Source organism: Salvelinus alpinus, chromosome 24 (assembly GCF_045679555.1).
Source record: "Salvelinus alpinus chromosome 24, SLU_Salpinus.1, whole genome shotgun sequence".
Lineage (NCBI taxonomy): Eukaryota > Metazoa > Chordata > Actinopteri > Salmoniformes > Salmonidae > Salvelinus > Salvelinus alpinus.
In genome coordinates, this window is record NC_092109.1 from 12,161,339 (window position 1) to 12,303,176 (window position 141,838).

The 141,838-nt window shown below is 43.6% G+C and overlaps 2 protein-coding genes across 3 annotated transcripts; both read right to left on the reverse strand.

Moving 5' to 3' along the window:
• Positions 1-11,483: 11,483 nt before the first annotated feature.
• Positions 11,484-92,538, reverse strand: LOC139552164 (high affinity cAMP-specific and IBMX-insensitive 3',5'-cyclic phosphodiesterase 8B-like). Its single transcript, XM_071363609.1, has 22 exons — positions 91,663-92,538; positions 70,491-70,547; positions 59,933-60,123; positions 57,553-57,612; positions 55,374-55,431; positions 54,722-54,810; positions 54,436-54,514; positions 50,759-50,899; positions 50,518-50,606; positions 47,843-47,897; positions 32,669-32,708; positions 32,330-32,407; positions 31,220-31,296; positions 29,705-29,869; positions 28,407-28,464; positions 27,574-27,703; positions 27,179-27,377; positions 23,279-23,496; positions 22,640-22,778; positions 18,863-19,030; positions 16,333-16,462; positions 11,484-15,236 (listed from the first exon to the last, which is right to left on the reverse strand). Exons 1-22 carry the CDS (start codon positions 91,942-91,944, stop codon positions 15,127-15,129), a joined length of 2,613 nt encoding a protein of 870 aa, XP_071219710.1. The 5' UTR covers positions 91,945-92,538; the 3' UTR covers positions 11,484-15,126.
• A 6,004-nt stretch (positions 92,539-98,542) lies between these two features.
• LOC139552165 (angiogenic factor with G patch and FHA domains 1-like) lies at positions 98,543-109,511 on the reverse strand. 2 transcript variants are annotated; one of them, XM_071363611.1, is made up of 16 exons: positions 109,392-109,511; positions 109,244-109,305; positions 106,213-106,442; positions 105,993-106,092; positions 105,611-105,846; positions 105,289-105,423; positions 105,012-105,212; positions 103,684-104,104; positions 103,378-103,489; positions 102,695-102,746; positions 100,869-100,970; positions 100,620-100,791; positions 100,360-100,439; positions 99,904-100,031; positions 99,653-99,752; positions 98,543-99,433 (listed from the first exon to the last, which is right to left on the reverse strand). In XM_071363611.1, exons 3-16 carry the CDS (start codon positions 106,432-106,434, stop codon positions 99,218-99,220), a joined length of 2,277 nt encoding a protein of 758 aa, XP_071219712.1. In that variant the 5' UTR covers positions 106,435-106,442; positions 109,244-109,305; positions 109,392-109,511; the 3' UTR covers positions 98,543-99,217. The 2 variants fall into 2 exon arrangements, with proteins under 2 accessions (XP_071219712.1, XP_071219711.1); XM_071363610.1 differs by having other exon boundaries at positions 109,244-109,453.
• Positions 109,512-141,838: the final 32,327 nt, after the last annotated feature.

Consider the following 141,838-nt stretch of genomic DNA (forward strand, 5'->3'; position numbering starts at 1 on the left):
CTCCTCTCTGTCTCTCTCTGAGCTCTACCCTTTGCTGGACTCCATCTCTCAGCGTGATTGACAGCAGATCCTCTCCAAAAGCAAACTTACAGAGCGTGACAAGAGCTTAATCATCACCACTGCTGGACTGTGTGCCTGAATGTGTAGTTTCATACTGTATGTGTGTGGTTACACTATAGCCTACCCCTTTTATTAACCCCCGCCTCCCCTCAGACATACACATGCTACCCCACCTGCTCTTCCACCCACCACTGACCCCTGAATACATAGTTAACAGCCGTCACAGGTAATGCATTTCTTGGCGAAAGCATGCTGCGTCCCACTATGGTACAGTGGGTCTGCATAAGTGGTCAGATAAGTGCTTTCTAGCTGATCTGAGCGATGTGTGTGTGTGTGTGTGGGGGGGGGGGGCAATTCCACGGTAACAGAGGGACGCTGAAACTCACTTTTTCACTTTAAAATGTATGCCAAGCAAAAACTATTGATTGCAAAGTTTAACAAACCATAAACCTATATGCAGAAGTCTACATTTAACAATTGCCACTGAAAATGTGACTAAAGCAAATTTACTTGAACAGTGCAGATGCAAAGTTTGGAAACAAAATGACAATAAAATCTCTCTCAGTTTTTATCTACCCCGAAGGAAGAGCAACTCATTGGTAGGTCAACCTGTACCTTTACTTATAATTCTGCCTCCTTATGAGGGAGAGAAATGAGAAAATATCTTAAAGATGTGGGTTTTTTGGTAACAGAATGGCAAGACACTAGGCAATACTTACGGAACGCAAATCATTTCAGCAAAACGAAATATAAGTGTTGATATTAGTTGGCCGTTACTGAAACGTTATTGTGTTTGGATATCTAGATGTTTTTTAAGAACATCCTTCCATCAGTGTGACCAGAAACCTCAGCCTTTTCAAGATGGAAAACGGTTGAAAAACATATCTATGCTTTCATTTGCTAAAAATATAGACTCTGAGCTTTCATTTGACACTAAATTTGATATGTTCCTATACACTTCACATGTTGGTGCTCATGGGCCCTTTAACGTGGAAATTACATTAGGAACACCTGCTCTTTCCATGACACAGACTGACAAGATGAATCCAAGTGAAAGCTATGATCCCTTATTGATTTCACTTGTTAAATCCACTTCAATTAGTGTAGATGAAGGGGAGGAGACAGGTCGAAGAAGGATTTTTAAGCATTGTGACAATTGAGACATGGATTGTGAATGTGTGCCATTCAGAGGGTGAATGAGCAAGACAAAATATTTAATTGCCTTTGAACGGTGTATGGTAGTAGGTGCCATGCGCACCGGTTTGAGTGTGTCAGGAACTGGAATGCCAGCCCCCAAAGGACATCTAGCCAACTTGACACAACTGTGGGAAGCATTGCAGTCAACATGGGAACACTTTCGACACATTGTGTTTAATTATATATATTTTTTTATTAACCTTTATTTAACTAGGTAAGTCAGTAAAGAACAAATTCTTATTTACAATGAATACCTACTGTTACAGGGTCTCTGCCCTCACGGATTGAGGCTGTTCTGAGGGCGAAAGGGGCAACCTTTTAGGAAGGTATTCCTAATGTTTTGTACACTCAGTGTGTGTGTATATATATACACACACTACCGATCAAAAGTTTGGGGTCACGTAGAAATGTACATATTTTTGTCCATTAAAATAACATCAAATTGATTAGAAATAGTGTAGACATTGTTAATGTTGTAAATGACGATTGTAGCTGGAAACGGCAGATTTTTAATGGAATACCTACATAGGCGTACAGAGGCCCATTATCAGCAACCATCACTCCTGTGTTCCAGTGGCACGTTGTGTTAGCTAATCCAAGTTTATCCTTTTAAAAGGCTAATTGATCGTTAGAAAACCCTTTTGCAATTATGTTAGCACAGCTGAAAACTGTTGTTCTAATTAAAGAAGCAATAAAACTGTCCTTCTTTAGACTAGTTGAGTATCTGGAGCATCAGCATTTGTGGGTTCGATTACAGGTTAAAAATATCCAGAAACAAAGAACTTTCTTCTGAAACTTGTCAGTCTATTCTTGTTCTGAGAAATGAAGGCTATTCCATGCGAGAAATTGCCAAGAAACTGAAAATCTCGTACAACGCTGTGTACTACTCCCTTCAGAGTACAGTGCAAACTGGCTCTAACCAGATAGAAAGAGGAGTGGGAGGCCCCAGTGCACAACTGAGCAAGAGGACATGTACATTAGAGTGTCGAGTTTGAGAAACAGATGCCTCACAAGTCCTCAACTGGCAGCTTCATTAAATAGTACCCGCAAAACACCAGTCTCAACGTCAACAGTGAAGAGGCGACTCCAGGATGCTGGCCTTCTAGGCAGAGTTGCAAAGAAAAAGCTATATCTCAGACTGGCCAATAAAATGAAAAGATTAAGATGGGCAAAAGAACACAGACACTGGACAGAGGAACTCTGGCTAGAAGGCCAGCATCCCGGAGTCACCTCTTCACTGTTGACATTGAGACTGGTGTTTCGCGGGTCATCTGATGCAGCACTCCATTACACTCCTTCTTGGTTAAATAGCCCTTACACAGCCTGGAGGTGTGTTGGGTCATTGTCCTGTTGAAAAACAAATGATAGTCCGTCTAAGCACAACCAGATGGGATGGCGTATCGCTGCAGAATGCTGTGGTTGTCATACTGGTTAAATGTGCCTTGAAATCTAAATAAAGCACCGACAGTGTCACCATCGAAGCACCCCCACACCATGACACCTCCTCCTCTATGCTTCACGGTGGGAGTTACACATGCAGAGATGTTCTTCTACTCCGCGGTTGGAACCAAAAATCTCAAATTTGGACACATCCAACCAAAGGACAGATTTCCCCCGGTCTAATGTCCATTGCTTGTGTTTCTTGACCCAAGCAAGTCTCTTCTTCTTATTGGTGTCTTTAGAAGTGGTTTCTTTGCAGCAATTCGACCATGAAGACCTGATTCACGCAGTCTCCTCTGAACAGTTGATGTTGAGATGTGTCTGTTACTTGAACTCTGTGAAGTATTTATTAGGGCTGCAATTTCTGTGGCTCTGCAGCAGAGGTAACTCTGGGTCTTCCTTTCCTGTGGCGGTCCTCATTAGAGCCAGTTTCATCATAGCGCTTGATGTTTTTTGCGACTGCACTTGAAGAAACGTTCAAAGTTCTTGACATTTCCCGAATTGACTGACCTTAATGTCTTAAAGTAATGATAGACTGACGTTTCTCTTTGCTTATTTGAGCTGTTCTTGCCATAATATGGACTTGGTCTTTTACCAAATAGGGCTATCTTCTGTATACCACCCCTACCTTGTCACAACACAACTGATTGGCTCAAATGGATTAAGAAGGAAAGAAATTTCACAAATGTACTTTTAACAAGGCACACCTGTTAATTGAAATGCATTCCAGGTGACTACCTCATGAAGCTGGTTGAGAGAATACCAAGAGTGTGCAAAGCTGTCATCAAGGCAAAGGGTGGCTACTTTGAAGAATCTCAAATATAACTTATATTTGGATTTGTTTAACACTTTTTCGGTTACTACATGGTTCCATATGTGTTATTCCATAGTTTTGATGTCTTCACTATTATTCTACAATGTAGAAAATAGTCAAAATAAAGAAAAACCCTTGAATGAGTAGGTGTGTCAACTTTTGACTGCTACTGTATATATATATGTGTGTGTGTGTGTGCTGCTACTGTGTGTGTGGAGCTTGGTGGGTCCGGCAGGACTTCACGCCTCGTCTCTCCCAGTAATGACCCCCTACTCTAGGCATCGTCCTCTCCAGACAGGCCAGCACCCGAGGGCAGGGGCCGGAACATTCTCGCCAGATTGCTTTTCAAGCCCCAAAATGTATCCTTTTCCAGCTCTTGTTCGCTAGACAGATAGTTCCTTTTCTCTTTTCTCTTCTTTCTCATCCCTCTTTCTGATCTTCTCATCTTGTAGATTGGTTGTAGATGGGTAGGGGGGTCAGAGGTCAGGGAAAAGGAGCTAAGCCTGAGTAGAGGTCTTTTTAAGATCCTAGGGGAGGTAGTGGACATTGTGGAGAGGAAATCTCTCTCACAGAAACACGTCCTACTGGTTCACAACTCATTTGGAGTTGATCATTTACATTGTTGTTAGGTCATTATAATCGAATTACCATTTTATTGTAATTTTTAGGTATATAGTGGTAAATACTGTAGCGTACCATAAGATAAAGAGTTTTTGTCATGTAATAAGTAGACATTTCTTCCTCTCTCTCTCTGTTGTTTTCCAGGTTTGCCTCTGCAGGAGATGATGACCTGGTGTTGGTGTGGAACGTTGAGGTGAGACTTCCTCTGAGAGGATAGATAGTGTGGTGATAGGAACATACACACATACAACAGCTTTCAGCAGTAGTTTCATATCTGTAATTATAAACTGGGTGGGTCGAGCCCTGAATGCTGATTGGCTGACAGCCGTGGTATACCACGGGTATGACGAAACATTTATTTTTACTGGTCTAATTACGTTGGTAACCAGTTTATAATAGCAATAAGGCACCTCTGGGGTTTGTGATATATTGCTAATATACCACGGCTAAAGGCTGTGTCCAGGCACTCCGCGTTGCGTCATGCAGAAGAACAGCCCTTAGCCGTGGTATGTTGGCCATATGCCACACCTCCTCGGGCATTATTGCTTAAATATTTTAAAAAATTAAGTGAAGAAAGTTGCAAGAATAAGGGTTGTGAAGATGTTCAAGCAACACCAATAGGTGGCAGTGTTGTGAAGATGTTTAATGCCCATTGCCGCATTGTGTGTGTGCGCGTGTATGTGTGCTCTCAAGACAGGAGAGAGGCTGTTGGAGTTGAAGGGTCACTCACAGCAGATAATGGCCATGAGAGCCTACACACACACCAGCGGAGAGGACACACACACACCTCCCTCATCACGGCTCCGACCAACCCCCCCCCCCACACACACACACACTGATATTCCCATGTAAAACCATGTTGTGGTGCTCTGTGTGTGTGGTTCAGCTGTGGGACACAGACACAGGCAACAATTCAGACATCGAGTCCTCTGTCAAGGTTTGTTCGTCTGTTGGTAGCACTTCATTTAACACTTCAAACATTTCAACTTGGTAATGGGTTCTTATTAACCAATCATAAAGAAACAAAAAGGTAAGCTAATGCATGAGGAATACACTATATATACAAAAGTATGTGGACACACCTTCAAGTTAGTGGATTTGGCTATTTCAGCCACACCCGTTGCTGACAGGTGTAAAAAATCGAGCACACAGTCATGCATTCTCCATAAACAAACATTGTCAGTAGAATGGCCCGTAGTGAAGAGCTCAGTGACTTTCAACGTGGCACTGTGACAGGATGCCACCTTTCCAACAAGTCAGTTTGTCAAATTTCTGCCCTGCTAGAGCTGCCTCGGTCAACTGTAAGTGTTGTTACTGTGAAGTGGAAATGTCTAGGAGCGACAACGGCTCAGTCGCGAAGTGGTAGGCCACACAAACTCACAGAATGGGACCACAGAGTGCTGAAGCGCGTACTGCGTAAAAATCCGATTTCCTCAGTTGCAACACTCACTACCGAGTTCCAAACTGCCTCTGGAAGCAACATCAGCACAAGAACTGTTCGTCGGGAGCTTTTAGAAATGGGTTTCCATGGCCGAGCAGCCACACACAAGCCTAAGATCACCATGCGCAATGCCAAGGGTTGGCTGAAGTGGTGTAAAGCTCGCCGCCATTGGATTCTGGAGCAGTGGTTAGCGTTCTCTGGAGGGATGAATCACGCTTCATCATCTGGCAGTCCGACAGATGAATCTGTGTTTGGTGGATGCCAATAGAACGCTACCTGCCTGAATGCATAGTGCCAACTGTAAAGTTTGGTGGAGGAGGAATAATGGTCTGGGGCTGTTTTTTTATTTCAGACCCCTTAGTTACAGTTAAGGGCATTGTTAATGCTACAGCATACAATAACATTCTAAACAATTCTGTGCTTCCAACTTTGTGGCAACCGTTTGGGGAAGGTCCTTTCCTGTTTCAGCATGACAATGCCCCCGTGCACAAAGCGAGGTCCATACATAAATTGTTTGTCAAGATCAGTGTGGAAGAACTTGACTGGCCTGCACAGAGCCCTGACCTCAACCCCATCGAACACCTTTGGGATGAGATGGAACACCGACTGCGAGCTAGGCCTAATCGCCCAACATCAATGCCCGACTTCACTAATGCTCTTGTGGCTGAATGGAAACAAGTCCCAGCAGCAATGTTTCAACATCTAGTGGAAAGCCTTCCCAGAAGTGGAGGCTGTTGTAGCAGCAAAGGGAGGACCAACTCCATAATAATGTCCATGATTTCGGAATGAGATGTTCGACGAGCAGGTGTCCACATACTTTTCGTAATGTAGTGTATCTTATGTAATTACCATGTCATGTTTTAAATATATGGTCATTTCAAGAGAAAGTGATGAACGTTTTGGTGTTGCCAGCCTTGATTGTTCATTTGTAAAGACGGGGTTGCTAGGGGAAACAATGCTGTGGGTGATAACAATAACAGGTCCTTGTTTGTTCTGTATCTTTCGCCCACCTGTTTTCACTGCCTGTCATACTGTTTCTATAGATACAGTCAGTTCAGTTTATATTTAGCTGGAGATGTAATTGTGTGTGTGTGTGTTAATACTGCTGTCCTTCTATCTCTGTCAGTGTCTGTTGGAGTGGTTGTGTGTGTGTCGGTATCAGGGGCAACGAGCTGTGTGTGTGGAACTGAGACTTCCAGTTGCAGTGTCAGAGCCAGCACCACGACGACACAGGGAATAACACAGAGATAATGTTAAGATATAGTCATTCATAATTCACTATTCATACATTATCCTCATGTACACAGAGAGACCAGCATCACGGTTTAGTTGTCACAAAAGGGGAGCAAACACTTTGAAATGAAGGGAGTACTATCTGATTGGCTGAAACAAATTGTATTTGACAGGATTTTCAAAAACTGTTTTGAAATACCTGGGTTAAATGCATGGGAGTGTATTTGAGACTGTGTATTTGAGTATTTCAAATGCTTTGTAAGTGTATTTCCAAATACATTAAACTATTCAACTACTTGTCTTTTCAAATGAAATGTATCTGAATACTTACTTTAAATGTATGTGGAAGTAATTGATACCTTTGAAATAGTATCTGACCCCAGGTCTGGTGTGTGTGTGTTGCAGGGGGGTGATGTCTTGCTCGGGGGACGGCAGTGTGAGGATGTGGGAGATGCAGGACCTCGTCTTACCTGCAGAGCCTGCCTCAGCAGGTGAGTCAGTGTAGCTCAGGAGTCAGTGTAGCTCAGGAGTCAGTGTAGCACAGGAGTCAGTGTAGTACAGGAGTCAGTGTAGGTCCTGGACTTCCTGACGGGCCGCCCCCAGGTGGTGAAGGTAGGAAACATCACCTCAGCTCCGCTGATCCTCAACACTGGGGCCCCACAGGGGTGTGTGCTCAGCCCCCTCCTGTACTCCCTGTTCACCCATGACTACATAGCCAAGCACGCCTCCAACTCAATCATCAAGTTTGCAGAAGACACAACCGTAGTAGGCTTGATTACCAACGATGACGAGACAGCCTACAGGGAGGAGGTGAGGTCTCTGCGATTGTGGTGCCTGGAAAACAACCTCTCACTCAACGTCACCAAAACAAAGGAGATGATCGTGGAGATGATTGAAACAGCAGAGGGTGCACCCCCCTATCTGCATCGACAGGACTGCCGTGGAGAAGGTGGAAAGCTTCAAGTTCCTTGGCGTACACATCCTTGACAAACTGAAATGGTCCACCCACACAGACAGTGTGGTGAAGAAGGCGCAGCAGAACCTCTTCAACCTCAGGAGGCTAAAGAAATTTGACTTTTCACCTAAAACCCTCACAAACTTTTACAGATGCACAATTGAAAGCATCCTGTCGGGCTGTATCACCACCTGGTACGGCAAATGCACCGCCAGCAACCGCAAGGCTCTCCAGAGGGTGGTGTGGACTGCCCAATGCATTACCGGGGGCAAACTACCTGCCCTCTAGGACACCTACAGCACCCGATGTCACAGGAAGGCCAAAAAGATCATCAAGGACATCAACCACTCGAGCCACTGCCTGTTCACCCCATTGTCATCCAGAAGGCAAGGTCAGTACAGGTGCATCAAAGCTGGGGCCGAGAGACTGAAAAACAGCTTCTATCTCAAGGCCATCAGACTGTTAAACAGCCATCACTAGCATGTTAGAGGCTGCTGCCTATAGGCATAGACTAGAAATCACTGACCACTTTAAGGAATGGAACACTAGTCACTTTAATAATGTTTACATATCTGGCATTACTCATCTCATATGTATATACTGTATTCTATACTATTCTACGGTATCTTAGTCACTTAATAATGTTTACATATCTTGCATTACTCATCTCATATGTATATACTGTATTCTATACTATTCTACGGTATCTTAGTCACTTAATAATGTTTACATATCTTGCATTACTCATCTCATATGTATATACTGTTTTCTATACTATTCTACGGTATCTCATTCACTTAATAATGTTTACATATCTTGCATTACTCATCTCATATGTATATACTGTATTCTATACTATTCTACTGTATTTTAGACCGTTCCGCTCTGACATCACCTGTCCATGTGTATGTAGTCTTAATTCATTCCTACTTAGATGTGTGTGTATTGGGTATATGTTGTGTAATTTGTTAGATATTACTGCACTGTCGGAACTAGAGCAGGAAGAATTTGATTTGATTTGAGTCAGTGTAGTTCAGGTGAGTCAGTGCAGTACAGGAGTCAGTGTAGTTCAGGTTAGTCAGTGGAGTTCAGGTGAGTCAGTGCAGTACAGGAGTCAGTGTAGTTCAGGTTAGTCAGTGTAGTTCAGGTGAGTCAGTGGAGTTCAGGTGAGTCAGTGCAGTACAGGAGTCAGTGTAGTTCAGGTTAGTCAGTGTAGTTCAGGTGAGTCAGTGGAGTTCAGGTGAGTCAGTGCAGTACAGGAGTCAGTGTAGTTCAGGTTAGTCAGTGTAGTTCAGGTGAGTCAGTGTAGTTCAGGTTAGTCAGTGTAGTTCAGGTGAGTCAGTGCAGTACAGGAGTCAGTGTAGTTCAGGTTAGTCAGTGTAGTTCAGGTGAGTCAGTGCAGTACAGGAGTCAGTGTAGTTCAGGTTAGTCAGTGTAGTTCAGGTGAGTCAGTGGAGTTCAGGTGAGTCAGTGCAGTACAGGAGTCAGTGTAGTTCAGGTTAGTCAGTGTAGTTCAGGTGAGTCAGTGCAGTACAGGAGTCAGTGTAGTTCAGGTTAGTCAGTGGAGTTCAGGTGAGTCAGTGCAGTACAGGAGTCAGTGTAGTTCAGGTTAGTCAGTGTAGTTCAGGTGAGTCAGTGCAGTACAGGAGTCAGTGTAGTTCAGGTTAGTCAGTGTAGTTCAGGTGAGTCAGTGCAGTACAGGAGTCAGTGTATGTCAGTGGAGTGGTGTGATCAGAGGGGGTCTTTGTGAGACAGATTACAGCAGTGACGTCGCTAGGCTTCTACTAATGCTACACAGCTGTTTCCTGGCTTTTGAAGGGGATTGAAACGCTCCTCTGAGCCTGGGCTGTAGACTCTCTCACTCTCTTTCTCTCTTTATTTCTCTCTGCCTCTCTTTCTCGTTCTTTTCATCCATCACCTCACCACAGCTCAGAGTCCTTCTTGTGGACTCTGAGCTGTGACGCCTCCTTCTTGAAGCGCTCTCATCAGTCAACACACACACACACACACACACACACACACACACACACACACACACACACACACACACACACACACACACACACACACACACACACACACACACACACACACACACACACACACACACACACACACACACACACACACACACACACACACACACACACACACACAGAGCACTGAGGGAAACGTCACTCATCAGACAGAAAGTGTCTTTCTTTGAGCCTGTTTCAGGGAGCTCTGCATGTGATGCCGTAGAAATCCTGTCGGGAACCAAATAGACAAATAAAGCAGCTAGTCAGAGAAGATAGGAACATCATAAAGCCTAGAGTTACACTCTGGTCTCTGGAGAGGCTTTCAGTCATAGGCTGATCCCAGATCTGTGCAATTAAACAAGGCCTTCACCTATCCCATCAAATCACCATCCATTCCTGTTGAACTCTCGTCAGTGAATTCGTTTTTTATTTAAAACTCAGACTGGCACAAGAGTCAGATTAGACTGACAGATCTTTCAACTCTGTTGTCACAATCATTAGAATCTTCAGGTCAAACCTGACGTTGTAATCTAACAAAGATATCTACATATATTTCAGGATGTTTTGTATCTCTGGAAATAATCACATTTCATGTAAACATGACAGTTTTGAAAACATAACTTGTCCCCCCAAAAAGTGGTCTGTTGGCACAATTTACCCTGGGTATGGGGTAGTTGAGCCACAGGACAGGTAAGTTAAGCTGCCTACAAATTTCTGTACTGAATTAAATATTACCTTTTTAAAACCATGTCTGTCTTTATTTCCCAAACAGAATTCAACACAATCACAATAACTTTTTTGTCTTTTAATAATTTTACATGTCTTTTAAGACAGGCTAGACACCTAACAAAAACATTTAACATAGGCCAGGCCCCTTTGTTACCTCATATCCCAGCGATAATGTCTTGCATTGTGCCGGGGAAGAAAGCACTTCAATTTGCTCAACTAGCCATTGGCTCAACTTACCCCAAGGCAAACATTTAGACTTTATTAACACAGACAGCTACAAGGATGCACTTTCATGCTAGGTCTAGGACCTTATTGAAGCTTATAGATACCCCAACTGACATATAGAACAATCTTACAATGATCTACTTTGGTTTAGATACAAGAATCATGAAACCTCTAACACAATAAATTCATTTGACTTGGTGAACATCCATCTTTTGGACCTAACTTGCTTACCACTTTTTTCATGTGGGTTCTCCCTTCACAGACTCCATACAATTATGACCTCTTCCTAGAAACAAGGGTGGCTCAATTTACCCCACTCTCCCGCCTATAAGGAAGGGGAAAATACTGTTTTGGTCCTTTTGGATTTGTATTGCCTTTTTCATTATCCGTATTAAGATAAATGCCTTGCATGTATGATGTCCATAATGTAATGAAACAGGTGTTAAGGTTTTAAAGAGGGGTGGATTGTATTTATTTTCCATAAGTGTTCTTATGTTGTTGGTTTCTAGTGTAATCATCCTATCACTGTCTCTGTTGGTTCAGTGATTTTACAACTGAAATGCTGTGCATTCCAAGTCTCCAATTTTAATCTGATGTCCTTATTTAATCTGATGTCCTCAAAGCCTGCATCGTCTTCAAGTTGGTCACATTTATTTGCCAGATGTCTGTATGCTTAATTTAACAATATGTAAACCCTCACTGGCTTGTTTTTTAAAGCCTCAAATGAATGTCACAAATTAAAGACACAACTGTATTTTTAAAATACTTTTATTGTTTCTCACATATACATTTTAAAATAAAGTGTCGACAATCAACAACAAAAAAAGACATCCTCTGACACAGGCCAGAAAAGACTGAAATGATATCCACCATTGGGCACAGATGTCATTTCAACATCTAGTTTGGATTTACACTTTGATTGTGACGTCAACTATAGTGAATTCAACGAGAAAAAAAAAAAAAACTAATGTCACCATGTCATTGAATTTAGGTTAAAAAAAATGTTTAAAAAAAATACAAATATAATTCCCTTACGTTGATGACTTTTTGCAAATCCAATCAGTTTTCCACGTTGATTCAACATCATACCTTTTTAAAATCTATCTGATGATGTGGAGACAACGTTGATGCAACCGGTTTCTGCCCGGTGGGATGATACACAACTAAAGCATCAAACCATCAAGTCCTTCAAAAAGACATAAAACATTCCTACAATATTTTACGTTTGCCTTTTCACAGCCATTAACCACAAAATAAAGCTTATGTACATTAATGCTTGCAGAATATCTGTTGGTTGTTCTGCTTGGAAACAATAGAAAATAAAGGGATTGGCACATTCTCCATACCCACAGCCTGGTTAAAATGACATCACAGTAGATGCCACGCCCTGCTCTCGCGGCAGAAACGGTTCATCTTTGAGAGTTCGAAGAAAAGGATGACAAGCACGTGGGTGTCACATCAGATCGGACCAAAACTCACTTGACAACAAACAAAAACATAATTCATTGAAAATAGATTAGGCTCAATAGAAAACAGTCCATGGGAGACTAGATAGTGGGTTGTTTACGTCAGCAGAAGCTAGGTAGTTTACAGTGTCCTATAGCAGTGAAACTAGCATAGCCTTGACTGAGTGAGTTAAGGCATTTGTCTTACCATGTTCTGAAACTAGCACACAGTCATTATCAAACACAAGTTTCTCTCCATAATACTTGTAGTATTCACCAGTATCAAATGACACCCTATTCCCACATAGCACACTTCTTTGTCCCTACATAGGGAATATGGTGCCATTTGGAACAATAAAATACAGGTTAAAATAGTAAGGTTAAGTACTCTATGGCTTAGTCCGGTGTCTTTGTTCAGCTGCTCGCGAACACTAACGAACCACATGAAGCCAAACAAACCATTTGAAGCGTGAACTCTGAACCCTGTTTTGGAGGAGAGGGTCAAAGTAAGGCACCTTAAAGAAGATCACTGTGCCTTTGGTTTAATACGTACACCAGTTTTGATTTTGTCGGTTCAATTTACACACGCACACGCAAACACATACTTTAAACTCAAAGCGTACCACCCATTCACAACACCTCTGACTAAGCCTGTCTTGTATGGCCGCTGCTGTTGCACAAGGAAACGAACTGAAACTGCATTCCCCACTGCCAACCACTGGAGGGAGACAACTACACGGTAATGTGATTCTAGACGACAAGAGAAAGAAATGGATGGACAGCATGTTTTATTATAGTGACATTTGAAATCATATTTTAATAGCAGACTAGCCAGAGTTGAAAACTGAGCCAAACCGAACCAGGTAGCAGTAGAGTGTGCTGGGAGCTGAAAGTGCTCTTTTCCCAGAGAGGATCCAAAGACAGGGTCAATCTAAAATAACCCCATATACCCTTGATAGTGCACTACTTTTGATAAAAGTAGTCAAACGTAGTGCACTATATAGGCAATCGAGTGCATTTAAGATGCAACTGGTTAAGCCCCAAGAGCTAAGTGTGCCAGTCTTTCACCACATAAATATCTGTCCGAAAAGTAGGGCACTACATAGGGAATAGGGTGTAATTCGAGCCAGGGCCAGCCGAGTATTTCATGCTGTCTGTCCCATGGTGGTTTCATCAGGCTCTTGTGAGGCGGCTCTCTGCTCAGACCACACTACCATGCTACTTCACAACGGACCAGCAACACATTACGGGGAGGCAGGAGGGACAAAAAGCAGTTGGAAAATGAAACGCACTCCTACTATTGCACCGCACACCACAGCACAACTGAAATGTTAGAAATCACAGAGTTGTGCTTTGGAATAGTATTTTGCTTAGCCAACGCTAATTTGTTCCCTTCATATTTGGAGATTGCAATTAGCTACAGTGTGTGTCCACTTCAATGTGCCTTCGATGTTTAAATGAATGTACTGTTTCACTGGAACTTTATGACCCATTTAAAGTAATGAATTAGGACTAGCTTCAATGCAAGCTGTCATAAAACAGTACACTAGCCTACTGTCGCTCAGATAATTCACTGCTGTGGCTTCTAAGTTGTAAAGATCAACTGTACTTAATATATACTGCTGTTTTCTCCCCCACTTGATGCTAATAGAGTTAGAATACTGTTCTAATGCTGTTCTAATGCTGTTCCCACTAAGCCCCAGTGTTCTCTTTTAAGAGCCATGCCTGGAGCTGAGTTCCAGAGGGGGCAGAGTGAGGGCTGGTTCTACCCCCAGGGGGGAGCATGGTGGTGGGCGAGCTGCCCGTGAGGCCTGGCTTTCTAAGCAAAGCTCTGGTTTTCCCCCGTAGAGAGAGATATTACAGCAGTCAGTTCAGCTGGACTCTGCTCTGTAAACCTCCCAGGTATGGAGCGAACACAGACCGCTCTGGGTCTGCTGCCAAATACGCACGCACGCACGCACGCACGCACGCACGCACACGCACACACACACACACACACACACACACACACACACACACACACACCTCTGTTTTACTCTGCCTAACTGGGCATATCAGAGCTCAATATTACCTAATACTTCCATCTGGAGAGAGAACAAGGAGAGCTAAGTTACAGTTTTATAAGTTGGCTGTGTGTGTGTGATTCAGGGAACAGGTTTCTCTCTACATACTTTAGTTCTGTGCTCTCTCCTCTATTATTCCTGGTACAGGAGAAGGAATTCATGTGTCAGCAAACCTTTGGTTCCCACATCACCACACACTACCGTAGGGACTAAGCAAGGACGGACAGAAACCAGAGGTACGACAAACAACAGCAGACACTTGCCTGAGGTAAAAGAAACAGATATAGAACACAGACAACATCACAGGGAAAAAATGAAAAGATGTGAGAAAGTAACACGTTTTTTTTGAGCTGCTAAAGTGCGGTTGGTTGGGATAGATTGTCAGGAGGGCTGTAGAGTCACATTAGGGGCCCAAGAGGAACCACAGAGGGGTCTGAAGAGGCTGGAGAGTCTCAGTGGGCAATTCTCAAATGTCCCCCTATTCGCTATGTAGTGCACTACTTATGACCAGAGCCCCCCCCCATGCTAAATTTGCCATGGGGCATCGTAATGATTCTCTGTTTGAAATCAGTTTGAAGTAACATCCGATAACTAGGGATGGGAAAGATGTCTGGACAGAAGGAGAGCACTATATGGGGAATTGGGGTGTCATTTGTCAGCCAGTATGTCAGTCCCCTGGTCTCTTCTCAGGGCTCCAAGCTGCAGACTCTGAGGTCTACAGACTCTTGAGGTCTACAATGGTCTACAGTCCATTGTGTGTGGATCTGGGTAGAATCACCGTGGGAGGGGCTTAATACCAGCGCCGGGCTACATTCGATGTCTCCCCCAGCCCAGTGAGAGGGAGGGATGGAAGGATAAGGGGAGAGAGAGGGAGGGATGGAGGGGTCACGGAGGAGGGGCCGGCCGCAGGCTCTTGCACTTCATGTCGTCCAGACCCTTCCAGTACTTGTAGTTCTCTGACAGGTGCTCCATGAGGCCAGGTAGACTGGCGAAGGCTGGGGGGGGGCAGAGGAGAGTGTGAGGTTAACGCCAGCGGAAATGACAGCTGGGGCAACTGGGTCTCAGGCAGCGTGTGTGTGTGTTGTTTACTTCCTAGTTTCCGACTCATTTGTTACCCCTCTGCATGAGCCTGACCTGGCAACCACCCGGCAATGGCCCAGCCCTGACCCTGATTCATTAAAACCTGCTGTGTGAGTGCATATGTGCGATATGATTGTGTGTGTGTGTGTGTGTGTGTGTTTGTGTGTGTGTGTGTGTTACAAAACTGAAGCACAAAGGCTGCGTTTAGACAGGCAGTCCAATTCTGATATTTTTTCCACTAATTGGTCTTTTGACCAATCACGTCAGATCTTTTTACAACGGATCTTTTTCACAGCTGATCTGATTAGCCAAAGATCCGAATTGGGCTGCCTGTCTAAACGCGGCCTTTGTGCTTCTGCGTGTGCGTCTGTGAATGTGTGCGCTTTTGTATGCACTTTATGTGTACTTGTGTGTCTGTGCTAGTGTGTGTGTGTACAGTAGGTCCTGCTTCACTGCGTCTTGACTTAACCCCTCCGGCCCCCGGATACCCCCCCGCTTCTCCACCCTGTCCCAGTGGCCTCTAGGAACTTTTCCGTGACATCATCAGTTTTATTGAATTTAAACACGTGTTCCCTTCTCTGGTGGAGGGGGGTAACCTCCGGCAACACCCCAATGTCAGAGGGAACGGTGAAATGGGGAATAACTGTATACTATCCTCTTTTGACCCATCCCCTTCTCCCTCCCTCTCTCCTTCCTCTGGGCTACTGTGCTCCACTGTGACGTGAGAAGGAAGACTCTACCTCTTTTACAGGGATGGAGGGAATAGAAGAGAGGAGGAGAAGAGAGGAGGGAAGGCATGGGAAAGTTCTATTCCATATTTCCTCCCCCCTCCCTGTGGGTCCTCTGTGTGTGTGTGTGTGTGTGTGTGTGTGTGTGTGTGTGTGTGTGTGTGTGTGTGTGTGTGTGTGTGTGTGTGTGTGTGTGTGTGTGTGTGTGTGTGTGTGTGTGTGTGTGTGTGTGTGTGTGTGTGTGTGTGTGTGTGTGTGTGTGTGTGTGTGTGTGTGTTCTTACCATCCCAAGCGTCAAACATGTCTGTGATGAAGTAGTCTATGAAGGAGATCTGAGACTTGGGGATACTACAGGTGTTCCTGTCAAAGACAGGCATGACCACCGGTAGACCCTGTCTCTTCTCCTCATCAGTCTAAAATATAAGGATAGATTCACACACAGGTTAACACACACACACATACTGTAGTATACAAGAGATATATGTACACAGTCACACCACATACGGATTTATTTTTCCAAAATACTTGTGGATACATTTGCATGTTTGCTAAAATGGTTGTAACACCTGACAATGTTCCAGAAATGCATGACATCTAGTCTACAGCGTGGCCAATGTGTTTCCTAATTTGACTTCTTAAATGAATAAACTTTACATATTGATTAACGGAGATTGTTTTTTTTTGGGCCACCAAGCCAAAACTGTGATATCATTTAAATTGTGATGGTGAATAAAAAATGTAAACTAAGGATTTCACAAAAATGTCACATTCTGTCATGAAGAGCACATGCTCAATTTCATTAAAAAAAGTGTTCCCATCTCAAAAAAGTAAGTGCCTCTTCACCTTAATTAAATAATGAAAAATGGTTATTATTTAAACAAAAACTATACATCCTACAACGCCCCTCAATATGTCAAAGTGTAGTTCTAGGACTTGTGCTTCCAATGAGTGGTATTATATGGCTCTAGAGTGGATGGTTAGCGGTGTTATGTTGCGTAAATAACCAAAATAACCACATCTGGGAAAAATCCACTTGAACGGCCCTCGAACTGGTAATTACTAGTTAAATCAGCCATGAATCCCCTTGTGACAGGGAATGGAAGCTTGTTGTGTGCAACAGTGAGGGGCAATGTAATGTAAGATTCACACACATTTTTCGGTTGGTAAAGCATTCCTAGCTTGTCTATCTAAGGGTAACAGGGTTGACGTGTTATGCTCGACCCGCTCAGTTTTTCAACACAAAAAATCAGAAAATGGCCAAAAAGAGTAGAACCAGCTCACCTTTCTTTACACAATGATTTGACTGTTAGAAGCTCAATGTTTTTTAGAAATAAATAGAGTTCAATTCACGTAACAGGGTGAACCTTAAAATGAGGCACAGACATAAATGAATCACTAATCACATGAAATAAATAATCATCTTCATAAATAACTTTGTCAAAGCAACAAAATAACTAGGGCTTTACAACGATGGTGAACACTTGGAGACATTTTGGGGATTAGTGGGTTAAAATCTTCCTTTAAGTCACAAAGTCAAGTCTTTTTTCATAATGAAAATCAGAGTTAATGAATTCTCCCTGTGGTCTATATTAAAGGGCACTTCATTTCATATAACAGGCTTTTACAATTCCATATTGTGCTCAATTTCTACTTAACACTCATTTTGTGGAATGACCCAGTACATATTAAGTTCTGCTCATTGGATGTTGGTTGGAACGCTCTCCTAAAGTTTGTTTGTTGATTTGTCATATGTACAATGAAGGACGTGGAGTCACTACATGACTGATAATGTATCATGTTTGTTGTCATTTCTGTAGTCATTTAAACGCATGTTAGTGTTTTTAGTATGCTTTTGGTATGTGTTAAGTACAATAAAAATGCATTTTGCCAAAATATATTGTAGCGGCCGCAGCCTATTAGAACAGGGTTTGATAAACTATAGTTGGGACCCAAAGTGGGTCCTGAGCATGTGAACAGTGGATCGCGAGTTATGAGTAAACATTTATAATGACACACTATTTCTTCTGAATTTGGGTCATTTGAGGACAGTGCATTTCACATTTGGGTCTTGAGCTATTTGCCATACATTTGAATAAAAAAATATATCTCTTACAAATACATTTAAATGCATGTTGGAATATATTTAACAAACCATTTCCAACTACATTTAAAAATAATAATGACCAAATATATCGATAAATACTTGTAAAAATTATGTCTTTTTTGAAATACATTCAATACATTTTCTGAAGCATTTAACATATATTGTGATTTACATTTTACATACGATTATATATACATTTTAAATACATTCTGTAATACATCTGGCATGTATTTAAAAAAAATATATATATAAATAAAATACATTATCTGGCCAATTTAAAATATTTCACAAGTGTCCTCAGTTTTTTATCTAAAATATATTACAAAAAATAAATCTGTATGTGACAACACAAATGCATTTCCCACACTGTATACCACCAGACAGACAGACAGACAGACAGACAAGGTCAGACAGACTGATAGAGGCAGAAAGAGAGAGGCAGAAAAGGTAGGGAACAGATCTATTGGTGCACACAGATAGCTAAGTAGACAGTTGTTAAGGTCAGGATGGCCAGCTGCAGACACTGTCCTATAGCAGGAGAAAAGCCAAAGCTGCTATGACATACTCTCCCGCCTTTCTTAGAGTGTTGAGCCGGGTTAAAACCACACTGAACACAGCTGATTTTAGCTGAAGTTTTGGTTAGGAGTACTACGACCTGCCTCCAAAACCATTTCTAATAGAAATCTTTTTATACACACTGCCCACTCACCTGTGCGAAGTACTCCTGGGAGATGCGTCCAGCCCATTCTATGCAGAGCTCCAGGGGTCTGCAGGGGTTGGCCACGTCAGCACACTTGATCATCATCCTCTTGATCAGCAGCCGGTTCTCTGGGCTGTTCCTGATACTGGCTGGGCCCTCGCTGTCACTGCCTTCACTCTGTTACAGAGAAACACACACAGACAAGGTCAGAAACGCACACAGACAAGGTCAGAGACACAAACACACACGCAGACACACATATAGACGCTTAGCTTTCATTTGACACTACATTTGATACGCTCCTATGAACTTCACATGGTGGTGCTCATGGGTCCTTTTACATGGAACTGACCGTGTGTGTGAATATACACTGACGTACAAAACATTAGGAACACCTGCTCTTTCCATGACATAGAGAGACCAGGTGAATCCAGGTGAAACCTATGATCCCCTATCGATGTCACCTGTTAAATCCACTTCAATTAGTGTAGATGAAGGGGTGGAGTCTTTAGACAATTGAGACATGGATGGTGTATGTGTGCCATTCAGAGGGTAAATGGGCAAGACTAAAGATTGAAGTGCCATTGAACGGGGTATGGTAGTAGGTGCCAGGCACACTGGTTTGAGTGTGTCAAGAACTGCAAAGCTGCTGGGTTTTTCACGCTCAACAGTTTGCCGCGTGCGTCAAGAATGATCCACCACCTAGGACAGTGCATTGATAAATGTCAAAATACTTAGTCTGTTATTCCCATTCTCTCATTAATGCTTATGATATATACACTACCGTTCAAACGTTTGGGGTCACTTAGAAATGTCATTTTTTTTTAAAGAAAATCATTTTTTTGGTCCATTAAAATAACATCAGATTGATCAGAAATACAGTGTAGGCATTGTTAAAACTTCTTATGGCTGCAATCCCGTTAACGGGATGATATGACAACAGCCAGTGAAAGTGCAGGGCGCCAAATTCAAACAACAGAAATCTCATAATTAAAATTACTCAAACATACATGTATTTTATACCATTTTAAAGGTAATCTTGTTGTTAATCCCACCAAAGTGTCCGATTTCAAATAGGCTTTACAGTGAAAGCACCACAAACGATTATGTTAGGTCACCGCAAAATCACAGATGAACACAGTAATTTTTCCAGCCAAAGACAGAAGTCACAAAAAGCAGAAATAGAGATAAAATTAATCACTAACCTTTGATGATCTTCATCAGATGACACTCATAGGACTTCATGTAACACAATACATATATGTTTTGTTCGATAAAGTTCATATTTATATCCAAAAACCTCAGTTTACATTGGCGCCATGTTCAGAAATGCCTCCAAAATATCCGGAGAAATTGCAGAGAGCCACGTCAAATAACATAAATACTCATCATAAACTTTGATGAAAGATACATGTTTTACATAGAATTAAAGATACACTTGTTCTTAATGCAACCGCTGTGTCAGATTTCAAAAGCTTTACGGCAAAAGCACAATATTCAATAATCTGAGAACAGCGTTCAGCCACAAAAGGAAGCCATACAGTTACCCGCCAAATTGTGCAGTCAACAAAACACATAAAAAGCATTATATATCTTCACTTACCTTTGCTGATCTTCGTCGGAATGCACTCCCAGGACTCCCACTTCCACAAGAAATGTTTGTTTTGTTCGGTAATGTCCATCATTTATGTCCAAATAGCTATTTTTGTTAGCGTCTTTGGTAAACAAATCCAAAGTCAGGAAGTGCGTTCACTAAAAGCAGACGAAATGTCAAAAAGTTCCATAACAGTCAGTAGAAACATGTCAAATGATGTATTGAATCAATCTTTAGAATGTTTTTAACATAAATCTTCAGTAACGTTCCAACCGGAGAATTACATTGACTTCAGATGTGCGATGGAACAGAGCTCCCTCTCATGTGAACGCCCATGGTCAGCGCATGGTCAGGTCATGATAGACCTGACTAATTCCTGTCTCCTTCGGCCCCACTTCACAGTAGAGGCACCAGACAAGGTTCTACAGACTGTTGACATCTAGTGGAAGCCGTAGGAAGTGCAAACTCATCCATATCCCACTGTGTATTCAATAGGGGCTTGGTTGAAAATCGACCAACCTCAGAATTCCCACTTCCTGTTTGGATTTTTTCTCAGGTTTTTGCCTGCCATATGAGTTCTGTTATACTCACAGACATCATTCAAACAGTTTTTGAAACTTCAGAGTGTTTTCTATACAATACTAATAATAATATGCATATATTAGCAACTGGGACTGAGGAGCAGGCAGTTTACTATGGGCACCTCTGTGCACCTTTCATCCAAGATACTCAATACTGCCCCTGCAGCCATAAGAAGTTATTAACAACTTACAGACGGTAGGCAATTAAGGTCACATTTATGAAAACTTAGGACACTAAAGAGGCCTTTCTACTGACTCTGAAAAACACAAAAAGAAAGATGCCCAGGGTCCCTGCTCATCTGCGTGAATGTGCCTTAGGCATGCTGCAAGGAGGCATGAGGACTGCAGATGTGGCCAGGGCAATAAATTGCAATGTCTGTACTGTGAGACGCCTAAGCCAGTGCTACAGGGAGACAGGACGGACAGCTGATCATCCTCGCAGTGGCAGACCACGTGTAACAACACCTGCACAGGATCGGTACATCCGAACATCACATCTGCAGGACAGGTGCAGCACTACCTGAGTTACACCAGGAATGCACAATCCTTCCATCAGTGCTCAGACTGTCCACAATAGGCTGAGAGAGGCTGGACTGAGGACATGTAGGCCTGTTGTAAGGCAGGTCCTCCCCAGACATCACCGGCAACAACGTCGCCTATGGGCACAAATCCACCGTCGCTGGACCATACAGGACTGGCGAAAAGTGCTCTTCACTGACGAGTCGCGGTTTTGTCTCACCAGGGGTGATGGTCGGATTCGCGTTTATCGTTGAAGGAATGAGCGTTACGCCGAGGCCTGTACTCTGGAGCGGGATCGATTTGGAGGTGGAGGGTCCATCATGGTCTGGTGTGTCACAGCATCATCGGACTGAGCTTGTTGTCATTGCAGGCAATCTCAACGCTGTGCGTTACAGGGAAGACATCCTCCTCCCTCATGTGGTACCCTTCCTGCAGGCTCATCCTGACATGACCCTCCAGCATGACAATGCCACCAGCCATACTGCTCGTTCTGTGCGTTATTTCCTGCAAGACAGGAATGTCAGTGTTCTGCCATGGCCAGCGAAGAGTCGGATCTCAGTCCCATTGAGTACGTCTGGGACCTGTTGGATCGGAGGGTGAGGGCTAGGGCCATTCCCCCCAGAAATGTCCAGAAACTTGCAGGTGCCTTGGTGGAAGAGTGGGGTAATATCTCACAGCAAGAACTGGCAAATCTGGAGCGGTCCATGAGGAGGAGATGCACTGCAGTACTTAATGCAGCTGGTGGCCACACCAGATACTGACTGTTACTTTTGATTTATTTTGACACCCCCTTTGTTCAGGGACACATTATTCCATTTCTGTTAGTCACATGTCTGTGTAACTTGTTCAGTTTATGTATCAGTTGTTGAATCTTGTTATGTTCATACAAATATTTACACATGCTAAGTTTGCTGAAAATAAATGCAGTTGACAGTGAGAGGACGTTTCTTTTTTTGCTGAGTTTATACGTATATATATTAGTATTTTCCGTTCCCACACCACGATGAGCATATGTTAATGACTAATAAACTGCACACGGACGCTAGCACACACACACAAACACACACATACACAGAGATGTCTGTGTCTTACATTTGAGCTGGACTCCTCGATGGCAGCCATTGGTTTGTTGATGCTGTTGGCAAACTTGTTGACATGTTCAAAATGGCGGGTCATCTCTGTAGCCAGCACCATGTCAATGATGGCCTGCCTCAATGTCCGGAACTGAGTCCTAATATAAACACACACAAAGAGAGGCGGGTTACAGGACCAGGATAATCAACTGTCCTCAATGTTTTCCAAGAAGTTCTAGGTTCATACAAATCTAGAAGTGAATCACATCACATGATTTGTTCCAGGGTAATAACCCAACATGCTCCATATCTGTCGCCAGTGGTTACGTGATCCCTCTTATGGCGTAGAGGAAGAGGCATGTCAATTCATTCTTCTGACAAGGACATGGCCTCTGGTTAGCAATTCTACTGTAGAAACACTTTAAGCTTCATGTGGAAACCACCTTTTACTTTCCTAAACTCTATGTGACTCTAGCCTGGTCCCAGAATATGTTTGTGCTGTCTTGCCAACTCTTATGCTCATTGTCATGCCGGTGACATTGCCCATAGGAGTTTGCAAGACAGCACAAACATATGGAAGACAGCACAAACAGATATGGGACTAGGCTAGGCTGTCGATGTTCTCGAAGATGTTGCTCTAAGCTCTGTGTGACTGTACCTGTCGATGTTCTTGAAGATGTTGCTCTTGCTGTCCCTGACGGTGAGTTGGAAGGCGAGGGCGGCGTGGTGACTCTCTAACACAGCTGTGTCATTGTACAGGATGGCCAGCTCACTTCCTGCGTTGCACAGGAAGCTGTTGGTCCTCCCCGGGTGGTCCACGTCATGGACCGTTGCCGCGATCAATGCAGCCACCTCGTCCAGTTGGTCTAGACTGCCCTGAGAAAACGATACAACCAGGAAGTAATGTTACTCAACTACAAGGAATCGAAATTTGACATTTTTAGACATTTTGAAGGCACTTTGTTTTGGAGTGCTCGAGTACTTGGAAAAAAAGAAGCAATTACAGCCTCAAGTCTTCTTGGGTGTGACGCTACAAGCTTGGCACACCTGTATTTGGGGAGTTTCTCCCATTCTTCTCGGCGGTTCCTCTCAAGCTCTGTCAGGTTGGATGGGGAGTGTCGCTGCACAGCTATTTTCAGGTCTCTCCAGAGATGTTCGATCGGGTTCAAATCCGGGCTCTGGCTGGGCCACTCAAGGACATTCAGAGATCACTCCTGCGTTGTCTTGGCTGTGTGCTTAGGGTTGTTGTCCTGTTGGAAGTTGAAACTTCGCCCCAGTCTGAGGTCCTGAGCGCTCTGGAGCAGGTTTTCATCAAGGATCTCTCTGTACTTTTCTCCGTTTATCTTTCCCCACAGCATGATGCTGCTACCACCATGCTTCACCGTAGGAATGGTGCCAGGTTTCCTCCAGACATGACGCTTGGCATTCATGCCAAAGAGTTCAATCTTGGTTTCATCAGACCAGAGAATATTGTTTCTCATGGTCTGAGAGTCTTTAGGTGCCTTTTGGCAAACTCCAAGTGGGCTGTCACGTGCCTTTTACTGAGAAGTGGCTTCCATCTGGCCACTTTACCATAAAGGCCTGATTGGTGGGGTACTGCAGAGATGGTTGTCCTTCTGGAAGATTCTACCATCTCCACAGAGGAACACTGGAGCTCTGTCAGAGTGACCATTGGGTTCTTGGTCACTTCCCTGACCAATGCCCTTCTCCCTCGATTGCTCAGTTTGGCCGGGTGGCCAACTCTAGGAAGAGTCTTGGTGGTTCCAAACTTTTCCATTTAAGAATGATGGAAACCACTGGGTTCTTGGTGACCTTCAATGCTGCAGAAATGTTTTGGTGTCCTTCCCCAGATCTGTGCCTCGACACAATCCCGTCTCGGAGATCTACGGATAATTCCTTCGACCTCGTGGCTTGGTTTTTGCTCTGACATGCACTGTCAACTGTGGGACCTTATATAGACAGGTGTGTGCCTTTCCAAATCATGTCCAATCAATTGAATTTACCACATCTCAAGGATCATCTCAAGGATGAACAATGGAAACAGGATGGACCTGAGCTCAATTTCGAGTCTCATAGCAAAGGGTCTGAATAATTACGTAAATAAGGTTTTTCTATTTGCAAACATTTCTAGAAACCTGTTTTCAATTTGTCATTATGGGGTATTGTGTGTAGATTGATGAGGAACATGTTTTATTTAATGAATTTTAGAATAAGACTGTAATGTAACAGAATGTGGGCGAAGTCAAGGGGTCTGAGTACTTTCTGAAGGCGCTGTATATGCCAACAGTGCGCAACAATGCATAATTTATCATAACCATTACAGATAACAAATACTAATTGCAAAATGTCCCTGTATATATTCAGTCAATAAAAAAACAAGTGCCATTTAAGATGAATTTATTGCAACCGGCAGGTCGCCTAGTGGTTAGAGTGTTGGGCCAGTAACCGAAAGGTTGCTAGATCGAATCCTCGAGCTGATCAGGTACAAATCTGTCGTTCTGCCCCTGAACAAGGCAGTTAACCCACTGTTCCTAGGCTGTCATTGAAAATAAGAATTTTTTCTTAACTGACTTGCCTGGTTAAAGTAACATAAACTGATTATATTGTGGAACACAATCTTCAAAAAGCTTGCTTTGGCATAGCACTGTTTTGTTAATTTAGCAGACAAGACGCTCCTATTTCCCGAGCCCTTATACCAGTTAAGACAACTATTTTATGCCAGTGCGAAGTGATGCGCATCTCGTGTCTGGAACAGTTATTTTCAAAGAGTGATAATTTGAAACGGGGCCGAATTTGGTGAGTTAAAAGAAAACATTTTCAGGTTACAAACCAAAATGTCTTATTTTATGTACAGACGTTCAATTTAGTTTATTCTGCCTGTTCTTTGGAATTTTCTAAAATGGATTCACAATTCCACATTGAACACTGCACGGTGATGAGTTACAGCCATGGCATCAGTTTGGTGAGTAGGCCTATGCTTAATGATTCTGATGAAAATACACTCTTTGTCTTGATTAAACCAATGTTTTTGCATATTTTCGACAAAATACAATGACAAAATACCATAAAGATCAATGTATTTAATAAAAATACAGGACTGCAACAACATTCTCAATAACAGTTACAAAAAAGTTGTTCTTGCTATGACTATGATATGTAGTTTATCTACCTTAGTTGGGCAAGTCACTGGATAAAAATGTAAATGTATATGTGAAAAGGAACATGTCAAAATGAACTGCAAAGCACACTGGGTATTATTGGCCTTGTTTTGGGGTGGAGCTCATTAGAATATACTCAGCATGCTTTGCAATTGTTCATTGTTCATACAAAACAGAAAATACGTTGAAGTGTAGTTCAGTCCAGTGAAATTCAAAATACGTATTTCAAATACATGTAATAGAAATACTGCAATCTCTGGTTATAGCCTAAACTAACCAATACTAAATGGCACTAGCAGTTCGCAAAGTAGCCTAAGCCGGAAAATAGACGGGAAGCAATTATTCCAAAACTGCAGCGTTCGTTGTTAGAACACATATTTCCCTATTTCAGACAACCAGTCCATTTTGAATTTGTGATAAATCTGTCATCATTTGGCAAGGAGTGTAGCTTGTGTATCCCATCAGTTGGATACACTTTTATAGGCATTTACATCTGTAGGCCTAATGGAAGCTTGTTTGCGCACTCAGCACGCGTGTGTAGAGGCAGCGGTCGGGACGCAATTGAGTGATTGAGACACGGAGGGGAAAGGGGATTTAGTGAGAAGAACTGTGTGACGCTTGGCTTGGTTTCTTTTTTTGTTGTGCACCGCAAATGCACATGTACAAATGGAACACTAGAGTCAAAGCAAACGAACGTTGTCTTCAAGAAAACATTTCGATCTCTTGTTAAAGATCAAGTTTGGACGCCCGTTTGAGTGCTCGATTACTCATGCCCAATTGTCTGAGATCGTGCATAAGCTATAAATACTGTGTAAGCTCTCTCTCAGCATAACCTCATACTCAACAAAGGAATAATACCTAAAAAATGCACGCAATGCGAGCACAACTAATAATAATAATCACTAGCAAATGTTCACTTTATGACAAGAAGAGGAGATATTTATTGGAGGGGAGAAGCGGGGAGAAAAGAAAGGCAATGTATTAGGATCTCAATGCCCTCAAGGCAAAACACGTATTGACTGAGTCCAATATGAAAACAATAAAAACAGCCCCACTCCAACTCTCACTGGTCACTGACATACATTAATCTCCTGCCAAGCAAAGCAAACTGATACTCTACACGCTGTTGAAAACACATGGCAGGGAATTACATAGATCAACTTATCAGTCAACACACTGAGATGTCAGGCCGTGGTAATGTTGCGCTGATACATTCAAGCTAGCTGGTGTCAGTAGTCCTTTCACTTGTGAAAGTAGTTTACGTGTGCACATCCAACCAATCTCTAGGTACAGTGCACTGTTGTATCCTTCCATAGCATATTGCAGGTGTGACCGAAAGGTCTTCATCAGGCCTCTGAGGAGAGTCTTTATCTCTGTGTGTGTGTGTGTGTTTGGCCTACCTTGACCTTCTCCTTGCGTAGGAAGTAGGCTGTAGCGTGGAGGACGTCAGCGGCGTGGGTGGAGTTGTGGTAGGAGTTGGAGGCGTGGTAATTAGCCTCTATGACCTGGAGCCAGCAGCGTAGCGTAGCCTCACTGCAGCTCAGGAACTCACACACCCCGAACCGAGCAAAGATCTTCAAGCCCAGGTAGGTCAGAGGTCTGCGGGGATGACAGAGAGAGGACAGGGGAGATAGATGAGTGATAGGGTGTTTGTTCAAGTCCCTTCTGTATTGGTCTCTCTCTCTCTCTCTCTCTCTCTCTCTCTCTCTCTCTCTCTCTCTCTCTCTCTCTCTCTCTCTCTCTCTCTCTCTCTCTCTCTCTCTCTCTGTCTCTCTGTCTCTCTGTCTCTCTGTACCTCTTACAGGTGACAGCTTCCAGCTCCAGGATGTTAAACTCCCATTGGTCTTCGCCATCCAGCATCTCAGCGATGGCCGGAGGGATGTCATTCAGCGTTACTGGGATGGCCAGCTGACTCTGGCTCAAATCTGTAGACACACACGCACGCACCCATTCATTCACGCGCATGCACAAGCATTGATTAATTGATTGATTGCATTTGGGACATTTGACAGCAATACGCAACAACAACAATTTCCAATTTAGTCCTCAGCTGTATGCCTAAGTTACTTAGCAACACTGCCTCATGGTAAAGGGTCAAATACAGGTCTACTAAGAAGTCTACTAAGGTCTATTAAGAAATGCAAGGGGCAAAAAGCACATGCTGCTTCCTAAAGATTAGCAGGAGAGGACTTTTCTGGACTTCTCAGCAGTGCCCTTTTCCATTTCTCAGAAAGAAGACGTAATTACGTAATTATCTCTCCCATCGCGACTTAAACTAATAGAAGTGGATTACGCAATGACTGCCGATGGACTAGACTCCAACTGATTAAATAAACGATCTGAGACATTTTGTATTTTCCATCACTCTGCAGACAGACAGAGGTCCATACACTAAATGTCCCCCATCACGTGTAGTACTGTGAACGGTTCCAGTGTAATTACATTTCATGAAAAAAAATACATTATGCAACACAAATATACCACTAAAACGACACATTATTAGACTCAGTTTGTGTGGTTAGAGTGAACCCCAGGGTCCTAGATGTAAGTAGCAGTCGTATTCTGGTAGGATAATGAATAAATATCATATTTATGTGATGTTTTATGAGGAAACAGACTGGTGCTTACTTGGAAAAGTACTTTTGGAGAAGACATACTCGTTGCCAGACAGTCTCCGTAAGCCGTCCTGCAGAAGGAAAAAGACGACAAATCACTCTCTTTTGGTACTGTATATCGCAAATCTGGCTAATAACAACATATTTGACATTGTACAATGACTTCAGCATTCTAATTCACCCAACGAGACATATCCCACATAACTCAGGAACTCTTGCGTTTGAGTATTGTGTTTGTGAGAATAGGAGGGGAGGGGAGTTGAGGAGAGGTGAGGGGAGATGAAGAGAGGAGAGGTGAGGAGAGGTGAAGAGAGGTGAGGTGAGGAGAAGTAAAGAGAGGAGAGTGGAGAAAGGAGAGGTGAAGAGAGGAGAGGTGAGGAGAGATGAGGAGAGGAGAGGTGAGGAGAGATTATGAGGAGAGGTGAGGAGAGGTGAGGAGAGATTATGAGGAGAGGTGAGGAGAGGAGAGGTGAGGAGAGATTATGAGGAGAGGTGAGGAGAGGAGAGGTGAGGAGAGTTAAATTCCCTGTACAACAAACAGTCTATAACTCTCTGTTTCAGGACGTTGATCACTGTGAATGTAATGGATGTTTAATGGATCTCAGTGTGTGTGTGTGTGTGTGTGTGTGTGTGTGTGTGTGTGTGTGTGTGTGTGTGTGTGTGTGTGTGTGTGTGTGTGTGTGTGTGTGTGTGTGTGTGTGTGTGTGTGTGTGTGTGTGTGTGTGTGTGTGTGTCATAGTGGGTCTCTGTCTGTCTGCCTGTGTGAGACTGGACGAATGGCACCCAACCACTTCAAATGTTGTGGACCAATCTAAAATAATTTACATTTTCTTATAACCCTTTTAAATGATATTGAATTGTGTGAATCCTGTTGTAAATAAAGCTATGTTTGTAGCCATTGTCCAGTCTGAAGCCTTGACCCAGGAGGAATCACATTCCTAACTCCAACTTAACCTGAGCCCTATTCAATCAAAACCTGCAGCCAGGAGTTTCCGGGACAAACCCCCCCCCCACCCTCGAACCCCCCAAGAATGCACATTTTGATTAATGTGCTCAATAAAAAACACTGTTTACAAAACAATTTTCACAAAATTAAACATGCTTTTACATGGTGTGGGAATTTTCTATTTTTCATGTATCCTAAAAACTGGTTCCAGACTTTGATTAAATTGGGCCTGTGAAGGAATGTGTGTGTACGTGTGTGTGTGTGTAAGTATGTTTGTGTGTGTGTGTGTGTGTGTGTGTGTGTGTGTGTGCGTGTGTGTGTGTGTGTGTGTGTGTGTGAGAGCGTGTCTGTAGCCCCTAACTCACGCTCATGAGCCCCCCTACAAGGTCGTTGGTGTGTGGGTCGTCCTCCTTGGAGGCCAGCTGAGGAGAGTAGAGCTCTGTGGTCCTCAGGATCTCCAGGACCCGGTCCAGCGCCTCCGCTACGGACACCGGACTGGACTCCTGGGCCGCGTTGATGATGTTGATCACCTGGAGGAGGGAGATGTAGCACACAGTTACATTTTATTTAACACACACACACACACACACACACACACACACACACACACACACACACACACACACACACACACACACACACACACACACACACACAGCACTGAGGGAAACGTCACTCATCAGACAGAAAGTGTCTTTCTTTGAGCCTGTTTCAGGGAGCTCTGCATGTGATGCCATAGAAATCCTGTCGGGAACCAAATAGACAAATAAAGCAGCTAGTCAGAGAAGATAGGAACATCATAAAGCCTAGAGTTACACTCTGGTCTCTGGAGAGGCTTTCAGTCATAGGCTGATCCCAGATCTGTGCAATTAAATAAGGCCTTCACCTATCCCATCAAATCACCATCCATTCCTGTTGAACTCTCGTCAGTGAATTAGATTTTTATTTAAAATTCAGACTGGCACAAGAGTCAGATTAGACTGACAGATCTTTCAACTCTGTTGTCACAATCATTAGAATCTTCAGGGCAAACCTGACGTTGTAATCAAGGCTGATGCTTGCCAATCAGGTTTATTGGACACTGTTCAGTCAGATGGACAGACTTCGAGTTTCACTGGCCACAGAACTGTAAACAGCTTGAAATTGCATAACATTCCAAGAATGTTTGCAAATGTTCAGAGAACACCGTTTGGAGAACTTTCCATCGGATTCTCAGAGCACTATTCCGGGAACATTCCTGTGACATTCTGAGAACCATCAATTGTCAGTTTGGTCGGCTAGAAGTTATGTCCCAACAATATGGGAACTTCAAACCACAATTGTTGTGTCCCAGATCTTCGCCATGTGATGTGGTCTTTCTGTGGTTGAGAGGGCCTCTGATAGGTCTTCATCCTCGCGCTAGCTTCAGGGAGTGTCAGGTATGGTTCTAGGAACATCCTCTATTGGTTTGGAAGGAGCACAGAGTGGGAAAGGAGAGGAGAATGTGTCTGTGTGTGTGTGGGTTGATGGTTCTTCTATCCTTGTGGCGACCTAAAATCCCCCAAATTCCCCACAAGGATAGTAAAACAAGGACAATTCTCCCTCGTGGGGACATGTCCCTATGAGGACAAAGGTTATTTTCAGCTTAAGGGTTAGGTTTAGGGTTAGGTTTAGGGTTAAAATTACTGTTAAGGTAATGGTTTAGTGGTTAGGTTTAGAGTTTGGATTAGGGTTACGTGTTAAGTTTAGGATTAGGGTTAAACTTATGGTTATGTTAAGGGTAAGTAAGGGTTAGGGTTAGGGGCTAGGGAAAATAGGACTTTGAATGGAAATGAATTTTAGGTCCCCACGAGGATAATGTGTGTGTGTGTGTGAGTGTGTGGCGTCTGTGTGCACTGTACCTTGGTGATGGGGGCCTCTATGGTCATTGAGTGGATTCTGGCTACAGATGAGTACCTGCGGTTTTGCAGACTGGGTGCTGGAGACAACAAGACATAAGTTATCAGGACTACAGTACTATAACATACTCGTCTTCCAGTCAAACATTTCATTCTAGTTGATATTATATGAGCTTGTGAACTGAATCATGTATGACGGACGTAGCACATCAGACCACTGGGCCTGTGGTGGCAGGCTGCTCTGTACAATGATGTGTTATGTACAGTTGGGTCCAAAATTATTGGCACCCTTGATAAATACGAGCAAAAAAGACTGTATAAAATTAATTATATAAACAGTGAGCTATATTGTACACTCCCCAAAAATTGGGAAATTATATTATTTTATACAAATACAATTGCTCAGACAAAGAAATAATAATAAAAACAATTGAAAAAAAAATAGGTTCAAAATGATTGGCACTCCTGTTTTCAATAGTCTAGCACCCTCCTCTTGCGAGGATAATGACACTGAATCTTTTTCTGAAATGTTTTCTGAGATTAGAGAACACGTTGGGAGAGATCTTAGACCCTTGCACCATTCAGAATCTTTCCAGATCCTTGATATCCTTTGTCTGCTGTTATGGACTCCCCTCGTCAATTCAGACGAGAGAGAGAAAGAGAGAGTAAGAGAGAGAGAGAAGTTGGAGGACAAGAGAAGCACCACTTCAGCCCAGCGAATGAAAATAGCAGCAGCTGCGTCATAGTGAGGGGGATGCCATCAGAGGCCAACAGCTCAACTGCCTTCCATAATGTACTGTAATCTGACTCATTTTGTTCGCTCTCCTCATCCCCCTTTCTCTTTACCTCCTTCCTCTCTCTATCTTCCCCCTCTCTCTGTGTCCTTCTCCTTAGGTCCTGTGTGGCTTAGTTGGTGGCTCGCAACGCCCGGGTTGTGGGTTCAATTCGCAGGGGAGGGGGACCAGTAGAGAGCCTCTGCTAAATGACCCAAAAAATTTAAATTCTTGTCTCTATATTTGTCTTCCCCTATCTCCATTGAGATCCCCCACTCAGTGTTCTCTTACCATTTCTCACAGACGCACGCACAGTACCCTGGTGATCATACACACTCACCATCACTGCCACGTGAGCTGATTGACCTGGTATCAACCGACTCTTTCCTCCTGTCTCTGTGACGCAGGGAATGGCTCTCTGGGAAGAGAAAGAAATCAGGATGACGGACGATATGACCCAGATTAGGACTGAGACAATTTCTTAAAGATAGACAACGGCCTCACTTCTCGTCGCCTATGAGGGTTCAGTGTTCAACTTTGCAGTTGAGATAAGTTGTCTGAAATCCTTACGTGACGGAGGGGGGTTCAGGGATTTTGTCTCACAAAACAAGTCCCCGAAAGTTACATCCGTGGCTTTATGATGAATTAAAAGATTAAAGAGAGAGGGAGTGTAGCTTACCTGACTGGGAATGTTCGCCATCTTTGTTGATCTTATGGACCTGAGACAGACAATAACAGGAGAAATGCAGTTTGATATGGACCATATCACAGACAGAGAGAGAGGGCGAGAGAGAGAGAGAGAGAGAGAGACAGAGCATGAGTGCATTAGTAGATCTGGCTGGCGTTTTGTAAGAAAGAGTTCCTCCTGCAGTTTTATTGTGCAATCTTTCGACCCGCCGGTCTGTCAGGCTGCTGTGAGTTTTCCTCTCTTGCAGTGAGCGCATATAACATACTAATAAGACAGTCTCAACATGGACTCAACATTACCCAACTACTGCGCCCATAGATCTACACATTACTGCACACAGGAGGGTCAATCTATAGGCCTGACGCATGTAGGGTTCAGCTGGGTTCATGTTTGGGAAGGTGTCAGTCAATATAGGTCCTTACTGTTTCCACAGCCATTGATTTCTATTTGCCAGCTGGCACAGGATGAGAAGTGAGGTGAGGTGAGGTGAAGACGGGTGGGGGAGCTGATGGGCTGTAAGGAGGATGAGGGGAGAGGTGTAAGGGGAGATGAGGTGAGGAGGAGGAGGAAGGGTGAGGGTAGGTGGGGAGGGGTGACGTTTCTTTTTTTTGCTGAGTTTATGTGCAAGAAATGTAATTAAACGCTTGTCAAATGCAATAGAAAAAGGCACAACACAACACAAACAATTACGACTCGAAAATATTGTTTCCTTTTGTGAGCTCAAAGTCACTGGAAGGTCACATCAGAAAATATAATGAGGTCGGTCTATCTGATTTGGTCGGGCTCCACTGTTATCAACGGTTCCTTCGGCCCCAGTAGCAGGTTAAGTAAATTACAGGTTAGGATAACTAAACTACTAAGCAACAAGGAATTGTTTAAGAAGGAATTGTTTTAAGAAGGAATTGTTTTAAAAATGTCATATCAAGGATCATTTTGCTATTTGATTTTGATCTTTAAGACCCCTTGAAGTGTCATCAAAAACAAATATATATATATATACACTGCTCAAAAAAATAAAGGGAACACTTAAACAACACAATGTAACTCCAAGTCAATCACACTTCTGTGAAATCAAACTGTCCACTTAGGAAGCAACACTGATTGACAATACATTTCACATGCTGTTGTGCAAATGGAATAGACAAAAGGTGGAAATTATAGGCAATTAGCAAGACACCCCCAAAAAAGGAGTGATTCTGCAGGTGGTGACCACAGACCACTTCTCAGTTCCTATGCTTCCTGGCTGATGTTTTGGTCACTTTTGAATGCTGGCGGTGCTCTCACTCTAGTGGTAGCATGAGACGGAGTCTACAACCCACACAAGTGGCTCAGGTAGTGCAGTTCATCCAGGATGGCACATCAATGCGAGCTGTGGCAAAAAGGTTTGCTGTGTCTGTCAGCGTAGTGTCCAGAGCATGGAGGCGCTACCAGGAGACAGGCCAGTACATCAGGAGACGTGGTAGAGGCCGTAGGAGGGCAACAACCCAGCAGCAGGACCGCTACCTCCGCCTTTGTGCAAGGAGGTGCACTGCCAGCGCCCTGCAAAATGACCTCCAGCAGGCCACAAATGTGCATGTGTCTGCTCAAACGGTCAGAAACAGACTCCATGAGGGTGGTATGAGGGCCCGACGTCCACAGGTGGGGGTTGTGCTTACAGCCCAACACCGTGCAGGACGTTTGGCATTTGCCAGAGAACACCAAGATTGGCAAATTCGCCACTGGCGCCCTGTGCTCTTCACAGATGAAAGCAGGTTCACACTGAGCACATGAGCACATGTGACCGACGTGACAGAGTCTGGAGACGCCGTGGAGAACGTTCTGCTGCCTGCAACATCCTCCAGCATGACCGGTTTGGCGATGGGTCAGTCATGGTGTGGGGTGGCATTTCTTTGTGGGGCCGCACAGCCCTCCATGTGCTTGCCAGAGGTAGCCTGACTGCCATTAGGTACCGAGATGAGATCCTCAGACCCCTTGTGAGACCATATGCTGACACATGCACATTTGTGGCCTGCTGGAGGTCATTTTGCAGGGCGCTGGCAGTGCACCTCCTTGCACAAAGGCGGAGGTAGCGGTCCTGCTGCTGGGTTGTTGCCCTCCTACGGCCTCTACCACGTCTCCTGATGTACTGGCCTGTCTCCTGGTAGCGCCTCCATGCTCTGGACACTACGCTGACAGACACAGCAAACCTTTTTGCCACAGCTCACATTGATGTGCCATCCTGGATGAACTGCACTACCTGAGCCACTTGTGTGGGTTGTAGACTCCGTCTCATGCTACCACTAGAGTGAGAGCACCGCCAGCATTCAAAAGTGACCAAAACATCAGCCAGGAAGCATAGGAACTGAGAAGTGGTCTGTGGTCACCACCTGCAGAATCACTCCTTTTTTGGGGGTGTCTTGCTAATTGCCTATAATTTCCACCTTTTGTCTATTCCATTTGCACAACAGCATGTGAAATGTATTGTCAATCAGTGTTGCTTCCTAAGTGGACAGTTTGATTTCACAGAAGTGTGATTGACTTGGAGTTACATTGTGTTGTTTAAGTGTTCCCTTTATTTTTTTGAGCAGTGTATAAATATGATATATGATGAATAAATGTCTTTGGCCTTACTGCTATTAGCCCTTACAAATGCATTTAATAACAGCTGGGGGGAGGGGTGATCAAACCAAAACTATAGGCGACTTCTGGGATGTGATACTGTGAGTCATCTTAGTTTACCTCTACTGCTCCCCTTCAGAGAGATAGAGAGATGAGAGAGAGAAAGAGAGATGGAGAGGTAGTACAGAACAGAGAAAGTGAGAAGGAGTGAGATGGAGGGAGTGAGAGAAATAAAAAAGACAAATATAGAGAGCGACTGAAAGATAGATGGAGAGAAGGAGAAGGAGAGAGATGAAGGTGATGTTTGATGTAGAGCTCTGCTACCCGACCCGAGCCAGACTTGCCCCGACATTATACATCGGGTTAGAGCCTCTTTATTCATCAATAACAAGGGTACGGGCATGGCTCGGGAATCACTAAATTGATCACTAACATTTTGAGCCATTTGCTGGTTCTCTGCTGTACAGTACAGTCGTATCTGACTGTATCTGAAGATCATAACATGGTGTCAGAAGTGCTTCAACCACGTCAAATATGAAGACAGGAGAGATTATGTCACAGGAAACAATAATGTTCCTTGAGTTTTGTCGGAGTTTAGAGTGACGAAAAGTAGCTAACACTCACTGCTCTCTCATGTCTCGTCATTGAGCAGAGCAGCCCAAGCGGAGCCATTCCTGTGGATACTCAGACTCAGAGCGCCATGAGCAGGGTGCATGCAGAGCGAGCTGCCTGAGCGCAGGGATCAAGTGACAGACAGACAGCCAATGGAGTTAATGGATTTACGAACTGAGGGAGTTATTTCGGGTTCCGGACAGGGACGGGGTTTAAATTTGGCAGAAGCATTCGGGCCTGGGTAGGGCCTGAACGTCGGGGACATGGGTATGACGTAAAATTCATGCCCGTGCAGGGCTCCAGTGTTCTGTAAAGGGTCGCACACCGCACCGAATGTGGATCTCCTCTTTGTCTATCGTTCGTTCAGCACATTGTTGACGTCTGACTGCAGACATTTTCCTGTGATTCTAAATGTGAAATCAGTTTGCAAGTACACTCTTAGAAAAAAGGGTTGGCTGTCCTCATATGAACCATTTTGTTTCCAGGTAGAACCCTCTGTAGAAAGGTTCTACATTGAACCCAAAAGGGTTCCACCTGGGTTCTACATAGCACCTTTTTTTCTAAGAGGGAACTCTCGGCAGGCAGACGCTACTGGTGTGTTCGAGCCCTTAGGATTGAGATGACTAGTGACCTCTGATCCATTTAGTGCATCCTCACACGGACTCAGGATTAACTCTGGCCATGACACACAACGTTACTCAGGACTCAAACGGGACCTTACATAGGTAAAGTCAGTACTGCCACTGCCTATGGTACACATCAGCTCTATGTGGCAGCAGGTAGCCGGCAGGGTTCATTCTAATTCAATTCTATCTCCCTGTAAATTCCATTCAATTCAATTCAAATTCCAGGTCAGTCTTTGAATTTAGAGATAATTAAATCCCTCCCGTGTCCATGTTTGGTCAATTCCAATAATTAAATTCCCAATTCAATATCATCCCCAACAATTCCACAAATTCCAATTAGAATTCAATTCAATTCAGGCTTTCAGGCTGATCATGTAACTGTTCAGACAGCCTAGCTTTACTGGAAAAATACAAGTATCAATTATTTAGGACTGCAGTCAATGTTTGATATTAAGTGCATTAATTCCATTAACTGGGAAATGTAGACATATTGAACTCCAATTCAATTCCAAAGATGTTTTTACAATTTCAAATCCATCCCAATTCAAACAGTCCAAATAGTCTAATTCCAATTAAAATCCAATTCCATAACTTGAAGACTGGTGAAATTCGAATTGAATTGAACGTACATTCTTTACTTCATGAGTTAATTCAAGAATTGAATTGGAATTTCAAATTCAATTGGAATTGACCCCAACCATGGTAGCCAGCACTACTAACATGCAGACTGTCTGTTGGCTACAGTCAGTTCTGTTGGGCTGCTAGCGGCATTGGCTGTCAACACAGGTCTGATAGTTTGATATGGGCTTGTCTACAGTGGTGTGCTGGATCAGAGCCAGCAGTGGTCTGATACCTGCTTGCCAGCTGGGCAGTGAGACGCACTCTAATGTTCCTGCACTGGTCTTTCAAAAGACAGCAGTAGACTTTTTCTCTCTCTATCTACAACTTAGCTTGCTCTAGGTCTAATGCGATCTGCTCCTGTCATCAGGCACAACAGGATGTATCAGGGCACAAGACAACTGCTTCCAGTTCACTCTCAACAATCTCTCTCTTCTCTCTCCCTCCTTCTCTATCTCTCCGTCTCTCGTTTTCTCCAGCGCGCACCAAATAGGGGAAATAGGATTAAATACTGCTGATGACACAGGAGGTTGCCAGATTTAGCTGGCTTGCATCTTAATGGCCTCCTTGGGCTGTAATGCCCAAACATATATAAAGTAAAACACAGTACATTACACTGGCTGAGGCTGCATGGGGAAACATTCAGGAATATGGATGATGACTGTGAGTGTAGAGAGAGGAAGAGGGGGGAAAGAGAAAGATAGAGTGATGGGAGAGGGAGAGAGAGAGAGAGAGAGACAAAGAACGAGAAAGAGAGAGAGAGAATAACAACCATGGGATATGCGTCAACAGCAACCTTGGGAAAATCCTCTGCATTATCATTAACAGCAGACTCATACATTTCCTCAGTGAAAACAATGTACTGAGCAAATGTCAAATTGGCTTTTTACCAAATTATTGTACAACAGACTACGTATTCACCCTGCACACGCTAATTGACAAACAAACAAACAAACCAAAACAAAGGCAAAGTCTTCTCATGCTTGTTGATTTCAAAACAGCCTTTGACTCAATTTGGCATGAGGGTCTGCTATACAAATTGATGGAAAGTGGTGTTGGGGGAAAAACATACAACATTATAAAATCCATGTACACAAACAACAAGTGTGCAGTTAAAATAGGCAAAAAACACACACATTTCTTCCCACGGCCCATGGAGTGAGACAGGGAAGCAGCTTAAGCCCCACCCTCTTCAACATATATATCAACGAATTGGCAAGGGCACTAGAAAAGTCTGCAGCACCTGGCCTCACTCTACTAGAATCTGAAGTCAAATGTCTAGATGATCTGGTGCTTCTGTCACCAACCAAGGAGGGCCTACAGCAGCACCTAGATCTTCTGCACAGATTCTGCCAGATCTGGGCCCTGCCAGTTAATCTCAGTAAGACCAAACTAATGGTGTTCCAAAAAAGGTCCAGTCGCCAGCACCACAAATACAAATTCCAGACACCGTTCTAGACACCGTTTGTCACGCCCTGACCTTAGAGATCCTTTTTATGTCTCTATTTTGGTTTGGTCAGGGCGTGAGTTGGGGTGGGTATTCTATGTTCTATGATGTGTATTTCTTTGTGTTTGGCTGGGTGTGGTTCTCAATCAGAGGCAGCTGTCTATCATTGTCTCTGATTGAGAACCATACTTAGGTAGCCCTTTTTTCCACCTGTCTTTGTGGGAAGTTGACTTTGTTTAGGGCACTTTGCCTTTGAGCTTCACGGTTTGTTTTTGTAGTGTTTATTGTTTTGTTTGGCATAATTTTTGATTAAATAAAGAAAATGTACGCTAACCACGCTGCACCTCCTCTCCTTTCAACGGCCGTGACAGAACTTCCCACCACCAAAGGACCAAGCAGCGTGGTAGAGAGGACTCCTGGACATGGGAAGAGATCCTGGATGGTAAGGGACCCTGGAGGCAGGTTGGGGAGTATCGCCGTCCAAGGGAGGAACTGGAGGCAGCTAAGGCGGAGCGGCAGCATTATGAGGGAACACAGCTGGTAAGGAAGCCCGAGAGGCAGCCCCAAAAACTGTTTTGGGGGGAGCACACAGGGAGTGTGGCTGAGTCAGGTTGGAGACCTGTGCTAACCGTGGCGAGCATGTGACTGGTCAGGCCCCGTGCTATGGGGTGATGCGCACTGTGTCTCGGTTGAGCATTCACAGGCCGGTGTGCTCGGTGCCAGCGTCCCGCATTTGCCGGGTGGAAGTGGGCATCCAGCCAGAACGGGTTGTGCCAGCTCTGCGCTCGAGACCGCCAGTGCGCCTCCACTGCCCAGTGTATCTGGTGCCTCGGCCAAGGAAGAAGCCTCCTCTATGTCTCCTCAGCCTGGTGAGTCCTGTGCCTGCTCCCAGAGCCAGGCCTCCTGTGTGTCTCTTCACTCCAGAGACGGCCTCCAGCCCGGAGCCTCCAGAGACGGCCTCCAGCCCGGAGCCTCCAGAGACGGTCTCCAGCCCGGAGCCTCCAGCGACGTTCTCCAGTCCGGAGCCTCCAGCGACGGCCTCCAGTCCGGAGCCTCCAGCGAAAAGAGACTCTCTTTTCTACAACCACCTAAAAGGAAGTGATTCCCAAACCTTCCATAACAAAGCCATCACCTACAGAGAGATTAACCTGGAGAAGAGTCCCCTAAGCAAGCTGGTCCTGGGGCTCTGTTCACAAACACAAACAGACCCCACAGAGCCCCAGGACAGCAACACAATTAGACCCAACCAAATCATGAGAAAACAAAAAGACAATTACTTGACACATTGGAAAGAATGAACAAAACTAATTAACACAAACTAAAATGCTTTTTGGCCCTAAAAAGAGAGTACACCGTGGCAGAATACCTGACCACTGTGACTGACCCAAACTTAAGGAAAGCTTTGACTATGTACAGACTCAGTGAGCATAGCCTTGCTATTGAGAAAGGCCGCCGTAGGCAGACATGGCTCTCAAGAGAAGACAGGCTATGTGCACACTGCCCACAAATGAGGTGAAAACTGAGCTGCACTTCCTAACCTCCTGCCAAATGTATGACCATATTAGAGACACATATTACCCTAAAGATTACACAGATCCACACAGAAACAAAAAACAAACCCGATTTTGATAAACTCCCATATCTACTGGGTGAAATACCACAGTGTGACATCACAGCAGCAAGATTTGTGACCTGTTGCCACAAGAAAAGGTCAACCAGTGAAGAACAAACACCATTGTAAATACAACCCGTATTTATGTTGATTTTCCCTTTTGTACTTTAACCAGTTGCACATCTTTACAACACTGTATATATACATAATATGACATTTGTAATGTCTTTAATCTTTTGGAACTTCTGTGAGTGTAATGTTACCTGATAATTTTTATTGTTTATTTCACTTTTGTATATTATCTATTTCACTTGCGTTAGCAATGTTAACATATGCTTCCCATGCCAATAAAGCCCCTTGAATTGAATTGAGAGAGAGAGAGGGGGGGGGGGGGGGGGGCAGTGCATGTGATGAGAATGGAAGACAGAGAGAGCAGAGGGGGGACAGTTAAATAGAAATAGGTCAGACTCCTACATGGTGAAGGTCTACTTACAGACCCTGCTGTCTACTCAACAACTAGACTATAACATGCAAACTAGGGACACCGGCCAAGTGTCCCGCTGGGAAAGACCAGAAAGAGGAATAATTCTGTTTAGTGCTCAAAGCAACTCTGCCTGGCTACCCATCCATATCGCTCTGGCCAAACGCCACGCCCACTAACAATTCGTCAATAAATCTATCAGGTCTACGCAGAAACAGACTGCTCCTTTTTCTTTATTTTCCTGGATAGTCTCTCGTTGAAGTGTCCTGAGGTAAGGAATGTTTTTGGAAGTACAACACTGCTGTCTTGACAACAGTTGGCCGCAAGGATTCCAAATCAGAAAAGTACTGTAAGGGCAGTTGGGGCAACGCCATAAATCGCAATGAAGAGGAGATGGGTGTGCTACTTTCAGTTCTTTCCCAGAATGGACTTTTCCCTTAGTCAGCAGTGCTCAGCACATCACTTGATTTCTACTTCTATGTATCCTTTAACTATAGGGGAGAGTGGGGTAAGTTGAGCCAAAGGGGTGAATTGAGCCACACGTGTTTCTAGCAAACCATACACAAAATTCATATTTTGACCAAATATTTATAATTTCATGGAGTCTGTGAAGGTAGAAACCACATGGAGAAAGTTAGGTCCAAAAAAATGGATTTTCACAAAGTCAAATGAAATGGTTGTGTTATAGGTTTCATGATGGTTTCAAATATATATAGGTACAGTGGCTTGCGAAAGTATTCACCCACTTGGCATTTTTCCTATTTTGTTGCCTTACAACCTGGAATTAAAATATATTTTTTGGGGGTTTGCATCATTCGATTTCCACAACATGCCTACCACTTTGAAGATGCAAAATATTTTTTCTTGTGAAACAAACAAGAAATAAGTTTTAAAAAAACTGAAAACTTGAGCGTGCATAACTATTCACCCCCCAAAAGTCAATACTTTGTAGAGCCACCTTTTGCAGCAATTACAGCTGCAAGTCTCTTGGGATATGTCTCTATAAGCTTGGCACATCTGGCCACTAGGATTTTTGCCCTTTCATCTAGGCAAAACTGCTCCAGCTCCTTCAAGATGGATGGGTTTCGCTGGTGTACAGCAATCTTTAAGTCATACCACAGATTCTCAATTGGATTGAGGTCTGGGCTTTGACTAGGCCATTCCAAGACATTTAAATGTTTCCCCTTAAACCACCCGAGTGTCCTGCTGGAAGGTGAACCTCCGTCCCAGTCTCAAATCTCTGGAAGAAAAACAGGTTTCCCTCAAGAATTTCCCTGTATTTTGCGCCATCCATCATTCCTTCAATTCTGACCAATTTCCTAGTCCCTGCCGATGAAAAACATCCCCACAGCATGATGCTGCCACCACCATGCTTCACTGTGGGAATGGTGTTCTTGGAGTGATGAGAGGTGTTGGGTTTGCGCCAGACATAGCGTTTTCCTTGATGGCCAAAAGGTTCAATTTTAGTCTCATCTGACCAGAGTACCTTCCATATGTTTGGGGAGTCTCCCACATGGCTTTTGGTGAACAACAAACGTGTTTGCTTATTTTTTCTTCAAGCAATGGCTTTTTTCTGGCCACTCTTCCGTAAAGCCCAGCTCTGTGGAGTGTATGGCTTAAAGTGGTCCTATACCCCAATCTCCGCTTTGCAGCTCCTTCAGTGTTATCTTTTGTCTCTTTGTTGTCTCTCTGATTAATGCCCTCCTTGCTTGGTCTGTGAGTTTTGGTGGGCGGCCCTCTCTTGGCAGGTCTGTTGTGGTGCCATATTCGTTCCAATTTTTAATAATGGATATAATGGTGCTCCGTGGGATGTTCAAAGTTTCTGATATTTTTTTATAACCCAACCCTGATCTGTACTTCTCCACAACTTTGTCCCTGACCTGTTTGGAGAGCTCCTTGGTCTTCATGGTGCCGCTTGTTTGGTGGTTCCCCTTGCTTAGTTGTGCTGCAGACTCTGGGGCTTTTCAGAACAGGTGTATATATACTGAGATCATGTGACATATCATGTGACACTTAGATTGCACACAGGTGGACTTTATTTAACTAATTATGTGACTTCTGAAGGTCATTGGTTGCACCAGATATTATTTAGGGGCTTCATAGCAAAGGGGGTGAATACACATGCATGCACCACTTTTCCGGGTTTTTTTTCAATTTTTTTCCCCATTTCACTTCACCAATTTGGAGTATTTTGTGTATGTCCATTAAATGAAATCCAAATAAAAATCCATTTAAATTACAGGTTGTAACGCAACAAAATAGGAAACACGCCAAGGGGGATGAATACTTTTGCAAGGCACTGTATCAAAACCAAAGTAGATAGTACGGGCTAATTAAGTCAAAATGTTTGCCTTGGGGTAAGTTGAGCCAATTGTTGAGCAAATGTGAAATTGAGCAAATTGAAGTGTTTTCTTCCCAGGGGTAATGCAAGCCATTATCGCTGGGATATGAGGTAACAACAGGACCTGGCCTATGTTAAAAGCTTTTAAAAAAGTACAAAGTGTTTGTATGGTGTTAAGCCTGTGTTAAAGATGATTAAAATTATAAAAAAACAAAAAGCAAATGTGATGAATTGTGTTTGGGAATAAAGATAGACATTCAGTACAGAAATTTGTAGGCATCTTAACTTACCCTGTGCCGCGGCTAAATTTACCCCATTTTACCCCATTTTTTTGGACAAGCTATGTTTTCAAAACGGTAATATTAAGATGAATTCTGATTATTTCCAGCAATATACAACATCCTGAAATATATGTATACTGAACCAAAATATAAACGCAACATGTAAAGTGTTGGTCCCATGTTTCATGAGATGAAATAAAAAATCTCAGAAATGTTCCATGCGCACAAAAAGCTTATTCCTCTCAAATGTTGTTTTGTTTACATCCCTGTTAGTGAGCATTTCTAATTTGCCCCGATAATCCATCCACCTGACAGGTGTGGCATATCAAAAAGCTGATTAAACAGCATGATCATTACACAGATGCAAGTTGGGGACAATAAAAGGCCACTCTAAAATGTGCAGTTTTGACACACAACACAATGCCACAAACAGTGCATTCGGAAAGTATTCAGACCCCTTGGCTTTTTCCACATTTTGTTAGATTACAGCTTGATCATAAAATGGATTAAATAACATTTGAAATTTTAGCAAATTTATTACAAACAAAAAACATAAATTATTACCTTATTTACATAAGTATTCAGACCCTTTGCTATGAGACTCAAAATTGAGCTCAGTCGCATCCTGTTTCCATTGATCATCCTTGAGACATTTCTACAAGTTGATTGGAATCCGCTTGTGATAAATTCAACTGATTGGACATGATTTGGAAAGGCACACACCTGTCGGGGGAGAAGAGCCTTGATCAGGGAGGTGACCAAGAACCCAACGGTCACTCTGACAGAGCTCCAGAGTTCCTCTGTGGAGATGGGAGAACCTTCCAGAAGGACAAACATCTCTGCAGCACTCCACTAACCAGGCCTTTATAGTAGAGTGGCAGACGGAAGTCACTCCTCAGTAAAAGGCACTTGACAGCCCATTTGGAGTTTGCCAAATGGCACCTAAAGGACTCTCAGACCATGAAAAACAAGATTCTCTGGTCTGATGAAACGTAGATTGAAGTCATTGACCTGAATGCCAAGCGTCACGTGTAGAAGAAACCTGGCAGCATCCCTACGGTGATGCATGGTGGTGGCAACATCATGCTGTGGGAATGTTTTTCATCTGCAGGGACTGGGAGACTAGTCAGGATCGAGGGAGAGTGGTCCTTGAAGAAAACCTGCTCCAGAGCGCTCAGGACCTCAGACTGAAGCGAAGGTTCACCTTCCAACAGGACAACGACCCTAAGCACACAGCCAGGACAACACAGGAGTGGCTTCGGGACAAGTCTCTGAATGTGCTTGAGTGGCCCAGCCAGAGCCCGGGCTTGAACCCGATCAAACATCTCTGGAGAGACCTGAAAATAGCTGTGCAGCGACACTCCGCATCCAACCTGACAGAGCTTGAGAGGATCTGCAGAGAAAAATGGGAGAGACTCCCCAAATACAGATGTGCCAAGCTTTCAGCATCATACCCAAGAAGACTTGAGGCTATAATCGCTACCAAAGGTATTTCAACAAAGTACTGAGAAAAGGGTCTGAATACTTATGTAAATGTGATATCAGTTTTTTTATATACATTTGCAAAAATGTCTAAAATCAGTTTTTGCTTTGGCATTATGAGGTATTGTGTGTAGATTGATGATGTAATTTAAAAAAATCTATTTTAGAATAAGGCTGTAACGTAACAAAATGTGGAAAAAGTCAAGGGGTCTGAATACTTTCCGAATGCACTGTATGTCTCAAGTTTTGAGGGAGCATGCAATTAGCATGCTGACTGCAGGAATGTCCACTAGAGCTGTTGCCAGAGAATTGAATGTAAATTTCTCTACATCATTTTAGAGAATTTAGCATTACGTCCAACCTGCCTCAAAAACCGCAGACCACGTGTAACCACACCAGCCACATTTGACTTCTTCACCTGGAGGATCATCTGAGACTAGCCCCCCAGACAGCTAATGAAACTGTGGGTTTGCACAACTAAAGAATTCCTGCACAAACTGTCAGAAACCGTCTCAGGGTTGCTCATCTGCGTGCTCGTCATCCTCACCAAAGTCTTAACCTGACTGTAATTTGGCGTCGTAACCGACTTCAGTGGGCAAATGCTCACCTTCGATGGCCACTGGCACACTGGAGAAGTGTGCTCTTCATGGATTAATCCCGGTTTCAACTGTACCGGGCAGTATGGTGTCGTGTGGGCGAAAAGTTTGCTGATGTCAACGTTGTGAACAGAGTGTCCCATGGTGGTGTTGGGTTTATGGTAAGGGCAGGAATAATGAATGAACACAATTGCATTTTATCGATGGCATTTTGAATGCACAGATATACCGTGACGAGATCCTGAGGTCCATTGTCATGCCATTCATCCGCCGCCATCACCTCATGTTTCAGCATGGTAATGCATGGCCCCATGTCGCAAGGATCTGTACACATTTCCTGGAAGCTGAAAATGTCCCAGTTCTTTCATGGCCTGCATACTATTCAGACATGTCACTCATTGAGCATGTTTGGGATGCTCTGGATCGACGTGTGCGACAGGGTGTTCTAGTTCCGGCCAATATCCAGCAACTTCTCACAGCCATTGAAGAGGAGTGGGACGACATTCCACAGGCCACAATCAGCAGCCTGATCAACTCTATGAGAAGGATATGTGTTGCGTTGCATGAGGCAAATCCTGGTCACACCAGACACTGACTGGTTTTCTGATCCACGCCCCTATCTTTAAGGTATCTGTTACCAACAGATGCATATCTGTATTCCCAGTGATGTGAAAACCATAGATTAGGGCCTAATGAATTTATTTCAATTGACTGATTCCCTTATATGAACTGTAACTCAGGTAAATCTTTCAAATCGTTGCATGTTGTGTTTATATTTATTTTCAGTGTAGATATTTTTGTTAGAAAGAATACTATATTTCCCTTGACAGAGTGAAGATGAATGTAAAAAATTGCTAAACTTAACCCACTGTCCCCCATTGAGATGAAAAACAAATCTCTTTTAAATGTTATAATGCTAAACAAATAGGATGAGGAGATCTATCACATGTAGGACCAGAGAAAACCTAGTAATTCCCAAGGATAAGAGTCAGGAGAGAGAACAGAACAGCGCTCGGCTTTGGCACGCAGATGCAAACATCGGACTCACCGCCAGTCAGAGACAGCAGATGAAAGGCAGCGGCTAGCTAGCCTAGCGTAGCACAGGTCAGAGAGCAGCTAACTTGGCCTGAAGGTATTAATAGCTCTGGCGGTGACTGGCTGCTAGCCCTCTCAGGCCTTAGCAGGGGATGCTTATTGTAGCTTAGCGCTAGCTTAGCTTAGCATGAACACTAGCTCTTAGCCTACAACCCTACTGAGCACCACGTGCTCGTGAGCAAGCCAAAACAATACAGGCCACTATAGACTACAGATGCCATAAATGCCATAACAATGCTAGCATGCCAAAGCAACTTACAGTAGGTCCACAGACATTAGACAACTTCTCTTACTCACATGGTACTGTACATACACAGTAGAGTGGACTTGCAATGACTACCACATAGCATAGTGCTGTCTGTCAGACTGGTACAGAACACGTGAGGCCAACATATTCAAATTAAATTACATTTGTAACATACAAGTGTCGACTTTACCGTGAAATGCTTACTTACGAGCCCTTTCCCAACAATGCAGTTAAAAAGTAAGAAAATGAACAAATAGATCAAAAGAAACTAGTAACAATTAAATAACAATAACAAGAATACATATGGGTTATATACAAGGAGCACTGGTACTGAGTCAGTGCAGGAGGTACAAGGCAGTTGGGGTGATTGATTGAGGTAATATGTACATGTCGTTTCGATGATTGATGGAAGTACTATGCACATTTAGGTAGGGGGTGAAAAGCAGAAAGTCCGGGTAGCCATTTAATGAACTGTTCAGCAGTGTTATGGCTTTGGGATAGAAGCTGTTCAGGAGCCTTTTGGTCGCAGACTTGTTGCTACGGTACCGCTTGCCGTGCGTTAGCAGAGAGAACAGACTGTGACTTGGGTGGCTGGAGTCTTTGACAATATTTAGGTCTTTCCTCTGACACCGCCTGGTATAGAGGTCCTGGATGGCAGGGAGCCTTGCGGTCGGATGCAGAGCAGTTGCCATACACATTGTACTGCAATGAAAGGCATCATACAGTAGTAGAAAAATGGTCTTCACATGGCTATCATAGGGCTGTCCCTGATCCACTTGAGGTTGCATGTGTACCATATAGCTACAATGCTAGCATATAAGGGAAAAGCACAGGAAACACCACCTGCCTTCCATACAGCATAGAGCTGCCATTGATCCACAAGACACTGAGGCCATATGAGTTACATCACACTGAAGTTATGTGATACTTGACAGACAAAAAAAGGGGAGATCAATAAATGTTTTTTTCTTTTCTTGACGGGGTATATATTTCTCTTATGTACACATAGTTGAAGAATAGATAATGTAGCTATCTACCAATGATTAAGACCACCTTGACTGCTCTGGTTACATGAAACATAAAAATAACTTTCATGCCTGTTTATCTAACTACTAGCTGCATGGCTCACCTGTTTGTTGTTGTCACTGTGGGGCCTCTTGATGGACACAAAATGGCGGATCTTTCTGTAAAGAGATTGAAAGAAAAGCATATTATATTGGGAACCATATGTAACCAGTTACCAGTTAACAACCTGTCAACCACCAACCATTTAAACAACCAGTTAACAACCAGTTAAAAACCAGTTAACAACCAATTAACTGTAAGCGGTTCTCCTAGAAGGAAGACCAGTGGCGTGTATTCATGGATGACAAGGGAAGCCGGGCTTCCACAAATATTTGACCCCAAAAAATTAAAATAATATTTTGTCTTTCTGTGTTTTCATAATTTTCTGTCAATTCGCAAGTGGCTGAATCTCACCGGAGAAATCATCCGAGCGAGGGAAACAGCGCCCTTCTGTCTCAGTATGTGTAGCCCATGTATCTGATGCTGTCTGGAACAAAAGAGTATGACATGTTGCCGCCGTAGCATTTGATTGATTGATGCCAGCAAGCATTTGGCCTCCCTTGAAAAAACAATTATAAAATAATTAGCCAATCAGTGTGGAGCTCAACTGTGGGTTGTCCTGGCGCAGAAAAACACCCCCCAAGGGAGACCAGTTTGGATTTGGCTTCGCACCGATCAAATCACATCCTAAGCAAAATGTCATCATTCTTGTCTGCTTGTGTTGATGTCCTGCAGTAGTTAGCTTGCAAAACCGGCCCGTTCCTAAGCCATGGACGGAGATGTGGTTTGTACTTAATTTTCTTTATACGCCAAACGATTAAGACAGCGGTTCTGATCTTATCATAAATGAATATGTTGTGACACTTGCCTGAGACGATTGAAGTTCAATATGTAGCCTAGATGTAGCAAGTACCATCACGTTAACTAGCTAGCTAACTTAGCTGGTTCATTGCTGCCCATGAGAGGAAGTTATGCTCGCAAGCATTTCAGCTAAGTAGCCAATGAAAACCAAACTGAAAGCCATAGACCGTTTTGCCAACATGAAAGAGAAGAGGATGGCATTGGCATTCAACTAGTCTGCAAAAGCCTTTCATTTTTTCAATTGCGCGCAAACACACACACACAGACAGAAATCAGTACCATGGCCAGACACATGATATTTAGAAACTATATTTAGAAATTGATCGGACTAAATTGTTTTTGGTATCTTAAACTTTGTTTCCAGTGTATTAAACTAAGCACGTACAGTGCATTCAGAAAGTATTCAGACCCCTTGACTATTTCCACATTTTGTTACATTACAGCCTTATTATAAAATTGATTCAATTGAAAAAAGAATACTTATCAATCTACACACAAAACCCCATAATTTCGAAAACAGTGTTTTCGAAGTTTTGCAAGTGTATTAAAATAAAAAAACAGAAATACCTTATTTACATAAGAGGCGACTCCGGGATGCTGGCCTTCTAGGCAGAGTTCATCTGTCCAGTGTCTGTTCTTTTGCCCATCTTAATCTTTTCTTTTTATTGGCCAGTCTGAGATATGGCCTTTTCTTTGCAACTCTGCCTAGAAGGCCAGCATCCTGGAGTTGTCTCTTCACTGTTGACGTTGAGACTGGTGTTTTGCGGGTACTATTTAATGAAGCTGGCAGTTGAGGACGTGTGAGGCGTCTGTTTCTCAAACTAGACACTCTAATGTACTTGTCCTCTTGCTCAGTTGTGCACCGGGGCCTCCCACTCCTATTTATATTCTGGTTAGCGCCAGTTTGCGCAGCGTTGTATGAGATCTTCAGTTTCTTGGCAATTTCTCGCATGGAATAGCCTTCATTTCTCAGAACAAGAATAGACTGACGAGTTTCAGAAGAAAGTTCTTTGTTTCTGGCCATTTTGAGCCTGTAATCGAACCCACAAATGCTGATGCTCCAGATACTCAACTAGTCTAAAGAAGGCCAGTTTTATTGCTTCTTTAATCAGGACAACAGTTTCCAGCTGTGCTAACATAATTGCAAAATTGTTTTCTAATGATCAATTAGCCTTTTAAAATGATAAACTTGGATTAGCTAACACAACGTGCCATTGGAACACAAGAGTGATGGTTGCTGATAATGGGCTTCTGTACACCTATGTAGATATTCCATAAAAAATCAGCCGTTTCCAGCAACAAAAGTCATTTACAACAATAACAATGTCTACACTGTATTTCTGATCAATTTGATGTTATTTTAATGGACAAAAAATGTGTTTTCTTTCAAAAACAAGAACATTTCTAAGTGACCCCAAACTTTTGAACGGTAGTGTATATATTTTTTTATAGATTTGCAAACATTTCTAAAAACCTGTTTTTGCTTTGTCATTATGGGCTATTGTGTGTAGATTGAGGAGGGAAAATAACAATTTAATCCATTTTAGAATAAGTCTGTAATGTAACAAAATGTGCAATATTTGCTTTGTGGAAATCACCGGACAGATGTTGCTCTCCGGTTTGTGATGAAACAAACATATGTGTAGTTGAATTCATTCCACCACTGTGTGACTGTTTGTTGTCATGACCTTATTGTATATCACGGTGGAGTCTGAACGAATGGATTATACAGGAAACAACACAATTTGGCTTTTTGGCTTTTTTGTTGGCTTGGCTTCCCCAGTGATTTTACCCACGCACATCTACTGAGGAAGACAGCGGCTTGCCAGAGTAGATAAACGTGTTATTTAAGTGGAAGCGATGAAGGCAGTGACTTACCCTCCCTGGCCAATCACAGGCGTGATCTTGACGTGCTGCTGTATGCTGTCACCCGACTTCCTCCTGGCGTAGTAAATCCCCTGCCACTCCTAGACATAGAGAAAACTATAGTCAGACGACACCATAACACTCCTAGAGAATTACAATCGGACAACTGAATAGAAAACACAGGAGGAAAAAAATATAGATGGATGTTCTTCATTGAGGTCCCGAGGTTTTTCAGTGTCTAATGCGCTCTCACCTTTCCTTTCTTGATGCAGGTGTTGATGGTGTCTAGAAGATCTGCTCGGTTCTTGTCACTCTTGGGGAGTTCCGTCAGCTCTTTCCCTATCAACTCTCCCTTGTGGTAACCCATCATACACTCAAATGCCGGGTTCACATACTGGGGGAGGAGGGAGAGAGATGGATTGGTTTTTCCATTTGAACTTTATTTCACCATCATTTCACTGAATACCTAAACGACCCAGCAAGGTCAAGACCGACTGCGTTTTGTGTGTGCGTGTGTGTGCGCGCGCGCGTCACTGGCGTAGCGTAGTTTCTCAACCACCGCAATGTCGGAGTTTGGGCCCTCCCCTCCCTACATTTAATATTTTTAAACGCTTCAGCCACTCACAAAGCATATACTATCGATCGCTGTCCATGGTTCTGAAATTGTCTACGCGGCTGCCTATCGATATGCTATCAGATGATGTGGTTGTCATTTTCTCATGTTAAGCCCAACGTTTATGTTTCATGAAGCTATCGGCCTACAGGGTCGCAATGCTGCTATTTAGAATGCTGGCTGGTGGCAATAATGTATTTACTTGTTCAGTCATTCAAGTAGGAAATTCAAACATGGCAGATTGTAAAAGGAATGTTTGATGCAACAGCATACTAATCAGTAACCAATTGATGTATTTTTTCATGTACAACTGTCCTGTTGGCCTATAGCCTACCTTAGTTGTCCTCGTGCTCTCTAGCAGCTTGGATAGGAAGTTTGTGCTGCGTAAAACCAATCTATTAACGCCAAATAATACAATCAGTCCACCGTCAAAACTTGCTAGCGATTGTTTCCTTATGCAGACAATGCAGCCTATCTCTAGCTAGTATTTAGCTGGTATCCTATTTATATTACACGGACTCCACGCTGTCGGGGCCATCCGTCTCATCACTCGTAGGGTTACCAGTGTTCACAGAAGGGGGGTTGCTCTCATGAGCTGCCGCTAGGTCTCCGGCAGTCATCAGCTTAGTTTTCTGGGAGAGGAGGAGGAGGAGAACGTGGGCCGGCACTCTCACTATAGGAACTGCCACTGTTCTCGAGGGGAGGACGAAGAGGAAGAGGAGAAGGAGGGCCGGCACTCTCACTAGAGGAACTGCCACTGTTCTCGAGGGGAGGACGAAGAGGAAGAGGAGAAGGAGGGCCGGCACTCTCACTAGAGGAACTGCCACTGTTTTCGAGGGCAGGACGAAGAGGAAGAGGAGAAGGAGGGCCGGCACTCTCACTATGGGAACTGCCACTGTTCTCAAGGGCAGGACGAAGAGGAAGAGGAGAAGGAGGGCCGGCACTCTCACTAGAGGAACTGCCACTGTTCTCAAGGGCAGGACGAAGTGGAAGAGGAGAAGGAGGGCCGGCACTCTCACTATGGGAACTGCCACTGTTCTCAAGGGCAGGACGAAGTGGAAGAGGAGAAGGAGGGCCGGCACTCTCACTATGGGAACTGCCACTGTTCTCGAGGGCAGGACGAAGAGGAAGAGGAGAAGGAGGGCTGGCACTCTCACTATGGGAACTGCCACTGTTCTCGAGGGCAGGATGAAGAGGAGAAGGAGGGCCGGCACTCTCACTAGAGGAACTGCCACTGTTCTCGAGGGGAGGACGAAGAGGAAGAGGAGAAGGAGGGCTGGCACTCTCACTAGAGGAACTGCCACTGTTCTCGAGGGCAGGACGAAGAGGAGGAGGAGAAGGAGGGCTGGCACTCTCACTAGAGGAACTGCCACTGTTCTCGAGGGGAGGACGAAGAGGAAGAGGAGAAGGAGGGCCGGCACTCTCACTAGAGGAACTGCCACTGTTCTCGAGGGGAGGACGAAGAGGAGGAGGAGAAGGAGGGCTGGCACTCTCACTAGACGGAACTGCCGACTGTTCTCGAGGCTGGTAGGACTGCAAGAGGAAGAGGAGGCAGGCCTAGGCACTACTCGACTACAGGAACTGCCACTGGTGTCTCGAGGGTTGAGGACGAAGATGGTAGGACGGAGAATTTGGCAGGACCTTGATCAGGTAAAGCTTTCTTGCGTTGTTTTTGTGCACCACTTGGTCTGGCCTTGTCTTTATCCATCTTGAAGAACATACTCACTCTCCATCCATATCAAGAGTCTGACCTGATTCACCTTAACTTTTTTGAACTAGATGCACGATGTGTGAAGACTATTGTCTGCCTGACTCACCTATACCAATGTAGATTGGTCAACACAAACACTTGGCTTGCTACATGTGCAAATTAAAAAGGAGGGTTACTGTCAAAAGCTTTTTTTTTTTTTGAAATACACAGTTGAAGTCAGAAGTTTACATACACTTAGGTTGGAGACATTAAAACTCATCATTCAACCACTCCACAAATTTCTTGTTAACAAACTATAGTTTTGGCAAGTTGGTTAGGACATCTACTTTGTGCATGACACAAGGCATTTTTCCAACAATTGTTTACAGACAGATTATTTCACTCTATCACAATTCCAGTGGGTCAGAAGTTTACGTACACTAAATTGACTGTGCCTTCAAAGAGCTTGGAAAATTCCAGAAAATGATGTCATGGCTTTAGAAGCTTCTGATAGGCTACTTGACATAATTGTAGACCTCCACAAGTCTGGTACATCCTTGGGAGCAATTTCCAAATGCCTGAAGGTACCACGTTCATCTGTACAAACAATAATATGCAAGTATAAACACCATGGGACCACGCAGCCATCATACCGCTCAGGAAGGAGACACGTTCTGTCTCCTAGAGATGAATGTACTTTGGTGCGAAAAGTGCAAATCAAATGTCCTCTGGTCTGATGAAACAAAAATAGAACTGTTTGGCCATAATGACCATCGTTATGTTTGGAGGAAAAAGGGGGAGGCTTGCAAGCCGAAGAACACCATCCCAACCATGAAGCACGGGGGTGGCAGCGTCATGTTGTGGGGGTGCTTTGCTGCAGGAGGGACTGGTGCACTTCACAAACTAGATGGCATCACGAGGGAGGAAAATGAGGTGGATATATTGAAGCAACATCTCAAGACATCAGTCAGGAAGTTAAAGCTTGGTCGCAAATGGGTCTTCCAAATGGACAATGACCCCAAGCATACTTCCAAAGTTGTAGCAAAATGGCTTAAGGACGACAAAGTCAAGGTGTTGGAGTGGCCATCACAAAGTCCTGACCTCAATCCTATAGAAAATTTGTGGGCAGAACTGAAAAAGTGTGTGCGAGCAAGGAGGCCGACAAACCTGACTCAGTTACACCAGCTATGTCAGGAGGAATGGGCCAAAATTCACCCAACTTATTGTGGGACGCTTGTGGAAGGCTACCTGAAACGTTTGACCCAAGTTCAACAATTTAAAGGCAATCCTACCAAATACTAATTGAGTGCATGTAAACTTCTGACCCACTGGGAATGTGATGGAAGAAATAAAAGCTGAAATAAATAATTCTCTCTACTATTATTCTGACATTTCACATTCTTAAAATAAAGTGGTGATCCTAACTGACCTAAGACAGGGAATTTTTCCTAGGATTAAATGTCAGGAACTGAAAAACGGAGTTTAAATGTATTTGGCTAAAGTGCATGTAAACGTCCAACTTCAACTGTAAATATGAGATGGCCAGTGCATGGGACCCCAGAGCTTGTGGGCCCCCTCCGTGCGGGGGCTGCAGGGTTTACGCTACGCCAATGGTGTGTGTGTATACCTGTATCACATGGTCTTCACTGGTGATCTCCACAGCCTCCTGACAGTGGTCCAGAGCAGTGAACACTGAGTTACACGCCCTGAGGGAGAGAAGAGAGAGCGATCTGTTTAGTCATACATAGTGTGCGTGTGTGTGTGTGTGTGTGTGTGTGTGTGTGTGTGTGTGTGTGTGTGTGTGTGTGTGTGTGTGTGTGTGTGTGTGTGTGTGTGTGTGTGTGTGTGTGTGTGTGTGTGTGTGTGTGTGTGTGTGTGTGTGTGAGTGTCTGTGTGTGTGAGGCCCAATGTACCTGAGTTTGAACTGGCAGCGCACCTCTCCATGTTCAATCTGGAGCAACTCATTATAGCAGGCAGAGACACTACTGTTCTCCACATACTTCTGACAGAGAGAGAGAGAGAGAGAGAGAGAGAGGGAGAGAGAGGGAGAGCGAGAGAGAGAGAGAGAGAGACATAGAGAGAGAGAGAGAGAGAGAGAGAGAGAGAGAGAGAGAGAGAGAGAGAGAGAGAGAGAGAGAGAGAGAGAGAGAGAGAGAGAGAGAGAGAGAGAGAGAGAGAGAGAGAGAGAGAGAGAGAGACATGAAGTGAAATATGACAAACATAGTCAGCTATGAGCTGCGGACCTTTCAGTCTGGAGGTAGGACATGTGATGAGAGCTGTGACCTGCTGACATGTTAAATAGACTGCTCACATACAATAAAGTACAGAACAGTACAGTACAGTTGGTAAACACTGTGATGTGTTTATAAGATGAGCTAGCTGACTGGCTGACTGACTGACTCAGCAGATGGATGATAGGATAGCATGAGTGTTTTGAGTTGTCTGGCTCAGTACACTTTACAGAGTCCCAGAGGAGATGGTGGGGGCAGATGTCATGCCATATAAAGTCATATCCCCTCTTCCCCCTATAGTACATAGAGAACATAGAAGGAGAAGAGTACATACTCTGCTGAATCCAGCGCAGAGGAGAGGAAGAACAGACTGCTCCCCCTGACCTGAAGGCCTATAGAGTAGAGAGAACAGCATAGCCAGTACACACTATGACATTATCATCATCAGCTCACATATGATATACATACAGTGCCTTCAGAAATGTATGCATACCCCTTGACTTATTTCACATGTTGTTGTGTTACAGCCTGAATTCAAAATGGAATAAATATATTTTGTTTCTCACCCATCTACACACAATACCCCATATTTACAAAGCGAAAACTTGTTTTTAGAAATTGTTGCAAATTTATTGAAAATGAAATACATAAATATCTAGTATTCTTATATAAATATAAGTATTCACACTCCTGAGTCAATACTTTGTAGAAGCCCCTTTGGAGGCGATTACAGCTGTGAGTGTTTTGGGGTAAGTCTCTTAGAGCTTTTCACACCTGGATTGTACAATATTTGTCCATTATTCTTTTAAAAATCATTGCTAGACAGCCATTTTCAAGTCTTGCCATAGATTTTCAAGCCAATTTAAGTCAAAACTGTAACTAGGCCACTAAGAAACATTCAATGTTGTCTTGGTAAGCAACTCCAGTGTAGATTTGGACTTGTGTTTTTAGCTATTGTCCTGCTGAAAGGTGAATTCCTCTCCCAGTATCTGTTGGAAAGCAAATTAAACCAGGTTTTCTTCTAGCATTTTGCCTGTGCTTATAGCTGTATTCTGTTTATTTTTATCCTAAAAAACTCCCTAGTCCTTGCCAATGACAAGCTTACCCATAACATGATGCAGCCACCAACATGCTTGAAAATATGAAGTGTGTTGTGTTGGATTTGCCCCAAACATAACGCTTTGTATTTCAGGAAAAAAAGTTAATTTCTTTGCCACAGTTTTTGCAGTATTACTTAAGTGCCTTGTTGCAAACCAGATGCATGTTTTGGAATATTTGTATTATTTTCAGGCTTCCTTCTTTTCACTCTAGTCAGTCTGGTTATTATTGTGGAGCAACGTTGTTGATCCATCCTCAGCTTTCTCATATCACAGCCATTAAACTCTGTTTTAAAATCCCCATTAGCCTCATGGTGAAATCCCTAAGCTGTTTCCTTCCTCTCCGATAACTGAGTTAGGAAGGATGCCTGTACCTTTGTAGTGATTGGGTGTATTGATACACCATCCAAAGTGAAATGAATAACTTCACCATGCTCAAAGGGCTATTCAGCTGGGTTTGTTTTACACATCTACCAATTGTTGCCCCTCATTGCGAGGCATTGAATAAACCTCCCTGGTCTTTGTGGCTGAATCTGTGCTTCACTACTCAATTGAGAGACCTTATAGATAATTGTATGTGTGTGGTACAGAGATGGGGTAGTCGTTAAAAAATCCTGTTAACCACTATTATTGAACATGCAATGAGTCCATGCAACTTATTATGCAATTTGCTAAGCACATTTATACTCCTGAACGTATATAGGCTTGTCATAACAAAGGGGTTGAATACTTATTGACTCAACATATTTCAGCTGTTCATTTTTTATTAATTTAAAAAATGTTCTATAAACAAAATTCCACTTTGACATTTACATTTCAGTCATTTAGCAGACACGCTTATCCAGAGCGACTTACAGGAGCAATTAGGGTTAAGTGCCTTGCTCAAGGGCATCTCGACAGATTTTTCACCTCGTCAGCTCGGGGATTCAAACCAGCAACCTTTCAGTTACTGGCCCAACGCTCTTAATCACTAGGCTACATTATGTGGTATCGTGTGTAGATCAGTGAAACAAAATCTAAATGTAATCAATTTTAAATACAGGCTGTAACACGACAAAATGTGGAAAAAGTCAAGGGGTGTGAATACTTTCCCAAGGCACTGTATCATTATAGAATACACATACATGTACTGCATGTCATTATCACCATCAACGTGAAAACATGTATCATTATATTTGGTGTGTGTGTGTGTGTGTGTGTGTGTGTGTGTGTGTGCGTGCGTGTGTGTGTGTGTGTGTGTGTGTGTGTGTGTGTGTGTGTGTGTGTGCGTGCGTGCGTGCGTGCGTGCGTGCGTGCGTGCGTGCGTGTGTGCGTGTGTGTGAGTATGTATGTAACTTGAGTTGTGAGAAAAATAATCCTCTTGAATGGCAATAAACGCCATCAATCAATTCCGATTTGATAGACATGTATACTCACGTCTGTGGCACGACGGCCAGAATGACTGTGTGTTCTGAGCGCTTTGTGGCACGAATCAACCTGGATCAACGACACAAGAGATTGATCATCTAAGAGACTGATAAAACAGAAGCGCTCGAAATCCCGCAGATGGTCAAGAAAAAGATATATTTTCACAACCACAAAATGATCACATATATGTTTCGGACCCCATGCGAGGACTTGAAGTGCTTTTGTGGCTTTACCTAAAAAATTCCCTAGCTAACTCACGAGGCAGGTTTGAGAGCAATACGTGTGATTGAGTTGATCGCTTCATTTGACAGACACACAACATGAGAGGAGGCTTTAGAATGAGTGCCAGTATAAACATGTGGGCAGTGGAGGAGTGATGTCATTTGCATATGAGAGATCATTTCTCTACTTTACACAGGCTCACCATGGACACAATGTACTGCAGGGATGGGAGGGAGGAAGGGAGGGAGGGAGAGAGGGAGAGGGAAGGAGAGAGAGAGAAAGAGAGAGAGGGAAGGAGAGAGAGGAGAAAGAGGGAAGGAGGGAGAGAGGAGAGAGATAAGGAGAAAGAGGGAAGGAGAGAGAGAGGAGAGAGAGTGGGGGGAAAGGATAAATGTGAGTGATGGCAAAAGGGGGGAGGGAAGTAAGGAGAGCGAGACAAGAGAGAGAGAGACGAGAGAGAGAGAGAGAAACAGAGAGAGAGAGAGAGAGAGAGAGAGAGAGAGAGAGAGAGAGAGAGAGAGAAAGAGACTTGTGATAGATCTGTCTTTATTGAGAAGAGAGAAAGCCACTCTCTCTGCTTCTGGGAAAATATTACCATGCGTGACTAATAACTCTAATCACTAGATACTGTATGAAGAAGCATTTGATGGTCTGACCACATGATAAATACTGGGTGGGATTATTAGGACAGTTGGAGTTTTTAGTGTATCTACACTGAACAAAAATATAAACACAACATGTTTCATGAACAGCAAAAAAAATTATCCCAGAAATGTTCCATATGCACAGAAATCTTATTTCTCTCATAATTTGTGCTCAAATGTGTTCATATCCCTGTTCTCCACTGCCAAGATAATCCATCCACCTGGCAGGTGTGGCATATCAAGAAGCTGATTAAACAGCATAATCATTACACAGGTGCACCTTGTGCTGGGGACAATAAAAGGCCACTCTAAAATGTACAGTTTTGTCACACAACACAATGCCACAGACGTCTCAAGTTTTGAGGGAGCGTGCAATTGGCATGCTGACTGCAGGAAAGTCCACCAGAACTGTTGCCAGAGACTTGAATGTCAGATAATTATTGAACTATTCCAACCGGCCTAACAACCACAGACTATGTATATGGCGTTGTGCAGGCGAGCGGTTTGCTGATGATAATGTTGTGAACAGAGTGCCCCATGGTGCGGTGTTAATTGTATGGGCAGGCATAAGCTACGGACAATGAACACAATTGCATTTTATCGATGGCAATTTGAACGTACAGAGACATCGTGACAAGATCCTGAGGCCCATTGTCCTGCCATTAATCTGCTGCCCGTCACCTCACGTTTCAGCATGATAATGTACGGCACCATGTCGCAAGGATCTGTACATAAGCTGAAAATGTCCCAGTTCTTCCATGGCCTGTATACTCACCAGACATGTCACCCATTAAGCATGTTTGGGATGCTCTGGATCGACGTGTACGACAGTGTGTTCCAGTTCCCGCCAATATCTAGCAACTTCGCACAGCCATTGAAGAGCAGTGGGACAACATTCCACAGGCCACAATTAACATCCTGTTCAACTCTATGCGAAAGGAGATGTGTCGCAATGCATGAGGCAAATGGTGGTCACACCAGATACTGACTGGTTTTATGATGCACGCCCTTAAATGTTTTTTAAGGTATCTGTGATGCATATCTGTATTCCAAGTCATGTGAAATCCATAGATCAGCTAAACATTTAGATTGCTAAATTAGTTTAGAGGACAGCTATCTAAACTTGTTATCAAGGTGGAATTACCGGCTGTGTGTGGGGGGGAGCATTGATTTGGTTCGTCAGTGTCACCCAGATATCATATTAAAAATGGCAAACATTTCTCTCCACCATATGGCAAAATGTGTAGAATTGCATGAAATTAGTTTTAAAACTGTAAAATCTTCTCTCTGCCCCATGGCAAAATGTGTAGAATTGCACAAAAGTAACTTTTTAAAATGTTTTTTTTAAATCTCTACTGTCAAGTTGGGGGCCACTAAAATGTTTTGCTCACAATGCAATGTGTGTGTGGGAGGGTATGGATGCGGGTACACAGACCTGTGAGCAAGATTTTTTGTGGCCCCCAGCCCCATCAAAGATGCCCATCACTGACTGACAGACAGACAGACAGACAGTTTGAGTTTACCGACAGACAGCTTCTGCCTCAAAGTATCGTGAGTGGCGTCCATCGATGACTACAATCTCGTGGCTCTGGTCCAGGAAACACTCGATGGCGGACTCAGGCGTTCTGGCGATGTTACACCTGAAACCCGCCCGGTCACACGCCCACCAGAAGGCATCGCTTTGACCATCCTCCTTCGCAAACACCAGCAGGACCTGGGACAGAGTGAGAGAGAGAGAGAGAGAGAGAGAGAGAGAGAGAGCGAGAGAGAGAGAGAGAGAGAGAGAGAGCAGATGGTCTGAAATACCTCTTACCTGACAGAGGCAGCTTGCTGCAAAAACATTGGTTACTTTAATAAATAATTTGTTCATAAATAATTTGTTTGCTTGTCGGAGCAAGAGTGTGTGGTTATAATCTTTCTGAAGTTGTTTTCATCAAACATGAAGCTAGGATCAGTAGACTAAAAAGCTTATCAGTGCTTTTAGGTGCTGATATACAGTACAGTATCACAAAAAATAATAAATTAAATAGTAAAACATACATCACTTAAAGGTGCAATATGCATAAATCGATCCGCCATTTCCTGGTTGATAATATTAGAATAAAATAAAAATATAAATGCAACATGTAAAATGTTTGTTCCATGTTTCATGAGCTGAAATAAAATATCCCAGAAATGTTTCATACACACAGCTTATTTCTCTAAAATGTTGTGCACAAATTTGTTTACATCCCTGTTAGTGAGCATTTTTCCTTTGCCAAGGTAATCCATCCACCTGACAGGTGTGGCATATCAAGAAGCTGATTAAACAGCATGATCATTACACAGGTGCACCTTGTGCTGGGGACAATAAAAGGCCACTCTAAAATGTGCAGTTTTGGTACACAACACAATGCCACAGATGTCTCAAGTTTTGAGGGAGCGTGCAATTGGCATGCTGATTGCAGGAATGTCTACCAGAGCCGTTACCAGAGAATTGAATGTTCATTACTCTACCATAAGCCGCATCCAACGCCATTTCAGAGAATTTGGCATTATGATTAACCGGCCTCACAACCGCAGACCACGTGTAACCACGCCAGCCCAGGACCTCCACATCCGGCTTCTTCACCTGCCGGATAGTCTGAGACTGGCCACCCAGACAGCTGATGAAACTGAGGAGTATGTAATGAGGAGTCTGTAATGAAGCCCTTTTGTGCGGAAAAACTCATTCTGATTGGCTAGGCCTGGCTCCCCAGTGGGAGCGTCTAGCTCCCAAGTGGGTGGGCTCACAGTGCATTCGGAAAGTATTCAGACCCCTTGACATCTCACACATTTTGTTACGTTACAAAATGTGGAAAAAAGTCAAGGGGTCTGAATAGTTTAATGAATGCACAGTATGCCCTCCCAGGCCCATCCATGTCTGTGCCCCTGCCCAGTCATGTGAAATCCATAGATTAGGGCCTAATGAATTGATTTAAATTGCCTGATTTTCTCATATGAACTGTAGTAAAATCTTTATTTTCTTTTGTGTTATTGACTGTATGTTTGTTTATGTGTAACTCTGTGTTGTTGTTTTGTCGCACTGCTTTGCTTTATCTTGGCCAGGTCGCTGTTGTAAATGAGAACTTGTTCTCAACTGGCCTACCTGGTTAAATAAAGGTGAAATATATATATATTTTTTTAAATCAGTAAAGCATTGAAATTGTTGCGTGTTGCGTTCGTATTTTTGTTCAGTAGAAGAGTAACCAGGAGCCAGGTGGATGATAGTTAATGATGGCTGATGAGAGATGTTTTCACACCAACAGTTGTCTGGCCTGTACTGTACACCAACCGGTTGTTCTTCATACTGTATGGTAACTTTACCAATACTTGACTCCTATAGTAGAGCAGTAAGAGACAAGAGGCAAGAATGGAGGGACTTGTGTACACACACACACACACACACACACACACACACACACACACACACACACACACACACACACACACACACACACACACACACACACACACACACACACACACACACACACACACACACACACACACACACACACACCAATGGACAACTAACACAGGGAGAAAGGAAGTAGGGAAAGAGATTTATAAAGATTTCTTAATTACGTTTCACTTTTTAGATTTATGTGTATTGCTAGATATTACTGCACTGTTGGTGCTAGGAACACAAGCATTTCGCTACGCCTGCAAAAACCATCTGCTAAACATGTGTAGGCCGACCAATAGAATTTGATTTGATTTTGATTTGATTGAAAGAGAAACAGCGCGAGGGAGACCAAGAAGAGAGGAGAAGGGAGATGAGAGAGAGCGAGCCGTCTCGCCAGTCATGCCGGACAGACTGGCAGGAGTACGAGGGAAAGAAGGGAGCAGAGGATGGATGAGAAGAAGAGGAGAAAAGAGAGGGGGGGGGGGGGAAGGAGCTGGCATTGGTAGGAGGCTGTGAAAGGTCTACACCCTTTGATCCCGAGCTGGGCTGTGTAACCATGGAGCTGCCGTGTGAAATTCCACACACACACACACACACACCTCAGGCGACGCCGTCCCAAAATCCTACTATCTGCCGACCTGCCCTGCACCCGCCCACGGGCCAGACAGGGGGCGCCACACGTACACAGTTCTGTTTGTGTTGCCGCTTGAGTGCGTGTACATACACATAATCAAATCACATTTTATTTGTCACATTACTTACAAGCCCTTAACCAACAACAGCTTCATGGCATGACTCCAACACCATCGTTAAGTTTGCCGATGACGCAACAGTGGTAGGCCTGATCACCAACAACGATGAGACAGCCTATAGGGAGGAGGTCAGAGACCTGGCAGTGTGGTGCCAGGATAAAAACCTCTCCCTCAACGTGGAAATGGAGCACGCCCCCATTATCATCAACAGGGCTGCAGTGGAGCAGGTTGAGAGCTTCAAGTTCCTTGGTGTCCACATCACCAACAAACTAACATGGTCCAAGCACAACATGACAGTCGTGAAGAGGGCACAACAAAGCCTATTCCCCCTCAGGAGACTGAAAAGATTTGGCATGGGTCCTCAGATCTTCAAAAGGTTCTACAGCTGCACCACCGAGAGTATCCTGACGGGTTGCATCACTGCCTGGTATGGCAACTGCTTGGCGTCCGACTGCAAGGCACTACAGAGGGTAGTGCGCACGGCCCAGTACATCACTTGGGCCAAGCTTCCTGCCATCCAGGAACTCTATACCAGGCGGTGTCAGAGGAAGGCCCTAAAAATTGTCAAGACTCCAGCCACCCTAGTCATAGACTGTGCTCTCTGCTACCGCAGAGCAAGCGGTACCGGAGCCCCAAGTCTAGGTCCAAGAGGCATCTAAACAGCTTCTACCATTCACGCCATAAGACTCCTGAACACCTAATCAAATGGCTACCCAGACTATTTGCATTGCCCCCCCCCACCCTCTTTTATGATGCTGCTACTCTGTTATTATCTATGCATAGTCACTTTAATAACTCTACCTACATGTACATATTACCTAACCGGTGCGCCCGCACATTGACTCTGTACCGGTACCCCCTGTATATAGCCTCGCTATTGTTATTTTACTGCTGCTCTTTAATTATTTATAACATTTATTTCAAATTTTTTAGGGATTTTTCTTAAAACGGCATTGTTGGTTAAGTGCTTGTAAGTAAGCATTTCACTGTAAGGTCTACACATGTACTCGGCGCATGTGACAAATAAAATTAGATTGGATTTGAACCTTTGATTTGATTTGATTTAAGACATTTTAAGGAAAAAAAAGTGTTAAGTAAAAAATAGATAAGTAAAACATAGAAAATAAAAGTAACAAATAATTAAACACCAGCAGTAAAATAACAATAGCAAGGCTATATACAGGCGGTACCAGTACAGAATCAATATGCGGGGGCACCGGTTAGCCGAGGTAATTGAGGTAATATGTACATGTAGGTAGAGTTAAAGTGACTGATCATACTGCCTCCAAGTGGATGTCTTTCATGATTATCTTTATTATCCAAGTGCTAAATAGTTGGAGTATGTTTGAACACACAATCACTTAATAGTGATTAATCCCAGTGGTTTCCCTAAGTGGTTTACACACTGTGTTGCCCTCAAGGCAGGACTGACATAGAGAAGGGCCTCTACCCCTGACTGCTGTGCCACGCTGACTCAGCCAATCACAGTTCAGGGGTTAAAGCTAGAATCCTTTAAGCCTCCATCTCTGCACACCCTTGACCAGGCAGACAGATAGGGGGACGAAGGTATGGAACAGACAGGCAGACAAGACAGACAGACAGACTGATAGTTAGACAAATAGAGGGACGAAGGTATGGAACACAGACAGACAGACAGACAGACAGACAGACAGACAGACAGACAGACAGACAGACAGATAGACAGACAGACAGACAGACAGACAGACAGACAGACAGACAGACAGACAGACAGACAGACAGACAGACAGACAGACAGACAGACAGACAGACAGACAGACAGACAGACAGACAGACAGACAGACAGACAGACAGACAGACAGTTTCTCAGAGCGATAGCGAGAGACATCTAGCTGACTGGCTTTACACCAAGTCTTGTCAGTGGGACTCCTCTTGTCGTAGAGCCAAGGAGTACAGTGTGGAGGAGACATACTAACAGTCATCAATCTGATGGATCATTCCTAATACGCATGGTTTACTCCTCACACTCAGAACAACATGTAAATGCTTTTCCCGTGTTTTGAAGTGAGGGCTACAGCATGTTTCTCCATATGGTTTCTTAAGTTAAGTGACCATCCTAAGTTCCCTGTCCAAAGTAAGAGCAGAGCACCCTGTATACTGTCTTCTGCAGCCTACAGTCAACAACAGTTCACCCTCTGGAAAATAATCCCTCTGATTGAGGAGGAGTCCTGTGACAGGGTGCAGAAACGAAGGAGCGGAGAGAAGTAGATTTGGAGTTACCGAGTCTTTCCAGGGCTCGGAGGGAACGATAAATGTCAGGAGGAAACTTTCAGCACGCAACTCTCTCCTCCGGAGCATTTTATCTTTTCTTCTCTCTTTTCTCTCTCGTTCTCCCTGTTCAAGTGGGAGGGAGGTAAAGAGGGAGTGGGGAGTTCGGTCATGGTACAGTAGAGTTTGTGTGTGCATGACTCTGTGTGCGTACGAGACTGTGGGTGTGTGCGGATGTGTGTGTGCGGATGTGTGTGTGCTTCCGCTGTCTGTTTGTGCGTGTGGATGACTCTGTGTGTGTACGCAACTGTATGTGTGAGTGTGCGTCCGTTTCTGTGTGTGTGCTCCCTTGTGTGTCTGTTTGTGTGTATGACTTTGTGTGTGTGTTTGCGTGACTCTTCGTGTGTGTGTGTGTGTGTGTGTGTTTGCGTGACTCTTCGTGTGTGTGTGTGTGTGTGTGCTCCCTTGTGTGTCTGTTTGTGTGTATGACTTTGTGTGTGTGTGTGTGTGTGTGTGTGTGTGTGTGTGTGTGTGTGTGTGTGTGTGTGTGTGTGTGTGTGTGTGTGTGTGTGTGTGTGTGTGTGTGTGTGTGTGTGTGTGTGTGTGTGTGTGTGTGTGCTCCACATCTTGAGGAGAGTAGTTATTTTAATGGAGCGTGTGTTGAGGGCTGTATGGGGAGGAGGGGTTGTAATAAAGTCTCTAGTCCTTCCACCTGGTTCAGCCAGCCAGCTGCTGCCAGACACTACCTCCTGCAGAGGCTTTTACACAGCCTGATAACGAAGAATGGATGAGTTCTGGAGATGAGGTTTGGATGAGGTTTTATTCAGCACAATAAAGACGTATGGATGAAGGGTAGAGCCTTTCAGTATGTATTTTCTTTCAAACACTTTGAGCATTTGGTGAAGCCTGCCAGATGGTGGGGGAGGTTTGCACTTTTGGGACTATTCCATTACTCCATCAAGCGCAATGACAGAGATGTAAAAAGACAGAGACCTAGATGTCTAGATGCACAAGAAACACAAAACACCTATGATCTTGTGTAACTAACACTCCCTTTCCTAAATTACACAACAGCGTTAAGGCCTGGGAGCTAATCTGGCCTTCTCAAAGGCTCACACTGCCTTAATCCCAATCCATAGGACACAACCTCAACCTCAAACTAGCAGCTGTTCACAGCTGGTCACCGGAAACTTAACTACCACCAATCCACACACCATCGGGTGTAAAGCAGGGATGGAACCAGTTCAGGGAACACAACCGAAAACCGGGGGGAAAAAACTACATTTTCAGAGGAAACAGAAACAGAACTGCGAACGAAAGTGATCTCCGTTATTTTAAAATCTTGAGAACCGGATAATAATGTTTTTTTTGTTCCTGCACATATCTGACCAATCAAACATGTTAACATCTAGCTTACCCGTTCCATTGCAAAAGGCTCTATCTGCACTGACTGGTGGAGTAAATTCACAAGCTAAATGTAATTACTATGTTCATTTCACGGGTTAAAATATAAACGAAATGGAACTCTTATGAACCCTACATTTTTTGGAGGGTTTGAACAGGTTCAGAACTTAATTATGCTGGTCGGAACCCAAAAAATAGAGGTTCTGTTCAGAACGGAACAATTGGAAAATAATTTTGGTACCAACCCCTAGTGAAAAAAGTTATATAGTGTACATATATGCCGTATGCCATGTTGTGTCATGTGGTGTCTCAATGTTACGCCATGTTGAAACCATTCTATCATGCAATGATATCTCCAGTGTTTCCCCTATATTCATTTAAACCAAAGAATTGGATGCAATATATACAGTAGCAGTCAAAAATTTGGACACACCTACTTATTCCAGGGTTTTTCTTTATTTTGACTATTTTCTACATTGTAGAATAATAGTGAAGACATCAAAACTATGAAATAAGACATAAGGAATCATGTAGTAACCAAAAAAGTGTTAAACAAATCCAAATATATGTTATATTTGAGATTCTTCAAAGTAGCCACCCTTTGTCTTGATGGCAGCTTTGCATACTCTTGGCATTCTCTCAACCAGCTTCATGAGGTAGTCACCTGGAATGCATTTCAATTAACAGGTGTGCCTTGTAAAAAGTTCATTTGTGGAAATTCTTTCCTTCTTAATGCGTTTGAGCCAATCAGTTGTGTTGTGACAAGGTAGGGTTGGTATACAGAAGATAGCCCTATTTGGAAAAGGACTAAGTCCATATTATGGCAAGAATAAGCAAAGAGAAACGACAGTCCATTATTACTTTAAGACATGAAGCTCAGTCAATTTCAAGAACTTTGAAAGTTTCTTCAAGTGCAGTAGCAAAAACCATCAAGTGCTATGATGAAACTGGCTCTCATGAGGACCGCCACAGGAAAGGAAGACCCAGAGTTACCTCTTCTGCAAAGGATAAGTTCATTAGAGTTACCAGCCTCAGAAATTGCAGCACAAATAAATGCTTCACAGAGTTCAAGTAACAGACACATCTCAACATCAACTGTTCAGAGGAGACTGTGTGATTCAGGCCTTCATGGTCAAATTGCTGTAAAGAAACCACTACTAAAGGACACCAATAATAAGAAGAGACTTGCTTGGGCCAAGAAACACGAGCAATGGACATTAGACCGGTGGAAATCTGTACTTTGGTCTGATTAGTACAACTTTGAGATATATGGTTCCAAACGACATGTCTTTGTGAGACACAGAGAAGGTGAACAGATGATCTCTGCATGTGTGGTTCCCACCGTGAAGCATGGAGGAAGAGGTGTGATTCAAGCCACACTTAACCAGAATGTCTACCACAGCATTCTGCAGAGATACGCCATCACATCAGGTGTGTGCTTAGTGGGACTATTATTTGTTTTTCAACAGGACAATGACCCAACACACCTCCAGGCTGTGTAAGGGATATTTGACCAAGAAGGAGAGTGATGGAGTGCTGCATCAGATGACCTGGCCTCCACAATCACCCGACCTCAACCCAATTGAGATGGTTTGGAATGAGTTGGACCAGAAAGTGAAGGAAAAGCAACTCAGCATATGTGGGAACTCCTTCAAGACTGTTGGAAAAGCATTCCAGGTGAAGCTGGTTGAGAGAATGCCAAGAGTGTGCAAAGCTGTCATCAAGACAAAGGGTGGCTACTTTGAAGAATCTAAAATATTTTTTTAACACTTTTTTTGGTTACTACATGATTCCATATGTGTTATTTCATAGTTTTGTTGTCTTCACTATTATTCTACAATGTAGAAAATAGTAAAAAAGTCATTGGCTCAATAAAAAAGTTGTTGGCTCAATAACTGGAAGTCTATGGGAACATCTAGCAATGCACCCCCCCTACCCTTGCCACCACTACTAATGGAAACACTGAGATCACATCCCATAGTGAATACAAAAACAGTCGCAATCTACATATTGTAGATAGACATACAGCGCATTCGGAAAGTATTCAGACCCCTTGACTTTTTCCACATTTTGTTACGTTGCAGCCTTATACAAAAATGTATACAATAGTTTTTTTCCCTCATCATTCTACACACAATACCACATAATGACAAAGCAAAAACATTTATTTTTATTTTTATTTTTTACATATTTGCAACAAAAAAATTGTATTCAGATCCTTTACTGAGTACTTTGTTGAAGCACCTTTGGCAGCGATTACAGCCTCGAGTCTTCTTGGGTATGACGCTACAAGCTTGGCACAGCTGTATTTGGGGAGGTTCTCTGTCAGGTAGGATGGGGAGCGTCACTGCACAGCTATTTTTAGGTCTCTCCAGAGATGTTAGATCGGGTTCAAGTCTGGGCTCTGGCTGGACCACTCAAGGACATTCAGAGACTTGTCCCGAAGCCACTCCTGCGTTGTCTTGGCTGTGTGCTTAGGGTCGTTGTCATGTTAGAAGGTGAACCTTTGGCCCAGTTTGAGGTCCTAAGTGCTCTGGAGCAGGTTTTCATCAAAAATCTCTCTTTACTTTGCGCCGTTCATTTTTCCCTCGATCCTGACTAGTCTCCCAGTCCCTGCCGCTGAAAAACATCCACACAACATGATGCTGCCACCACCATGCTTCAACGTAGGGATGGTGCCAGGTTTCCTCCAGATGTGACACTTGGCATTCAGGCCAAAGAGTTCAATCTTCGTTTCATCAGACCAGAGAATCTTGTTTCTCATGGTCTGAGAGTCCTTTTGGTGCCTTTTGGCAAACTCCAAGCTGGCTGTCATGTGCCTTTTACTGAAGAGTGTCTTCCGTCTGGCCACTTTACCATATAGGCCTGATTGGTGGAGTGGTGCAGAGCTGGTTGTCCTTCTGGAACGTTTTCCCATCTCCACAGAGGAACTCTGGAGTTCTGTCAGAGAGACCATCGCGTTCTTGGTCACCTCCCTGACCAAGGCCCTTCTCCCCCGATTGCTCAGTTTGGCCTGGCGGCCAGCTCTAGGAAGAATGTTGTTGGTTCCAAACTTCTTCCATTTATGAATGATGGAGGCCACTGTGTTCTTGGGGACCTTCAACACTTCAGAAATGTTTTGTTACCCTTCCCCAGATCTATGCCTCAACACAATGCTGTCTCCTTCAACCTCATGGCTTGGTTTTTTCTCTGACATGCACTGTCAACTGTGAGACCTTATATAGACAGGTGTGCGCCTTTCCAAATCATGTGGATTCAATTGAATTTACAACAGGTGGACTACAATCAAGTTGTAGAAACATCTCAAGGATGATCAATGGAAACAGGATGCACCTGAGCTCAATTTCGAGTCTCATAGCAAAGGGTCTGAATACTTGTGTAAATAAGGCATTTCTGATTTTTTATTTGAATAAATTAGCAAACATTTCTAAAAATCTGTTTTCGCTTTGTCATTGTGGGGTATTGTGTGTAGATTGATGAGGATTTAATTATTATAATTTTTTTTTAGAATAAGGATGTAACTGTACTTGTCTTGTGCATTTGTTTTATTCTGGGATTATGACTAAAACTGACTGGTGGAGTCACTTTACCCCAACCTGCACGTACAAATTACCTCAACTAACCTGTACCCCCGCACATTGACTAGTACCAGTACGTAGCCTCATTAATGTTATTTTATTGTGTTACTTTTAATTACATTTTTTACTTCAGGTTATTTAGTAAATATTTTCTTAACTTTATTTCTTGAACTGCATTGTAGGTTAAGGGCTTGTAAGTAAGCATTTCACGGTAAGGTCTACACCTGTTGTATTCGGCGCATGTGAGAAGTAAAATTGGATTTGATATGATTTGATTCCGCTGATGAGTTTCTATGCTGTTGTTCAACCTGCTTATTTGAATGCACTAGTTTTACACAGCTCTGGCTAACAGCATGCTAAATAACTGAAATGCAAATCGAATGTACAGGCCCCACAAGTAATTTTCACAAATCTCTCTGATTACGCTTTCTAATCACATCCTAAAATCCTCTTCTGTGCCAATCAAAATGGCCACCACTCCAAAGCCTCTAGTAGCGTGAAGAAGAGACAAACTGCCCATGATGTGCTCTACCCCAACATGTAACATCATGATTCATGACCTGAATTGCATAACAAAATACAGCAGACTCCTGATAATTGACGGACGGTGGCCACTAAACTGGAGCATGCTGTTATCAGGAGAAATACAGAAGAATGTAAAGTGCAGTTTTACCTGAATAGGTTCTTGGGTCAGTCTCATAGGTCCTATGCATTCTTCTGTGGCTGATACCTGGAACACAACCAGAGAGAGAGAGATGGAATGAGCTCAAGCTCAAACAAAAACAACAAAACAATGAATAGCAAGAGTAAAAACAGACGAGAGAGCAGGAGTAAAAAATGAAACATAGAAAAAGGGGAAACAGAGTACTGCTCACCATTTTACTCTCTTCTTCAGGTACCATACATGCCCTGAACCTCTCTCTCGCTATCGCTTTTCCCCCTCTCTCTATCTCTTTCTTTCTCTCTCTGTCTCAACCAGCTAATACTCCATAAGCAGGTATTCCTCAGTAAAAAAAACGAAGCTCTACACTCTTGAGCAAACCTTGGTTAGCTTACTGAGCAATGTCACTGTATCAACTATAGCAGGAAGGATTTCTAGCTACTGGACTATCGACTAAAGTCTTAGGATGTTCCACGCACACACTCACACTATTAGTGACGCAACAAGACCAGGTCTGTTACAAGCCTCTTTAAAGAGTATTAAGGGATACAGACAGACAGGTGTATGTGAGTAATGCCTTGTGGAGGAGCAGTACTGACACTGTTGACAGACTGGAGCTAACGCAGCTTCAAAAATAACATGCACATGAGTCCTTTCACCAATTTGGTGCCTTTTGAGAATTGTGACTTGGTGAAAAAAACATGTTTGATTTCACATAATTTTAACATTCTGTCATAAAGAACACATGTTCCACTTCAACCTCTCATGAGGATACATTTTTAAAAAGCCTATAAAAAGTGCCTATTAAGTGGCAAATAAAGTAACAGGGTTGACCGTAAAAGGGTTGACCATTTCACCTTAAATCAGCCATAAATCCTCTTGTGACAGGGTGAATGGAAGCTAGTTGTGTGCAACAGAGAGGGGCAATTGAATGCAAGCTTATTTTGTATTTGTTCATAAAAAAAAAACATTCCTAGCCTGTCTGTCTATGGGTAAGAGGGTTGACGTGTTATGCTTGAAAATGGCCGAAGAGAACCAGCTCACCTGCTTTTACACTATGATTTGACTATTTGACATGTTCAATGTTTTTTTTTTAATAAATATTTTAAAAGGAATAGTTTCATCATATTAAAATGAAAATTCAGTTCACGTAACAGGGTTGACATTCAACACGAGGGACAGACGTGAATGAATCACCATGAAATAAATAATCATCTTCAGAAATGACTTTGTCAAAACAACAAAATAACTAGGGCTTTACAATGATGGTGAACACTTGGAGAAATGCTGGAGTTAAGGGGTTTAAAATCTTTCTAGAAGTCACAGAGGGTGCACCGAGGGACATGTTAAAATGCTGCATTTTGCCACTTTAGCAAGTCTTTATTCATATTGAAAATCAGATTTATTGAATTCTCCACGTGACCTATATTAAAGGGCACTACATTTAATATAACAGGCTTTTAAAATTCAATATTGGTGTACAATTTCTCCTTAAATTACCAAAGGGAAGCAAAAGGCACTAATTTCGTTGAACGACCCACACCGGTGGCAATGACATCTCAGACCCAAGTCTCCACATATGCAGTATTTCACGTTGACCCATATCTGTCTCTGTGCCTCTCTGGACACCTGTCATTATCTGTTTATCACAGCTCATCACGGCTCATTGACTCAGTACTGTGTTAATTGTCCCTCTTGGCCTCCCTTACAGAGTTGAATGAGGCCAGCTCTGCAGTCATATTCAATGGATAAGGGACTGTTTGTGTTTGTTTGTGGGGACATCAGTTAGGATCTGATGTATGGCCAACAATGTATGGCGATTAGTGCCAACAATGAGCTCATCAGGTCTCTTGTGCCCTGTCCCTGTGTCTGATATGGTTCCTGAACCATGTCGATGTAGGAGGACAGAGAGGGGCATAGAAGAATGTATAGAGAGTGTATAGAGAGTGTATAGAGAATGTAAAGAGAGTGTATAGAAGGGTGTATAGAAGGGTGTATAGCGAGTACAGAGAGTATAGACTGTATAGAAGGGTGTATAGAGAGTATAGAGTGTATAGAGAGTATAGAGAGTATAGACTGTATAGAGAGTATAGAGTGTATAGAGGGTGTATAGAGAGTATAGACTGTATAGAAGGGTGTATAGAGAGTATAGAGAGTATAGACTGTATAGAAGGGTGTATAGAGAGTATAGAGAGTATAGAGTGTATAGAAGGGTGTATAGAGAGTATAGAGTGTATAGAAGGGTGTATAGAGAGGATAGAGTGTATAGAAGGGTGTATAGAGAGTATAGTGTATAGAAGGGTGTATATAGAGTATAGAGTGTATAGAAGGGTGTATAGAGAGTATAGAGTGTATAGAAGGGTGTATAGAGAGTATAGAGAGTATAGAAGGGTGTATAGAGAGTATAGAGTGTATAGAAGGGTGTATAGAGAGTATAGAGAGTATAGAGTGTATAGAAGGGTGTATAGAGAGTATAGAGTGTCTAGAAGGGTGTATAGAGAGTATAGAGTGTATAGAAGGGTGTATAGAGAGTATAGAGTGTATAGAAGGGTGTATAGAGAGTATAGAGTGTATAGAAGGGTGTATAGAGAGTATAGAGAGTATAGACTGTATAGAAGGGTGTATAGAGAGTATAGAGTGTATAGAAGGGTGTATAGAGAGTGTAGAGAGTATAGACTGTATAGAAGGGTGTATAGAGAGTATAGAGTATAGAGTGTATAGAGAGTGTATAGAAGGGTGTATAGAGAGTGTATAGAGAGAAGGTGTATAGAGTGTATAGAGAGTATAGACTGTATAGAAGGGTGTATAGAGAGTATAGAGTGTACAGAGGTATAGACTGTATAGAAGGGTGTATAGAGAGTATAGCGAGTCTAGACTGTATAGAAGGGTGTATAGAGCACAGAGCGTATAGAGTGTCATAGAAGGGTGTACTAGAAGAGCGTATAGAGGTATAGAGCGTATAGACTGTATAGAAGGGTGTATAGAGAGTATGAGCGTATAGAAGGGTGTACAGAGAGTATAGAGCGTATAGAAGGGTGTATAGAGAGTATAGAGTGTATAGAGGGTGTATAGAGAGTATAGAGCGTATAGAGCGTATAGAGGTATAGAGAGTATAGAGGCTGTATAGAAGGGTGTATAGAGAGTATAGAGGCGTATAGAGGCTGTATAGAAGGGTGTACTAGAGAGTACTAGAGAGTATAGACTGTATAGAAGGGTGTATAGAGAGTATAGAGTGTATAGAAGGGTGTATAGAGAGTATAGAGAGTCATAGACTGTATATGAAGGGTGTATAGAGAGTATAGAGAGTCCATCAGACATGTATAGACAGGGTGTATAGAGAGTATAGAGGATATAGAGTGTATAGAGAGTATAGAGTGTATAGACTGTATAGAGAGTATAGAGTGTATAGAATGGTGTATAGAAAGTCTTTAGAGAGTGTATAGAGTGTATAGAGAGTGTATAGAAGGGTGTATAGAGAGTGTATAGAGAGTGTATAGAAGGGTGTATAGAGAGTGTATAGAGTGTATAGAGAGTGTATAGAGTGTATAGAAGGGTGTATAGAGTGTATAGAAGGGTGTATAGAAGGGTGTATAGAGAGTGTATAGAAGAGTGTAGAGACTGTATAAAAGGGTGTATAGAGAGTGTATAGAGTGTATAGAGTGTATAGAAGGGTGTATAGAGTGTATAGAGTGTATAGAAGGGTGTATAGAAGGGTGTATAGAGAGTGTATAGAAGAGTGTAGAGAGTGTATAAAAGGGTGTATAGGGAGTGTATAGAAGGGTGTATAGAGAGTGTATAGAGAGTGTATAGAAGAGAGTAGAGAGTGTATAGAAGGGTGTATAGAGAGTGTATAGAAGGGTGTATAGAGAGTGTATAGAGTGTATAGAAGGGTGTATAGAGAGTGTATTGAAGAGTGTAGAGAGTGTATAGAAGGGTGTATAGAGAGTGTATAGAAGGGTGTATAGAGAGTGTATAGAGTGTATAGAAGGGTGTATAGAGAGTGTATTGAAGGGTATAGACTAGAGGGTGTGTGGACAAAACCACAGGCAGCAGTCTCTCATCTAACCACTGTCATAGAGTGACTGGACTCTAGATTCTTTAGAGGTAGTGCTGAGCGATTAACCAAAATTATTTTACTTTTTTTTTTTTATTAAACAACTAATTGACCGATGTCGGTTCGATTTTTTGGTGTGTGAGAGATCAACTAATTCATGAGAGAAATCAAGTCAAGAACTATGTGGGATGCTGGACTGAAGGGAGTTTAATCAAATATTCAACCTAGTTCAGTGCAGAAACGTGCCTGTTTCTTCTGGCTCGGGCAGAGACGGATGAGAGAGGAAGAGGTGAAGCAAGAGGTTTTACTCTCGCCAAAATCTGTACAAAATAAGCCCAATGAGTTTCTATGGGCTTATTTTGGATGCAAGCTTGTCACCTGCCTTCCCGCCTTTGGGAAAATGACTCCCATTGTAAGAGTGGAAGCATGAGCATCTTATCATTATATACAGATCTCTGGACGGATACACTTTTACACCTGCTACGTTAGGTTAGATACACACAGACCGCATAGACTGCATGAGAGAGGAATGTACAAAACACAATGACAAGAGGGACAGAGAGTTTGTGAAAGTATGCCTTATCTACTTTATTTATTTTTATTTAACTAGGCAAAGTCAGTTAAAATTAAAAATAATAAAGTCATCAAATAAAACAAAGTAATATACACAACTTTAATATTTTATTGTTTCATAATAATTTCCTATTTTTCAATTGATGTCTACCCAATGTGGACCTGACAGAGAAAACTGAATATTTTCAATGTTTTGGCAATTGAATGTTCACAATTATTCGTTTAGAAATTTCCATTAAAAAGCTCTAAAATCATTGTACTGTCAATATTTCATGATGCATTTAACGTAAAAAAGGATCAAAACCGAAATCGAAAAACCGTTATTATTTTGTAATAATCTAACTGAAACCGAACCAACCTAAAAAAAACACTAATAGCTCAGCACTATTAAGCAGAGACAGGTTAGAGCATTATTCTCTCTCTCTCTCTTTCTCTCCGTTTCTCTCTCTTTTCATGTAGTGTCCATTTATTCTGGCCTATATGCGTCCACAGTGCTGTGTGTGTGTTGTAGCGCTGGTCCAGATAAAAAAACAAAACACTATGGTTCCCTGAAAGCTCTCAGATACATTAGCACACTCTCTCACACAAAAACAAAAAAACAGATGCATCCTCTCCACTCTAAAATCTCTTCTTGCCTTTCATCAGACCACCTGGTAGCTGACACCTGCCTGCCTCCCTGCCTGCCTCCCTGCCTGCCTGCCTGCCTCCCTGCCTGCCTCTCTGCGTGCCTGCCTGCCTGCCTGCCTGCCTGCCTGCCTGCCTGCTTGCCTGCCTGCCTGCCTGCCTGCTCTGTCTGTCTGTCTGTCTGTCTGTCTGTCTGTCTGTCTGTCTGTCTGTCTGTCTGTCTGTCTGTCTGTCTGTCTGTCTGTCTGTCTGTCTGTCCTGAATATAGAACAGGCTGTGTTATACTGTAACAGAGAACACAGAGTACCATCTACGTGTGTGTGTGTGTGTGTGTGTGTGTGTGTGTGTGTGTGTGTGTGTGTGTGTGTGTGTGTGTGTGTGTGTGTGTGTGTGTGTGTGTGTGTGTGTGTGTGTGTGTGTGTGTGTGTGTGTGTGTGTGTGTGTGTGTGTGTGTGTGTGTGTGTGTTCATGACAGGAAATATGAAGCCATAAGCAACCATCAAGGTCACATTACTGCATCATAACGACAGGTACACATCTCTCACTGCATTCACAATGACATTCACTTACAGTGAGTAACCTACATACAGTGGGGTCTGAAAATTATTGACACCCTTGAGCAATTATCATAAATGACAGTATAAAATAAATCATTCAAATACTGATCTATATTGTATGATAAAAAATTGGAAAATTATAGTATTTTACAATTGCTCAGAGAAAGAGGTTTTGTTTAAAAAGTTTAACTTTTTTTTTTAAAGGCAGGGGTCAAAATTATTGACACCCCTAAAGAGTCTAATAAAAAAAGTCACCAAAAGTGTAGTTTTTGGTCCCATATTACTATCACGCAATGACTACATCAAGCTTGTGACTCTACAAACTTGTTGGATGCATTTGCTGTTTGTTTTGGTTGTGTTTCAGATTATTTTGGGCCCAATAGAAATGAATGGGAAATAATGTATTATGTCATTTTTGAGTCCCTTTTATAGTAAATAAGAATATAATATATTTCGAAATACTTCTACATTAATGTGGATTCTACCATGATTACGGATAATCCTGAATTATTTGTGAATAATAATGAGTGACAAAGCTACAGGTCAAAGATCATAATCCCAAGACATGCTAACCTCTCACCATTACCAATAACAGGGGAGGTATGATCTTTGACCCTCTGTAACTTTCTCACTCATCATTATTCATGATTAATTCAGGATTATGTGTAGTCATGGTATTTGAATTATACAATGTCTTCTTACCATGCAGTGTGATCTAACATGGTGAAGTTATAGATCAGATTCTACATGGTCTGCATGAAACAACAGACTCATCAACAGTGTTGGGGAACATTACGCTTAAAGGTAACTCGTTACGTTGCATCGTTACTTGCATGACAAGTAACTCTCAGGAGATACCTTGCGTGTGTCGGGCATTCATTCTTATGCCCTATAGAGGGCAAACACTACCTTTGAATGGCTTGCATAGCCTACTGTCTGTAGCCTAATTTATCATTCTGGGCTATACCAACTTAAGTAATAATGACAGACGCAATATCTCTTTTACAATACTTAAAATGTATGATTTTGTTTAATTATGTACACAGAAGTATAAACATATTGAAGTATAAACACATGTTTTTAGCAAACAAGAAAATGCTCATCCAGAGGCGGCGCTCCTAGTGGCCGGGGACTTTAATGCAGGGAAACTTAAATCTCCTTTAGCTCATTTCTACCAGCATGTTAAATGGGCAACCAGAGGGGGGAAAAAACTCTGGACCACCTTTACTCCACACACAGAGACACGTACACAGCTCTCCCTCGCCCTCCATTTGGCAAATCTGACTCTATCCTCCAGATTTCTGCTTACAAGCAAAAACTAAAGCAGGAAGTTCTAGTTATTCGCTCAATAAGGAAGTGGTCAGATGACGCAGATGCTAAGCTACAGTACTGTTTTGCTAGCACAGACTGGAATATGTTCCGGGATTCTTTCGATGGCATTGAGGAGTACACCACATCATTCACTGGCTTCATCAAGAAGTGCATCGATGATGTCGTACCCACAGTGACCGTACGTACACACCCCATCCAGAAGCTTTAAAATCTTGCACAAAATGTACCCTTTCAATAACTTGTTATAAAAATACATGGATGTAGAGGACATTTTCTGTGATAAAGAAGGAGAAACTATTATACACTTTTTTTATGAGTGTGACTCTGTGAAGTTATTTTGGAGCGTGTATCAATAAGACTCATGTATTTACAATGGAGGACGTCATATGTTATTATTAAAATGAAAACAAAAGCACTGAGTGAGTCGTTAATTTCTTCATTCTCTCCGGTAAATTTTAGAGACACAAAAACAAATATTTGAAATCTGTCCCTGAATGCAATATATTTTAAATTGAAATCCAATATCTAATAAAATCTCTAGAACTAGTCAATAACAAAAAGAACACTGTATTCTTAGAACACTATCATAAGTTTACACAACTGTTTACACAACTGTAACCCCTGGCTTTTTATATTTTTTTATTTATTTTCTTTCCTCCGACGAACCATCAAACAGGCAAAGCATCAACACAGGACTAAGATTGAATCATACTACACCGGTTCCGACACTCGTCAGATCATGGCAGGGCTTGCAAACTATTACGGACTACAAACGGAAGCATAGCCGCAAGCTGCCCGGTGACACGAGCCTACCAGACGAGCTAAATAACTTCTATGCTTGATTCGAGGCAAGCAACACTGAAGCATGCATGAGAGCTTCAGCTGTTCCGGACGACTGTGTGATCACGCTCTCTGTAGCCAATGTGAGTAAGATCTTTAAACAGGTCAACATTCACAACATACAGCGCATGTACTCTGAGCATGCGCTGAACAACTGGCAAGTGTCTTCACTGACATTTTAAACCTGTCCCTGACCGAGTCTGTAATACCAACATCTTTCAAGCAGACCACCATAGTCCCTGTGCCCAAGAACACCAAGGTAACGTACCTAAATGACTACTGACCCATAGCACTCATGTCTGTAGCCATGAAGTGCTTTGAAAGGCTGGTCATGGCTCACCTCAACACCATTATCCCAGAAACCCTAGACCCACTCCAATTTGCATACCGCCCCAACAGATCCACAGATGATGCAATCTCTATTGCACTTCACACTCCACAAAAGGAACACCTATGTGATAATGCTATTCATTGACTACAGCTCAGCCTTCAACACCACAGTGCCCTCAAAGCTCATCACTAAGCTAAGGACGCTGGGACTAAACACCTCCCTCTGCAACTGGATCCTGGACTTCCTAACGGGCCGCACCCAGATGGTAAGGGTAGGAAACAACACACCTGCCACACTGATCCTCAACACTGGGGCCCCTCAGGGGTGCATGCTCAGTCCCATCCTGTACTCCCTGTTCACCCATGACTGCATGGCCAAGCACGACTCCAACACCATCATTACGTTTGCCGACAACACAACAGGTGGTAGGCCTGATCACCGACAACGATGAGACAGCCTATAGGGAGGAGGTCAGAGACCTGGCAGTGTGGTGCCAGGATAACAACCTCTCCCTCAACATGATCAAGACAAATGAGATGATTGTGGACTACAGGAAAGGAGGACCGAGCACGCCCCCATTCTCATCAATGGGGCTGTAGTGGAGTAGGTTGAGAGCTTAAAGTTCCTTGATGTCCACATCACCAACAAACTATCATGGTCCAAACACACCAAGACAGTTGAATTTGAATATTGAAACAATGTTGCAAATGTCGGAGAGACAGACATCAAGGTTTATACAAATCTCCGTTCTTGAAAACAAAATGTTAGTCTAAAAGAAATTTGAGATAATGTCTAGATGCTTTTTATAGTGGAGATCAAGTTCATAAAGTGCTTGGCTGGCTGATGAGACAGTAGTGCACAGTGGATTGTGAAATAGACACCGGCATTCAGGATTAGATTCTAACGTGTTTCTTTGTAATGCTTTAGCCCCAACACTGCTTATCAACATTTAGTAAAACCACGGTATGAATTAAACATGAGACATTATGTGGATATATTGAAGCAACATCTCAAGACATCAGTCAGAAAGTTAAAGCTTGGTCGCAAATGGGTCTTCCAAATGGACAATGACCCCAAGCATACTTCCAAAGTTGTGGCAAAATGGCTTTAGAACAACAAAGTCAAGGTATTGAAGTGGCCATCACAAAGCCCTGACCTCAATCCTATAGACAATTTGTGGGCAGAACTAAAAAAGCGTGTGCGAGCAAGGAGGCCTACAAACCTGACTCAGTTACACCAGCTCTGTCAGGAGGAATGGGCCTAAAATTCACTCAACTTATTGTGGGAAGCTTGTGGAAGGCTACCAGAAACGTTTGACCCAAGTTAAACAATGTAAAGGCAATGCTACCAAATACTAATTGACTGTATGTAAACTTCTGACCCACTGGGAATGTGATGAAAGAAATAAAAGCTGAAATAAATCATTCTCTCTACTATTATTCTGACATTTCACATTCTTAAAATAAAGTGGTGATCCTAACTGACCTGAGACAGGGACATTTTATTAGGATTAAATGTCAGGAATTATGAAAAACTGAGTTTAAATGTATTTGCCTAAGGTGTATGTAAACTTCCGACTTCAACTGTATTTACATTTCTGTCATATGAAATACTGGCATGTGTGGTGACCATTAGACCTTTTTTCCCCCACTCCTTTCCCACTAACTGAAATATCACTGGTTCGAATCCCGAGCCGTCTAGGTGGAAAGAAATATGACGATTTGCCCTTGAGCAATGCACTTAACCACAAGCTCTGGATAAGAGCGTCTGATAAAACGACTAAAATGTCATAATTCAGTTTGAGTCGTCAGGCAACGATTGCAGAGACTCCTGAAGTAATAATAAATAATAATTTATTCAACTTTAATAGCGCTATTCATTACATAAATAATCTGTGTTTTAAAGCAACTTTAAAAAGACAAGTAATTTAGAAAAACAACAAGAACGACATCATACATGAGATAGAAAGTCATGAGAGAGTCAGGAAAGTGATGGGCAGCTAGATGACTTGTATGGAGGGTTTGTGTGAGAGATGAGTTGTGAGCTTGTGACAGAGGTTACATATGAGGTAGAAATTAGCTCAACACTCAGACTCCTGAAGACCATGGACCTGCAAGACCCATTACTTACACAGATATTAAGAAAACGAAACAAAAATGTGTTACACAGTGCACACACTGCGGGGTCGGAAACACCCGGATGCATCCGGATTTCAGGGGAAATGGAAAGAGAGTCTATGATGCGACTTCAGCTTTTCTTAGGGATAGGAGTCCCGCTTCCGGTGAAACTGGAGGGCCCACAATTCAAATAAATAATCATAAATATTATGGATTTTAAACATTTATGTACATATAAGTGTCTTATATCGGCTGAAAGCTTAAATTCTTGTTAATCTAACTGCACTGTCTGATTTACAGTAGCTATTACAGTGAAAACATGCCATGCGATTGTTTGATGACGGCACCCCACATCAAAATATTTTTCCACCAGCACAGGTTTCATACATTCACAAATAACGATTAAATATTCACCTACTTTTTGAAAATCTTACTCTGATTTGTCATTCAAAGGGTTCCAGCTATAACATGTAGTTTCCTTTTGTTAGATAAAATCCTTCTTTATATCCCCAAAAGTCTGTTTAGTTGCCGCCATCGATTTGAGTAATCCACTCGTTCAACATGCAGAGAAAGAAATCCGAAAATCTACCCCTAAACTTTGTTTCAACAAGTCAAAATACAATTCTATTTACTCCTCAGATACCTTAAAATGTAATTAAACTATAATATTTCTTACGGAAAGAAGTATGTTCAATAGGAAACCGATTTTAGCAGGTGTGTAATGTCTTCATGTCGCGCGCAAACACGAATTTACAAGACTGTGTCCTTCTGCTATAACTGATATTTCTTATTCGTTTTTTAAGTTACACACCTGAAACATTGAACATAGACTGCTGACACCCTGTGGAAGCCATAGGAATTGCATCCAGGGAGCTAATTTCAATATGACCTTACTCTTACATTTCTAAGAGGATGGTTTCTCAAAAACAAAAAATTCTGGTTGGTTTTTCTTTGGATTTTCTCCTACCATATTTATAGTGTTATATTCTCCTACATTATTTTAACATTTCTACAAACTTCAAAGTGTTTCCAGGGCCTGAGCTACAGGCAGTTTATTTTGGGCACGTCATTCAGACAGGAAGTGGAGAAAAAAGGGGCCTAGCCCTAAGAGGTTTTAACAAAGCAACACTCCAGTTTAACTCCTCCTCCACATTTACTTGATTGGTTCAACAGTGCAGAAGACGGCTTCTGGTATGGCGCAGAGCTGATCAGTCACATCTTTTTTTTTTAGGTCCGCTACAAATTTGAAAGAAATCCTGAAATAAGTTCACCCTTAAGCTTAATGTACCAGGAAAGGCAGTAATAGTGTATTAGCTTCTGAAACCCACAATGCCGACAAAGAAAAGTCACACCAAAAAGTCAGACTTAACGAGTGAAAGTTTAGAGTCTGAGGAAGAAGGCGCCATGCTAGCTTCATGTGCTAGTGGTGGAAGCAGGACTGAGGCGATAAACAAGTGCAGTGCCATTAGCTCCAAAGATATCCTCAAGGCCATCAAAGATATGAATACAGAATTCTCTACAAATCTGAAAATGTACTGTCTGCAGTGGACAACGTTAAAAAGGAAGTCAAAGAATGTGCTGGGCAAAATCTCTCAGGCTGAGGTACGCATCTCTGGAACCGAAGACAACATTATAGCCCTGCAGGCAACGACCACCGCTCTTGAGGAAAAGGTTGAATCGCTTACCTATACACTAGTTGATTTGGAGGGCCGCAGCAGGAGATCGAACTTGAGACTAGTACATCTCCCCAAAGGTGCTGAGGGGAGCGATGCTTGCTCATTCCTAGAGTGGTGGCTTCCCGAGGCTCTGGAGATGGAGCCAGAATTTATCCGTTATGAAGGATTTAAACTTAATAGAGATTTGGAGAGAAATTAAACCAGATGATGTGGAATACTCCTGTTACTCTAGCACTCACCAGACATTCCCAAATCGAGAATTTTTTGATCTCTGCAGCATTACGCTCTAAAATTGAAGATTGCTTCTATGATAGCATTGTCATCTCTAACCACTCTCCGATTCTAATTTAGTTGGTGTTCCACCTAAATGGCACTTCCAACCTAAATGGCTGCAAGATACAAGTTTTACAGAATACATTGGACAGCAAATTGACCTATACTTTTCAATTAATACAGCACAGACTTCAGCTTGTACTAGATGGGAAGCCTATAAAGCTTTCATAAGGGGTCAAATTATAAATTTAATCAGCTCCAAGTCAACAAATACTCGTCAAAAAATGAAATTACTTGAAAACAAAATTAAAACTCTGGAGAGAGAAATGTTCCTCACTAACTCCACAGGTGCACACAAGGTGTTGCTCTTGCTCAGGGCTCAAAATAACATAATTTCTGCAGGTAGAGCTGCAACAAGCTTAACGAGACTTAACCAATCATATTATGACTAGGGCGAAAAAGCTGGGAAGCTGTTGGCCTGGCGAATCAAACAGCAGCAGGAAGAGAGGGCAATCAATTCAGGATGCAGGGGGAGCTGTGACGGTAGACCCTCGGGAGATGAACAATACCTTTAAATCCTTTTATGAAAAATTATATGCATCAGAGTATCCTCCTGAAACTGATACCCAGGCTAGTTTTTAGATAGATTCATCTGAAATATTGGGAAACTCCAATCTAAGGACATTCTTAATACTGAGCTGACTGTGGAGGAAATGTTCAATGCAATTGATAGTATAAAGGCGGGGAGGGCATCTGGCCCAGATGGGCTGCCCATTGACATCTACAAGAGATTTAAGAACAAACTGCACTCCCCTCCTGGAGATGTTTTTGAAATCTTACGAAACTGGTCTCCTGCCCCCTTCTTTAAGAGGAGCTCTGATCACTCTGCTCCTAAAACCTGGAAAGCTGCATACCAAATGTGATTACTATCGTACTATTTCACATTTGAATTCTGACACTAAGGTTCTTTGTAAAGCACTTGCGGGGAGGTTGGAGGGTTTTCTCCCGGATGTGCTGGGTAGAGACCACAATGGCCTTATTCAAGGTCGTGAAGGATTTCATAACGTTAGGAGAGTGATAAATGTTCTACATGCTAGATTTGGGTCATCAGACACTGTGATCTTGACGCTGGACCAGAGAAGGCCTTCGACAGGGTTGAGTGGCCCTACCTTTTTGAAGTGTTAACTCGTGTTGGTTGTGGTAAGAGCTTTTGTAAATAGATGAAGATACTATATACAAATCCCACTGCAGAGATCCTTACTACTAATTCAGAATCTAAACCTTTTGACATCTGCAGGAGTTCTAGGCAGGGCTACCCTCTTTCGCCTCTCCTGTTTATCCTAGCCATTGAGCCTCTAGCCATAGCTGTTAGGTCCCACCCCAATAGTTCAGGTATCAGAATAGATCAGATGGAACATCGAATTGCCCTTTATGCAGACAATGTAATTTTGTTTCTTACAGACTTGTGCAATTCCATACCCGCAATTCTGGACCTAATCAAAGAGTTTGGGGCGTTCTCAGGATACAAAATAAATAATGCAAAATCCTCAAATATGATGCTAAAGGAGGAGGAAAGACGTAGACCTACATATCTGACATCTTTTTTTAATGCAACGGAATGCTTTACATATCTCGGCATTCGTATTGCGCCAGAGATTGACCTCATAGTCTCAACTAACTATGACCCTGTTGTAGATTCAATAACTCAATCGATAGATGGATGGTCATCTTCACCTATATCTTTATTTGGCCGGATTAACATTCTCCCAAAACTGTTGTATCTATTTCAGAACAGTCCTTTGCCGCCACCTCCATCCCTCTTTCTAAGGCTTAAAAAGATGTCCATGATATTTATCTGGAATAACAGATGTCCCAGAGTTCACTTGTCCTTATTGTACCTACCGTATGACAGAGGGGGGCTCCATTTGCATTAATATCCAGTGGTACTACTGGGCAGCTCAGCTTCGCACTCCTATGTACTATTTTTCCTCCGAGTCTCTCCCTTCGTGGATGGAGATGGAAATGTCTTCAGTTGTACCCAAATCACCCCTTAACCTCTACATTTACTCAGCTGATAACAAGACACACCTTTGTTTTTAATACGATCAACGTTTGGTATGAGGTGCAGAAGTTCCTTGGTGAAACGCATTCTTTGTCATGTTTTAGTTCTATCTGAGGAAACCACAGTTTCCCTCCTGGGAGAGCTGATCTGGGTTTCCAACTATGGTCCAGCAAGTGTTCAAGGAAAGTTCGAGACCTGTATAAAGAAGGTATTTTTATGTCATTTGAAGAACTCAAAGCAAAATATGACATTCCTAGAAAACATTTTTTATTTTTTATATTTGTTATATTTACAGCTAAGGAGCTTCCTCACGGCTGCCCAAACCAAAATCTAACAGAACCCCTTCTGTCCACTTTAGAAAATACCATCTCAACCCATTGTAATGGTAGGGGTAGAATTTCAGCTCTATACAATATGAGTCTGGCTCAACCAAATCCTCTGGGCACAAACTGAACTCTTGGAAGGAAGATATTCGGGAGGACATAGTCTTGGACGAATGGGATCAATATATGTATTAAGGCTCAGACACAGACTGTGAATACTCGGCTAAAACTATTGCAATACATTTGGTTGATGCGAACATATGTAACCCCTGCTAAGTTAAATACGTTTAATAGTACAATTCCACATATACAGTGGGGAGAACAAGTATTTGATACCGATTTTGTAGGTTTTCCTACATACAAAGCATGTAGAGGTCTGTCATTTTTATCATAGGTACACTTCAACCGTGAGAGACGGAATCTAAAACAAAAATCCAGAAAATCACATTGTATGATTTTTAAGTAATTAATTTGCATTTTATTGCATGACATAAGTATTTGATACATCAGAAAAGCAGAACTTAATATTTGGTACAGAAACCTTTGTTTGCAATTACAGAGATCATACATTTCCTGTAGGTCTTGACCAGGTTTGCACACACTGCAGCAGGGATTGTGGCCCACTCCTCCATACAGACCTTCTCCAGATCCTTCAGGTTTCGGGGCTGTCGCTGGGCAATACGGACTTTCAGCTCCCTCCAAAGATTTTCTATTGGGTTCAGGTCTGGAGACTGGCTAGGCCACTCCAGGACCTTGAGATGCTTCTTACGGAGCCACTCCTTAGTAGCCCTAGCTGTGTGTTTCGGGTCATTGTCATGCTGGAAGACCCAGCCACGACCCATCTTCAATGCTCTTACTGAGGGAAGGAGGTTGTTGGTCAAGATCTCGCGATACATGGCCCCATCCATCCTCCCCTCAATACGGTGCAGTCGTCCTGTCCCCTTTGCAGAAAAGCATCCCCAAAGAATGATGTTTCCACCTCCATGCTTCACGGTTGGGATGGTGTTCTTGGGGTTGTACTCATCCTTCTTCTTCCTCCAAACACGGCGAGTGGAGTTTAGACCAAAAAGCTCTATTTTTGTCTCATCAGACCACATGACCTTCTCCCATTCCTCCTCTGGATCATCCAGATGGTCATTGGCAAACTTCAGACGGGCCTGGACATGCGCTGGCTTGAGCATGACGGCGTAGTGTGTTACTAATGGTTTTCTTTGAGACTGTGGTCCCAGCTCTCTTCAGGTCATTGACCAGGTCCTGCCGTGTAGTTCTGGGCTGATCCCTCACCTTCCTCATGATCATTGATGCCCCACGAGGTGAGATCTTGCATGGAGCCCCAGACCGAGGGTGATTGACCGTCATCTTGAACTTCTTCCATTTTCTAATAATTGCGCCAACAGTTGTTGCCTTCTCACCAAGCTGCTTGCCTATTGTCCTGTAGCCCATCCCAGCCTTGTGCAGGTCTACAATTTTATCTCTGATGTCCTTACACAGCTGTCTGGTCTTGGCCATTGTGGAGAGGTTGGAGTCTGTTTGATTGAGTGTGTGGACAGGTGTCTTTTATACAGGTAACGAGTTCAAACAGGTGCGGTTAATACAGGTAATGAGTGGAGAACAGGAGGGCTTCTTAAAGAAAAACGAATAGGTCTGTGAGAGCCGGAATTCTTACTGGTTGGTAGGTGATCAAATACTTATGTCATGCAATAAAATGCAAATTAATTACTTAAAAAACATACAATGTGATTTTCTGGATTTTTGTTTTAGATTCCGTCTCTCACAGTTGAAGTGTACCTATGATAAAAATTACAGACCTCTACATGCTTTGTAAGTAGGAAAACCTGCAAAATCGGCAGTGTGTCAAATACTTGTTCTCCCCACTGTATCCTACAAGTGCAATCACTCTAAAGGATCTCTGGTTCATTGTCTGTGGGACTGTGAGAAAATTCTAGATTTTTGGAAGGAGGTATCACATATGATATCCCAAATATTATCAGTAAAATTGCCTCTCCATCCCAAAGTGTTTATCCTGGGGTTCTACCCAATCAATCCTCATCTAAAGAACCAAGTACAAACACTTGTGCTTGTTGCAAGCAAAACGCTTGATAGCTCTTGCCTGGAAAAGTGTGAACAGGCCTAGTATTGCCCAATGGCTTAGGGGAATGTCGTCTTGCCTAACAATGGAAAATATAACATATACGGTTAAGTGTAAACAAGACACATTTGAAAAGGTTTGTGGACCATTTGGGGATTTTGTTGAGCAGAGTGATGTGGGTGAAATACTGGCTAACGAAGCGAACTCTGGGTAGTGTACTAAGATTTGTGTGCATGTGGGGTGGTGGTGAGAGATATCCGATTGGCTTGTGGCGCTGTGTTTCATCTGAAATTTGTCCCAAATATGTTCTATCCTATTAGATCAGACCACTGTAAAATGTAATTTTGGTGGTTTTATGCTTCTGTAACACTTTTGTTCTGTCTTAGATGTTTTATAATTTATTTATTTTTTGTTGCTGTTAACTTTTGATGTGGTTTTGCTGTTATTTTTTTCATGGCATATTTCTGCTTATTTCTTTCTTGTTAAAGAAGAAAAATCAATAAACATGTTGTTACATTTTTTTTTTTAAACAGTGCAGAAGAGAACCTCCCCCAACAGTATATATATTTATTTTACGCCTGCTACGTTAGGTTACACACAGTTTACTCAAGGAGCTACAGCACTACATCACACCTGTTATTAAAAAAAATATAGACTAATCTTCCATTGATTATTTGAATCAAGTTAGTGCTAGGCTGTAACAAAACCCTGCATCCACAGAGTGGAGGTTCCCTACTGGACAGGCTGTGTGAGAAGCCCTGGAGTGTACAGAGTAAAGCCCGACATCATCAGCCCTCTCACATGTGACTATTCACTTCACAACCCTGCACTGTTGCTCTGTCCACAGGGGTAAACAACAACTGCTCTTACACAGACACACACGAATACACACGTACACACACACACCAGTGTTTGGGTGGCTTATCAACAACATGACTGAGGTCCTGTAGGGAATAGAATGAGCTCATCACCAGGGCTTCAACACTCAATAGCATCAATGATACCTTCTCGTACCATGAGAGAGAAAGCGAGAGAAAGAGTCTCCCTCTCTCTATCTCTCATCTGTCCTCAACTCATGATACAGATCTATAAAGGCCATTCAGTTATTAGGCCGTAACGACAATAAGCCATCGTATATCATTACACTTCACAAGGTAAGGCTTCACAGGCCTCCCTCCCACTGTGCTAGACAGTTACGTAAACGTGGGTCCGAATCGGCCCCATTCAGGCCTGATATCCATTGGAATGGACGATCCACAATGTGAACGTGAACGGTTACCTCAGCCTCATTGGAAGTGGTGAAAGGAGTTCAGTAAGGTGATGACGTTGCGTCGGTCTGTCCTCATGCTTTACTCACAAACACACACAGACACACAGACACACAGACACAAACACACAGACACAAACACACAGACACACAGACACACAGACACACAGGCACACAGACACACAGGCACACAGACACACAGACACACAGACACACAGACACACAGACACACAGGCACACAGACACACAGGCACACAGACACACAGACACACAGACACACAGGCACAGACACACAGACACACAGACACACAGACACACAGACACACAGGCACACAGACACACAGGCACACAGACACACAGACACACAGACACACAGGCACACAGACACAGACACACAGACACACAGACACACAGGCACACAGACACAGACACACAGACACACAGGCACACAGACACACAGACACACAGACACACAGACACACAGTGTGTGTTGACATGCTCCTCATGTTTACAACCCGTTTCTCAGATGTCCACATTTCATCCAGTCCAGCCAGCCCTGTCACGTCACATGTTACTTTGTCACTAGACTCTCGGTGACACCCTTTGCGAAGTCCGTTACCCCTCTGTTATACGACCCACATAACACTGTGTCATACTGATGACATTACAGATGAGAGATGTCAGTCGGCCGGTCAGTTAATTAATCAGTCAGCTTGTCTATCGATCAATTAGTCAATAATGTTTTATTTGTATAACGCTGTTTGTACCCTGATACATTTGTCACATAATCCATAACAGCAACCCAGGCCTATGCCCTCAGAGAGCAGAAAGTACACCTACCAAACAGTGTCAAACCTATGCCTGCTTTATTAAGCATGATTGAGCCTCAGAGGGTTCAAAGTGTCACTTAAGAGTTTTGAGCAATGAGTTCATAGAACGGTCGTTTGACAAAATGAGTCCTTTTTTCATCCTTTGGGTATTTTAAGTAGAAGTTGCACACCAATATTGTTTTTTAAAAGCCTGTTATATTAAATGAAGTGCCTTTTAATATAGACCACATGGAGAATTCAATAAATCAGATTTTCTATTTGAATAAAGACTTGCTAAAATGCCAGAATTCTGCATTTTGATTTGTCTCTCTGTGCACCATCTATGTGACTTCTCTGAAGATTTAAACCTATTAACCCCAACATTTCTACAAGTTTTCACCTTCATTATAACGCCCCTAGTTATGTTGTTGCTTTGACTACGTTATTTCTGAAGATGATTATTTAATGTGATTAGTGATTCATGTTAAAGCTGGAATCCTTAAAGAGATAATTCCGGGATTTTGGCAAAGAGGCCCTTTATCTACGTCCACAGAGTCAGATGAACTCGTGGATACCATTTTCGTCTCTGCGTGCAGTTTGAAGGAAGTTGCTATCTAACGTTTGTACAATTGCTAACTAGCGTTAGCGCAATCACTGGAGGTCAGTGCACTAAAGTTAGTTAGCATTGGCTTGCGAAACTACCTCTAACGTCTGTCATACTGGACGCAGATACATTCAAATGGTATCCATGAGTTCATCTGACTCTGGGGAAGTAGACAAAGGGCCTCATTGCCAAAGTCTCGAACCATCCCTTCAATGGTGAAACAGACAAAAAATAACAGTGGTGGGGGGCAGAAAAAAAGTCACAAAAAAACCTGTTCCTCATTTTAAGGTAAACCATTTTGCGTGAATTCTCATTTTAATATCGTGAATCTATTCCTTTTAAAATATTTTTTTTCAAATGAAACATTATAAACATCTAATAGTCAAATTATAGTGAAAAAGCAGGTGAGCCGGTTCTACTCTTTTTTGGCAATTCTCTGGTGTTTTGTGGTAAAAAACCCTGTTACCCATAGATAGACTGGCTATAAATGTTTTAACAATTACATGTTTTTTTTGTGAAGCTTGCAGTAGCCCTTTCCTGCAGTCAAATGACTAGTGGCCTCATATGTGGATTGTTATTGATATTTTATATATATATATTATTTTCTTTTACAGCCAAAAATCTAGTGTTTCTATGCCCATTTAAATATATATATATATTTCAGTCTTCTGTGACGTATATAAAGTGTAATATTGGGATGCAAACTCAAAATGTAATTCATTTCAACTCTATATCTGACATGGTACAGGTGTCTTCTTTTGTAAGCCCATAACCATGTGTGTGAGGTGTATGTTTTGGTTTCAAAGTAGATTTGTTTAAGACTACCAAGAAACACTGTGTGACCCTGATTTAGCCCACTGCAGTAGAAGGTTAAATTGCCCCTCTGTTGCACACAACTAGCTTCCATTCACCCTGTCACAAGAGGATTTATGGCTGATTTAAGGTGAACTGGTCAACCCTGTTACTTTATTTGGCAGTTAATAGTCATTTTTCATTTTTCATTTTTCTTATTTAACTTCTTGAGATTGAAAACATGTTTTTAATTAAGTTGAACATGTGCTCATCATGACATAATGCTAAAATTATGTTATGTTAAAAAACGTACACTACCCCAAAGGGTGAGGGTTAATTATAATGTTCTTATCGTGCATCGCACTTTCACCATGGTGTCACTCACTCACTCAATCACGCTCTCACTCACCCTAAACCTTTCAGAAATGAAAAGTTGTTGTCATGATGACGCCAACTGACAAATCTTACCAGACTAGAACTTCCATCTCTATATTTTATGTATGATCCGATGAATCACTCCAGGAATGCCCGAGCTACCTATAGGGTATGCCCCCAAAACAAAACAAAACCCGTTTGCTAATTCTACCTCAACACACTGACTGCACATAGATAGATAACAAACAATAATAAGACCTTCCATGAACACAAAACGTTATTCATGAATGGTATCAGTCTAGCTATCCCCCCACGCAAGACGGAATAAGCTTCATGGATAATTGGTTTTAATTAGGAGCAGCTAATTGATACGATACTACAATGTTTGGCCTTGTGAACAGGTCAGGAATTCGGCTGAACAGAATACAGGCCTACGTGAACTGATTGATTCATTCCCTGTGATTGTGAAAGAGCGAATCTATCTACCTTGACACTGGTGTGACTGGTCTGGGTCTCCGCCTCGATGCAGTTGTGTCCCCGGCTGTTCTCTCTTCTCTCTCGTTGAGAGTTGGTTCCGGAGTGCCTGCTCTGGTAGGTGATGACGGATGAGATGGTATCGGCCGCGTCCGTCTTGATGAACAGCCCATGTAGGGTGGCCGCGGTGCCCTGCGAGATGGTGGTGGTCTGGTGCGGAGAGTTGGACTCGTCCGAGTCTCGGCAGTAGATCACACCGCTCTGGGAGACGTGGATGCTGGGAGCGCAGCCCATGCCTCGCCGTGGGTCTGGTGCCAGCTCTCAAATGACAGTAAACAGCGCTGAGTTATCGCTCTCGCCGATGTCTGGCGCTGCGGCCGCTGTTCTCTCGGAGCATCGGCTGCTCCTGGTTGTCTCTCCCCAGTGGCCGGTTGAACACATCAAGGGGAGAACGAAAGCTCCTTCATCTCTCTAGTATCGCCGCTGAACCCTCGGCTCTGTTAATTCATGCATGCTCTCGGCTCCTCGATTCGTTATGTGGAGCTCAATGTGATTTCCTCTGCGATCTGTCCTGCTGCTTCTGCGTTTCACATTCAGTCGTTCAGTGAGAAAATAGCACCATTTACGTTATTATAGACTGCAGCATATAGGCGTTATGTAATTCCATCATGGCTCGCAATAATGTCGATTAATGAAATGATTTTCTCTAGCCTATAGGCTATAGCCCAGCCTGCGAACGTAACCATCTGTAACCACCAGGATGTCCTTATATTATGTCAAACAAAGACGCTCCTGTTCTCATCCTATCCAAATCATATTTGATTGGAAGACAAACGCGCATGAAATCGCTGGATCACACTCGCTCATGTCTTCACTATCTGGCCATCGCATTTCGTTGGCCTTAGGTCTCGCTCTCTGTCTTAGGTGGTCCCGTGTGGCTCAGTTGGTAGAGCATGGCGCTTGCAACGCCAGGGTTGTGGGTTCATTCCCCACGGGGGACCAGGATGACTATATATGAACTTTCCAATTTGTAAGTCGCTCTGGATAAGAGCGTCTGCTAAATGACTTAAATGTTAAAATGTCTTCTCTTTCTCTTCTCACTCTCTCTCTCTCTCAGTTCTCTCTCACTCTTCAATTCAATTAATTTCAAACGACTTTATTGGCATGGGAAACATATGTGTACATTGGTAAAAGCAAGTGAAATAGATAATAAACAAAAGTGAAACAAACAAAAAATGTACAGTAAATATAACACTCACAAAAGCTCCAAAGGAATAGAGACACTTCAAATGTCATATTAGGCCTACATACAGTGTTGTAACGATGTGCAAATAGGTGAAGCACAAAAGGGAAAATAATGATTGTATAGGCTGCTGTAATGTCATCCTCTCCAGTGCGCACCATCATAGCCGGTCACCACTGGTCAGCGACTGGAAGACTGGAATAATATCCATAGGTGTCCAAGTAGAGACGTCCGACAAAACTTAGTAACACATGCACTAATGATCTGTAAATGTGTCTCTAGGCTATCAATTATTGTCTATTTCACCTGCCACTGCAATCATACACATACACAAACACAGAAAATAACAAATCATTTGAATTTAAAACATTTGTGTGTGAGAGAGAGAGAGAGAGCATGTGAGAGAGATTGTGTGTGTGTGTGTGTGTGTGTGTGTTTCATATGATAAATCCACAATAACTTCTCCAGGCAGCAGCTGACCTTTTACACAGATATTGGACCAGCTTACCTAAGTATCCTACCCTGAACCATTTACAGGAAAAATGTAATAAAAAATAACCTTAGATTAGTGTCTAGGTAGGGCTAATACTTATGCAAATGACAAAAAAGCAATAAAACTGTCCTGCAATAAAACTGTCCTAACCCATTAAAATCTGTGAAATGTTCTTGACGGACAGAGAACATGTATTCAACATCCAATGAATAACATGAAAAAAAGCACTTCCGACTACTTAGAGTGTACATAGCACGCAAACATTCATGCGCACAGTGGTGGAAAAAGTACCCAACTGTCATTCTTGAGTAAAAGTAAAAATATCTTAACAGAAAATGACTCAAGTGAAAGTGAAAGCCACCCAGTAAATTACATACATGAGTAAAAGTTGAAAAGTATTTGGTTTTAAATGTACTTAAGTATCAAAAGTAAATGAAATTGCTAAAATGTACTTAAGTATAAAAAGTACAAGTATAAAATGTATATAAAATGTATGGAGAGCCAGGGGCGCACTCCAACACACAGACATAATTTACAAACAAAGCATTTGTGTTTAATGAGTCTACCAGATCAGAGGCAGTAGGAATGACCAGGGATGTTCTCTTGATATAAGTGCGTGATTTGCAAAAAAAAAAAAAATCCGTCCTAATAAGCATTCGAATTGATACCCCAAAAACGACTTAAGTAGTAATTTAAAGTATTTTTACTTAAGTACTTTACACCACTGCACGCACACATGCACACAAACACGTGTCACACGTCGCGTCGCACCCATCTCACATGTAGCTGGATTATAGAAGCAAAACAGAGAAATTATGATGTGACATGTAAATCAAGGTCCATAATGTAGTTGTTCTGATATCTTGATTCTATTTGTGCAAACCAACAATATAAACTGTTTTTCCATAACAACCAGCTTCCCTCAGACCACAAACCATCAAGCAGAGTAGACACTCTCTCACCATGGCAACAGGTGTTTACATTACATCTCCCATATAGTATCCCGCATCAGTGACATGTATGCAAGAGGAAAGTATGATGGTCTAGTCAGATAAAGTCAAATCGTATTGGTCACATACGCAGAATACAACAGGTATTCTATATACACTATATACCGTGAAATGCTTACTTACAAGCCCATTCCAAACAATGCAGACTTAAAAAGTAAGACAAATATTTGCTAAATAAAAAAGGAAAAATAGTAACACAATAAAATAATAATAACGAGACTATATACACTATATATACAAAAGTATGTGGACACCCCTTCAAATTAATGGATTCAGCGATTTCAGCCACACCCGTTGCTGACAGGTGAATAAAATCCAGCACACCGCCATGCAATCTCCATAGACAAACATTGGCAGTAGAACGGCGTACCAGTACCTAGTCAATGTGCAGGGGTACAAGGTAGTTGAGGTAATTGAGGTAATACAATATCTACATGTAGGTAAGGGTAAAAGTGACTAGGCAATCAGGATAGATAATAAAGAGTAGCAGCAGCGCATGTGAGGATTGTGAAACTGTCTGTGTGTGAGTGTGTGTGGCGTTAATATGCATGTGTGTGTGAGCGTATGTAGTGTGTGTATCTGTGTGTGTGTGTGTTGGAGTGTCAGTATGTGTGAGTGTGCATAGAGCCAGTGCAAAAAATAAAGATACAAAAATGAAGAATAAAGGGGGTCAATATAAATTGTTTGGGTGGCCATTTTATGAACTGTTCAGCAGTCTTATAGCTTGTGGGTAGATGTTCAGGAGCCTTTTGGTCACAGAATTGGCGCTCCAGGATCGCTTGCCATGCGGTAGCAGAGAGAACATTCTATGACTTGGTTGGATGGAGTCTTTGACACCGCCTGGTATAGAGGTCCTGGATGGCAGGGAATTTGACCCCAGTACATGTACTGGGCCGTACACACTACTGTCTGTAGCACCTTGCGGTCGGATGGCGAGCAGTTGCCGTACCAGGCCGTGACGCAGCCAGTCAAGATGTTCTCAATGGTGCAGCTGTTGAACTTTTTGAGGATCTGAGGGACCCATGCCAAATCTTTACAGCCTCCTTAGTGGGAAGATTGCATTGTCGTGCCCTCTTCAAGACTGTGCTTCTGTGTTTGGACCATGATAGGTCCTTAGTGATGCGGACACGAGGAACTTAAAGCTCTCGTCCTGCTCCACTACAGCCCCGTCCATGTAAATGAGAGCATAAACAGCAGTGGTACAGTTATACTTCCTACTGTACTGAAACTGTCACTTACTGATAAACGCAACAGCTTGCGACCGTCTTGTCAGTGTGTACTAAGCCGGATGCAATGGAATTCACTTCATGTGTATATACTGTATTCTAGTCAAGTCTTACCCTATGTAACTACTGCTGTACACACCTTTCCTATTCATACACTGCCCATAATGTCTGTACACACCATCATATACATTCATATTCCGGACTCTGACATTGCACATTTCGCTACACCCGCAATAACATCTGCAAAATATGTGTACGTGACCAATAAAACTTGATTCGAATTAGGACTACTGGAAAGCTGTTGGCCACCTAAACAGAGTTTCCACTGTGAGCTCCTGGAAACACACTCCATAAATCCAATCATTAATTGATTGATGAGGAAGTGTTGGGTAATGTGAGCTATCTATATGTGTGTAGGTGATACAGTATAGCCTGCACCTTTAAAGTCCAAAGGTCACATTTATTACTGACTTGACTTGTTTGGTTTTGTACACATGGTTAGTGTTCAGGGACTTGAGAGTTGTTGAAAGAGAGAAAGAGAGGGGGGGGGGGGGAGAACTGTGGATGTCTTTGAGGCATGAAGTGCCTATTGCCTGGCAACTAGCTTAGACATAGTGTAAATCAAACAGTACCGAGGACAAAACAATCAAATTTTTGGCACAGTGGGGGAAACGCTGTACACTGCATGATTCCCTTAACCTGATTTGAACCAAATTGTGTTTTAGGATGATTATAACTAGGTTATAAAGTGTAACAGTGGGGTTACATCCACACATTAAGACCTTCAAACGTATCCCTAAATTATATAATACAACCATGTATCCTGAGTGCATATGCACAAAACAGGAAGGAACATACAGTATGTATTGCTACAGACTCATTCACATTTCAGTAGGTTCACCTTACTTACTCCGAATGCTGCCCCCTGCCGGCAAGGTCGCCTCTCTGCACCAATGATTACAGTTGAGCACAGTCTGTTATAAAATACATCTCTCTCGATTGAGTAGGCCAAAATGTCTGTCACCAAATCAGTTTAGGGGTTACATTTCTTTTCATTCTAAAATATGAAAACTATATGGAGCTTCCAGTAGCCTATGTAAATTATGCATATAGTGGCAGTTTACAGTTGAGTCAATTAGCACACTTATCCAGAACGACTAACCGGAGCAATCATGTCGAAGTGCATTGCTCAAGGACACCAACAGATTGTTCACCTATTCGGCTCGGGGATTGGAACCAGCGCCCATACGGTTACTGGTCCAACGCTACCTATAGTAAAATAAATTACCTTACATAATAAAAACAGTACACATTGAAATTCACCAAACGTATTTATAGGTCAATTCCGCAACGTTTCTTATCAAGAGCCATTCGTGGTAAACCTTAATAAAATTCCACAACATACCTGATGGGTTGAATAAAAATAACATAATCAAGTTGGCCTGCATCTCTATCCATACACGTATTTCCCTGTACGTTTTCTGGATTACAACTCAAGCGCAAGACAGACCTTGTTTTCTCTTCATCAGTATTAACGGTTTACAGTTGCCTTACCTTTTGCGGTCCATTGAACAATTCACTTTCTTCTGTCGAAGTCCGACTCATGTCTTGAACCAGGGTTAGGTCCTTTACGAGTGGTAAAACGTTGGGATGAATAATTCCTGTCTAGAAACGCGCGAAACTGCATCCGCGTTTCTCGGTCGTGCTGTCCATCGAGTTGACCGATGGATGGCGGAGGACCCGAGAAATTGGCGATCTTAAAGACGGTTATAACTTCTGAGAAACTTTTTCGGCTCCGCTTCAGGCGGGCAACAGGAGTCCGTCCGTGCAGTCCTAATGCCAGCAGGTTTTACGCGGGTGCTTATTATGGCCATGGAAAAGTGCATGTACAGGTAACTAACGTATTTATTCAAGTAAAATACAGGCCTACAACAATGACATCTCTTGTACTGCAGACAAAATCAAAGCAACATTTATTAGGCATGATTGTACAGTTGATAGATTCCGCAGGCAGCCCACAAACAAACAGTTGCTTTACAAGGAGGTTCTTTAGCATCTTAATTTTTTACAATTTAAAATACATTACCCAATTCTGCTTCCGCCCTTAGGCCATTCGTGACACTGCACAGTTCTAAAGGGACTGCGCCGTTCTAAAGGGAGACTGCACCGTTCTAAAGGGACTGCGCCGTTCTAAAGGGAGACTGCGCCGTTCTAAAGGGAGACTGCACCGTTCTAAAGGGAGACTGCGCCGTTCTAAAGGGAGACTGCGCCGTTCTAAAGGGAGACTGCGCCGTTCTAAAGGGAGACTGCGCCGTTCTAAAGGGACTGCGCCGTTCTAAAGGGAGACTGCGCCGTTCTAAAGGGACTGCGCCGTTCTAAAGGGAGACTGCGCCGTTCTAAAGGGAGACTGCGCCGTTCTAAAGGGAGACTGCGCCGTTCTAAAGGGAGACTGCGCCGTTCTAAAGGGAGACTGCGCCGTTCTAAAGGGAGACTGCGCCGTTCTAAAGGGAGACTGCGCCGTTCTAAAGGGAGACTGCGCCGTTCTAAAGGGAGACTGCGCCGTTCTAAAGGGAGACTGCGCCGTTCTAAAGGGAGACTGCGCCGTTCTAAAGGGAGACTGCGCCGTTCTAAAGGGAGACTGCGCCGTTCTAAAGGGAGACTGCGCCGTTCTAAAGGGAGACTGCGCCGTTCTAAAGGGAGACTGCGCCGTTCTAAAGGGAGACTGCGCCGTTCTAAAGGGAGACTGCGCCGTTCTAAAGGGACTGCGCCGTTCTAAAGGGAGACTGCGCCGTTCTAAAGGGAGACTGCGCCGTTCTAAAGGGAGACTGCGCCGTTCTAAAGGGAGACTGCACCGTTCTAAAGGGAGACTGCACCGTTCTAAAGGGAGACTGCGCCGTTCTAAAGGGAGACTGCACCGTTCTAAAGGGAGACTGCGCCGTTCTAAAGGGAGACTGCGCCGTTCTAAAGGGAGACTGCGCCGTTCTAAAGGGAGACTGCGCCGTTCTAAAGGGAGACTGCACCGTTCTAAAGGGAGACTGCACCGTTCTAAAGGGAGACTGCACCGTTCTAAAGGGAGACTGCACCGTTCTAAAGGGAGACTGCACCGTTCTAAAGGGAGACTGCGCCGTTCTAAAGGGAGACTGCGCCGTTCTAAAGGGAGACTGCGCCGTTCTAAAGGGAGACTGCACCGTTCTAAAGGGAGACTGCACCGTTCTAAAGGGAGACTGCACCGTTCTAAAGGGAGACTGCACCGTTCTAAAAGGAGACTGCACCGTTCTAAAAGGAGACTGCACCGTTCTAAAGGGAGACTGCACCGTTCTAAAAGGAGACTGCACCGTTCTAAAAGAAGACTGCACCGTTCTAAAAGAAGACTGCAAATATGGAGATATCCCACTTTAGTGCAAGTTGGAATAACATCTAAGTGAGTACCAGCACCATTCTCATTCCAAGAAGTGGATTCAGCCAGTAAATATATTGGAACTAGGCCACCCTGTGTGTCTGTGTCCAGTCAACTACTCACTTCACCATGGTGGATTGGGTGACCGGCCTTTCTGAGATACAGACTAGAACTGTTGAGAAACATTGGCCTAGGATGTCATTCAGTCACTTCTCCTTTAACCCAGGGTTTGGTCACCGGGCCCTGCTCCTTCTTGACTGTGGGTGTATCTGGCTGGCAGGTGTCATTAAACCGCTCTCTGGCCTTCTCCCAGTTCCTCTGGGTCTTGTTCTTGCTCAGAGACCCAGCCTCGTCCACCGACACAGCAGCTCCCGCCCCAAGACCTGACTGTGACTTCCGGATCTTCAGCTGGATCTATATGGGAAAACCAGAATAGTGGGGGAAAATCTGATCAGATGTGTGAGCAAAGTGGGAAAGAACTGGGATGAAACCAGACAAATTAACTGGAGGATATTGGTCTGAGGTTTGGTCAATTTAAATATAGCCATTTATGAATTCCTAGTTAAAATAGGAAAAAAATCACTTCTCTGAAAGCAGGAAAATCCTAATAGAAAGGGAAAATGTTAAGATTACCGGGTCTTTCATTCCGGCTCCATCTTTGCCCAGGCCTTCTCCTTTCTTCCAGCCCATCTTCTCCAGCATCTTCCTTCCCTTGTTGACTTCACTGATCTCACTGGACCAGGAGGGAAACAGGGGCACATTGCAACGACTCAGAGTCAACCTCATAACTAGTAATTACCACATCCTGGTCTTTCTACTTACACACACATTATGTGTACACACACACACTTGCCATCAACTGAACCAATCAGATTACCACGTACACGTGTACGGAGGCGGGTGCGTCGTCACGTTGGAAGGCTCCCTCGCTGCCCACGGTCTGACGACGAGACTCGGCCCTGTCAACATACCTGGGGTTCCTCAGGGCTTTGGTCTCCTCATACTCATTGCTCTGTTGGGACAGAGGGAGACACTTACTAAACAGTTATATACACACACACAGTAATATCATTCTAACTGCTGTAGGACTGCTCAGTCTCTTGCAACGTACATGTCAACAAGATGTGAGACGAGCAAAAACAGAACAGTTTAATTGGATGAAAACCTCTGTCAGATAACATCTTTGTACTGTATACGCAGAGAAGGCAGGGCAGGATCTGATTGGCAAGGACATTTTCAACAAAGGATTACCAATGGGAATTATTCATCACTGATTAACATAACAGCAGAATGGGACAACAGATGAAGTTGTAGTGGTGGTGAATGAACCAGTCGCTTACCTTCAGGCCATATTTGACCTTCATCTGTTTCAGTTCTTTCTGTCTGAGCAGCTCCTTGTCCTCTTTGGTTGGAGCCGGACCTGAGGAACGCCACACCCGGAAAGTTATAAACTGGGCTGTAGCATTAGTTACGCTAATAATCATGCTGTGTGGGGCATGGGTAGCTAGGTGTGTGAACATCGCATCAGGCTTATACAGACAACATACAGAGATGGATGCAACACATTTATTTACGCAAATTCATCAGCTGTGTTCTGCACCTGTCTGTACCGGCTGGTTTCTCTGGTGTTTGCCGAGGTGAGCCATGACCTGTCCAGGTTCACAGCCGTCACAGGTGTCTGTCCCAGAGTGGATGTGGAAGGACAGAACAGTCTCTCCCATCTTCACTTCATCCCCATGGGTCAGAGGGCAAGGGTCACACTTAGCTTTGGGCTGAGGGCAGTGAAAACAATACTGTTACTACCTCAATTTCGAACCAAGGTGTGTGTGTGTGTGTGTGTCTGACCCACCTGTAGGATTCGGTTGCCATTGAGGACAGTTCCGTTCTGGCTTCCCTGGTCCACTAGCATGTAGCACTGTTGGTCCTGGTCAAAGTACACCTCTGCGTGAAACTGGGATTGACATTGACATCAAAACAAAGAAATAACACATGGAATCTTGTAGTAACCAAAAAAGTGTTAAAAAAAAAGATTATTCAAAGTGGCCACCCTCTGCCTTGACAGCTTTGCACACTCTTGGCATTCTCTCAACCCACTTCATGAGTGAGTCACCTGGAATGCATTTCAATTAACAGGTGTGCCTTGTTAAAAGTACATTTGTGGAATTTCTTTCCTTCTCAACATGTTTGAGCCAATCAGTTGTGTTGTGACAAGGTAGGGTTGGTATACAGAAGATAGCCCTACTTGGCAAAAGACCAAGCTCATATTATGGCAAGAACAGCTCAAATAAGCAAAGCGAAATGACAGTCCATCATTACTTTAAGACATGAAGGTCAGTCAATGCAGAACATTTCAAGAACTTTGAAAGTTTCTTCAAGTATAGTCGCAAAAACCATCAAGCGCTATGATGAAACTGGCTCTCATCAGGACCGCCACAGGAAAGGAAGACCCAGAGTTACCTCTGCTGCAGAGGATAAGTTCATTAGAGTTACCTGTACCTCAAATTACAGTCCAAATAAATGCTTCAGAGTTCAAGTAACAGACATCTCAACATCAACTGTTCAGAGGAGACTGCGTGAATCAGGCCTTCATGGTCAAATTGCTGCAAAGAAACCACTACTAAAGGATACGATTTGCATGGGCAAAGAAACATGAACAATGGACATTAGACCGGTGGTAATCTGTCCTTTGGTTTGATGAGTCTAAATCTGAGATTTTTGGTAGGTGAACGGATGATAGGTGAACGGATGATCTCTGCATGCGTGATTCCCACTGTGAAGCATGGAGGTGTGATGGTGCTTTGCTGGTGACATAGTTGGTGACTTATTTAGAATTCAAGGCACACTTAACTAGCATGGCTACCACAGCATTCTGCAGCGACACGCCATCCCATCTGGTTTGCGCTTAGTGGGACTACCATTTGTTTTTCAACAGGACAATGACCCAAAACATACCTCTAGGCGGTGTAAGGGCTATTTGACCAAGGAGAGTGATGGAGTGCTGTATCAGATGACCTGGCCTCCACAATCGGGTGGCGCAGCGGTCTAAGGCACTGCATCTCAGTGCTAGAGGCGTCACTACAGAACCTGGTTTGAACCCAAGCTGTATCACAACCGGCTTTGATCTGGAGTCCCCTAGGGCGGTGCACAATTGGCCCAGGGTCGTCCGGGTTAGGGAAGGGTTTGGCCTGGGTAGGCCGTCATTGTAAAATAAGAATTTGTTCTTAACTGACGTGCCTAGTTAAATAAAATACATATATATATATATTTTTAATCCCTTTGGGTTGAGTTGGACCGCAGAGTGAAGGAAAAGCAGCCAACAAGTGCTCAGCATATGGGAACTCCTTCAAGACTGTTTGAAAAGCATTCCTCATGAAGCTGGTTGAGAGAATGCCAAGAGTGTGCAAAGGGTGGCTACTTTGAAGAATCTCAAATATAAAATATATTTAGATTTGTTTAACACTTTTCTGGTTACTACATGTGTATTATTTCAAAGTTTTGATGTCTTCACTACTTTTCTACAATGTAGAAAAACCCTGGAATGAGTAGGTGTCCAAACCTTTGACTGGTACTATATATAGAACCCATCAATACCATTCACATCTAATTTGAAGCCCTGCAGATTTCCTGTAATGCATGTAGCAGAATCAAACAAATCAATGAAATATGTTGCCATACCTTACTGACTCCCATTTCAGATAATCTGATGGCATGGTTCATATCCTTTTCCCTGAAAATATAGAATTATGTTAAAACAGTACTGCAAAATGCCACAGGTAGTTTCAACTTCAATTTCAGAAGTGTTGATCTGAGCTCTCATCTCCCCCTTGTGATGAAATTGATGAACTGACCACTATGGGCCCATTCAATCAAAAGAATTGGGAGAATCCCAACTAGTTTTGTTTGCCTCCTCTTCTCCGTCCTCGCCTCTTTTTTGAAAAAGGTCAAAGGTTAACCGAGGAGCGGAGGAAACTCTGAAAAAAACGAGACTCCTTCTCCACTCGCGGGTCATCAGGCAAATGACGTTTACAGTGGTGGAATCTCAAACTAAATGTGTAAAGTGATAAAAACTCTTAGATTAAAGGATAAGTGGCATATCGTTTTTAAATGTGTGCATGCTTTTCTACCTCGAGAGAACACCTATTTCAAAGTGGGTGTGACGTATTTCAAAACACTATCCTCTGTCAAAGTAGGTAATCGAGAAGCGGATCAGACTCCATCGTTCGCCTACTAACGAATTGACACTCTCCTCGACCACTTAACAGTTTCTGTGTCACGGAGGAGAGAAGACGGAGGAGTTGAGGAGAGGACAGACTTTTTCCCAATTGAGAATCTCCCAGAGACTGTAGTGCTGTACTGACCTGCCAATGGTGGCTGGAGAGTCAGCTGTGATGATGAAGAGTGTTCCTGTCTGTAACACAGGAGATCTGACCACTGTCACCCTCACACAGGGCGGCCACACCTCCTCAGCAACTAGGGACAGAACGTGCACACAATATCACATACCCATGACAATTAAACTGAGCAAGATTTTAACTACAGGAAACATTGAGGAAGACCGATGAACAAATATCAGGTGGTGTAAGACTTTTAACACAAAGTGAAAGCTATAGTGAGAAAAAGTTGACAGACTGAATAACTCTAAACGGTGTCCCTCCTCTCCTCACCTTCCTGACTCTCCATCTCTGACTCGGAGCTGTCTTTGGTGGGAGGAGGGGGGGAAGAGGAGGAGGAAGAGGTAGACTTCCATTCTCCCTCCGACTCGGTGATCTCCCCCTCTTCAGGCTCGCTGTTCCCACGCAAGCCATCACGCCCCGACGCAGCTGCCTCCTCCTTGCTGCCCCGTCTGTCCGACTTAGCTTTCTTCCTCCTTGAGCTGCTCGCATCATCAGAGCGCGACCAGTCATTCCTCTTCTTCCTCTTCAGCGAGCGTTCAGCGCTCTTCGCCCGGCGAGTCTTTGAAGAGCTTTTCTTCTGTGGAGGAGTGTCTGGAGTGACAGACCGCCCCCTCTGCCTGCGCGAGGCCACTCCCCTCTTGGGGATTCGCCGCTCGATCCACTCCTCAAACTCGAGCTCCTTTACAAGGCACTGTGAGCAGACATGCAACCAATCAGAAGGGAGGATTCACCTGAAGCATCTCCAGAGAACTAAATTGGTGGATACGGGACACAAGAGGCTTTCTAGGAATTTGGACAGTGGGCTCCGCATCGGAACCTCCCTGCATTGTTTAGGGATAATATTTGGATATATGGGTCTCCATTTTCAAAGACAGTAGGCCTATACCGCATTCACAGTCAATTCATTGACTCAAGCTGCAACACAATGAAAGTGATCCTCAAAAACATCCTCTTGACCAGACCAAGCAGCCACATCCCTGAGCTCTGAAACATGCCCTTTCGTTGCACTAGAGCGGTGTAGCTATACATCATGTCTGCATGGGGTCTTTCTGCTGTTAAAGAACAGTTTGATGTGAGGAGTGTAAAAAGTGTATCTCTACGAGAAACTGAGTTCCAGAAATAGGAAATCTTCCATGTTAGTCAGTGAGTAAATCACGTCTTCTACCTACGACCAGAGGAATAGCATTCAGTCAACTAAATGGCAGCGAGCAATAGCTAAAAGTCTGTACCTGACGAAAATGTAGTAGACTGCAGGATAAATAACCAAGGCTACAGCTACAGAAATTCTAAAACCACTCCTGCAAATATTTGAAAACTGAGACCACATAGATCAGAGTTGAAATGAATCTTAAAGAAGTCCATTACAATCACTAAACTTCTGAAGGTGAGATGCCTCAGGAGCCTCATGTCTCAGGCCAGCCAATGAGCACAAATCAAAAACAGTAGGGATAACAGGTCAGTTTTACACAACAATGAGAAATATGTAGCTAGTTAAAACAATTACCCCTTCTTAATCATTATTTAAAAGGAACATAAATCCAGAATTTGCTGTAATTCTCCTGTAGTGCTTCTGCTTTATCTCCAGAATAGTCACCTACCTTATCATCCTGACGAGAGGATTTCTCTGGAACTTTCTTCCACTTCCTGCCTTTCTTGTCCAGGCTCCTTTTCTCCTGGCTGGTCTCTGAGACAGGCTGTACAGTAGGGACCTCTATCCTGGAGTGGAACTGGTACTTGCCACTCTCTGCATCGTAGTAGTAGTACATCCCTGTGTTGTTATCATAGTACAACTGACTGGCCTAGGTGAGGGAGAAAGTGACGCAATTAAAAAGACTGTTACATAATGGCATAGTAATGGCGTGTGTGGTTTAGTACCGAGTCGTAGTAGAAGCCAGTGCTGTGGTCGTAGTACATCCCGGTGGTCTCATCAAACACAAAGCCAGTCTGTGTCATGGCCTGCTCAGCAGTGGCTCTCAGCATGTCAGCTATAGAGCCTGCATCCACCTCTTGCTGGAACAAACACAAGTAAAGAAAGTAAAGTTCCCAACCCGTTTTTTGCACTGTCATCAACCTAAAACCTTTATTTCTTGTGCCCCACCAAATAGATTGTGGTCCTGTAGTAGGGAAATGAGCACTTTAAATAAAGATTATTTTTGGAAGACAAGAGACCTCACTGTCCTGTGAACTCCAAACTCACCTCTGGTTGAGCAGCAGCAATACCACCCTCTACAGACACCTCTGTAACCGTCGCTGTGGCTGTGCCTGTCATTGTATCTGTAATCATATATGTAGCGGTGTCATTGGTTGATTCTGCAGCTGTCATCTCTGAGGCATCAGTGGCTTCCTGCCCCTCTGCTATCACAATTCCCTCGGTGTCTGTTGCCACACCATCACCGTGGTAGTAGCCTCCTCCATAGTAGTAGTTGTAATAATCTGGAAATCACACAGACAAGGGTCAACGTATCTGTATATGTGAGTGGAGCAACATAAAAACCAACTAAATCATTCACAAACTGCTGGTCCTGGGAAATAATCATGTGTTCATTTTACAACCATCCAAACACAATATGATTGCTCACCAGTTTCTGACCAGGTATATTCTGCTGTCTGTGTCTCAGCTTCAGCTTTGTCTCTCGCCTTCGCCTTCCGTTCATGAATCTCTGTACTCAGCCTGTCGACCTATTATATCAAATCACGGGCAACCAGAAAAAACGATAAGCGTCACTTGTAAATTCGCTTATTTGTGCATTTCAGAGACTTGTTCAATGATGGCAAGATTGTTCTTAGCAGCTAGCCTACCTGTTTCCTCAAGTCTTCATTGTAGCCTTCTGTGTTCTTCTGAAGCCTCTCAGACTTGCTCAGTTGTTTCTGTAATGTGGTCAGTTGTTTCTGTAATGTGGTCAGTTCTTTTCTGCAGTTTTTCAGTTGTTTCTGTAGCGACTCTACTTTCTGGCGAAGCTCAGCCACCTCAGACTCCGACCCATCCTCTCCTCCACTCGCCTCCTCTCCATTTGTCGCCATACTCCCAGCTGGAAATGACACACAGGGCCACAACATGTAAAGTGAATGTTGAAGAAAAAAAATAAAAGTAATCCGAATTGACCTGACCATGCGCAAAACCATGTACGTTAGGTGTGAGCGCCACACACAGACCCAGGGTGTAGGGTAAGTTTACCTATAAGCCACACAAAATCTAAGTTTAGACATTTCTATAATATAGTGCCCTAATTTTTGTATGAAAAGTGGAGATAAAATGAAAGATGAATCTCTCGTGAATTTTTATGACTTTACTTACAAAATGTTTTAATAAGATATTTAAATATTTGATAAAACAAGTGAAAAGTCCAGACTGGGCTTAAATGGGTACCGAGTGTATCCTTTAAGCCCAGCGGGGGTTCCAAATAAGCCCACCTCTAAAATAATCCATTTGAATTATATCAATCACACCTAAAGTTCTTAAAAATAAACAGATCCATACTATTCATCATGAAAGTAGCACTCATAACAGGGGTGTGTCCAATAGTATCCACAGAGATCAAATATGGACTTAGGCCTTTGTTCTTGCCAACCAATACACACTTGATTCAACTAATCAACTTATTATAGACTTCAATCAAGACATGATTAGTTGAATCAGGTGTGCTATTGCTTGGTTAGAACACAACCCTGCACCCACACTGGCCCTCTGTCGATAAGAAGCAATGCTCAAAAGACCATAACACACACACAACGTTCAATAAATTATCTGAAAGCTGAATTACATTTGCTGTACTGCTATTCATGTTAATGAGTCCCAACTTGTCTTCCTTAAGCCTATCTGAAGACAGTTTCAAATCTCCCTCTACTGTGCATTACAAAATGTAGAGGTGGTGAACGAAAAAAAAATGGAAATCACCTGGATGAATGAAGGACAACAATATGACAATGCCCCCACCCAAAAGTGCATGAGTGGTAGCCCAATAGTCATCTTCTTGTTCCTCATTTGATTGCATTTTTTGTCAACCACTTGTAGGTCTTCTATCCCTGATATCCCTCAACCCTGGTCATCTTCTTCTCTCTCTGCATCAATGACTACCTGTCCACTCAAAACATCTTGAAAAGTGTAGAGAAGTTTCTAATCTTGGTAAAGGCACCATGGCTAGCTGCATAACTGTAGTTTTAAATCAACAAATCTGAGCAAAAAACATTTATACTGAACAAAAATATAAACGCAACATGTAAAGTGTTGATCCCATGTTTCATGAGCTGAATTTATAATGTCAAATCCTGCATGTTTTTTTTTCAAGTCTAATGGAATGTAGGTTTACATTGCACACAAACAAATTGAGAGAACATTGGCCACAGATGTCTCAAGTTGAGGGAGTGTGCAATTGGCATCCAACTGGCCTCACAACCGCAGACCACGTGTAACCACGCCAGCTCAGGACAGCCACATCCAGCTTCTTCACCTGTGGGATCGTCTGAGACCAGCCACCTGGACAGCTGATGAAACTGAGGCGCATTTCTGTTTGTAACAAAGCCCTTTTGTGGGGGAAAAACTCATTCTAATTGGCTGGGCCTGGCTCCCCAGTGGGTGGGCCTATACCCTCCCAGGCTCACCCATGTCTGTGCCCCTGCCCAGTCATGTGAAATCTATAAATTAAATTGACTAATTTCCTTATATGTACTGTACCTCAGTAAAACTGTTGAAATTGTTGCATGTTGTGTCTATATTTTTGTTCAGTATATTTATGCTCATGTTCATTGAATATTAGGGATATCTACACACTATCTCCATGTGTTTCAATGCCACATGGGCTTAATAGGAGCATACTGGGTTTAATTGGAACAACAGTGATTTATGGTGAAAAATAATGACTAGCAAAGCCTACTCATTAAATATTTAGAAAACCAATGGTTTGGGGTATAAATATACACTATAGACTACAATATTATGCAACGTTAGTATTGATCATCTTGAACAATATTTATTTATTGTAATTTACATTCTGTATTTACAAAAATGGCATCTATGTATAACAATGTAAGGTTAATTTCACAGTAAAATGAGGCAAAATGCATTAAATTATGTGAATGGCCAAAATCTATGATCTTGTAGTTCACCAAGTTAGGTTGCTACTGTGTGAATGTGACATGCAGGCACAACTGACAGCATAAATTATTTGTATTTGTAAATAGCAAATAATGCACATAAAATATGCTATCATGTGCATATACCAGCACATTAATCTCTTAATTTGACATAAGATATGATTACTTATCTGAGAAAGTACAAAAATATCTGGAAAATGTGTTAATCCAATGGTCGCCTCAACGTTTTTTTGCAACTTTGAAATTGTCCACTAGTGGGAATTTACACATAACTGTCAATAACTTCATAATAAAACATGAGATTGGTTTAGAATTTAAAAAACTGTTATGGATATTTGTATTTTTTTATTTAAATGGGAGTGGTTTTACTATAATAGGTATGTTTACTCTAATCATTACGCCGATTCTGTTGCAACATGTTTTGAAACTGTTTACTCCAAACGGAAACGCAAACAAGTGTTTCTATTCGACAAACTCAGGTAGGTCCCTTCCCGTTTCGTTTATAACGTTTGCTTCCGTTTGGTTCTTAAACGTTAAACGGTTTCCGTAATGAATATACGTATGCATTTTGAAAAGCCTGTTTAATTAATTGTTTCATGTATATATTTCGTCTCAAATGTCCAAGGACGAACCAAGTGGATAACCAGTAGAGTACAGTTTAAATGAGTGTTTGCGCCTTCATTCATTGATATGGTTAAACTGCCTAACGTTAGTTAGCTAGCTAGCTGTAAGGTCTTACCGATTCGTTTGTATTCCTCGCTTGGACGCTCGCCCTCGTTTCTCTCCGCCGAGAATATCAACCTGAAAGTTGAACATAAACATCTTGTAACCACCCTGCATTGCTGACACATCCGACCACATGTTTTGTTGATAATAAAGAGAGTTACAATTGGTACAGTTGATGTGTTTACAATCCACTTCGACCATGGCCTCTATTTTTTCTACATATTACGTCACTCTTTCTTCTTCTACGGTACAACATCACACCGTTGGCAGAGGGCGCCACCTGTGGTTTGGAATTAGAATAGGCTAAATATTTGGAAATAACTGATTATCTCTGGTTGAATAAAAATACACAGGTATCTCAGAGGTTTGTGCTATAAAAAAAATCGAATAAAAACTGATACTATCGATTATCAATCAAAACGTTCTGTTACACCTCACACTCAATGTCAACAAAACAAAGGAGATGATCGTGGACTTCAGGAAACAGCAGAGGGAGCAGCCTTCTATCCACATTGACGGGACAGTAGTGGAGAAGGTGGAAAGTTTTAAGTTCCTCGGCGTACACATCACGGACAAACTTAAATGGTCCACACAGACAGCGTGGTGAAGAACCTCAGGAGGCTGAAGAAATTCAGCTTGTCACCAAAAACACTCACAAGCTTTTACAGATGCACAATCGAGAGCATCCTGTCGGGCTGTATTACCGCCTGGTATGGCAACTGCTCTGCCCACAACCGTAAGGCTCTCCAGAGGGTAGTGAGGTCTGCACAACGCATCACCGGGGGCAAACTACCTGCCCTACAGGACACCTACACCACCCAATGTCACAGGAAGGCCAAAAAGATAATCAAGGACAACAACCACCTGAGCCACTGCCTGTTCACCCCGCTATCATCCAGAAGGCGAGGTCAGTACAGGTGCATCAAAGCAGGGACCGAGAGACTGAAAAACAGCTTCTATCTCAAGGCCATCAGACTGTTAAACAGCCATCACTAACATTGAGTGGCTGCTGCCAACATACATGAATCAAATCTCTAGCCACTTTAATAATTAAAAATTGGATGTAATAAATATATCACTAGCCACTTAAACAATGCCACTTTATATAATGTTTTCATACCCTACATTACTCATCTCATATGTATATACTGTACTCTATACCATCTACTGCATCTTGCCTATGCCGTTCGGCCATCGCTCATTCATATATTTATGTACCTATTCTTATTCATTACTTTACACTTGTGTGTATAAGGTAGTTGTGAAATTGTTAGATTACTTGTTAGATATTACTGCAGGGTCGGAACTAGAAGCACAAGCATTTCGCTACACTCGCATTAACATCTGCTAACCATGTGTATGTGACCAATAACATTTGATTTAGACTTAATTTGATTTAGACTGTAGAAATGTAAATACTCACTGCACTCAATGTACTTTTAATAAATACTTCCACATACAAACCAGCAGGGGTCATCACAAGTATTGATGTTGAGGTTATGATCAAATTGTGTGCAAAACTCTGGCAAGCTTTGTTTTCCAGCTTTTGACCGTTCCAAATCCAAGCATTAAGAAATACAACTGTTAAATGTTGTCTCTGGAGTGAAGTCGAACAACTTCAACAAATCACACAAATGAAAAACAGGTGAGAAACTCCATTAACAGTGACATTCTCTCCTCTCTTTCTCAACACCTGTGTAGAACACTTTCCCTCTTTATTACTAGACCAAGTAGTGGCAGCAGCAGCATACTGCCTGGGTCCTAATGAAGAGTCACAGAGTCTTACACACACACACACACACGCAGTGGCGGATTTAGGCATAGGCGACATGGGCAGCAGCCCAGGGCGGCATGGGACGCCTGCACAAATTAATTAATAAATAAATAAATAATAATATATTCCGAATGGTGACATTTGCACGATCAGTTTTCTATCGCTGATTTGCACGTCAAGTCAATTATATCATGTCACCGTGTGGGACTGTGGGTCAGTTAACCTTGTCGGATTGGGCGCCCTGATTCTAGTTTGTGAGCTAGGCAGGCTACTGCCTGGGAAGGTCTCCCACTCAGAAGTAAGAGATGGGGAGGGGGGCGGGGGTAGGTCGACCTCAGGTCTCCCCACTGGAAGCCCGAGGTAGGTGGAGCGGGGCAATCTATCAAATAGCGCACCTCTAACTTTGTACAGTACTAATGCAATTAGTAATGCAATTTATTTTGTGTTTTTCTTGTTTGAAGTGCAATAGTGTAATAATCAGGTTCTCTTCTTTATAAGTGTGTTATTCTATTTGTGTATTTGTGTGATGTAGGATTTGTGCAATTTAGTTTTATTTGTGTGTTTTTTGTTAGCAATAGGGTAATAGTGTAATAATTCCATTCTCTTTTTTATTTGTATTTATATACTACAATTTGTTTCTATTTGTCTTTGTTACTTTTTATTTTTTATTTATTACTCTTAATTTTTGTATATATATATTTATTTTTATTTAGTTCTAAATGTTATTATTATTTATTTGTGTTGTTCCAAATGTCTGAATAAAAATGACAGTTTGTGCGGAATGGTGCTTTTTTTGTTTGTTGGGGGGGGTTCGCCAAAGGGAGCCATACAAGCTAGAACCGCCACTGCACACATGCAAATGAATAAAGAGATTGTAATGTAAAAGGGAGTTACAGGGGAGAGCTGAAGAGGGATGTGACTTCCTGTTACTCACTGAGAGGAGGATGTCAGCCGTCTACTAATTGGCTGGAAATACAGGCTTAATTAGTTGACTCATTTTACAGGCATAGATAATGGAGGAAGCATAGAGGGCCCGGGAGCCCAGCGCAGGTACGTGTGCAGATACACACACACAGGAAGTGTGATGAGTGATTTATGTAATGCACGAGTCGTTAAGATTTAATGCACTCCAACTACCTTAATTGGGGCTCCCGAGTGGCGCAGTGGTCTAAGGTACTGCATCTCAGTGCCAGAGGCGTCACTACAGTCCCTGGTTCGAATCCAGGCTGTATCACATCCGGCCGTGATTGGGAGTCCCATAGGGCGGCACACAATTGGCCCAGCGGTGTCCTGGTTTGGTCGAGGTAGGCCGTCATTGTAAATAGGAATTCGTTCTTAACTGACATGCCTAGTTAAATCACGGTTAAATAAAAAAGAAGGAAAATAGGTATTTGCGTTCCATGCGTATCCGGGACCTCACTGTGCTGCTGTTGAACATTCAAGGGGATTCAAGATACAGACAGGTACAGTACCTACCACATGGGCCTCTCTCTACAACAAGTCACAGATCTCTCTCTCTCTCAATTTAATTTCAATTCAAGGGCTTTATTGGCATGGGGAAACGTATTGCCAAAAGGTCACAAAACTTGCTGCTGTGATTGTACACTGTGGTATTTCACCCAATAGATATGGGAGTTTATCAAAATTGGATTTGTTTTCGAAATTCTTTGTGGGTCTGTGTAATCTGAGGGAAATATGTGTCTCTAATATGGTCATACATTTGGCAGGAGGTCAGGAAGTGCAGCTCAGCTTCCACCTCATTTTGTGGGCAGCGTGCATATAGCCTGTCTTCTCCTGAGAGCCAGGTCTGCCTACGGCGGCCTTTCTCAATAGCAAGGCTATGCTCACTGAGCCTGTACACAGTCAAAGCTTTTGTTAAGTTTGGGTCAGTCACAGTGGTCAGGTATTCTGCCACTGTGTACTCTCTGTTTAGGGCCAAATAGCATTCTAGTTTGCTCTGTTGTTTTGTTAATTCTTTCCAATGTGTCAAGTAATTATCTTTTTATTTTCTCATGATTTGGTTGAGTCTAATTGTGTTGCTGTCCTGGGGCTCTGTGGGGTCTGTTTGTGTTTGTGAACAGAGCCCCAGGACCAGCTTGCTTAGGGGACTCTTCTCCAGGTTAATCTCTCTGTAGGTGATGGCTTTGTTATGGAAGTTTTGGGAATTCCTTTCTTTTAGATGGTTGTAGTATTTAACCACTCTTTCTCTCTCTCACACACAGACATGAGCGCTTACTCCTCCATCCCTCCCTCCTATCCCTATGTCTCTTGGCTTTTTCCCTCCTTCCAGACTCCTGTCCCTCCCTTCCTGTCATCCACACTATCAGATGTTAATCCCTCAGTTCTTTTGCCGTGACAGCTGAAGTGTGTAGACCTGCAAACCGTTTTCAGTTTCCCCAAGGCAGCCTGACGGCTAAGAGAGTGGGGCCAGTAACCGAAAGGTCGTTGGTTTGAATCCCTGATCTGACAAAAAAATCTGTTGTTCTGCCCTTGAGCAAGGCAGTTAACCCCCAACAACAACAGCTCCCTGGGTGCTGATGATATGGAAGTTGATTAAGGCATTCTGGGTTGGGTTAAATGAGGAAGACCCATTTCGGTTGTATGCATTCAGTTGTTCAATTGACTCGATACCCCATTTCCCCGATTCTGCATGCTGGTTCCTAGTCAAAATGATTTCACCACACTACTACAGCGGTCCGGATACACTTGGCCCTGGTGGGGGTGTTGCATGCTCCATACATTGGAACGTGTGAGTGTTCCAACCCGTGGTCGGGTTTCACATCAACCTGTTAGTTATTAAGGCCCTGATCCCCTGGCCCATAGAGAGAAGTGGAATAAGGGAGGATAGTTGGCGGGAGTGGAGGAAAGGTAAAGGGGGCGCTGCTGACAGAGAGGGTGTAAGGGTGAGTGGAGGAAAGGTAAAGGGGGCGCTGCTGACAGAGAGGGTGTAAGGATGGGTGGAGGAAAGGTAAAGGGGGCGCTGCTGACAGAGAGGGTGTAAGGGTGAGTGGAGGAAAGGTAAAGGGGGCGCTGCTGACAGAGAGGGTGTAAGGGTGGGTGGAGGGCTGGGGATCCGAGCTGATACTTGTAACTGGACCTCCCAGAATAGCCGTGTTTAGGGAGGCATCTGCATGTGGATGACATTCTCCACGCGTAGCCCAACTCCTCCTAATGAGAAATGGTAATCCACAATGTGAAAATGCTGGTTGGTATCATAACATTTGCATTTCAAAATATCCCCAATGGGATCTGTGTAAAATTGGAAATAGTCTCCTTTGAAATTTTTGTGAGGTAAAAGAGATATCCTGTACATCATTGCACTGTAACAAATTGCTGTACATTTGTTAGCTACTCTAATTCTATATTACAGTACAGTAAAGAGCAATGCATTATGGGGGCTCAATGGCATTCCACTACTCTGATGCAGAATTACAGCAATTTTGCTGTATATTTACAGCAGCATACTGGGAATTATGGTGCATTGTGGGAAAAGGTTGTGGGCAGAGAAAGACTCTCTGTCTCATTAACACATTTTGAGGCATGCCTTGTAAGAGGCTATATTTGTTGCACCCGTTAGTGAGAATGCAGTACTCCACAGAATACAGTACCATACCGTATTGTTGAAATCTAATTTACTGGCTACTATACTGCCAGTAATGAACTGTAATTCAATAACACCCCACAGACTACAGTACCATAATGTATTTTTTGCCTCATTAAAACATTTTGGGGCTTGTCTTGTAAGAGGCTATATTTGCTGCACCTGTTAGTGAGAGTGCTGTACCAATTTAACTGAAATGTGGTCGTAGTTCCCTAACAATGTAATGTGTATAGGGGACAGATCAGAGTTGAAGCAATCTCAAACCATGTTTAGCCATGTCCTTTTGATCTGTTTTGCCCTGTAATCACTGCCAGCTTAGAAGCCTTTCTTAAGGGCTCTACAAATGCACGTGATAGAAAACCCCTAATATTCATTGGTATGCTGTAATATATAATTACATATTCACTGTTAGCAAAATTGCTGTAATTTTAGTACAATACATTTTTACAAAAAAATACTATGTTGCTGTTTTGCTGTATATTCACTGCTGCGTTCTGTAAATTATGGTGAATTGTAGAAAAATGTTGTGGGAGGGAAAGAATCGTTGGCTTATTAACGTATTTTGAGGCGTGCCTTGTACGTGGCCATATTTGGTGCACCCGTTAGTGAGAATGCTGTACCAATTTAACCGATATGTGGTTCCAAATGATGTCTTAAAATGAAAAAAATCTATAAGGGTAGTTTTGAGATATTAATATTAATATTTTTTATGTTGAATAAATGAATGGGAAAAATTGTATTTCAAAATCAACAGTTATTCTATATTATAGAGCACACTATAAGGAGGATAATGACATCAAGATGTTGTCTGTATCATGTATGGTTCACAGATCATAGGGTCTTACAGAAGACATCTATAGGTCTGAAAAGGGCCTAAATTCACCACTTTAATCATGATTTCCCCTGCAAAATTAGTGTAAAAAAAAGCTATAAAGTGAGAATTGCTAGAACAATCTGATATACCAAAAATACAAAAGTATGTGGACACCTGCTTGTTGAACCTCTCATACAGAAATCATGGGCATTAAAATGATGTTGGTCCCCCTTTGCTGCTATAACAGCCTCCACTCTTCTGGGAAGGTTTTCCACTAGATGTTGAAACATTGCCACAAGAGCATTAGTGATGTTGGGCGACGATTAGGCCTAGCTCACAGTCGGCGTTCCAATTCCTCCCAAAGGTGTTCGTTGGGGTTGAGATCAGGGCTCTGTGCAGGCCAGTCAAGTTCTTCCACACCGATCTCGATAAACCATTTCTGTATGGACCTCATTTTGTGCACGGGGGCATTGTCATGCTGAAACAGGAAAGGGCCTTTCCCAAACTGTTGCCACAAAGTTGGAAGCACAGAATCATCTAGAATGTCATTGTATGCTGTAGCGTTAAGATTTAACTGCACTGGAACTAATGGGACTAGCTCAAACCATGAAAAACAGCCCCAGACCATTATTCCTCTTCAACCAAACTTTACAGTTGGCACTATACATTGGGGCAGGTAGCATTCTCCTGGCATCCGCCAAACCCAGATTCGTCCATCGGACTGCCTGATGGTGAAGCGTGATTCATCACTCCAGAGAACGCGTTTCCACTGCTACAGAGTCCAATGGCGGCAAGCTTTACACCACTCCAGCTGACGCTTCGCATTGCGCATGGTGATTTTAGGCTTGTATGCGGCCGCTTGGCCATGGAAATCCATTTCATGAAGCTCCCGATGAACAGTTCTTGTGTGGACGTTGCTTCCAGAGGCAGTTTGGAACTCGGTAGAGAGTGTTGCTACCGAGGACAGACAATTTTTTTGTGCTATGCGCTTCAGCACTCGACGGTCCTGTTCTGTGAGCTTGTGTTTCCACTTCACAATAACAGCACTTACAGTTGACCGGGGCAGCTCTAGCAGGGCATAAATTGGACAAACTGACATATTGGAAAGGTGGCATCCTATAAAGGTGCCACGTTGAAAGTGACTGAGCTCTTCAGTAAGGCCGTTCTACTGCCAATGTTTGTCTATGGAGATCGCATGGCTGTGTGCTTGATTTTTTACACCTGTCAGCAATAGGTGTAGCTGAAATAGCCGAATCCACTAATTTGAAGGGGTATTTTCCGGTCCTCCTGGTGTGAAGCGATAGGGAAGGTCACTGGGGGTCCACACGATGGGGATCATATTGAACTGGTTTTCTGCTCTTTGGTTTATGTCTGATAATCCAGGCTGTTGCCGTGTCATTACAGATCAAGTGTTTGGGATGCATGCTGGCCTCGGAAGTCATTACATCTGATTTTATTCCATGAAACCCCCAGGTGGTGAAATTGGAAACCACCGATGTAAAAAAAAGATGATTGTCCCATATTTACACCCACACACCGCCAAAAACTATGTTGATTACCACTTGGCTGTCTGGTTTACCCAATCTCTCCAATTATGTTGCACTGATCATTTGAAAGTATTACATTAGTTCTACAATGTTAAAAGTAGCCTAGAGGAATTACTGAAATGAGAACAGAGACACTTGGATAAAACTATCAGACAGAGGTTTTAATACAAGTCCTTCACAGTTCACACACACAACAGCAGCTCCCTGATGGGAATGCCGTGTTACCAACCAGCCTGGGAAGGGTATCCAGTGGGGAAGGGTATCCACTGTACTCTGATGAAGGGCACTGAGCTGGAGTCAAATCAATCTGCTCTGTCTTTCAGGAGACTTTGACATGAGGCTGACGTCTGCATTGAAACTGGGCTGTGGGAGGGTGAAGTCTGAGGGGAGGTGTGTGCTCGCGTGCGTGCGTCGGTGAGACTTGAGTTCCTGTCTGGCCCTATGCTCTCCAGACGCCTGAGGCAGTTCATCTTGGTGAGGTGTCATCCTCCCTGAATAAGCTGTCAGTCAGCTATATAATGAATATCAACATAATGGATGGGATTGGCTTATAATCCCAGACGCCACGTGGCACGATGACATCACAGCAGGATGAATGATGGCAGCTTCACCAGAGGATCCTCGCTATCCCTATCCTATACAACGTCGCCATCCTAGAATCCACCCGAATAACGCTCCCTTTCACTACTTCTGTTTCACATATCTGAGGCGGAGAAAAACGTGGCATAGATATTTGGCCCATAGAACTGTAAAGTACTGTAGTTCTAATATCATAATAGCTGTACGAGTAGAGATACGGTAAACGTAGATGTGTTGGATTGCCACCACTTTTAAACTCAAGTTACCCACCTTAGTCCCGAGAATATGTGTTTGCATCCAGGAGAAAACCATGTTAAACCCTATGTAGAACTTTGTGTTCCTTTATTCTCTGTGTTATGCTCTAATTTAAAAAATGACTAGAAACTCCTGCACACAGGAGCATCACTTATTTATTATGCTAATGTTCTGACGAAGGTGGAAAGGTCGAAACATCAGCACAATAAATAAATTATGTTTTGCGTGCATAGTGAGTGGGAGGGACTTTCTTGTAGTTTAAACTGTTTTCTTTCAGCACATCTGCAGAGCACCTACAGTACCAGATGTGAATTTGACAATGCTGTAATAATGTGACCTTCTCCTACAGTAACCTAGAAGGACTCATCCAGAGCCACAGGGACCTGAGGGTATTTGCACCAGATTGCTTATGATCAATTACTAGACCTGTCCATCAGAGCTGGGAGCCCTACACACACACACACAGCCGCGCACACACATACACGCTCAAGCCATCCCCCTTGTTAGAGACATCTTCCAGGCAACGTCTCCCTGTTTTCACACTCTTTTTATGTATATTAACGCATAGGTAGGACCGATGGCCGCTCACTAACACAGCTTACATCTTATATAAGAGTTTGCATTGTGTGTGATGTGTCTAAATCTGTTTTAGCACACTGGTGTTGACATTCCCATCATGATCACAGTTTATCAGTGCATGATGTGAGTGGACCTTGTGTGAATCTGTGTGTGTGTGTGTGTGTGTGTGTGTGTGTGTGTGTGTGTGTGTGTGTGTGTGTGTGTGTGTGTGTGTGTGTGTGTGTGTGTGTGTGTGTGTGTGTGTGTGTGTGTGTGTGTGTGTGTGTGTGTGTGTGTGTGTGTGTGTGTGTGTCCATTGTCCCCTGTGGTGTTCCACATCACTACCACGTCAGAGTATCAGCTGGGTTAGGGAAGATTAGGGGCAAGGTGTGACGTTTGAGTGGCCCACCGTGGGTGTGTGGGTGTGTATGTGTGTGTCAGTAGTGGCGAGGTGTGAAGTTTTACTGTGCGAGGGTAAATGTGATGTGTCAGATTACAGTGAATCGGTAAACAACTATAGGAGTTGATAAAAGCAGAGATGTGGATGGGTAACGAACCTGTCAGTCAACTACACCGTCAGCTGGAAGCAGCTTTGTATCTGGCCTGCAGGATAAGGCACAAACATTGGCTGGGCCTTCTAACCCTTCGTTTAGGAGTTATCTGTTATAATTCATTTACCCTAACCCTAACCTTAACCCTTATCCTAACTCCTGCACATGATCTGGTGCTGGTACTCCTTGTATATAGCCACGTTATTGTTATTTAAAAAAAAGTGTACTTTTTAACTCTGCGTTGTTGGGAAAGGGTTTGTAAGTAAGCATTTCACGGTAAAGTCTAGACCTGTTGTATTCGGCCCATGTAACTAATAAAATGTGATTGATTTTGATTTAAACCCTTATTCTAAACCTAACCCTAGCAAACAGTTGCTTATCAACGGATAGTATGACCACCTATCCACTATCCAAATGAAGTGTGACCTTGATTTGAGCTCTGGGGCTGTTATTTCCAAAGACAACGAGTGGCAGCTTGGTGATGTTAAAACAGTTAAAAATATGCAGAAATGTGGGAGAAAACGGCAGAATTTGTTTGTGTTGAGAATATATAATATATAATATATAATTGAAGGGGTGAATGATTACATATCGAACATAATATGATCATTTTTACCAGAACATGTCACTGTAAAGAGAGTACTAAATGTTACATATTACTGAATTAACTACTGTACAGCCATTTGTCCTGGTTGCTCCTCAACACACTTTCAGCATGAAATGTATGTTGTTTGTCTACCTTGAGAGTGAACAAATCCGTTCGAGTCATTATAAGTTCTAGCAATCCTGACTTGAGCTTTGTTCAATGTCACAACGCTGTTGTATGCTCCATCCAAACTGTCACAATACTTTTCTCTCAGGTCTCTATGCCCTGAGGAGATCTGCTATTTTTACGCAAACACACACACACACACACACTGTGTGTGTCTCTCTCTATCGAAGAGACTGAGCAGCTCTCTGCCCCCAGCTCTTGTTGAAACCCTGTTGTTTCAGTGAGGTGGACAACAGAAAGAAACATTGTGCATATGAAATCCCTGAACGGTGCTTTTAGCCTCCAGGCTTTCCACCTATTCCTTCATCGTATGAGACAGGACTCAGACACAATATCATTTACATTTACATTTACATTTAAGTCATTTAGCAGACGCTCTTATCCAGAGCGACTTACAAATTGGTGCATTCACCTTATGATATCCAGTGGAACAACCACTTTACAATAGTGCATCTAACTCTTTTAAGGGGGGGGGGGGTTAGAAGGATTACTTTATCCTATCCTAGGTATTCCTTAAAGAGGTGGGGTTTCAGGTGTCTCCGGAAGGTGGTGATTGACTCCGCTGACCTGGCGTCGTGAGGGAGTTTGTTCCACCATTGGGGTGCCAGAGCAGCGAACAGTTTTGACTGGGCTGAGCGGGAACTGTACTTCCTCAGAGGTAGGGAGGCGAGCAGGCCAGAGGTGGATGAACGCAGTGCCCTTGTTTGGGTGTAGGGCCTGATCAGAGCCTGAAGGTACGGAGGTGCCGTTCCCCTCACAGCTCCGTAGGCAAGCACCATGGTCTTGTAGCGGATGCGAGCTTCAACTGGAAGCCAGTGGAGAGAGCGGAGGAGCGGGGTGACGTGAGAGAACTTGGGAAAGTTGAACACCAGACGGGCTGCGGCGTTCTGGATGAGTTGTAGGGGTTTAATGGCACAGGCAGGGAGCCCAGCCAACAGCGAGTTGCAGTAATCCAGACGGGAGATGACAAGTGCCTGGATTAGGACCTGCGCCGCTTCCTGCGTGAGGCAGGGTCGTACTCTGCGAATGTTGTAGAGCATGAACCTACAGGAACGGGTCACCGCCTTGATGTTAGTTGAGAACGACAGGGTGTTGTCCAGGATCACGCCAAGGTTCTTAGCACTCTGGGAGGAGGACACAATGGAGTTGTCAACCGTGATGGCGAGATCATGGAACGGGCAGTCCTTCCCCGGGAGGAAGAGCAGCTCCGTCTTGCCGAGGTTCAGCTTGAGGTGGTGATCCGTCATCCACACTGATATGTCTGCCAGACATGCAGAGATGCGATTCACCACCTGGTTATCAGAGGGGGGAAAGGAGAAGATTAATTGTGTGTCGTCTGCATAGCAATGATAGGAGAGACCATGTGAGGATATGACAGAGCCAAGTGACTTGGTGTATAGCGAGAATAGGAGAGGGCCTAGAACAGAGCCCTGGGGGACACCAGTGGTGAGAGCACGTGGTGCGGAGACAGATTCTCGCCACGCCACCTGGTAGGAGCGACCTGTCAGGTAGGACGCAATCCAAGCGTGGGCCGCGCCGGAGATGCCCAGCTCGGAGAGGGTGGAGAGGAGGATCTGATGGTTCACAGTATCAAAGGCAGCCGATAGGTCTAGAAGGATGAGAGCAGAGGAGAGAGAGTTAGCTTTAGCAGTGCGGAGCGCCTCCGTGACACAGAGAAGAGCAGTCTCAGTTGAATGACTAGTCTTGAAACCTGACTGATTTGGATCAAGAAGGTCATTCTGAGAGAGATAGCAGGAGAGCTGGCCAAGGACGGCACGTTCAAGAGTTTTGGAGAGAAAAGAAAGAAGGGATACTGGTCTGTAGTTGTTGACATCGGAGGGATCGAGTGTAGGTTTTTTCAGAAGGGGTGCAACTCTCGCTCTCTTGAAGACGGAAGGGACGTAGCCAGCGGTCAAGGATGAGTTGATGAGCGAGGTGAGGTAAGGGAGAAGGTCTCCGGAAATGGTCTGGAGAAGAGAGGAGGGGATAGGGTCAAGCGGGCAGGTTGTTGGGCGGCCGGCCGTCACAAGACGCGAGATTTCATCTGGAGAGAGAGGGGAGAAAGAGGACAAAGCACAGGGTAGGGCAGTGTGAGCAGAACCAGCGGTGTCGTTTGACTTAGCAAACGAGGATCGGATGTCGTCGACCTTCTTTTCAAAATGGTTGACGAAGTCATCAGCAGAGAGGGAGGAGGGGGGAGGAGGGGGAGGAGGATTCAGGAGGGAGGAGAAGGTGGCAAAGAGCTTCCTAGGGTTAGAGGCAGATGCTTGGAATTTAGAGTGGTAGAAATTGGCTTTAGCAGCAGAGACAGAAGAGGAGAATGTAGAGAGGAGGGAGTGAAAGGATGCCAGGTCCGCAGGGAGGCGAGTTTTCCTCCATTTCCGCTCGGCTGCCCGGAGCCCTGTTCTGTGAGCTCGCAATGAGTCGTCGAGCCACGGAGCAGGAGGGGAGGACCGAGCCGGCCTGGAGGATAGGGGACATAGAGAGTCAAAGGATGCAGAAAGGGAGGAGAGGAGGGTTGAGGAGGCAGAATCAGGAGATAGGTTGGAGAAGGTTTGAGCAGAGGGAAGAGATGATAGGATGGAAGAGGAGAGAGTAGCGGGGGAGAGAGAGCGAAGGTTGGGACGGCGCGATACCATCCGAGTAGGGGCAGTGTGGGAAGTGTTGGATAAGAGCGAGAGGGAAAAGGATACAAGGTAGTGGTCGGAGACTTGGAGGGGAGTTGCAATGAGATTAGTGGAAGAACAGCATCTAGTAAAGATGAGGTCAAGCGTATTGCCTGCCTTGTGAGTAGGGGGGGAAGGTGAGAGGGTGAGGTCAAAAGAGGAGAGGAGTGGAAAGAAGGAGGCAGAGAGGAATGAGTCAAAGGTAGACGTGGGGAGGTTAAAGTCACCCAGAACTGTGAGAGGTGAGCCATCCTCAGGAAAGGAACTTATCAGGGCGTCAAGCTCATTGATGAACTCTCCAAGGGAACCTGGAGGGCGATAAATGATAAGGATATCATCAGGTAGATAAAGTATATTATAGTAGAGAGAGTAGAGAGTGAAGGAGAAGACAGTCTTCTGAGGGATTGTGGTGTCTGGAATCGTTGTGGATGCTTTTTATTGTTTTGGTAGATTTTGCAAGACTTGATTGTTGCATTTCTTTTCCAATCGCCGTGCTTTGAAGAGAACTGTAGTGTTGTTTTCGAGCCAGAAAGTAAGGTCTCTGTGAACACCAGGGGTGATTTAGGGTCAAACAGAAATGGCAGGTAAATGAGTAATATTCTATAGGTGTGGAGAGGAAATCAACCAGATGCTGCCTGCGTGATCAAAGTGCAGACCACCAAACTCTATTCATAGAGCTGCTATTGTCATTTCATTTCCTGGTGGTGACAGCATTACAGTTGCAGATCCAGATTATAGTTTTTGCTCTAACTTCATAAAGTGCCCATGCTGGAACCTGGTCTCACATATGACAGAATTATTTGACGTTTGAACGTAGCCTTGCAATTTGACGCTTGCGAACGGTTGGACAAACGTCAAGAATGAAAGTGAGTTTGTGATATCAGAACTCATCCCATTGCTAACTGTACCTTCTCCTATATGTAAAGGAACGGTGAATAGGGAGACAAAAGAGACTCGTCCTCTCTGGAGAAAACATCTCCCTGGGCACAGATCTATTCCACGTTGGTTCAACGTAATTGAATTGAAATGATGTGGAAACAAAGTTGATTCAGCCAGTGTATGCCCAGTGGGACGTGCATCTCTCCCGTAATAAACCAGTGACATCATAATCACTAAGCTAATGACAGCCATTATCAGTGGTGTCATTAGGCCTGAGCTTCTGGGGCCTCAGCCCGGGATGTTTTTGGTCCAGCCAGCAAACATTTTGATGCTCATATTAAAAAAAAGGTGTTTAACCCTGTGACAAAAACTACAGCAATATAATATACTGCGCTAGGCAGTAGCAGGCACTGCAAGAAGCCCCAGGAGTAACACGGTGACTGTGGTCGCGATTTTTCAACTCAGTGGAACACTCGCGTCCCTTCACCCCTCCTCCACCCCTACAGCACCGGTTAGATGTTAATGTCATCACTCAGCCTGTCACTCAGTCAGAGTCTGCAGCATAGCAGAGTAAATATGGATATTCTGAACTTCTTCCAAAAGAGAGGCAAAAAAAGCGAGCAGGTTGAGCAGGTTGAGCATCAGCCGGCAGCAGTGAATGAGGTGTAGGGGGCAGAACGGCCAGAAAGTCAAAGTGCAGCAGCAGAAGCAGAGTTAGCCTCAGGTTTGTGCAGGGTTGGTGCTAGCTAACTAGTTAGTTAGTCTCTCTCAGCATAAGGGTCGGCTAATGCCAATAAGCTAGCGTTAGCGCTCAGCATCCTTAAGCTGTTGGGTGTCAGTCACTCAATAGTTATTTAACAGTATATTTAGTGAATGGGCAAGCTATGGATGTTGATATAAGTCATGCTATTAGAATATGTTTTATTTCCAGCGAGTGTATTTGATGGGTTTCATTTCTGTATCTAGCTTGGCTGGCTAGCCACTTTGGTAGCTACTGTCTGGCTAGCTAGCTGAGACCAAAGAGATGAGAGAACGTTTTTTCTGACTGAAGCACATATCTTCTGACAGGGACTCAGTGCCCCCCTGTGGACTGAAGCTGAACTTTACTACAACTAGATATTTAACCCTGTTTAAAATGGGCAATGTTGAGGTGGTAGAACTGACTAAATTAAATGAAACATAGGAGGTCTTAAAACCTATTCCATTCTACAGGAAAACACGCTAGGCTCATGTCTGTTATTTAAATTGGTGAAATTATTTAATTGAGCTTATATTTTTCTTACTCTTTTTATTCACTTAGCTACTTACTTTTCTATTATTGTTGCGTTGTTGAGAGGTTAACCTGCAAGTACCCATTTCATTGCCTTGTGTACTCCATGTACAGTGCCGTCAGAATGTATTCACACCCCTTGGCTTGGTTGTTACAAAGTGGGATTAAAATAATTGTACATTTTGTTAATGATCTACACAAAATACTCAAAGTGAAAGAAAAATATTAACATTTGTTTTTAATTAAATATATTTTGATGAGAAAAGTATTCAACCCCCTGAGTCAATACATGTTAGAATCACCTTGGTCAGCGACTACAGCTCTGCAAGCCTCCCCCTTTTTCCTCCAAACATAACGATGGTAATTATGGCCAAACAGTTCTATTTTTGTTTCATCAGACCAGAGGACATTTCTCCAAAAAGTATGATCTTTGTCCCCATGTGCAGTTGCAAACTGTCGTCTGGCTTTTTGATGGCGGTTTTGAAGCAGTGGCTTCTTCCTTGCTGAGCGGCCTTTCAAGTTATGTTGATATAGGACCCGTTTTACTGTGGATATAGATACTTTTGTACCTGTTTCCTCCAGCATCTTCACAAGGTCCTTTGCTGTTGTTCTGGGATTGATTTGCACTTTTCGCACCAAAGTACGTTCATCTCTAGGAGACAGAATGCGTCTCCTTCCTGAGTGGTATGACGGCTGCGTGGTCCTATGGTGTTTATAATTGCGTACTATTGTTTGTACAGATGAACGTGGTACCTTCAGGCGTTTGGAAATTGCTCCCAAGGAGGAGCAATGGAGGTGAAGGTCTAAAATGTTTTTTTCTGAGGTCTTGGCTGATTTCTTTTGATTTTCCCATGATGTCAAGCAGAGACCCACAGTAGCTACTGTAATTGGGTACTGGCAATGTCTGCTGTGGCAGGTGTGAAGGTACCTGAAAAAGATTTCAATCCTCAATGTTCATCTCAAAGTGCACCAAATTCATGCATTTAGCTATTGAAATAACTTTTGGGGGGGATGGGGGGAGAATGCACCTGGAGGCCACTACTACTTTTGCACACACTGTATATAGACTTTCTTTTTTTTCCTACTGTGTCATTGACTTGTTTATTGTGTTATTGGCTTGTTTATTGTTTATTCCATGTGTAACTATGTGTTGTTGTCTCTGTCACACTGCTTTGCTTTATCTTGGCCAGCTTGCAGTTGTAAATGAGAACTTGTTCTCAACTAGCCTACCTGGTTAAATAAAGGTGAAATAAAAAATAAAAAAAATAAACTGGCTTTGGGCTAAGCCCCCCAATGTCTTCAAATCCTAGAAATGCCGCTGGCCATTATACCAGAGGCCAATTCAGGACCCCACTGGACATTATAAAGCCTATCACCTAAGTACCAATGCCACGCCTACCCCCACTTCACTTCCACTGCACCAAATAGCCTAGTTTCAGACTTCTAATTATCCTTACACCTCTGAAGACTCAAGCCACTTCCATGCCAGTCGGAAGAACGCAGGTGTTTTATCTCTGAACACTCTAAAGCTTGTTTCCCCAGCGACTGTTGGATAAGGGGAACCACGGGGTGCTAAATAGTTAAAGACACTAACCACCCAAGCAGTAGACGACTCGCTCTGCTTCCGCGCGGCAAGTGGTACCGGTGCATCAAGTCTGGCACCAACAGGCTCTTGAACAGCTTCTATCCCCCAGCAATAAGACTGATAAATAGCTAACAAAATAGCTGCACTCACTCACACATAATATGCAACAGGTGTAGACCTTACAGTGAAATGCTTACTTACAGGTTCGAACCAATAGTGCGAAAAAAAGGTGTGTGTGTGTGGTGTGTGTGTGTGTGTGTGTGTGTGTGTGTGTGTGTGTGTGTGTGTGTGTGTGTGTGTGTGTGTGTGTGTGTGTGTGTGTGTGTGTGTGTGTGTGTGTGTGTGTGTGTGTGTGTAGGTAGGTAGGTAGGTAGGTAGGTAGGTAGGTAGGTAGGTAGGTAGGTAGGTAGGTAGGTAGGTAGGTGGGTGAGTAGGTAGGTAGGTGGGTGAGTAGGTAGGTAGGTAGGTAGGTAGGTAGGTAGGTAGGTAGGTAGGTAAAGAAATAAAACAACAGTAAAAAGACATTTGAAAATAAGAGTAGCAAGGTTACATACAGACACAGGTTAATCAGGCTTATTGAGGTAGTATGTACATGTAGATATGGTTAAAGTGACTATGCATATATGATGAACAGAGAGTAGCAGTAGCGTAAAAAGAGGGGTTGGTGGGTGGCGGGACACAATGCAGATAGCCCGGTTAGCCAACATGCGGGAGCACTGGTTGTTCGGGCCAATTGAGGTAGTATGTACATGAATGAAGTGACTATGCATATAAGATAAACAGAGAGTAGCAGCAGCGTAAAAGAGAGGCTGGGGGGGGGGCACAATGCAAATAGTCCGGATAACCATTTGGTTACCTGTTCAAGAGTCTTATGGCTTGGGGGTAAAAACTGTTGAGAAGCCTTTTTGTCCTAGACTTGGCACTCCGGTACCGCTTGCCATGCGGTAGTAGAGAGAACAGTCTATAACTGGGGTGGCTGGGGTCTTTGACAATTTTTAGGGCCTTCCTCTGACACCGCCTGGTGTAGAGGTCCTGGATGGCAGGCAGCTTTGCCCCAGTGATGTACTGGGCCGTACGCACTACCCTCTGAAGTGCCTTGCGGTCGGAGGCCGAGCAATTGCCATACCAGGCAGTGATGCAACCAGTCAGGATGCTCTCGATGTTGCAGCTGTAGAACCTTTTGAGGATCTCAGGACCCATGCCAAATCTTTTTAGTTTCCTAGGCTTTGTCGTGCCCTCTTCATGACTGTCTTGGTGTGTTTGGACCATTCTAGTTTGTTGTTGATGTGGACAGCAGGGAATTTGAAGTTCTCAACCTGCTCCACTACAGCCTCGACGATGAGAATGGGGACGTGCTCCGTGCTCCTTTTCCTGTAGTCCATAATCATCTCCTTAGTCTTGGTTACGTTGAGGAATAGGTTGTTATTCTGGTACCACCCGGCCAGGTCTCTGACCTCCTCCCTATAGGCTGTCTTGTCGTTGTCGGTGATCAAGCCTACCACTTGTGTCGTCTGCAAACTTAATGATGGTGTTGGAGTCGTGCCTGTCCATGCAGTTGTGGGTGAACAGGGAGTACAGGAGGGGACTGAGCACGCACCCCTGGGGAGCTCCAGTGTTGAAGAGCAGAGTGGCAGATGTGTTGCTATCTACCCTCACCACCTGGGGGCGACCCATCAGGAAGTCCAGGATCCAGTTGCAGAGGGAGGTGTTTAGTCCCAGGTTCCCTAGCTTAGTGATGAGCTTTGAGGGTACTATGGTGTTGAACGCTGAGCTGTAGTCAATGAATAGTATTCTCACATAGGTGTTCCTTTTGTCCAAGTGGGAAAGGGCAGTGTGGAGTGCAATAGAGATTGCATCATCTGTGGATCTGTTTGGGCGGTATGCAAATTGGAGTGGGTCTTGGGTTTCTGGGATAATGGTGTTGATGTGAGCCATGACCAGCCTTTCAAAGCACTTCATGGCTACGGACGTGAGTGCTACGGGTCTGTAATAATTTAGGCAGGTTGCCGTTGTGTTCTTGGGCACAGGGACTATGCTGGTCTGCTTGAAGCATGTTGGTATTACAGACTCAATCAGGGACATGTTGAAAATGTCAGTGAAGATACCTGCCAGTTCGCCAGCACATGCCCTGAGCACACGTCCTGGTAATCCGTCTGGCCCCGCAGCCTTGTGTATGTTGACCTGTTTAAAGGTCTTACTCACGTCGGCTACGGAGAGTGTGATCACACAGTCGTCCGGAACAGCTGATGCTCTCATGCATGCCCCAGTGTAACATCGATAGATTTAGGCTTCTACATGATACTTACATTTTCTCTATATCCATCATGAGGAAGCTACAACCTATGAATGAAAGTTTATTTGAGGTGACAGACAGTGACACATTCAATACTGCGTTGCACACGCTTACCTGCATCTAGCTGATCTAGAGTGTAATCATTAGTCCAACAGTTGCAAATTCAGCCACGTTATATTCCTTCTTGCATCTACGCTCTCTCCTCTCACATTTCCCCTTCGCTTGTGGACTTCAATGCACAACACATCAACTGTATGTGATCAGGCGAAAAATCCTTTCAAGACAAAACATATCATAACCTCTAGCAGCTACACACAGCCTACATCGTTGTCACCATCTTAGCTAAACTAATGTGCTAGTCAACATAGCTAATAGAACTAACGAGTTAGTAAACCTGCTACAATCATGCAGTCAGTAAGCAGCTTAGCAGTTACACCGGCGGGCCCCGGTGGTTATAAATTAGTAAAACCTAAAGCTTACCTTGACTTGGAAGAGTTCCAGTGTTAGATAACCATAGCTAGCTAGCCTACATAGCATCCATCTATTTGAGCCTGGTGTTTGAGTAGGCTAAACTAGCATACTGCATTTGCTGGCTAAGTAAGTGTCACGAGAATTTTCAATCCCAATGATGATAACTAAACAATTATTTAAGCTTTGACCAATCCCCGAGGTTTGTAAGACCCTGGGTTTAATAATAATTAGGCAAAGACTCAGATTCACACACACACACACACACACACACACACACACACACACACACACACACACACACACACACACACACACACACACACACACACACACACACACACACACACACACACACACACACACACACACACACACACACACACACACACACACACACACACACACAGACAGACACACAGACAGACACACAGACAATTTTATCACTTTTCTACCAGCCTTGGCCGTTTCTCACCGTTCCTCTCCTCCCAAGATTAGAGAGGCCTTCCTGTTATCAGGTCATGTGTAGTCTACCAGCCTCTGTTTTCTCAATCATACATTTCTCCCTCTTAACTTGTCCCACATTACTACATAGTAACACAATGGTCTAGTCACCCATATTATGGAATTATGACTCTTAACACATTTCATACATTTATATGATTTCAGGGTGGAATCCTTTAGTCATTACTTTACTTTACTTTTCCCTGTACATTGTTAATATGGTACTGACCCAGTATATAGTCACCTTACCTCTATACATATCTACCTCCATCACTCCAGTATCCCTGTACATTGGTAATATGGTACTGACCCTGTATATAGTCCCCTTACCCCTATACATATCTAACTCCATCACTCCAGTATCCCTGTACATTGTTAATATGGTACTGACCCCTATATAGTCACCTTACCCCTATACATATCTACCTCCATCACTCCAGTATCCCTGTACATTGTTAATATGGTACTGACCCTGTATATAGTCCCCTTACCCCTATACATATCTACCTCCATCACTCCAGTATCCCTGTACATTGTTAATATGGTACTGACCCCTATATAGTCACCTTACCCCTATACATATCTACCTCCATCACTCCAGTATCCCTGTACATTGTTAATATGGTACTGACCCTGTATATAGTCACCTTACCCCTATACATATCTACCTCCATCACTCCAGTATCCCTGTACATTGTTAATATGGTACTGACCCTGTATATAGTCCCCTTACCGCTATACATATCTACCTCCATCACTCCAGTATCCCTGTACATTGTTAATATGGTACTGACCCTGTATATAGTCCCCTTACCGCTATACATATCTACCTCCATCACTCCCGTATCCCTGCACATTGTTAATATGGTACTGGAACTGATCCTGTATCTAGTATGCTTACTTACTCACTTATTGTGTGCTTCATATTTATTCTTACTTCCTGTGTTTTTTCCCCTAGTATTACATTGTTATTGATTATTGCATTTTGGGATTTTGAGTTTGCAAATGACACATTTCACCTTATTTGTGGATGTGACATTAAAACTTGAAACTTTGTAAAATCGCCTTCGTTTGATTTGATTACTTACCTTTCAATCACTACACCCTCCCTTCTATTCCCATGCATTTGATTGGCTGATTAGTTTGTGCCAGTGTTTCATGAAGCTACATTTCCTGTCCTATCAAAATAACTCAGTGATATGTGTGTGTTGCTCCCAATGACCGTGTCTATGGCCTGCTCCAGCAGAGATGGAAAAGGAAGCAAGACATCTCACTGGCTAAATGTTTATGGTTCGTATAAAAGTAGACCAGACCCAGCTGCTATCGCATTGGTGTCTATGGGACCGAAACTGTGACAATTTTTTGAAAGGTAAAGGGCCTGATTAAGACATCTTAATTTATCCACCATCATTGACTTTAGGTGCACAGATCCACAAGACTTCGCTCAAAGTCTGTATCAGTAATTTTGGTAACACTTTACTTAACACCCAGTGTTATAACACGTCATAACCATGTCATTATATGTCGAAACAGCTGACATAACTTGCCATAACCTGTCATAAGATGATCATAACACTGTCATGACCCATAGACCAGTATCCCTTCTTTCTTTTCTCTCCAAAACTCTTGAACGTGCCGTCCTTGGCCAGCTCTCCTGCTATCTCTCTCAGAATGACCTTCTTGATCCAAATCAGTCAGGTTTCAAGACTAGTCATTCAACTGAGACTGCTCTTCTCTGTGTCACGGAGGCGCTCCGCACTGCTAAAGCTAACTCTCTCTCCTCTGCTCTCATCCTTCTAGACCTATCGGCTGCCTTTGATACTGTGAACCATCAGATCCTCCTCTCCACCCTCTCCGAGCTGGGCATCTCCGGCGCGGCCCACGCTTGGATTGCGTCCTACCTGACAGGTCGCTCCTACCAGGTGGCGTGGCGAGAATCTGTCTCCGCACTACGTGCTCTCACCACTGGTGTCCCCCAGGGCTCTGTTCTAGGCCCTCTCCTATTCTCGCTATACACCAAGTCACTTGGCTCTGTCATATCCTCACATGGTCTCTCCTATCATTGCTATGCAGACGACACACAATTAATCTTCTCCTTTCCCCCCTCTGATAACCAGGTGGTGAATCGCATCTCTGCATGTCTGGCAGACATATCAGTGTGGATGACGGATCACCACCTCAAGCTGAACCTCGGCAAGACGGAGCTGCTCTTCCTCCCGGGGAAGGACTGCCCGTTCCATGATCTCGCCATCACGGTTGACAACTCCATTGTGTCCTCCTCCCAGAGTGCTAAGAACCTTGGCGTGATCCTGGACAACACCCTGTCGTTCTCAACTAACATCAAGGCGGTGACCCGTTCCTGTAGGTTCATGCTCTACAACATTCGCAGAGTACGACCCTGCCTCACGCAGGAAGCGGCGCAGGTCCTAATCCAGGCACTTGTCATCTCCCGTCTGGATTACTGCAACTCGCTGTTGGCTGGGCTCCCTGCCTGTGCCATTAAACCCCTACAACTCATCCAGAACGCCGCAGCCCGTCTGGTGTTCAACTTTCCCAAGTTCTCTCACGTCACCCCGCTCCTCCGCTCTCTCCACTGGCTTCCAGTTGAAGCTCGCATCCGTTACAAGACCATGGTGCTTGCCTACGGAGCTGTGAGGGGAACGGCACCTCCGTACCTTCAGGCTCTGATCAGGCCCTACACCCAAACAAGGGCACTGCGTTCATCCACCTCTGGCCTGCTCGCCTCCCTACCTCTGAGGAAGTACAGTTCCCGCTCAGCCCAGTCAAAACTGTTCGCTGCTCTGGCACCCCAATGGTGGAACAAACTCCCTCACGACGCCAGGTCAGCGGAGTCAATCACCACCTTCCGGAGACACCTGAAACCCCACCTCTTTAAGGAATACCTAGGATAGGATAAAGTAATCCTTCTAACCCCCCCCCCCCCCCCTTAAAAGAGTTAGATGCACTATTGTAAAGTGGTTGTTCCACTGGATATCATAAGGTGAATGCACCAATTTGTAAGTCGCTCTGGATAAGAGCGTCTGCTAAATGACTTAAATGTAAATGTAATATATTTACACTTGTTGTGACACATATTGCATTATTTTATGCCTGGTTATAACACCTACATAAGAGAGTCAAAACCCATATTCATTCAAATGAGTTTTTTCCCTGCCAAGAAGTTTCCTTTCATTTGAAAGTTTGTTTCTTATATCCTTTGTTGTTGTTGTAATGAATCCTTTACAGTCATGTTTTTTTCATCATATTTTAAATAACTTGTAGAACATACAAATGTATGACACTGTCATGAAGCATTATGACCAGCTTGTGTCACTTTACTTGGACTAAAAAAATACACTTTATGACACTGTCAATACGCATTATGACAGATAGGCCTATCACGTACATGCCCTTATGTCAGTCATCAGACAAAAAATAGGGTGTTTTGCTCCTGAAATCAGCCCCTACATTCATCCCAGTCATCAGCAACAGAGCATTGGGGTAGTTGCATGTCTGACATCAATGTGTGCGCAATTACAATGATAATTTAATATGGCAAATAAAAATAAAAATATATATAACAATAACATACTGTTGACACGTAGGCTATGGTGTAATGGAATGTTTTGCCTTGTGTGGTAGGTTTTGACACTCTTATGTAGGTGTCATTAATTAAAATAACTACCGTGGTATGTTTTGACACTCTTATGTAGGTGTCATTAAATAAAATAACTACTGTGGTAGGTTTTGACACTCTTATGTAGGTGTCATTAAATAAAATAACTACTGTGGTAGGTTTTGACACTCTTATGTAGGTGTCATTAAATAAAATAACTACTGTGGTAGGTTTTGACACTCTTATGTAGGTGTCATTAATTAAAATAACTACCGTGGTATGTTTTGACACTCTTATGTAGGTGTCATTAAATAAAATAACTACTGTGGTAGGTTTTGACACTCTTATGTAGGTGTCATTAAATAAAATAACTACCGTGGTATGTTTTGACACTCTTATGTAGGTGTCATAACCAGCCATAAAATAACGCAATTTATGTCACAACGGGTCTTAATATATGTGTCATGACAGTGTTATGACCATTTAACAGGTTATGTCAGCCATTGTGACATATTATAACATGGTTATGACCGTGTCATAACGTGTTCTGACGCTCGATGTCAAGTAAAGTGCTACCGTCATTTTACATACATTTGACATTATTTATTGACAATTGGCTGTAAAAACAGATTTAGTGTCACTATCATGTCAAAGCACAAGGCAGATTATCTCAAACCCAGGACTTGGCCCATGAAAGACTGTATCCACTGCCACAGACTTTTGGGAAAGACAGCATGCTCTGTCATGAAGCTAAGTTCCAGGATAAATTCACTCGTCAGTGGACAGTTGAATAGCAAGACACAGCCACCTTTCCATGGAAATGAGGTGAATAAGCAGATTACTCCATCATGGGCTGGACGGACAACCGTGTACTGCAACGTCAGAATGAAGTTCACAAAATGCAAAGGAGTAGGCCTATGTGGACACAGGCAAAGACCAAGGCAGAGGGGAAAACAATGGAGACCAAAACTGGGGCCAGATTCTCTGAGCTATTTAAATGTACATATTTCATGCCCATAGACATGGATGTAGTGGACCCTATGCATAATATGTTACTGGGGACAGCAAAGCACGTTTTAAGAATCTGAAATAATGTTGGTGTGCTGGATGATGGCGTACTAAGAAATATTCAGCTTAAAGTTGATGCTCTGAAAACACCTGCAGAGATCCCACTGGGCACGCACTGGTTGAATCGACGTTGTTTCCACGTCACCACAAAGAAATTGCGTTGAACTAACTTGGAATAGACGTTGAATTGTGTGCCCAGTGTGATAGGCCAACTACATGCTAAAATCTCAAGACATTTGCCTGCCCTGTAAAACAGCTGTTTGTCATAACAAGTGAAAAAAGGATGGATCTGAATAGTGTCTTCAGATGAATGTATCCAAACAAGATCTCACCATCGTACAGCTGACAGAACAACATGATGAGGTAGACATGCTGGGAGAGGTTCTAAGCACTGATCAAAGTCAAAGTTTTCATTCATCGTGTGTACTTGCAAAGTGGTTCGCCACTGACAGACAGATGGGCCTACCACACATTCAACCAGATGCAGAGCTAACACCAGGCGTAGTAACACAGTTGTTCTCTTGTGATGTGCTTGTTGGTCCAGCACATGAAAATCCATGCATTTCTCATGTCATAGCTCGTGTAAATTGGTTCCAGAAACATCCGAATCAATATAATTTCAAGCCCCCTGTTGAGGTTTGGGGCAAGGCATTGAAATCTGTTTCAGAGGCACAATTTATTCCAGTTCAGAGAATTATGAACCGTTGTGCGTATTGCCAGTATAAAGTGCAGTTTGCCAGTATAAAGTGCAGTTTGCCAGTAAAAAGTGCAGTTTGCCAGGATAAAGTGCAATTTTCCAGAACTACAGAGAGTAACTGTGGTAGTAACCCTTTCAAGCAGGGCTGTTTTTAGGCATTCGGCTGCTTGGAGGAAAAACTGTGAGAAATCAAGGGGCCTAGCATTGGGAATTTGAGAGCAAAGCTACTGTTCACTTCTTAAATTGTAGAGGTAAAAAACATTTCATTATTAATCATTGTGTTTATTTTACAAAGTGTATCATTGTCACGCCCTGACCTTAGATATCTCTGTATCTCTTCAAACGTTCATAGATGACCAGCATGGTCAGATAATAATAATCACAGTGGTTGTAGAGTGTACAGCAGGTCAGCACCTCAGGAGTAAATGGCAGTTGGCTTTTCATAGCCAAGCATTCAGAGTTCAAGACAGCAGGTGCAGTAACGAGAGAGAGTCGAAAACAGTAGGTCCGGGACAAGGTAGCATGTCCGGTGAAAAGGTCAGGGTTCCATAGCCGCAGGCAGAACAGTTGAAACTGGAGCAGCAGCAAGACCAGGTGGACTGAGGACAGCCAGGAGTCACCAGGCCAGGTAGTGCTGAGGCATGGTTCCAGAGCTCAGGTCCTCCGGGAGGGAGAGGGAGAGAGATTTAGAGGGAGTGTTTTTCAAATGTATGAACTAGGTTATAGGACTACTAAATAAATGTTTGGAGTAGATTGCCTGCTGAGCTGAACTAGGGTGTGATATGAGGACAATAGACAATAGTTATTAGCATTTGTAAAGGTCCATGAGCTTCCAGGGCCGACTACTCAAGACGGGTCAAGTTCTGTTTTTATTCTGACTTAATACTGAGTTTCTACTTCTTATCATTAAACATATTCTGACTTACAGTTCATTCGGAAAGTATTCAGACCCCTTCCCTTTTTCCAAAATGTGTTACGTTACAGCCTTATTCTACAATTTACTAAATTATCAATCTACACACAATACCCCATAATGACAAAGTGAAAACTGTCAAGTGTGTGCGTAGTGATAGCGAAGTCAGGTGCGGGAGAGCAGAGATTTGTGAACAGGCGCACACTTTATTGAGGCAAAAGTGCAAAACGCGCAAAACAGTCACAAGAATTATGTTTAACAATAAACATCTTCGTGACTGGGGAATGAAAACCAGGTGTGTAGGGAACAAGAAAAAACAAATGGATACATGAAAAATGGAGCGGCGATGGCTAGAAAGCCAGTGCCGTCGACACAAGGAGAGGAGCCGACTTCGGCGGAAGTCTTGACAGTACCCCCCCCCCTGACGCGCAGCTCCAGCGGTGCGTCGACACCGGCCTCGGGGACGACCCGGAGGGCGAGGCGCAGGGCGATCCGGCCGGCGACGGTGGAACTCACACAGCAGTGCAGGATCCAATACATCAGCCACCGGAACCCAGCACCTCTCCTCCGGACCGTACCCCTCCCACTCCACGAGGTACTGAAGGCCCCTCGCCCGACGCCTCGATTCCAGGATGGAACGGAAGGAGGAACCTCCCGCACCTCAGACTCCTGGAGCAGACCAGCCTGAGGAGAGACACATGGAACGAGGGGTTAATATGGTAATCGTGGGGAAGCTGTAACCTGTAACATACCTCGTTCACTCTCCTCAGGACTTTGAATGGCCCCACAAACCGCTGGCCCAGCTTCCGGCAGGGCAGGCGGAGGGGCAGGTTTCGGATCGAGAGCCAGACCCTGTCCTCACTGCGGTGACGGTCCGCGCTGGTCTTTTGGCACAGCGCGGCCTGCTGGAGGTGACCATGGGCGGCTTCCCAGGTCTCCTCCGTGCGTATGAAACAATCGTCCACCGCAGGAGCCTCGGTCTGACTCTGATGCCACGGGGCCAGAACCGGCTGGTACCCCAATAAACACTGAAAGGGGGAGAGGTTAGTGGAGGAGTGGCGGAGCGAGTTCTGCCCAGGGCACGAACGCCGCCCACTCCCCCAGCCGGTAGTGGCAATAGGACCGCAGAAACCTGCCCACATCCTGGTTTACTCTCTCCACTTGCCCATTACTCTCAGGGTGGAAACCCAAGGTGAGACTGATTGAGACCCCCAAAAGTTCCATTAACGCCCTCCAGACTCTTGAAGTGAATTGGGGACCTCGATCAGACACTATATCTTCAGGCACCCCGTAGAACCGGAAGAAGTGTGTAAACAGGGCCTCCGCAGTTTGTAGGGCCGTAGGGAGACCGGGCAGAGGGAGGAGACAACAGGACTTAGAGAAACGATCCACAACGACCAGGATCGTGGTGGGTCCCTGTGAGGGAGGAAGATCCGTTAGAAAATCCACCGACAGGTGTGACCAAGGCCGTTGTGGAACGGGTAAGGGATGTAGCTTACCTCTGGGCAGGTGTCTAGGAGCCTTACACTGGGCGCACACCAGGTAGGAGGAAACATAAATCCTCACGTCCCGAGCCAAGGTGGGCCACCAGTACTTCCCAGTCAGACAGCGCACCGTCCGACCGATCCCCGGATGACCAGCGGAGGGCGAAGTGTGGGCCCAATAGATCAACTGGTCACGGACAGCAGACGGAACGTACTGACACCCGACGGGACACTGAAGTGGAGCGGGCTCTGTACGCAACACCTGCTCAATATCCGCGTCCAGCTCCCACACGACCGGTGCTACCAGGCAGGAGGGAGAATGGGAGTCTGATCTATGGGCCGCTCCTCTGTGTCATACAGCCAAGACATCCTGTTTCCATTGATCATCGCTGACATATTTTTACAACTTACCAATGGTGAATTCAATTAATTGGACATGATTTGGAAAGGCACACACCTGTCTATATAAGGTCCCACAGTTGACAGTGCAAAAACCAAGCCATGAGGTCGAAGGAATTGTCAGACACAAATCCCCCGAGACAGGATTGTGTCGAGGCACAGATCTTGGGAAGGGTACCAAAACATTTCTGTAGCATTGTAGGTCCCCAAGAACACAGTGTACTCCGTCAATCTTAAATGGAAGAAGTTTGGAACCACCAAGACTAGAGCTGGCCGCCCAACCAAACTGAGCCACCGGGGGAGAAGGGCCTTGGTCAGGGAGGTGACCAAGAACCTGATGGTCTCTCTGACAGAGCTCCAGAGTTCCTCTGTGGAGAAGGGAGAACCTTCCAGAAGAGCAACCATCTCTGCAGCACTCCACCAATCAGGCCTATATGGTGTCCAGATGGAAGCCACTCCTCAGTAACAGGCACATGACAGCGCGCTTGGAGTTTGCCAAATGGAAGGACTCTCCGACCATGAGAAACAAGATTCTCTGGTCTGATGAAACCAAGATTGAACTCTTTGGCCTGAATGCCAAGCGTCATGTCTGGAGGAAACCTGGCTCCATCCCTACGGTGAAGCATGGTGGTGGCAGCATCATGCTGTGGGGATGTTTTTCAGCAGCAGGGACTGGGAGACTAGTCAGGATCGGGGGAAAGATAAAACTGAGCAAAGCACAGAGAGATCTTTGATGAAAACCTGCTCCAGAGCGCTCAGGACCTCAGACTGGGGCAAAGGTTCACCTTCCAACTGGACAACGACCCCAAGGATACAGCCAGGACAACGCAGGAGTGTCTTCGGGACAAGTCTCTGAATGTCCTTGAGTGGCTCAGCCAGAGCCCGGACTTGAACCCGATCGAACAGCTCTGGAGAGACCTGAAAATAGCTGTGCAGCAACGCTCCCCATTCAACCTGACAAAGCTTGAGAGGATATGCAGAGAAGAATTGGAGAAACTCCCCAAATACAGGTGTGCCATGCTTGTGGCGTCATACACAAGAAGACTCGAGGCTGTAATCGCTGCCGAAGGTGCTTCAACAAAGTAGTGAGTAAAGGATCTGAATACTAATGTAAATGGGTAATTTTCATTTTTTATTGTTAATAAATTTGCTAACATTTCTAAAAACGTGTTTTTGCTTTGTCATTATCGGGTATTGTGTGTAGATTGATGAGGGAAAAAAGCAATATAATCCATTTTAGAATAAGGCTGTAACGTCAGAAAATTTGGAAAAAGTCAAGGGGTCTGAACACTTTCTGAATACACTTGGTAACATGCCAATTAACAATTAACACAGTCTTCCTGTCTTTAGCATTTCACTGTGATGGCTGCTGTAAATAAATGGGACAAATTACTGCCAAAGAAGAGTGATTTACTCCAAATGCTCCAAAGAGGTTCATTACCTGTTCAGTAGAAAAGGTCAAGTGGGTTTAAATCAGTTCAGTCAGTTCCTATGGAGAAGCAGCTCTCAAACACAATAGGCCTAATATTCAATGGAAATGGACCTTGATCCCTTTGACCCTTAATGTTTCATATTCATAAATGTTATATATAGAATGCAGATTATTCAAAATCCCATATTTATTTTACAGAGCTGTGAATGTACAGAACAAGAAGGTGTTATGCTGGTGAATGAGGACCCAAAAGCGACTTAATAGAAACAGAGTCTTTATTCCAGTCTTAAACAAAAAACGATACTCCTGGATATTATCTTAGGTAAATCCAAAACAGGAAAACTGAAATCCTCTCGTCAGTAGAGAGGAACGACTGGAGACGCGACCACAGACTGCAGGTCGCTTCGGGAAGGCACAGGCCGTAGCTGACATAGACACCTGCTCACACGCAGCATCTGAAGAAGGCAAAAACACGACAGGGCGGAACAAGGACACAGAACAGCAAACATCAAACAAGGATCCGACAAGGACAGAAGCGGAAAACAGAGGGAGAAATAGGGACTCTACTCAGAGGGCAAAATAGGGGACAGGTGTGAAAGAGTAAATGAGGTAGTTAGGAGAATGAGGAACAGCTGGGAGCAGGAACGGAACGATAGAGAGAGAGAGCGAGAGAGGGAGAGAGGGAGGGGGAGAGAGAGGGATAGAAAGAGGGAAAGAACCTAATAAGACCAGCAGAGGGAAACGAATAGAAGGGAAGCACAGGGACAAGACATGATAATCAATGACAAAACATGACAGTACCCCCCCACTCACCGAGCGCCTCCTGGCGCACTCGAGGAGGAACCCTGGCGGCAACGGAGGAAATCATCAATCAACGAACGGTCCAGCACGTCCCGAGATGGAACCCAACTCCTCTCCTCAGGACCGTAACCCTCCCAATCCACTAAGTACTGGTGACCACGTCCCCGAGAACGCATGTCCATGATCTTCCGTACCTTGTAAATAGGTGCGCCCTCGACAAGGACGGGGGGGGGGGGAAGGGAAGACGAACGGGGGCGCGAAGAAAAGGCTTGACACAGGAGACATGGAAGACAGGGTGGACGCGACGAAGATGTCGCGGAAGAAGCAGTCGCACAGCGACAGGATTAACGACCTGAGAGACACGGAACGGACCAATGAACCGCGGAGTCAACTTGCGAGAAGCTGTCGTAAGGGGAAGGTTACGAGTGGAAAGCCACACTCTCTGACCGCGACAATACCTAGGACTCTTAATCCTACGTTTATTGGCGGCTCTCACAGTCTGCGCCCTGTAACGGCAAAGTGCAGACCTGACCCTCCTCCAGGTGCGCTCACAACGTTGGACAAAAGCCTGAGCGGAGGGAACGCTGGACTCGGCGAGCTGGGACGAGAACAGAGGAGGCTGGTACCCAAGACTACTCTGAAACGGAGATAGCCCGGTAGCAGACGAAGGAAGCGAGTTGTGAGCGTATTCTGCCCAGGGGAGCTGTTCTGCCCAAGACGCAGGGTTTCGAAAAGAAAGGCTGCGTAATATGCGACCAATCGACTGATTGGCCCTTTCTGCTTGACCGTTAGACTGGGGATGAAACCCGGAAGAGAGACTGACGGAAGCACCAATCAAACGACAGAACTCCCTCCAAAACTGTGACGTGAATTGCGGGCCTCTGTCTGAAACGGCGTCTAACGGGAGGCCATGAATTCTGAACACATTCTCAATGATGATTTGTGCCGTCTCCTTAGCGGAAGGAAGCTTAGCGAGGGGAATGAAATGTGCCGCCTTAGAGAACCTATCGACAACCGTAAGAATCACAGTCTTCCCCGCAGACGAAGGCAGACCGGTAATAAAGTCTAAGGCGATGTGAGACCATGGTCGAGAAGGAATGGGAAGCGGTCTGAGACGACCGGCAGGAGGAGAGTTACCTGACTTAGTCTGCGCGCAGTCCGAACAAGCAGCCACGAAACGGCGCGTGTCACGCTCCTGAGTAGGCCACCAAAACCGCTGGCGAATAGAAGCAAGCGTACCCCGAACGCCGGGGTGGCCAGCTAACTTGGCAGAGTGAGCCCACTGAAGAACAGCCAGACGAGTAGAGACAGGAACGAACAGAAGGTTACTAGGACAAGCGCGCGGCGACGCAGTGTGAGTGAGTGCTTGCTTTACCTGTCTCTCAATTCCCCAGACAGTCAACCCGACAACACGCCCTTCAGGGAGAATCCCCTCGGGGTCGGTAGAAGCCACAGAAGAACTAAAGAGACGGGATAAGGCATCAGGCTTGGTGTTCTTATTTCCCGGGCGATAAGAAATCACGAACTTGAAACGAGCGAAAAACAACGCCCAACGAGCTTGACGTGCATTAAGTCGTTTGGCAGAACGGATGTACTCAAGGTTCTTATGGTCAGTCCAAACGACAAAAGGGACGGTCGCCCCCTCCAACCACTGTCGCCATTCGCCTATGGCTAAGCGGATGGCGAGCAGTTCGCGGTTACCCACATCATAGTTGCGTTCCGATGGCGACAGGCGATGAGAAAAATAAGCGCAAGGATGGACCTTATCGTCAGAATGGAAGCGCTGGGACAGAATGGCTCCCACGCCCACCTCTGAAGCGTCAACCTCGACAATGAATTGTTTAGTGACGTCAGGAGTAACAAGGATAGGAGCGGATGTAAAACGCTTCTTGAGGAGATCAAAAGCTCCCTGGGCGGAACCGGACCACTTAAAGCACGTCTTGACAGAAGTCAGAGCTGTGAGAGGGGCAGCCACTTGACCGAAATTACGAATGAAACGCCGATAGAAATTAGCGAAACCGAGAAAGCGCTGCAACTCGACACGTGACTTAGGAACGGGCCAATCGCTGACAGCCTGGACCT

Bases quoted from the DNA above. Each gene is read 5' to 3' on its own strand.
- LOC139552164 (XM_071363609.1), bottom strand. From the start codon at position 91,944: ATGGGCTGCGCTCCCAGCATCCACGTCTCCCAGAGCGGTGTGATCTAC. The intron at 47,898-50,517 runs GTAAGTCACTGC...ATCTCTTTACAG, and splicing joins CCTGTGATTGGCCAGGGAGG to AAAGATCCGCCATTTTGTGT. The intron at 29,870-31,219 runs GTACAGTGCACA...TCCCTCCTCCAG, and splicing joins TAGAGGCCCCCATCACCAAG to GTGATCAACATCATCAACGC.
- LOC139552165 (XM_071363610.1), bottom strand. From the start codon at position 109,355: ATGTGTCAGCAATGCAGGGTGGTTACAAGATGTTTATGTTCAACTTTC. The intron at 105,213-105,288 runs GTACTAAACCAC...TCCCTCACCTAG, and splicing joins CTGGCTTCTACTACGACTCG to GCCAGTCAGTTGTACTATGA. The intron at 99,434-99,652 runs GTAATCTTAACA...TTTCCCATATAG, and splicing joins GAGCCGGAATGAAAGACCCG to ATCCAGCTGAAGATCCGGAA.